The 144,179-nt window shown below is 38.4% G+C and overlaps 1 protein-coding gene across 2 annotated transcripts; it reads right to left on the bottom strand.

The window, feature by feature from the left end:
- Window positions 1-32,602: 32,602 nt before the first annotated feature.
- Window positions 32,603-143,603, bottom strand: uvrag (UV radiation resistance associated gene). Of its 2 annotated transcripts, none has more exons than XM_057820829.1 (15): window positions 143,254-143,603; window positions 137,216-137,333; window positions 136,999-137,033; window positions 131,201-131,362; window positions 129,935-130,009; window positions 129,761-129,846; window positions 123,905-124,010; window positions 116,325-116,451; window positions 103,932-104,016; window positions 101,505-101,592; window positions 101,210-101,270; window positions 96,917-97,085; window positions 84,735-84,810; window positions 50,786-50,877; window positions 32,603-35,466 (listed from the first exon to the last, which is right to left on the bottom strand). In XM_057820829.1, the coding sequence occupies exons 1-15, from the start codon at window positions 143,356-143,358 to the stop codon at window positions 34,680-34,682; spliced, it is 2,172 nt and encodes a 723-aa protein (XP_057676812.1). In that variant the 5' UTR covers window positions 143,359-143,603; the 3' UTR covers window positions 32,603-34,679. The 2 variants fall into 2 exon arrangements, with proteins under 2 accessions (XP_057676812.1, XP_057676813.1); XM_057820830.1 differs by having other exon boundaries at window positions 32,604-35,466; window positions 96,917-97,082; window positions 143,254-143,602.
- Between the last annotated feature and the right edge of the window lie 576 nt (window positions 143,604-144,179).

Here is a 144,179-nt window from a genome sequence, read left to right as displayed (position 1 = left end):
TTAATTTACTCCGTGGAATGATGGTATGCAATACAGCCAGACTTTATTTCTAAAGAAAATAACATAATTATATATGAAAACTTTGTTATGTGTTCCCATAAGTCTGTAATTTGCCAAGTTGAAAATGCTTTGATTATGTGTCTTATTTCAGTTTAGGACAGATAATAACAGTCATATTAATATCATAACACCACCATTTTGGTAACCATTTCAAGGAATAGAAATGGACTTCTGGTGTGAGGAAGAAATCTGCGGATTGTCTCAGATCTCCATTTACAAAGAGACAAAAGACTGAATCCCTTAGCCACTGTCATGCATGTCCTGACGTCTGAGGAGAAAAGACTTTAATAAATGCAAGACATTAAAAATTATGCTGGTCAGAATCGATAATAATTACATAGCTAACCGTTGTGCAGAGCACTGGTTCAGTGGGTGCCCTTGAGGAGTTTTATTTCTTCTCACACAGGCCACAATAAAACTTGTAACTTCATGCCCACTAAATTATCTGCACTTGACGATAATGTACGTATTTGTAAAATGTTGGCTGGGAGGCCACGTGAAATGAATCAAGCTGCCAGAAATGTGGTAGACATTTTATTCATTTGTGGATTAAAAGATTCAGGTCCAAAATGTAACTGGTTCCAAGGGCTTAATCTTGCTACTGCGCTACAGTCATTTATTCAACATTTATTAACTGAATGATACTTTGAGGCCAAGAATGTGAGCCGCAATAGACAATGTTGCAATGTCTGGAAATTAAAAACACAATGAAAGAGGAACTGGGTTGTTGTTTTTAATAATGCATGAGGCGGTTTTGGGGGGAAATGTGTGACTGCATTGTTAAGACGTTTGTTGAAGAAACATTGAGAAATGTGCTAAAAATCATCCATTTCTTATAGTCAGGTGGGAACAAAGGCTAAAGGCAAAAATCATGGCAACACGGAGAGAAGTTAGCCTCCTAACAGAGCTGAGAAAAGGTGTGAAACCTAAGAAAAAACTGCCCAAGAAATACAGCAAGCTGTCCACAGCTGCTGCACTTGAGACTGCTAAGCAAAGACTCTCAGCCCTAGCTAGCCACCTAAAGAGGTACACAAGAGAAGTAGGGGCCAGAAGAACACTATGTTGTCCAATAATCCAGCTAAGATCTACTCTCAGTGGCAGGGTAGCAAGACCACAGCTGAGACTGAACAATACTGGAAGAGTATCTGGGAAAAAAGAGGCATCTCTCAACAATAACGCCCAATGGCTGGCAGACCTGCAGTCAGAAAATCACAACATCCCAGAACAAGACCTAGTAGTCATCACAACAGCAGACATCCAGACAAGACTGTCCAAAATTAAAAACTGGACAGCTCCAGGGCCCGACACGATTCATGCCTACTGGCTTAAGAAGCCAACTGCACTCCATGAACTCCTAGCAGCACAAATTAACCAACTTCTGAAGTCGGGGACCCACCCAGAGTGGCTAACCCAAGGTCAGACAGTCCTCATCATGAAGGACCCCCAGAAGGGAACAGTACCATCCAACTGCCAGCCTATCACCTGCCTCAGCACCACATGGAAGCTCCTATCAGGCATTATAGCGGCTAAAATGAGCAGGCACATGCATAGGGCACAGAAAGGGATTGGCAATAACACCAGGGGAGCCAAGCACCAACTAGTGGTGGACAGGGCTGCCGCTAGAGACTGCAAGGCCAGGAGCACCAACCTGTGCACAGCCTGGATTGACAACAAGAAAGCCTATGACTCAGTGTAACACACATGCATACTGGGATGCTTGAAGCTGTATAACATCAACAGGGCACTAAGGACCTTCCTCCAGAACTCAATGGGGATTTGGAAGACAACTCTAGAAGCCAACTCAAAGCCAATTGCACATGTGAGCATCAAATGCAGTTTCTACCAAGGAGATGCTCTGTCACCCCTGCTGTTCTGCATAGGCCTAAAAACCCGCAGCCAGATCATCACCGAGAGAGGTTTCGGGTACCGGTTCCGAACTGGAACAACCATCAGTCACCTCATCTACATGGATGATATCAAGCTGTATGCCAAGAAAGAGTATGGCATCGACTCCCTGATTCAACTCACGAGAATATACAGCAATGACATCAGGATGCCATTCAGACTAGATAAGGGTGGGCGAATGGTATCCAGAAGAGGGAAGGTGATGTCAACTGAAGGGGCTGAACGACCTGAAGGCAACATAACAGATGTGCAGGACAGCTACAAATACCTGGGGTTCCCACAGGCAAATGGAAACCATGAGGAAGCAACTAGGCGGTCTGCCACAACCGAATACTTACAGAGGGTGAAGCAGGTCCTCAAGAGTCAGCTGAATGGCAAGAATAAGATCCAGGCCATTAACAGCTATGCCCTACCAGTATTCAGATACCCTGCTGGCATCGTATCCTGGCCACTGGAAGAGATGAAGGCTACCGACATCAAGACAAGGAAGCTTGATACAATGCACGGAGGGTTTCACCCTAACTCCAGCATCCTGAGGCTCTACAGAAAGCAGAAAGAGGGAGGTCGAGGACTAGTGAGCATCAGAGTCACTATCCAGGAGGAAACTACATCCCTCCAAGAGTACATCATAAAAATTGCCCTCAGTGATGACCTGCTCGGTGAATGCCTCAGGCAATAGAAGCCCAGTAAGGAGGAGGACCCTGAGGAGCTATCATGGAAGGACAAGCCCCTGCATGGTATGTACCACCGACAAATTGAGGGGGTAGCTGACATGGGGAAAACACACCAGTGGCTGGAAAAGGCTGGACTGAAAGAGCACGGAGGCACTGATGATGGCAGCACAAGAACAGGCCCTAAAAACAAGATCAATAGAGGCCGGGGTCTATCACACAGTACCCTAGGTGCAGGCTATGCAAAGAGGCTCCTGAGACAGTCCAGCACATCACTGCAGGGTGTAAGATACTGGCAGGCAAGGCATACATGGAACGACATAACCAGGTAGCAGGCATAGTGTACAGGAACATCTGTGCCGAGTACAGACCTCGTTAGAAGTTAGACCTCTTTGACAGCCAGAAATCTTGATTGTTTGTAGGTGACCAAATACTTATTTTCCACTCTAATTTGGAAATAAATTCTTTAAAAATCAAACAATTTGAATTTGTTTTTTTTTCCACATTCTGTCTCTCATTGTTGAGGTTTACCCACGTTGACAATTAAAGGCCTCTCTAATCTTTTCAAGTAGGAGAACTTGCACAATTGGTGGTTGACTAAATACTTATTTGCTCCACTGTAAGTGACCCTGTGCCCAGCTTCTACCATATGATGTTGTCCAGAATGTTTCGTGAGATCCTACAAACGGTTAGAGGCATCAAGATCAGAGCGTTTCTAAGGTACAATAAATATTTTGTGTAGATGCTGTTGATTGCACCCTTTGGGTGTGAACCCAGACTGCTCTAGTAGGTTGGTGGGACAATTCTGGAGGGTCTTCAAAATGGAGGCCTTTCACGTCTCTTGGTCCTGTTGAGAAACTGGAGCTCGAGGCCCTCTGGAAAAACACAGAAAGCGTGCAGCAAAAATAATCCTCCCCTCACACAATAGGGGAGTATGTGGACTTTGTCTCCAGCACAGCTCTGAAAAATGTGCAGGGTGATAAGAACACTGCCCCCTTTATCATAAAAAACAAGGATACCGGTCTTAGTAAGCGGGCTTACTCGACTATCCATCTGACTTCCTGGCAGTTGAGGGCTCTAGCGGCATTCATCACACAACTTGAGCAAGTAACAGAAACCATGCTGAAGGTTCTGAACGGCCATTGCGATTACACGCAGCAGGCACAACAAACATTGTTGCCCTGGTGACCATGTGTATATCTTGGGAAACAATACTTCATTGTGATATAATGATTTGATTTTAACATATGTCCCAGTTGTCAGGAAATAGATTACAAGCAGATGGGCTGCATCATTATTTTCTGAGCACTTTTATTATAGATATATCTATATGCATGTAATATATATTATATATTACTCGAGCCCATAATGGTACCTGCAGTAGGCCTAATATGATATTTTTAAAAGTTATGTTTTGTAATTTTTATTTTCACTTACCTGTGTGGAAAATAATAACCTCTAAAGGGTACCAGAGACAGAAAGACATGTAATTCTTAAAATGTTAGTACAAGTTATAGTAATTTGATATTAAAACCCCTCTTAATGTTTTTGTTTTAATAAAATTTGTAAAATTTTAAACCAAAAAATTAACTAGTAGCTCACCTTTGTTGTTGACATCGCAGGGCGGTGACGTCACATGGGTACGCTGCTGGACTTCCACAGTGTCACTCTTTAACTACATTAACACCTCATCGGTTCTGCGCTTCCAATTTGAACCCGAGCGTAATTATTCATGAGAAGGACATCTCTGTTGATATTTCATAGAACGAGCAGCAAAAGCAAAATGAACAGGAAAGGCGGGATGAGAAGAGTAGCGTGCATGTGTCAAGTTCACTCTTGACAGCAATCTCCTACTTTAGCGACAGAGCAGGAGAGTGATGTCAAAAAATGTTTGCAGATCAATATGGTAAACTATTGCGTGATCCAATTTATTCCAATATTATTATGGAGATAGACACAGCTGTTTGCAGGTAGCCCATATGTAACAGCACACGAAAACGATGATGCAGTTTGCCTCTACTGAGACGTCTAATGACGTCTTACCTTATTTCTGTCAAATAAAAGAGCTGTCCAGGTCGATGATCATCCTGCTGTGGTTCTCAGATTCATCAGATGCTGCTCCTGAAGCTTGCTTCCCGGTGAATAAGCAACGTTGCCTTATTTTATTTCATTTGCCTGCCGCCCTGGTTTTTGGAATCCTCTACCATGTGCAGTTACTGTATTTGAGTCCATACTAATTTATTGTTAAAAATAAATCTGTCAAACCTAAGCTAGCCATTTTTCTTATTTCAAGAAATCTAAGTGATTAAAATTTGACCTGATGCTGGCAGATAATTTTACTTATTTCCAGTAGATTTAAACTGAAAACAAGGGAATTTAACTAGTTTTAAGGTGGTTTGTTTTTGCAATTTGTAATGTTAAAAGTTACTAAATGGATGAAATGTCATTGCACTGCTAATGCCACAACATTGTCACATGCATGTTACTCATTAATATGTTCTCAGACATGGGTCTCAATCTGGGTACTGCGTAATCTGGGTACTGCATAAACAAAATTTACAAGGTGACATTATAGCATTTTTGCACTTTTACATTAATATCTATGCACAAACTGTCAATTGCATATCAAGTCAGCCATCTGCCTCCTAGTCTTTGTCATATAGGATATTTAATATCAATTTTAACAATCTTGAGAGATTTAAGTAATAGAACTAACCAATTAAAACTGAAAAAAAAAAACATTTTTTTTTTTTTTTAACTTTATGTAAAATGTAATTTTAAATACAGTGGTACCTCTACATACGATCACTTCGACACACGATCTTTTCGACATCCGACGTAAAATTTGAGCCGCCATTTGTTTCTACATCCGACGAGTTGCTCGAAATACGACGACATGACAGCACTGCAAACGAACCCACGGTGGATTTTCTTATGTGAGAAATCAACACAGTTTTCAAAAAAAGTTGATACAGTTGGAGAAACAAGGAAAAAAGTGATGCTTACCTTTGAAATGAAGATGCAAGTTATAGAAAAATATGAGCTTGGGGTGCGCGTCCCTGAACTGGCTCAACAATACAGCTCCATGATCCTCTTATGACCACCGTTCGCCACTATTTATAAGTTAAGGTGACAATTATTATTGTGGTAACATTGCCAAGGAAATCGCCAGCTTTGTCACGTTTTTATCATTTATTTAAGAACTTATCCAACACAAAACGCTCATTGTCTTAAGCAGTTGACTGCTCTCAGGAAAACGAAAGTATTATCTCTACCGCACCGACCTATCTCACTGGAGACGTCACCTTCGCGGTGCGTTCAGGGACAGTAAAAAGTGTCCGCCATATTAGAATCCGATTCGTTACATTATTTTCAGGAATAATTATTAATTCTTCTTCTTCTTCTTATATTATTCTGAATTATTTATTTATAACTTATTTGTTTTTCTATGTTTAATTGCCATTTGTAACTGTGCCAGCAGTATTTATTAAGAATTTAGTGTATGTTTTTAGGCTTTGGAACGAATTAATGGAATTATAATGTATTCCTATGGGAAAATCCTGCTCGACATACGACCATTTCGACTTACAAACAAGGTCCTGGAACGAATTAAATTCGTATGTAGAGGTACCACTGTACATGCAATTCCTGTTGAATCAATTAGGACACCCCCACATTCAATCCCACTTAAAATGGCTAAAATCACACACAGGTGTATCACATCAGGTGCACATGATGAAAACATCATTACATAGTGTTTTGAAGGAGGCTTGCCTTATTTAAACCTCACATTTAGTTTGGTGTGCCCCTGACTGTTGAAGTGAGAGAGAACACCATGGTTAGATCAAAGGAGCTGTCTGAGGCCTTCAGAAAGAAGATTGTAGACGCTTATGAGTCTGGTAAGGGATTTCAAAAGATGTAAAAAAAAAATAATAATAAATAAATGTATGTATATATATAAAATTAGCCCTTCCACTGTCTGGAAAATAGTCTATACGTGGAGGACATTCAAAACAACTGCTAACATGCCCAGGTCTGGCCGTCCAAGTAAGTTCACCCCGAGAGTTGACCGCAAGATGCTAAAAGAAGTCTCCAAAACCCCTAAAATGTCATCACAGTACCGACAGCAGGCTCTTGCAAATGTTGATGTAAAAGTGCATACCTCTACAATCAGAAAGAGACTTCACAAGTTTAACCTTTTTGGGCGGTGTGTAAGGAGGAAACCTTTGCTCTCCAAAAAGAACATGAAGGCCAGACTAAAGTTTGCCAGAGTGAATGTCGAAAAAGGCCAGGACTTCTGGAATAATGTTCTTTGGACAGATGAATCTTAAAATTGAATTATTTGGACACCAGAACAGAGGACATGTTTGGCATAAGCCCAAAACAGCATTCCAGGAAAAAAAAAACCTCATACCAACTGTGAAGTATGGAGATGGAAGTGTGATGGTTTGGGGATGCTTTGCTGCAGCAGGACCTGGTCAGCTCACCATCATAGAATCCACCATGAATTCTATCATGTATCAGAGCATGCTTGAGGAACATGTGGGATCATCTGTGAAAAAAAATAAAGCTGAAGCGAAACTGGACCCTGCAATATGACAATGACCCAAAACATACCAGTAAATCGACCAAGGACTGGCTGAAAAGGAAGAAATGGAGTGTCCTGATATGGCCGAGTAAAAGCCCAAATCTTAATCCCATTTAATGCTGTGGGGTGACTTGAAATGGGCTCTACATGCAAGAAACCCCTCAAACATCTCACACCTGAAAATATTCTGCGTTGAGGAGTGGGGCAAACTTGTTCAGACAGATGTCAAAGACTGGTAGATGGCTACAAAAAGCGTCTCACCAGTTATGTCAGCCAAAGGGCGCTAGGTATTAGTTGGTAGGGTGTCCTAATTTTCTCCTCAGTTAGAATATGCATTTTTGTTGATGTATTTGGTTTAATGAGAAAAACAATGTTAGTTTTTCTTGTTTACCTGCAATTTAATCACTTTCTTTTCCAGAGATAAAGAAAAACAAGATTAGACATTGATATGTGAACATTATTTTTTGGGGCGTCCTAATTTTTTCATGTATGTATGTTCTCAGACATTGATCTCTATCTGGGTATTGTGTAATTTGGGTACCGCATATGCAATATTTGCAAAGTGACATTATAGCATTTTGGCACTGTTACATTAATATCCATGCACAAACTCATTGGCATATCAAGTCAGCCATCTACATCCTCGTCTTTGTTATACATGTATTGTTATACTATCAAAATATCAGTACTTGCTGCAAGTGACTTTTTCACTTTATTCCCTATCTGTGTATGCTCTAACCCAGTGTTTTTCAACCTTTTCTGAGTCACGGCATGTTTTTACATTGGAAAAAATCTCGCGGCACACCACAAACAAAAATGTTCCAACATTGTTTTCTTTACAGTATATTTAATTATCAAATAATTTGTCAGTATTTATACTTATTGTGAAACTTGAGCGTGTTTAGATGAACACAAAGCCGACATCCTGGCAGGAATCTTCTTCAACAGCTCTCAGTCTCTCTTGTTTTTTTTTTTTTTTAAATATATTTTTTATAGGCTTGAAAATCTCAGAATGATCAGACAGCGGGACTTTAGCAATGTCTTTAACTGCATCAGGGCCGAGCATCTCGCTGACAATGGCTTTGCTGGCAGGTAGTACTAATTTCTCTGCCAAAGTGTGGAACTTTTTGGATTTAGCAACAAGTTCAGCAACAAGCTAACTGGCTTTGAGGGCTTTCGGATTTACCTTTGTTTTTTCTAAAAAAAAAAAAAAAAAACTTGCCTGCTCCCCTGTGTTTTCATGAAGGCGAAAGAAATAGTCCATCAACTTGTTTTGAAGCGACGGGTGCTTCGTTTGGAGATGACGTTTAAGCTTGCTTGGCGCCATGGCGCTGTTGGAGAGCTGCTTGTGTAGCGTTCAAGAACTGCTTGGATTTCTAGCCATCGGCCACCTTTCTGTCCTCGACAATGCGTTGGAATAAAACACGGGGAAGATTGACGTTCGTCACATATGGATAAAATTGAAAGGACACTTTCGTGAAATCGATACTTGACAAGTCTAATCCAATAACGTACAGTAGACGTGATGGAGTCCACATTGTCGCGGACAGCAAGGTGGCTGATGGCTAAAAATCCGAGCAGTTCTTGAACGCGACACAAGCAATACCTCGCTCATCTGCACACGACCGAGAACTCTACCTACTGCAACTCCGCCTGACGTTTAAAAAAAAAAAATACCATATTGGATAATTTCTCGCGGCACACCTGACGATCTCTTACGGAACAATGGTTGAACAACACTGCTCTAACCTGTGTTTTTATATTAGCCTGATTGCACTTTTGCTTCTGTTCTACGTGGTGCACGTTATAGCGAAGCTTTCAATCTCGTTGTACATTGACAATAAAGGCTTTCAATTCTATTTATTTTAGTGACAACCAACTAAAACTCTAGTACAGATACTGTATATTGTGTCCTATTAAAAATGTTCTTAAAACAGCATATCCATAGTATACTGATACACATTTATCCTGACTAAAATACTGATTTCATATTCACATAACATTTTAATTAAAAGAAAATTGAGCAACTGGGTGGAAGTAGCATGGGAAACATAGTGTCATTGTATGGGAAGGTCCCCAAATTACAGTAATTGTGGTTCTGCCATGGAAGTCTGCCCAATAAAAATAAAACCAGCGCACAAATCAAAGTTTCCTGTGAGTTCATCGACACTGATGCACTATAAATGTAATACTGGAAATATTGGATGCTGATGGGCTAGAAAATTCCACCCCTAAAACCCCTGAACATGTTGACTATTTGTCTATCTTAGAGTGGAAAACACATTAAATAATACAAATGTAATGAAATAAATAAATAAAGCTGCGGGAGAACCTTTGAGGTCAAATATTTTGTTCTTAGATGCTGGTTGAGCTTTTATAAGAAACGTTAGAAAAGGAATGTTTTGTTAGGTTAAAAACTTTATTAGATATACGGGTAACAGAATGTCGATTTATTGTCACTTATGCCACAATATATTTTACTGAGACAGAGATGTATGCACTGCTTCCCCATTCTGTGATGAAATCCATTGGTCGTGGTTGTGCGTGTACATTTATGAAAGTACTGTAAATGTGACATTAACACATGACTAAATATAAACAGCCACAATGGGAGTAGGCCAAACACCTATGTGGCACATTAAAACCCTTCAGCCTATAAAGCAGGGGTGGGCAAACCGGTCCTCGAGGGCCGCAGTGGGTCCTGGTCTTTGTTCCAATTGATTCAGCACAGACAGTTTAACCAATGAGGTTTAAGTGGAAACAAGAAGCACTTGACTGCAATTAACTGATTGCACTTGTAAGAAACCAGATTGGTGAAAGGTTGTCCTCATGATGAGTATGAACAAAAACCCGCACCCACTGCGGCCCTTTGTGGAATAGTTTGCCCACCCCTGCTATAAAGACACTCAGATTGCCATTCTCTCTAAACATAACTCAAACGTCGACACTAATACAAGTTAAATGAACTACAACTAGTAGAGAGAAGGAAATTAAAAAAGTATATGGCGGAAAACTATGGTGATTTGAAGTTCTGGTCTGAGACCACCGAATTTGGCCAACTTTCAAAATTGTCCAATATGCACGTGTGATAGATCATTGGAAACCTTAAAATCTCAATTTTCTGGGGGAAGAAAAATTTTGAACAGGAGAGCATTTTAAAAAAACAAACTTTTTTCAAAACAGCAATACCCTATATGGCGGTGAGAGCACGCGAGAGCAGTATTACAGACGCCATGACATTAACGAGATATTATCGCGCACTTACTTTGTTTTGATCCAAAAACTCCATGTAGCATGTGTCAAGACACAGATGTGAATGACCACAGCTGGATTTTGGGGGGATTTTATGGGTGAAACATAGTAATATAACAAGGATCACGATGCAGAAATCGCAGACATCAAGGAGTGGTCGAGATTTTCTTTTTCATATACTGTACATTCCCTTTTAAAATTATTGGTTTTTTTTTTTTCAATTTTTCTTTCTTTGTTTTGTTTACATCGCTTATTTATCATCTAACATATCGGATAAAATGCGACAGTAACAAAAAAACTACAATCAAGCGATAGTTATGAGGTAGATATCCGTGAGTTTTACAGACGCCATTTTTTTCATTGTGACATAATTTTTTTAAAAAGTTTAAAATATGCGAGTAAATAATTTTTATCAAGTAAAAAAAAAAACGAAATATGAGACATCAATTAATCATTCTAAGCTAAAAACGACAGATATTTTGAATAATAAATATAATTAATTACCCTCATTTTATGGCTGGGTTGGAACAAAAGCGGTTGTGCGACGTCTGTAAACAGGGGTTTTCAGGGTAAAACGGACACATTAAAAATAGTTCGGGGGCTTAATGCACAATGAATCTGCTATGGCAGCATATCGACATATTTTTCTGTCAAACACAACAGTTGTTTTGGCTTAAAATACAGCAGTTTCTTTTAAAGAGGAGTGCAAGAGCAGAATCTGCTTTTTCAGTCTTGTCTGTGTTTTCCGCCATATACAGTGGGGCAAATAAGTATTTAGTCAACCACTAATTGTGCAAGTTCTCCCACTTGAAAATATTAGAGAGGCCTGTAATTGTCAACGTGGGTAAACCTCAACCATGAGAGAGAGAATGTGGGGAAAAAAAACAACACAAAATCACATTGTTTGATTTTTAAAGAATTTATTTGCAAATCATGGTGGAAAAAAGGTATTCGGTCAATACCAAAAGTTAATCTCAATACTTTGTTATGTAATGTATGTACTGTATGTAGTCAATAACAGAGGCCAAACGTTTTCTGTGACTCTTCACAAGCTTTTCATACACTGTTGCTGGTATTTTGGCCCATTCCTCCATGCAGATCTCCTCTAGAGCAGTGATGTTTTGGGGCTGTCGTTGGGCAACACGGACTTTCAACTGCCTCCGCAGATTTTCTATGGGGTTGAGATCTGGAGACTGGCTAGGCCACTCCAGGACCTTGAAATGCTTCTTACAAAGCCACTCCTTTGTTGCCCTGGCTGTGTGTTTGGGATCATTGCCATGCTGAAAGACCCAACCACGTCTCATCTTCAATGCCCTTGCTGATGGAAGGAGATTTTCACTCTAAATCTCTCATTACATGGCCCCATTCATTCTTTCCTCTACACAGATCAGTCGTCCTGGTCACTTTGCAGAAAAACAGCCCCAAAGCATGATGGATCCACCCCCATGCTTCACAGTGTGTATGGTGTTCTTCAGATGCAATTCAGTATTCTTTCTCCTCCAAGCACGGGAACCCGTGTTTCTACCAAAAAGTTCTATTTTGGTTTCATCTGACCATAACACATTCTCCCAGTCCTCTTCTGGATCATCCAAATGCTCTCTAGCGATCTGCAGACGGGCCTCGATTTGTACTGGCTTCAGCAGGGGGACACATCTGGCAGTGCAGGATTTGAGTCCCTGGCGTCGCATTGTGTTACTGATAGTAGCCTTTGTTACTGTGGTCCCAGCTCTCTGTAGGTCATTCACTTGGTCCTGCCCGTGTGGTTCTGGGATTTTTGCTCACCGTTCTTGTTATCATTTTGACGCCACGGGGTGAGATCTTGCATGGAGCCCCAGATCGAGGAAGATTATCAGTGGTCTTGTATGTCTTTCATTTTCTAATAATTGCTCCCACAGTTGATTTCTTTACATCAAGCGTTTACCTATTGCAGATTCAGTATACCCAGGCTGGTGCAGGTCTACAATTTTGTCTCTGGTGTCCTTCGACAGCTCTTTAGTCTTGGCCATAGTGGAGCTTGGAGTGTGACTGACTGAGATTGTGGACATGTGTCTTTTATACCGATAATGAGTTAAAACAGGTGCCATTAATACAGGAAATGAGTGGAGCCTCGTTAGACCTCAATAGAAGAAGTTAGACCTCTTTTACAGCCAGATATCTTGCTTGTTTGTAGGTGACCAAATACTTATTTTCCACACTAATTTGGAAATAAATTCTTTAAAAATCAAACAATGTGATTTTCTGTTTTTCCCCCCCACATTCTGTCTCTCATGGTTGAGGTTTACCAATGTTGACAATTACAGGCCTCTCTAATCTTTTCAAGTAGGAGAACCTGCACAATTGGTGGTTGACTAAATACTTATTTGCCCCACTGTACTTGTATATATGTTTTACGTAATTTACAAACCGAACTGAGAAATAATCATTATGGAACATTAAGTGGCCAATTTAAGGACGCAAATTTTTTGGATAAAGGCAAAGGAAACTATACTCTCTATATTTAACGCCTGGATGAGGTTTTTTTTTCTTCTACAAGTTGTACTGTATTTATGACAAATAGTTTGTTAGCATACTGTATGTTAGTCACAGTGGTTGAAATCGAAGTACTGGTAAGGAAAGTTGAATGTCAACCAAACATGTTTACTAGCACATACTGTACAAGATTCTTGGGTGGCATTTAAAAAAAAAAAATAAAACTTTTATGCCCCAAACAGACACATAAAAGGAGGCTAGTGACGCACAAACGCCAGATTGTTCCATTGTGTGTTGTGTGAACACAATTAAGGCGACTAGCAATTCCTTTGGAAGCATCCCTCCAAGCAAGGAGTTTGATTAGCCCTTTATTCTCTTTGCCCATGTTTAATATAACTCTAACTGAGATAATTGCCGGAATCTGGAAATGCAGTCACTATGGTAAAAGCATGTGACTTAAGGCAAAGAACCAAACGTGTTTGATAGCGATTACAGACACAGCAGCGTGAGGTCTAATCTACTTTTGTATTAGTACACACAGAATGCCTAGCTTGATTGTCAACTTAAAATGTACCAAAAACCCAATCTGGGAAGAGAAGCCAAAATATTACTCAAGTAAGGGCAGCATTATCTCAAAATAACATTACACAAGTAAAACTAGTCATCCAAAAGACTCACTCAAGTACAAGTAAAAAAGTTTTTCGGTTAAAAGAATACTAACGTAGGAGTAACATTGTGAGTAACTGCTTACAATTTCAGATTTTTTTTTTCTCAACACAACTTCATCTATAGTACAGGCCAAAAGTCTGGACATACCTCATTCAATGTAACATAAATGAAGGTCTCAACCCTATTGATAAAGCAATAAATTCCACTAATCAACCCTGAAAAGCCATACCTATGAACTTCAAAACCATTTTAGGTGACTCCCTCTTGAAGCTCATCAAGAGAATGGCAAGAGTGCAAAAAAGTAGCCAGAGCTGCTGGCTACTTTAAAGATACAAGAATATGATATGTGTTTTTAGTTATTTCACCTTTTTTGCTATGTACATAATTTCACACAAAAAAAGCCTACGAAGCAGATTTAACACTGCACAAAATGAAAATGTGCATGCTCTACGTAGGGTTGCCACCTTTCAGAAATAGAAATAAGGGACACCCCCCTCGCTCCCAAAGCCTTACGGGCAAAAAAAAAAAAAAAAAGGGCATCCCCAAAACTCCTAAAATGCATAGAAATGCATCTGTTTTTAGATGATAAAACTGTATTGTGCACTATGTGGGCATGGCAGTTTCCTTGCAGCAGACTGTTTTGTTTTTTTCTGCAGGTTAGTGAAAACGAAGTTGAGAATATCGTAACTAACATTTGTTTTGTCGGCACTGAATTCGGTCACGTGACCCATTGACAAGCCAAATTTCTTAAGGAAATGTTCCAGGAAAGCTAACTTCCAGCAGCTGATTCGTTTGCATTCTCTATGAAGTCCAGGATTTTGTTGGTGACCCCGGACTCTGGACTGAAGTACTGGACAGCAAGGGGAAACATCTTCCTGCTCAATTTATTCGAGGCATTGGTCTGTATGGAGACTGGGATGGGTGATGTTAAGATCTTGAGCACATCACCCACTGCCTTTGGACCAAGGACTTGTTTCAACAGCGCCTCTTGCTTTGTTCTCCCCAGTCATTTTCTTCACCATTTTAGAATCACATAAAATTTTCTGATTGAGCATGTGTCCACAGTCAGCGCTATTGCAGCTCTGGCCACGTTTTACTGTGTGCTATACCTGTGTCACCTCAGCTGCAGTAATTTAGAGGGTAGAAGTGGGATGAAGTCAAATTATTGCTTTAATTTTGATATCACTATTAATCAATCAATAGATAATATACATTCGCAGTAGGACTATTTATTCAGTGTGTATTTGCTGTTAATCTATTAGGAATAATTCCAAATGAGGAGCATTAGTTAGCATAACAAAATAAGATGTTCTTTATGATTACATAAATTCATTCCATATTGATTGATAAGAAATGCATGTTTAAAAAAATAAATAATAATAACATTCCTGAAAATAAATCTTATATTCCGTTTGCAGAGGTCCCCTGCAGCATGCTGTTTTACACCTCTGTGAGACACTGCAAAAACTTTCCTGCCTGCCTTGCAGTTCGCTTTATAATCATCATCAGTGACTGTATCAAGCCACGGGTTACCCTAATCCAGTGCTTCTCAATTATTTTCTGTCACGCCCCCCCAAGGAAGACGTAAATGTTTCGCGCCCCCCCAAACTCTCTGCCACCACTGTAAATAGTATCATTTGTCTATAAAATTACTATTATAAATACGCATCTCCCTAACATTGTGTCCTTTTTTTCTAATAAAGAAAAAAAGTAACATAGATCAACTTATAATAAAGTATAACTTTATTATAAACATTGTTTTGTTTGTAACAGAGAAGACTTGATGTGCATCAATTTGCCCGAATTAAAAAAAAAAAAATCACATCCAAAATAAAAAATACACTCAAGGTACATTTTTGACCATTTGATACAGAAAAATAAGATGTAATAAAATCAGTAAATAATACCAAATTAAAATTGATTAGAAACATTCACTCATGAGGACAATGTGCCAAAAAATTTGACCGAAAAAACAAATCTGAATAAAAGGGGGGGAAAAAAGTGTCCTTGGACAGGACAGTTTTTATTTTTGCTGCTCACAGTATTTACCTCCTTTGCAATGATGTGGAGTTATTTTTCAATTAGCATGCTAACAATGCTCACTGGCTTACTGATATAACACTGACAAAGCAGGACGATTGTTGGCAATATTCGGCACGTTTTCACTGAAAAAATCAAGCGGCTTAACAATGAGATTGGGGTCTAATGTCTTTAAGTGGCGTTTTAATTGATTTGGCTTCTTGCTGTCTGCTATAATTATTTTTAGACACAGTAAACAGTGGTCTATTAAAAGTCAAAGCTAAAAGGCAAACGGCACGAAAAAAGCGCATTCACGGCGGCCGAGGTAGAACCGTAGGTGAGGGCAGTCGTCGTGATGATCCCAAGCCGAAAATGGCACTTCTCGGGCAGCGACGTGAGAACCGGACAAGACAGTGGGTCGCTGCGTGAGTGAGTCCGGTCGGAAAACGGCTTTCGAAAACGGCGGTGGCACACTGCTCTTCATATCTGTTGTCTGTGTGTGCTGAGTGCTCTTCCTTAGTTCAAAAATACTGCGCGCACTCTGAAAATGAGAGCGCCACTGCCACCTACTGAGTGGATGTGCAAATACACTTTATTCCAGTACGGCAAAAAAAAAAAAAACCACATAAAACATGTTCCCCGAGGTCACATGCGCCCCCCCCCGGCATTGCTCTGCGCCCCCCCAGGGGGGCGCGCCCCACTATTTGAGAAGTACTGCCCTAATCCCACTCCAGTCTATTTTTTGGAGACGTTTCCACTTTTGAGGATGAGGTGGAGTGTCCTTAGCGTCTGGAGTTGAACGTCTGGAGTTGAAGACATTTTTGTTTTGAAAACGCGCGGGGCGGTGCACGGAGCAGAGCGGGCGTTGTAACTAGGCAACGAACCCGGAAGTGGAGCGCAGTGCAGGGCAGACAGCAGCAGGCAGGCAGATAACTATATTGCTGTCTTTAATATCTCCTGCCATGTTTGTTCATTTTTGTTGGATCAGTGTTCACTCATGAGCGCAGGTGTGTGTTTGTCTGTGCCAGAGGTGCATGGGCTGGGCGCACCGCCGCCCGCCCCTCCCTGCTGCCGGAGCCGCGGGTCGCGCGGGTCCCCCATGGGACAATTGTGAAATACGGAATAAACTGCGTTCCGTATTGAAACAATACGGAACGCAACTTTTAATTCCCCAATTACGGAACGATTCCGTATTTCAAGGGACGGGTGGCAAGCCTAGCTCTAAGTGTGAAAGCGTATTTTATTTGTTGATTTTGAATAAAGCACTGCCTTATAACGAAAACTAGTGCCGGTGGAGCCAACAAGACAATCTTCCCATTGATGAGATGGAAGAACGTTCTGTTTACATGCTGGGCAAAGTTTGATAAAACGTGCTTTGCCCCAAGCAACTCCCTGGAAATCTCTTCTCTGCTACCATTCTATTCCACACTCTCTCTCTCATGATACTGTGATCCAGAAACCTGGATGCACCTGTGACATACAAGATGAGACAATTGCATGCATGAGGTCATTAACGAGTAGTCGTTTAACAACCTTGAAGATTTCCCTCCTGCTATTTCAGTGATAGTGCCCATGTGTGTCCCATTATGAGAGAGCCAAGCTTCGACTGTGGCAACGGTCCATTCTTGATGGGCCTCACAACAGGGAGTTCATAAAGAAACAGCATTAGTCATTGTTTAGTTCGTCCATATAACGATTTTCCATTCTGCTTGTCCTCCTTAGGGTCGAGAGCAATTGAGAATCCTCTCCAAATTGAGACGACTGTTTGCCAGTTGAGTTATAGAGGAATATATTTTCATATAATCATGTGTAATTATACGTATTCATTTATTGCTATTCTGTTACTGTCTTAAAAGGACTTTATGGAGTTTGTCACTCTTTTTTACCCGCAACTGCCACCTCTGGCCTAAAGAGTAACTGCAGCTCGTGCACGGCGTGCATGCTTGTACAAGCACAAATATAAAGCAACAAGCGTGTGGCCCATCAAATCAGCACCAGAATCATAAAAACAAGTCTTTAAAAAAAGTCTTAAAGGGAACCACGGATAGAAAGACTTGTATTTCTTAAAAGATAACGTTAGTATGAGTTAAAATAATTTGATATTAAAACCCCTCTTGGTGTTTTTGTTTTTATACATTTTGTAAAATTAGTTTAATTAGTAGGTCGCCATTGTTGCTGATGTTGCAGGGTGGTGACATCACAGCACTACGCTGCCAGGCTTCCAGAGTATGACTAGCGACATAAACATGTCATTTGTTCAGCCCTTTCAATTTGAAACTGAGAGGAACATTAATGAGCAGGACAGCACTGTCGATATTTCACAAAACGAGCAGCAAAAGCAAAATGAACAGGAAAGACGGGAGGAGATGAGGACAAAACGTGTTCTGCAAAAAAGTGCTACACCAGCGAAACCAAGAAAACACAATGCTTAAAAGTATGAGAGGGAAACACGTACGAAAAGTATTTTGAGGCAATAAAAAGGTAATAAAAGACTCAATAAAAAGTATAAATATAAACTAAACTAAATATAGTAAGTACATACCGCTTTTAACCGATGTGCGCATGTTTTGGACGTCTCGCCACATAAAAAAACCAAGGCAAGCAACGAAGGGATCGAAAATATAAACTGTCAAATGACAGCAATTCAATACTTGGCAACCTACCTGGGATCGGTTTAAAGACACTGCTGATGATCTGGAATTGGATGGAGGTACGATGTTGGGAACTCATCTCATAGCTCTGTAACAAATCAATCTGACCAGCAGCAGAACGTGACAAAATCCCACCAGTCATCATACTAGCTTCGTTTGCTAGCTAGCACAGCTATTCTCCCAGTCCAGGCCAACTACATGATCACCCTGAGCGTCCACGGCAGGCAAAAAACATGGCGCCCTCCGTGGGTCAAAATATGCACTAAATATTATAGATTTTTAAATCAATGGCAATATTTTATGTGCTTATAATAACATATCTTAGTTAAAAAAAAAAGAACAATTGTGCCGTATTAGAGCCGACAAGTCTTTAAGTTCGAGGTTCCCTTTAAGTGGGTGAGAAAAGTGTTTTTGCCAAGTAGAGACTATGCGGAGTCTCTATAAAACAGCGCTGCTGCTGCAGGGATGCGTATGGACGTGAACAGGCCTGTGTTCACCCAGAGTGGTCGACCTGAACCCTCTATTGAAGGTAAGAAAAAGGGCTTTTTGGGGCAGTCTCAGTTAAAATGTCAGGGCTATGTTTACTCATCAGGGCATTGGTGGACATGCATGAAGTATACCGTATAGTCCTTTTTAGGATTTTTCACAATGTGCCTGTTCTACATTCTGTTAACAACTGTCCTCCTCCAAGATATAATAAGGGGGACATAAGAATGTATTATTTACAGTTTGTGCTGTTTTACAATTGAACTTCTTAAAATCTTCTTTTGTTCTCATTTAATTTGATACTTTGTTCTTGTACTTTGTATTTCATTCATAATTCCTATTAATTTAGTATGAATTGTTTGGCATCATTTTCTGTTGATTGAAGAGAATTTAAAAACATGTAAAAGGAGAAGGTAAACTCCGATCTTTGCCTCGACACTGTCAATTTTTTTTTTAACCTGTCCTATTCAGCTGCTTGCACAATAGTAATCTGAGTGTCCTTATGGCTTGAACAGTTTTAATGTCTCATATGGGAGTTTGATATACTCCCATTGTGGTTGTTCATTATGTTTTATTTCTTAGGAGAAAGCAGCGAGCACGAGTGGGTTATGGGGGGACAGAAAGGAGAGAAGCAGAAAGAAGAGGGGAAAACAGACAACAAGAAATACATTTTTACACACCTGTGCTACCTTTAAACATAGTGGTGTTATCATTAGCTAATTATATTTACTGTGGGCACCATGTGGGAGGCCTGATAACTGAGGAGAAGGGGGGGGGGGGGGGGGGCGAGTCAAAAGGAGACATGAAGTCCTGTGCAGGCTCCCCCTTCATTTTAATGCAATATATACTGAGGATGTGGGGCGGCTGGGACTGGTTGGGGTGACATGACAGTTGCCTCCACACCGCGGGACCCACCATTCACACACCTCTTTTAACGCACCACATACATTTTACTCTACGGGGGGCTGCGGTGAGGGGTGGTGGAATGTGCGCCTGCCCTCAGCCGGGCTCTCCTATTTTAATGCATACTGTACACTGCACTACCCTCCCCACACAATCCCATCAAGGTGCTGGACAATGGCTGCCAGTCAGGTAGTAATAGGGCAGTGGCAGGTCCCGCACTTTTCTCTATGTTCGCCTGGGCTGCCGGTTGCAGGGATGGTTCGGGGCTCCGGTCCCACACCGCCCCGCGATGGCATCTCGGCGCTCTCCTGCTTCCGCATTCCCCTCTATTTTCTGCCCAGGTATCCTCCTTGGGCTCCGGCACGGGTCGCTGACTGAGCGCCGGTAGGTCACCAGGGTGTAGCCCACCCCAGGTGGGGATGCAGTCCTGCCCCGGGCCTATTTGGCCATGGGGGTACCGCGGTGTGCTGTGTCGGTTGGGAGGTTGTGGTGGTGGCTGGTGGGCCGACTGAGTGGGTGGTGGTTTGTTCCCTCATCCCTTCCTTGAAGGCCGGTAAATTGGTGTGCGGATCGTCCGAGGGACCATGCTGGGAGCTGGTGAGATAGCAGCGGTCCCCTGGCTGGAGCTGCGGGAGGAGGGATGGTCTGCACTGGTTCACCTCTCTAAATGGCTAGGGAGGGGCCGTGGCCCTAAGGGGGCCCACGCGTAGCATTTCCACTTGTCTGCAGGACTATCACACTTCTGATGGGGTTCGCGCATGACTGGGTGCAATTAGACACACTCAAGTGGACAGAATGTCGGTGCCAGGATTAGCGATCAGGCAGCATAGAACAGGATGTCAACATATTCAAACATACAACTGATTCACATATTACAGGGTTCTACACCTCACAGTGCTGATTTGTGTACGCACCACCCCGCCTAATCACATCTCCTTTTGACTCACCCCTCCTCTTCTTTCTCTTCCGCCCCCCAAGTGGTGTCCACAGGAAATACAATTAGCTAACGATAGTACGACTATATTCATAGGTAGTGTAGGCGTTCAATTTATTTCTAGCTGTTGTTCTTCTTCATTGTCTGTTTCGCCTCTTCTATTTTCCTTACTGTCCCCCCATAACCTTTTATCATACTCCCATATAATACATTAAACTTTTCAGACCATAAGGACACTCAGATTCCCATGTGTGTGGAACTCAGCATTGTGTGTATCACATTTTAGTGTGGATAGGTGCACGTCCTATTCTATGCTACCTGATCGCTAATCCTGGCGCTGACAATCTGTCTACCTGAGTGTGTCTAATTGCCTCAATGGAAGGGTGCATGCAACAAAACAACATACTTCACACCTATACGGTGTTTAAAACAATGAAAAAGACGCTTAATAGCAATACTGCTTATTCTACCTCAATGGTCAGAAAAAATACATTGCAAAAATCGCCATGAATATATTTTCCAACTAGAGATCAATCTCCGGCCTAAACAGCCAAATTCAAAGCATCACCATATTTCTGACCCCTATACCTTTTGAACACTATTTCATAGCAATATAATTAAAGAGGCAATTCTTGCATATGTGCTGAGTAGATAGGTGATGTTCAGCTAGTGTATGAGTCATGAGATCATCACTATGAAATGGGGGCATGCTTCTTCCTCCAAGGCACATTTAAAATGGGCCTATAGCCAGAAGGAAGAGCAGACATGATGCTAGTCATGTTATCTCTGAAAACAAATGAACTTCAAAACATGTACATCACAGGCAGCACAATGGCTTCCATAAAGAAGAGAAAATGATCATCCGGTACAAATCTAATCTTTCCCTCAAATGCAGTGATATGCCTTTACGTATTGTTCATGATTGTTAGCTGCAGGCAGACTGTTGTTATGTTCCATTGTGTGGTATATGTCGAGTATTCTGGTGTTAGTCAGTATTTCAGGTGTCAGTTGCCTAATCTAGCCTCTTGATAGATAATTATAGAACATCGTTTACAACACAATTGTCACACGAGTGCGATGACATCATTGCGATTCAAATGAGCCTATTTGTTCAAGTGATTTATTGTGGGAAATAACATCATTTCATGAGGCTGCTGCAGCATGTGGAAAATGGGTCAGGGAAAGGTTTGGCCACGGAGTGAAAGTTTTTATAGCTGCAACATTATTGAGGTGACAGGGATCTTATCCAAATAGTCTAGTTTAGGAGATGGTTTCCACAGCTGAGCCAAACTCCAGCTCACAGTTGACCGTCCAAGTGTAGATCCAGAGCGGGCCAATATGAGTGGAAACGGCCAGTTCTGTACTTTGACTGGACACTGGAGCTGTGGAGTCCCCCCCCCCAGTTGTAACATGGTTCCCTAGACACCTGTTGAATCGAGCTATGAAGTGAGCTGGAGTGACTGTATGAGGTCCCTACATGCTCATGAATGACAAAGTACTTTTTAGCTCAGTGTTGACATTAAACCACTGTTGGGTGCTCGCCAAGGCCAACATTCCCCTCCATTGCACTTTTGTGCCCCCGTGCGATAAGTCTTCATCGGACGACACCAAGTGGTGAGTGCTACATAAATTTCAATCCATACAGTATTTACATGTTATAATGAATAAAACTGTGTGGTTTAAATGGAGTTATTTAAAATATGCTGACATTTACCAGCATTTCATTAGGTGTATCTGTGTTGAGTGGTCCAGAGAGTGCTTCTATTCACATCAGATGTCCCAGAACTCTTGCTGAACTGCAACAAATTTTAAAGGAATCCATGGATAGAAAGACTTGTAGTTCTTAAAAGATAAATGTTAATGAGTTAAAATAATTTCATATTGAAACCCCTCTTGATGTTTTTGTTTTTATACAATTTGTAAATTAGTTTAACTTGTAGGTCACCATAGTTGTTGACGTCGCAGGGCGGTGACGTCACATGGTTACGCTGCCGGGCTTCCAGAGTATGACTCTAGCGACATAAACATGTCATCTGTTCAACCCTTTCAATTTGAACCCGAGAGGAACATTAATTAGCATGACAGCACTGTTGATATTTCACAAAACGAGCAGCAAAAGCAAAATGAACAGGAAAGAGGGGATGAGACGAGAGTAAGGAGGAAAATATGTTGTTCTGCCGGCAAAATATCCTACAAGAGGCGAATTTGACACCCAGAGTACTACCGTGTGCTTTTAGCTTGTTTTGTTTAGATACATACAGACAGAACATACCAAAGATGCCTTAAGAAAATAGTTAAAGTGCGTATGACACCAATAAGGATGTTTATTTCATATTCCATGCGGTGTTTTATGCTCCTGAATGAAATGGACCGCTTGGATGTGTGTGGAAGCGATCGTTTTATATGTTCAATTTTTGAATCCCGCGTCATGATAATGAGTTACTTCCGGCTCCAGTATCAGGTTTAGGACGAATGCGAATGTGATGTCACCCGGGTCAGTGTTTCACAATACAGAATTGCTTCATAGGATGGAGATGGACTGCGGATTTAGCTGATTTTACGAATTAATTTGTTTATTTTTCGCTCCACGCCAGTCAAACGGCTGCAGGCTTTGTAGCTGCACCAGGGAGAGGCGTGTGAGCCTTTCTGAGTTTGAGAAAGTTCCCTTACACCCCGAGTTCAGCCAAACCAAGTGTGCGACAACTGTGGGACCATTTGACTTACGAGGAAGTGTGTAAACATCATGTTTACTATTATGTCAAATACTGGGATCATGGCACATGTCTTAATACGGAGGTGGGTTGCATTTTTTTGGCTGATTGTCCACCAAAAATGCCACTCGGCCGATGACCGGCGGCTTGTCGCACCCCCGCCGGGAGATTGCTGTACTCGGCTTATCACTCGGTGCGGGTTAGCATGTCGGCTAGCTGTCACGCCTCCTGGTTTGTTTACGCTCTACGAAGCCAGGGCAGGGAAATGACAAAAGCCTGACTAATTCCGGTGACATAAAATATCGTTCGGGAGGTGCGACAGTAAAGGTGAAGTCGACACTTTTGACCATTATGGAGTAATTTTGCCATGTCGTACTGAATAAATGCATTTTCAATATTTCATATTCCATTTAGCACAAGACTGTTATTTGTCATGGCTATACCATTTATTTAGCAATTGGGGAAAATAAAAATAATATCCTGTAAAAAGATCGGAGTAGAGAGATTGAAAGAATGACATTTTGCTGCTCTCTTCGCATTTTCCCCATTATGAATAATTCCACCTCAACGGACTGAAGTCTAAATCCGATGAAACCATTCTCCTGCCCGACGTCCTCCTCCTGTTGGGGTCGCTAGAGCCCGATCATGGTAGGCGTGGCTAAACCGCAGATTAAAAGACTAATTTCTTGTCATCTGTGCTTTGCCAATTTGTTGTATATAGTCGAATCGTCTCAAAATATGATTCTAATTCACAAAATAATGCTATTTAAGACTTTTTTTTATCCTGTCGTACGCACTTTAAATGTAGTAATATAAGAAATGAGGGTGGTTTAAATATGCTACGTGACTAATGTGGTCAACAGATCAACAATCTCCTTTAAACCTACTAGAAGAAAACAATGCTTAAAAGTATGAGAGGGAAACACATGCAAAAAGGATTTTGAGGCAATGATAAGGATATAAATGACTCCATAAAAACACAAATATTAAGTACTCGACGCTTTTAACCGATGAGCGCATGTGTTGTACGTCTCGCTGCATGGCAGGAATTGCAGTAACCCGAGTTCGCCGAGTGACAGTGACAATCTACGTTATCACGTCGAGCGTCTATTGCGCATTTAAAACATGGCGCCCTCCGTAGGTCAAAACATGTACTAAATATTATAGATTTTTAAATCAATAGCAATATTTTATGTGTTTCTCATAACACATTTGAGTAAAACAGAACAATTGGGGTTTATTAGAGCCTATACATCTAAGTACGAGGTTCCCTTTAAAGAGGAACGGTCCCAAATTCATCCAATCCGATCTGCAACTAAAGTAAATAATTGGTTGAACATTTATCTGTCAAATGAGAGCCAACTTTTGGACGATAATACTTATTAGTCTTAGTCATATTTTAGTCATCTCAAAATGTGTCTGTCTTCGTATACTTTTTGTTGACAACAACTCAAGTATAATTTCGTCAAGCTTTAGTCGACATTTACAAAAAATGTTTTCGTCTGTAAAATTTTAAAAAATTACTCCAAAAATAAATAGATAAATAAAGGTTTCCAACAATTTCAAATGAACATTGAAAGGCGAGCACATAGTGTAGCGTCTACAAGGACAACGCCAACTTGTCACACACTCAGCAGGAAAACAGGACATTATTTTCAATTAATTATACCCCCCTGGACGCCACCAACTGTAAGTAAAAATGGTTGTCCGAGAGTTTGAGAGGACGCTTAGCCTAATGCTAACGCGAATGCTATGCAAACGCTACAAGTTACATTTAGTGTGTGATGATTACTAAGCACAGATTTCTTACCGTTTGTGCAAGCCTTAAGAGTGGAGAGAACACGGACACTGACACTGGACACTGTAATATAATACAAGATAGCAATGTAAAGGTAGCAGACAATTTATTTACTGTATATAGACTACTGCATGTGAATGACTTTGACTTTTGACTGACTGGGACACTGCGGCCACAGCTATTTGGTATGCGCATACCTCACTAAATTTAATATTTGACCTTTTAATCCGTTACTAGAGCAAATAAGGACATTTTATTCAAGCATGCCCACACACAACTACATTGGTGTAGGGCGGTCATTTACATTCAGACTGCTGGTTCATGCTTTTTGACTGGTGAGGCTGTTGTGTATTTTTGTGAGGTGTTTCTGATGATGAGCAGCACGACAGAACTGAACTTTTTAAGACCCGATAATTGCAATGCAAGCCTCATGAAGCTTGCATTACAATAACAACCTGCAAACTGTCAACGTCTCAAGCTGGCAATGTGAAAGGACACATGCCATGATGCCACCAACGCTCTGTCCCTGGTCAGATCTCATTCCCATGGCGGTCCGATTTTATATTAAGACCACCTTTCAAAAATGCATATATCAAAATGCATACTTATTTTCAGATTTCATTGAAAATGGAAATACTATATCTTTTTTAATCGACGCTGACATTCCACTAGTCATTGCTATGAATAGTGAGTGGTCAGATTGGTAAGAGTATCCAGCCCAATTTGACCACGAAACCCTCTCAGTTCAATGAAAAACAGTCTAGGTCACAACCTGTTGTTCAAGGATAGGATGTTTTCCTTTTACCTTTCTATGTATATTTTTGCATTTTAACCAGAGATGAAATTGGACCGAAATACTCCGGAACACCGTTCCAATAAAAGATTCAGGGCCTGAACGGTTTGGAACGATGCTTTGATCCCGAAAATATGACAGGAACTGTCAAAACCCTATGTTAAAAAAACCAAAAAAACTTCCAGGCTTCCACACACCCATCTTCAAGAAAACAATCTACCAATGTTAGATTTACATGCACAAGTGTTAACAACAAGCATAATGAAGTGCTTGTGTAGCGTAATCCATTTCAACCAATATTTAATATATATTTATTGTCCGGACAATTAATTCAATAGACTACTAAACAAAATATTAAATGTTAAAACTGATAAATTTTTGTTATTAGCAAAGAATCAATAATTTGTAATTTTATGGTTGTAATTGGTTCCCACAAATCGGGGGTAGGGTCATGTTTACAACTGTGTTACATCATCTTTTCTTTTAACAACATTCAATAAACTTTTTGCAAACTGAAGACACTAATTGTTGAAATTATGTAGGTAGAATTCTTTTTCATTCTTGCTTTTACAGCTTTAGCTGGTCAACAGTCCGGGACGTCCATCGTCGTATTTTACGCTTATGCCACACATTTTCAATGGGAGACAGGTCTGTACTTCAGGTGGTACTACGAAGCCACACTGTTGTAACAAGTTCAGAATGTGGTTTGGCATTGACTAGCTGAAAAAAGCAGAGGCATCCATGAAAAAGACATTGCTTGGAATGCAACATATGTTTCTTCAAAACCTGTATGTACAGTACATATCAGTATTAACAGTGCATTCACAGTTAGGGTTATCCATGCCATTGGCACTAGCAGCCCCATACCATCAGAGATGCGTTCTCTTTGCTGACTTTGCTTTATAACAACAAAAACAAAACATGGTGCTGTATTGTTGCATAATAAGTGCAAAAACAAACAATTTCAGTAATAGCACTATAGCACGGGGCTTTTGATAATCTGCTAGACAATTAAGATGAATGCACACTTTTCCAATGCGTTAATACAAAGCAGGTAGGGTTGTCCAATATTATTGAGTAACCGATAATATCAGCCAATAAACGCATTTTAAAACGATATTGATATAATATCAATATTTTGTTTTTTGGGACAATTATTCATGTTGTCCAGGATGTAGAAGCCTTCTGCCTTTGCACAGGGGCTGGTCACAGCTTAGCACAGCAGTTATGCTTTTCGACCAATACATGTCTCCAAACTAAGATGCTCGGGATTGTTATGTGAGCAGACCAAGGGCATAGGGACGGTAGGGACACAGCACTACCAACTTTTCAGGATGCTCAAATTGTCCCTACTAACTTTCAAGCAACCTTATTTGCATTATATATAATGACTTCAGTTATATATGTAATTTAGATTGTCTTCCCATATGCTGTAAGGATAGAATTGACCCTAACACTATTAAGTGAATTATTTCCATGATGTTCAGACTTATTTGCCACTTTTTATTTGCTGAATTTGCCAGTCAATTTATTCCCCGCAAACACACGTTTGATTGGCTGATGACTTGAACGGCCACCCCCCACCCCACACACATGCATTCACAGCCCAGACAGAAATACAACATGTCGACAACATGCCGCCACCCCGCCCCCTTCGAAGAGGAAGGATATTAGAAGTTTTTTTTTTTTTTTTCGGTCAGCAGCAGCCACAGTAAGTAATATAAAAAGACATCAATGTTGTGGTGGTGCGGAACACACCACTAGTTTTACAAATGAAAGTCCGACCTGCATCAGAGTTAGCATAGTATTAAACTGTGTGAATTTGCTAACCTGCAAAACTCGAGTACAGAAAGCTGCTTAGAGAGAAGTGTTGTCCTGTATGTGTTTCTACTGTTAGTGTTAATTAAACTGAGAAATGTGGTGAATGGAGGTTACGTCCTTGGAGCAGACCATTTGCATTAATGGTGCAAAAATTGAATCAACAATAACTGATTCAAAAATAATGAATTATAAACTCATTAGATATAACTACTGTGTTACCAAAATGTAATAAAATACAAAAATATGTGCAAAAGCCAAGCAAAATGCATATTGGGAATTGTCATTGCGTTGGCAAATCCTATAATTGCCTGCCTGTGTTTGTAATGCTTTGGTCGCCCCCTAGAGGCTTTTTTGGGGTAACTAATGTAAACGTGATTTAATTGTGAATGAGTCCTTTTATATAATCATGGAAATTTTGGGTCATTTCAATTTATATTTATATTTTCTTTAACATCTGTTGAAGTTGCCATATTTTTCACAGAATGTTTATATTATTTAGAAAAAGTTGAAGTTGTGACATTTATCATTATTATTTATCACAATACAATTAGCAATAACACGTTAAGTGCATGACTGCATATATCGGTATCGATTTGATATCGGGATATCGGTTAAAAAGTTATTATCGGGCAACTCTAAAAGCAAGTAAACTAATAGGGCAACATGTGCTCTGAACAGCTAGTGCTTTTTGATGACTCTTCAATGTTTAAGTCCAAATTTCTGTAGAGCAGTGGTGTCAAACCAATTCCATAAAAGACTGAGGGGCCGTTTACGAGGTGACGCTGCGACACCAAGACGCAATGAATGTCCTGCAGAATGGCCTCGCCTTTACACGGTGATGGCAAAAACGGAAAGCAAAGATGCAAACTTTTGATTCAATTGCAGGGATTGGGTTTTCACACTATAAGGCGCACCTGACTATAAGCCACCACCCACCAAATTTGGCACGAAAATGACATTTGTTCATAGATAAGCCTCACTGGACTATAAGCCGTAGCTGTCCTCACTGTATTATGGGATAGTTAGACCGAAAGATATAAACCCGTAACACTTTATTTGACAGCGGCATAATACGACTGTCATAAGACCAAATGAACCACCTTGAAGCTTTGAACCAATTGGCTGCAAAGCTTCATTACTTCAAGAAGCTTCATTTGGCCATCACTGCACCCTTGGGGGAGACCGTCAACCTCTGCTGCCACCTGGTGTCAACACAGATGTTGTCCAACATGCCTCCGAGCATGCATTGCAGTGCTACAGATGTAAATAATGATCAAAATTCGTATTTTGAGCTAATTATTTCTTCAGTTACTGTTCCAGTTGTTTCATTAATTTCTACTTATGGTATTTGGTATCACTTTATATGACAGTGGCACCATAAGACTGTCATTAAAAAAACATAATTATGACATGACACTGTCATGAGCATTAATGAGTGCTTATTACAGAGGTCATTTAGTGCTTTCTGGCAAATTAGCTCACTTTTGAATGGATGCAAAAGATCCGAACTGGGCATAAATGGATTTAGTGACATAATTTGCCGGATGACATGCATCATAAACATTCAGTAATGCCCATGATTGTGTCATGTCATAATTATGACGGCCTTAAGACAGTCTTATGACGCTGCTGTCAAATAAAGTGTTACCCATTAACCCAAATAAATCAACAAATAAGCCGTGCTGGGCTAAAAGACGCAGGATTCAAAATGAAGGAAAAAAGTAGCGGATTATAGTCCGAAAATTACTGTTCGCGTTTTTGTGCCTTTTTAAGCAAAAGAAAAATGCGTGGATGCCATTGCTTGAAGTAGGTGGGTATGTTGTCTTCCGGGCTGTGGAGGTTGTTGTCAAGTGCATGAATATTACATCTTTTTCACACGGAATTGCAACATCGTTCGAATGGAGACGGAACCAAGTAAATGCAAACATGAAATTTGACGTATTCTCAGAGCGTCACCATGTAAGCAGCCCCAAAAAGAGTCCTGGATTTCATTCGAACCAATGAAGAGGACACCTTTTCACCAATCTGATTTCTTACACTTTTAACACACACATTACACATCTAATTGCAGTTAGATGCTGCTTTTTTTCAGCACAAAATTCATTGGTTTAAATTGTCTCCACAGGATTTTGCACTTTCTGGAATTTCTTTGACAACCCTGTTGTTGGTTTAGTGGAGCAGTGACACAAGGTTTGCATTATTTACCATCTCAAATTGAAGTTTCTCGTCTCACCGCAGTGTTTAGCAACTTCACCCGGTCATTCAGCGCACTAATACACCGTGGTGTAAACGCAAGCATGCCTCCCAGCAATACATTAAGAGGATGTCAAGAATAAAACGTTCTCTTTGATAATAGTGAACTGATGGATGGGGAGAATTAGGAAAAAGCGTGACAAATCCAAAAAGCCAAATTCACGTGTTTCACATGATTTGTTAGTGAAGGCACCTCAGATCAAATGATGTAGCATAGAGATCTGGCAATGAAATGTCAGTAGAGTATCATTTCTGGTGTTGCCACGACTAGGAAGAATCATCTGTTCTTTTTCTGTTTAGAACAGGAGTTCTAAGCATGTTTAAAATGCTTGGAAGCTCATTAAGACAGACAGCATTACAGTTTTTCTCAATTGCTTTGGTACGTTTCTCAGATCAGACAATTCTCAGAACTACTTGTTCAATCCTCACAACATCGCACCTCAAAATAGCAGTTTCTCATTCCTTTGAGCAAGTTGCAGATGTTTTTGTGCATCCATGCAAATGATTTTGTACAATTCTCTGTTGTTTCCTACATTATTAGTTGCATCTGCCTTGATGGTCAAAATGGATTATCATGGGTCTCTGTTGAATAGTCTCACCACCCACAACATCTACTTCATTGCATCATTGCAGCCTTTACGTGCAAAATGAATGGACATGTTGTCACAATGTCGACATGTGTGTGCTTATTTCTGAGAATATTCATTTTTTATTTTATGTAACTTTTTTTAAACTGCCAAAATTTTTAATAGTTTGTGACAATGTTTGTTTCCACCACACCCACATAATCAGAGAATGATTTGCAACCCACAACAGAATGGTAATGAGGTTTCTACCACTATACTCCACATTCCTCAATCCCATAGAAAAAAAAATATGTGTATCATCGCCAGCCTCAGAATCAGATGACTTTCCTGGATGCTATAAATGCAGCATGCAATGACATCACAGCAGATGCCTTCAGAAGCTGGGTAAGGCATTCAAGAAGATTCTCTCCATGTTGTATAGCAAGAGAGGACATCAGTTGTTACATAGATGAAAATTTGTGGCCAGATAGGAACGTCAAAATGTGAAGACAGAGTGGGTGAATAATTCTGACAGTTTAGTTTCAAGTTTGGTTGTGCCTATTGTCTTATATTCACATTTCTAATTTTGCTTTTAATGTTTTATTTTTTTGTGGTACTCAGTACTGTCTTTTGCCTTCTGTATTGCAATGGCATGGTCTGACAAGATATTGTAAAAACAGTAAAAGTGTAAACTAAATATTGTCCAGTCTCTTGCAATAAATCTCCCACACACAAATGTCTAACTTAAAATTTTCATCTAAACTTACGTACACTAAGGATGCAACAATACTCGGTTTTATATTGAACGGTTCAATACGCCCTCTTCGATTCAATACGCAAAAAACATTCGATCCAAATGAAAAGCTCCCAAAATGTATTTTCCGAATTTATTTTGTCGTCTCTCTTGCTAAAATATCCGGCGCAGCTTTGCCTTGAAAAAACAAACTGCCGCTAGCAGCCCCCCTACTCCACTCCTCCCACAAACTACATGAAAGGTGGGAGCTGTGGCGCATGCGGATCCTTGCTTGTGAGAAATGACAGAAACTTAAGGAGGCGGCTTGACGGCTTCAATGTCATTCAGATCCGTTGTCTGGCAGCATTTTGGGTGAGCTGATACGCTATCCCCACTCGTATATATTAAACAATGACTATCTTTTTGGATACGTACAACAAACACTGTCAATATATTGTTGCCGACTTGGCTGCTTCGGATAACCTCGCTTTGACAACAGACAGGTTAAGACCGTGGGTCACAGAGACCTAAATCACGGTTACATAATGAACAATGATTAGCAAATTAAGAGTGCTGTAGTTCAAACTCATGCTGTTTATGAAAGTCGATTGTCAAATTCTGGTTTTGTGCAGTAATTAGCAGGTGTGACTTCTGTGGCGTTTGTTAACTTTTTTTTAATGCCCGACAACACTCGCGCGCACACAGTAGATATCATCAAATAGCAACCTCGATGTGCTAGGTTACATTCCATGCCATTGGCTGCGTGAGCCCAGAGTGATCACAGGACGCGTAGTCCATATACAAAATTGATTAATTAAAAAATTGCCATGACTGAATGGAAGTTAAGCAGGCCAAATCAATCCATACCAGTGACTATAGATAATGCTGCAAATATTGTTAATTGATTACGTAACACAGATGGACTCGGACCACAAATAGAATGTTTTTCTCATTTCTCATACCTGCTAATAGAGTAATAGCAATCAACAGTGTGCCCCGCTTCACTTTACAAACAGTAAAGATTGTTCTCAGCACTTTTATACAAAATTTCTTCAGATCAGTAAGAAGTAAACACATAAATATTATGCACTATAATGCATGTTTATATGATGGCATTGTTATTTTTGCTCGTTAGCAAAATAAACTAAAAAAAAAAAAAACACTTGTAATTTTTGTTTCAGAGCATTAATGTATAGAATCGAATCAAAAATTGTCCCTTGTATCGGAAATCGAACCCAACCGTGACTTAACTGTATCGTTGCATCCCTAACGTACACCAACTTCAGCATCAAGCCTTCCACCATCTGCACACAATGAAACAAGGACTTTTCATTCTGACAGCACAAACATGTTCATTGACACACATTTAATTTTGAGTGATAGACCAAGTATTTTGAACAGAAAACTGGCTTTTTGCAGATAATCCATGTTGTTTTGCTACTTTTGTGACATGTTGTGAAGTTTGAACAAGTAGTTCTGAGAATTTCAATTCTGTTCTGAGAAACATATCAGAGCAATAGAAAAACTGTAATACAGTACATTGTTAGCAATGATAATTTATAAATACAGTAAGTACCATAGTTTCCGCACAAGGTGCACCTAAAATCCTTTGATTGCCTCAAAAACTCAGTGTGCCTCATAGTTGGAGGCGCCTTAAATAAGGATCAAAATTGGTTAATCATAGCATTACATTTATTTTTAGCGCAGCTCAATCAAGTGAATGCATAACACAACTATTACTACTGCACCTTATAATGCAGTGTATCCTATATGTGAAAGGTTTTAAAATAGACCAGTCATTGAAGATGCACCTTATACTCCGATGCGGAAAATACAGTAAGCAAAATACTGAGTGTATGAATAAAAAGAAAAAAAAAAAAGAAAAAAAAAAAGCATAGACTGTTGGACTGCAAGTCTTTAATAACAAAAAGAACCCCATACAAAAGTATACGTCCATGGTTACTTACGGAACCATCTTGCAGTATAAGGAAATTATCTTAATACGATTCAACTTGTTATATTACGTACAATACCTCATAAAAGTCCATTGGGACAGGATTGGAGCTGAAATGAATCGTGGGCTGCCGGCGGAGGGGCTTTACTGCAGATGTCCACATTAGGACCAACACATTGCTTGGGAAATAATTTAACATTTGGTTTAACTTAGGGACTATAGCACTAATTAGTTGTCCAAAAAATAAAAACACAACATTTGTGGGACATAAATAAATGGACATTTTTTCTGAATACCAGTGCAAGAAAGCATTCAGATCGAATAGACAAGAATGCCAGAGCAATAAAGAACAAGTGAGATATTCCAACCGGTTAAGGACAAGTCGAACTACTACATTTAAGGTGTCCTTAACGTGACAATCAATGCATTTCAACATTAATGTTAATAATGGGGAAGAATCTCATTTAAAAAAAAAAAAAGACAATCATGATGGTCCAGTGAGGTCATTAGGGGGCAGGTTGCCATGTCAACAGGGGTGAAAGTGAATCCCTTGAATTACTGGGTTCCAGTCACCACCTCCCTTTTCATGATGGTTCAAAGGTCATTGGTGGAACGCTAATTTGCGTGACTGTATAAATTAATGTAAGCAACCCTCACCACCTAGCATGCAAACACACGAAAGCCCACCCAGCCGTCACCACTGCCATGCAAGGCGTAGCGCACATCCTATTAGCATTTACTATGACGAGTGGATGGACGTTTTACAAAATGTTGTTGATCAACTATAATTTCAATGGGGCAGTCATGCTATGCACTTATTGGAATGCAATTAATCCACATCCAGTTTCACAGCGTAATGAATTGCTTACTTGGCCCATCACGTGCAAATGTTGCAGTTGGACTGAATGTGCATGTGACGAAGTAATAACAGTGAAGCATGCAAAACGGTGTCTGTTGGAGGTTCAACCTGAGGTATGTTAGTATGACACGTAGATCGTGAGATTCTGCAGTGAAACGATGCTTGGAATTGTGTCTTCTAATAACAGTTAAGGCTACTGGATGAGTGCATTTATCTTGTTTATGATGTGAAGGATGTTTCTAAATACAAAACACTAGTTTAAGGAGATACCATTATTATAGAGGTCCAATTGTTTTATGAATAATGGAAAAAAAAATGTATTGAATTATCAGTAATATTGGATCATTAAAATAAATGCCAGCTCCCAAACATAAAAATCAGATATCCTTGCACTTGCAATTGCATTTCATTCCAAAATACGTCAAGGAATTTTGTTTTAATATAAGTGCAAATTGGTCATTATACCAGAAAAGCTCCATTAATGTCCTCTCTCTTTAAATCCCTGACATAATTCTAACCAAAATCCATGTGCAAGTTTTTGTTTTCTATCTCTTACTCCAGCCTGTCTTCATCAGTCATCTGTTTCACTTGTCTGAGTTTTTGCGCGGTCGACGGAAGCTAGACATGTTCTCATTCAGTGCGTAGATGCGTCTGGAGAACTCTTCGAAGCCAGCAACGTCCAGTTCCCCGAGCACCTGCTCATCACATTCTACAGCTACCGCCTGGTCCACAGGGATACAGCGGTAGTCTTCCAGCCTGGTCTCCTCAGCCATCTCCAAGCCCACCCGTAGTCCCATTCCCAGGCCCAAGTTGGTGGCCTCTGTCCCCATGATCTCCTCAGCTTGCTCCACTGAGCAGCATGGACCAGGACCTGGAATCGTTACCTGTCCTGGAACCACTGAGCCGTTCATGATGCCTGTATGCTGACCAGCGGTTGCTGGATCGTCACTAAATTTCGCCAGTGTAGAAGAGCTTGAAGTGCTGTGGGGTGTTTGCTCTTCAGTCTGATCTTTGTGGACTTCCTTCTCTGCGGCTGTACCGCCCTCTTCCTCTATCTTTATTCCGTCTTCTTTCGCTTCAATGGGCTCTGTGAGGTCAAGTGAGGCCATGGAGGCATCCAGGGAAGAAGACAAGAGTTTAGGCGGAGATGGTTGCTTTGTTTGGGTTACCATAGCTGGTTCCTCCCCGACAGCTGCGCCAAAATTGGGCGGTGGATTTGTCTTGTACTTGTCGGTCTCAGAATTCGCTCGTTTCCTCAGTCCCCGGTCAGGGGAGCCGGTGTGTCGTTGGTAAGCTGCTTCCGAGGCACTAGGAACCCCGAGGTGAGACTTCCCTGGCACGGGGATGGAGCTAGAAACATGGTGTCGATCACTGTGGAGTAAGGAAAAGACTTAATATTGAAAGCAATCTTGCACATTTTTTTCAGTAGTTCTCAAACTTTTGTTACGTAATGGCAGGTTAAAAAATACTTGAATCGAAGTATCGCCTTTTTGGGTTTCAAAAAGTTTCCGTTCACTGCGGATAATGGCTGAAATAAGTCTAACAACTGTGGGACCATTGGACCGACGAGGAAGTGGGTAAATTACGTGTTTTGTATTATGTCAAATACTGGGAACATGGCGCACATTTTACTAAGGAAAAATACTTGGATAAAAATATCCTGTAAAAATATTGGAGTAGAGAGATTGAAACAATTACATTTTACTGCTCTCTTTGTCGCATTTTCCTCGTTGTGAATAATTTCGCCACAATGGGCTGAATTCAAAATCATGAAATCGTGACCTTGCCGACGTCACCCTCCAACTGTGGACGCAAGAGCGTTATAATGACAGGCGGTGCTAAACAGCAGATTAAAAGACTAATTTCTCGTCATCTGCGCTTTGCCAAATTGTTGTATATAGTCGAAGCGTCTCAAAATATGATTCTGATTCACATAATGCTATTTAAAAAAATTTATGCTGTCACAGGCACTTTAAATGACAGATGGACTCAAATTTGTGTCATATGTTACCTAAACACTCTTAATCCTAGAAACATACTCTGTAAATACTCCGAGAAGTACTCACATACTCACTAAAAGCTGCACTAAAAGGGGGCTGGATTTGGTGTGGTAAAAATGTGTGTGTGTGTGGTTACCTGGGCTGATTTACGTAGAACAATACATTTAAAGAAATTTTAGCAAGCCCTTCTGTGTGTCACATTTGCTATATATATATATTTTTTTAAATTCATAATTTCAACAATCTTGCCTTTGTGGCGTTCTCATTCGACCCTCAGGCTCTTGCGAAATACTGCTGCTGTGAAATTAAATTAGCTTCAAGTTGCTATAATATCTCGCTGTGTATCTTCCCTGTAATGTCGTTCATGTCAGCGTGTCTTGTTCGGTAATATTATCGCGTCACATCGAACTCTTTAAAAACAGCGACTGTCTCTTTGCAAATGAGGCAGACACAGTTGTTGCGTGTTTTATTGAAGAAATAGTCCAATATCCACCTATCCTTGAAGCATCGGCCATCGCAGTCAACTTTTTTTTTTTATTGATTGTCGCCATTTTAGAAAATTGGGTCACACGGGGTAATGTTGCTTAGAGTGCTGCTCTTAAAGTTTTTCAAACTTTCGTGAGAATAGGCTGATTTTGTGTGGACAAGTTAGTTGTAGATATCAGGGTAGCAGATGTCAGGCAGAGAGGGCGAAGACAGCGGGTCGAAAAATATCGATTTAGGCATCAAATATGGATCTGGCGAATGGATAGACTGAAGCTTTTCCACATAACGCCTTTTATGCAACGCATCCAATGAGTTTACAGCGTCTGAAAGCACCGGGGCTTCCATGAATTGCTCTATAAACTGAACGACTAATTGAAACCATTGAGAATAGGGCTAAACAGAGACGGACAATATGGCGGCCGGATACAGCGACACGTCATTCTGTAGGGTCTATAGACCCCAATCACCAACGTCACACAATTACGTGATCGCTGTATTGTGCCGCCATATTGTCCGTCATTCTGTGTCCGTATTCTCAATGATCGTAGTTTCTAAAGGTGGATTCACTTGCAAATTATGGAAGCCCCGGTGCTTTCAGACGCTGTAAACTCATTGGATGAGTTGCATAAAAGCCGTTATTTGGAAAAGCTTCGGTTGATCCAGTCGCCAGATCCATATTTGATGCCCAAACCGATGTTTCCTCCCGTCCGGTCCCGTGCGTCAGAGCTCGTCCTGAGACCACAACATTTCCAAAAATACTCCAGTCTATGTCACGATGAGGAGTCGGGTACCCAAAATCGGCACCAGCCCGAATATAAACCAACATTTGGTCAGCTGAGCGTCACCGTTGTCACGATTGTAAAATGAAACTTGATCGACAACGGGCCGGTGTGTGCCGAAAAATAGCTGCCCCGTGTGAAATGTCCCCCCTGACGGAGCGCTTATCTATAACGCTTTATTGACATGAAAACATCAAATGTTTTCATGGACGCATTACAGTAATGGATTTACGACTGTAAGATCAGTTTTAAGCAATTAAATTACACAAAGTATTAGTACTGTATTTTAGTAACAAATCGTGGACTGGGCCACATAACCATCTTTGAACAGAAATGTATTAGTCTACAGGTTTTCACGACCATATCCCAATGACATTCACACAGGTATGACATTTATTAGTTCAAGCAGAGTAAAATAATACATATTCACGGTACAAGAAAGTCGTTTCCGTGTGGGTGCTCCCGTCAGGGGCGACATTTCACACAGGGCGGCTATTTTTCGGCACAACACCTGCTGTTGCGCTCACCTTCTCGCTGCGCGACAGTTGCGAGGAGCTTCGTAGTCTCCGTCTGATGATGTCTGCGATCGTGCTGGCATCATATTAATGTTTTCGCCGCTGTCTAACAGCTGTCGACACAAACCCATCATGGACCAAGATAAACAAACCGTGCTGCTTTCGAGATTTGCCCTTTTAACAATGGGCACACAGCAACTACTAAAATGACCGTTTATCTTCTCTGTTACTGCAACCAACTGCCACACATGCCTTCACCATTTTGATTAATTCAATGTTAACGATTGTCAGGAAGGTTTTTGGGTTCGTTTACTAGGCGGTGATTCCTTAGACAATCAGAAAAACACGCAGTAACAGGAGGAATGTACGTAGCGGTAATATGTAAACACGATGAGCTGACGGACAATATGGCGGTACCAGTCAGGGGGGCGGAGTTGTGACACGTGATTGGGGTCTATATCCAAGCAAAGTAGCATTTTAGATTACGATTTTGACTGGCTTGCCCCAATTTACCAGTATATGCTTTATTCCATTTCTTTCGACTGCTTGTTCTCTATCTGAAGGGAGGAGAAACTGTTTTGATCAGTGGAAGGTTGACTCACACTTGGTATGAAGAAGTAAAACAGACTGATGCCCAGCGTGGACTCAAATTTTGACCTTTTTAAAAACATGCTGTCAAAACGAGAAGTTGAATAGGAATCCGCTTAGATATTAGGTGAGATATATTGGTTTTGAAATAGAATTTTTATTTTTGAGTGAACTAATTCCGAAGGGTTCCGTGGATGCATATGTGAAACTCGCGGGGTTCAATACCTTCAGCAAGGTTAAGAACCACTGCTCTAGGAGCTAATGAAATGCTTCCTAAAAGTAATCTAAATTCTCCAGGCTTTACTGATATACTGTCTTAAGCAGGAATGGGCAAACCTGTCCTCTAGGGCTGCAGTGGGTCCTGGTGTTTATTCCAGCTGATTCAGCAGAGACAGTTTAACCAATGAGGTTTTAGCGGAAACAAGAAGCACCTGACAGCAATCAACTGATTGGTGAAAGGCTGGTGAAAGGTAGCAAAATCCCGCACCCACTGCAGCCCTTTATGGGATAGCTTGCTCACCTTTGGTCTAAAGGCTATATTCACACTGCAGGCCAAATCCAATTTCTCTGCCCACATCAGACACGTATCTGAGTTTTTCATGCAGCCTGACCAGCTCAAATATGACTGTTCTATCGAATGTAAATTTAATATACCCAAATAAAGCAAGCAAAATTGGATCCATCTTTGATCAATGTGAACGACAGCTGCATCTCTCTGGAAATCCCAGTACTTCCGTACAATCATGAGGCTACACTTTTTGCTGTCATCCACAAGTGCACAGCAGGCGCTCACCCAAGTATGCGAGACATTTTTTGCTGTAACAGATAACAGACGCACGATCTGAAACAGCCCACCTCGCCCTTGCAGTGAAGCCATAAATTAATTTAAGTAGCTCTTTTTTCTGATAGGCATGGCCATTTATAATATACTAGACTCCTTAATCGGACCATTCTGCTGGTTCTTAAGTGGGTTCAGAGGTGAAAGAGATTCTCTTTGTGATCTCAGAAGATTCATGCCTGCTACTGAATTGCCTCATTCTTTTCTGTTCAACAGAAATAACCGACCTTTCTTTCTTTTCCTACTGCCTTGAATTTGTACGTACTGTATGATTGATAGTTTCACCATCAAACACTTTGCCATTTTAAAAGAGATCATTCGACATCCAGGACAATTATAAAGAAGTTGAGAAAAGAATGCTTGTCTACTTTTATGAGTTACTTATTAAACATCAAACTGCTTATAGTACAGTACAGTGATCCCTCCCTACTTCGCGCTTCAAACTTTGCGCTCCTCAGTCCATCGCAGTTTTTTCAATTAAAAAATAAAATAAATACAGATGAGCCATCGCGAGTCGATCACGTAGTCTCACGCTCCTTTCTGCTGCTCTTTGTTTGTCAGGCAGTGCACTGGAGTTGCTTAGTAAAGTTAACGATGATTGACAGACATTAATGTTTGATCTTGCCACAGATGCCTGGAAGGTTGTATTCAGCTAGGCTTTCAAAGCGCTTGTCGCCGAGATGTTGAAAACAAATGAAGTGATCGAGAAGCTGGAGAGAAGTACTTCAGCTTGATTCTCACGAAAGATGTCCAAATCCTTGCAGAAGAAGGTTTTTTGGGCCACAGATAGTTTCGAGCGTTTGTGTCAGCAATTAATCGCTACACGTTGAGATGGCATGATGAATCTCGCTGGTAAAACACAGAAAATCTTTGCAATATATGGCAAGGATAACGTAGTGCTATACTTCTGTATTGGCGTGCTGGGTGCCCTTCTGTAAATTACATCATCCGGTAGCGGCAGGCAGCGAGGTGCGTCTCTACACTATGAAAAACGATTTATGTGGGTAGAAATTATTATCCATATTAAAATATAAATATAAGCACGTGAACTGTATTAAATTGGTTAAAATTAACTCTGTATACCAAATCAACTTGAACAAACAATATCTATCCAAAAATATTAGGTGTGTGGTCAATGCTGTGCATACGCCAACGGGTCTTCTTTGAAACTGAAAGGAGGACAGTTTCATTAGGTGGGACACTCCAAATTGGATGGCAGCGTACGGTAGCAGGTACGTTTAAACTTAGTTTCTTTTAAAATTGACAATGCGAAAACATTAACAAGCCTGGCATGCTGCATGTTAAATTAAGAAGCCCCTATAGTAAAAATAGTTTTATATGTTATTCCTGACTTGCGAAAGCCATTCCTGATAGCTAACTAACAATGTTCTTCAGAGCAAAGCAACAAGAGTCGCTGCTAATAATGTGGCTTAATTTGAACCATTAACCTTTTTTCTGATTAACTTTTCAGTTACGGTGCACAGTATTGTCATATGTTTCGCCCTTCAGAATAATTGAGTGCCCCCCCTCCCCCCTCAAGTCTCCGACTGGAAGTACCCAATCTGCCTTTGATGAAGTGTGCCGCCCGCAGCACACATCCAGCAGCAGCTAACATTACTGTTTACATTGAATGGAGCTGGGCTGCGACTGAGGTAATGGCGGCAACCACTAGAGGCCACCACAACTCGGATTAGTCAATATGTATTAAGGAACAGCTCATCAACAAGCTAGCCAATAGCCTGATAATGATCCTAATTATTTGATTCAGGTGTGTTGGACAGTCTTCTCTAATAATAATGCATTTCCTTAACATTTGTTTCTTAAATTTGCACACTAATTTCATGAAACTATTTCGCACTCTAGTTTAACATGCTACAACATAGCACTCCTGTGGGGTTCAATCATCTATGGTACAGCATTTTTGCATTATTTGTATCTCAAACCGAAATATGCTTGATGCACTGGTGTTGTTCACTGTTCAGTTAAAACTTTTCTTAAACTCATGTTGTTTGCATTTTACTTATCTTGGACTGATGCCCTCGAGTTCTTCAGTCATCAGGTAATACTGTACTTGAACACATACTATGAGGAAAAAATGTTTGCATGCAATTTATATTTGCCAGACAATTTGTTACTGTAAATTTTAAATTTGATGAGCAAATAGTCAATAAAAACAGTTGATAATCAAATGTTTCTCTTGTGTGCAATGAATTAAGGGTAAAACAAACCTATCTCCACTGAGGAAAGACCCAGGTGTAATTTCTCCCGAAATTGCAGTTTCTAGTCTACAATAGAAATTAAGCTGATATTTTAATGATTTATTAAAAAAAAAAAAAAAAAAATCAGTAAAATATACATACACTACAATCACGGGTAAATAATACTCAATTTCAATAGGTATTAGGTAATATAATCGGTTTCAAAATGTTAAGTAAACCTTACCCAAATTATTTGAGTATATTATTGTTGACCGATTTAGGTTATTTACTAAGTAACATTGGCTAAACTTTACACTATTAAATTGAGTGTACATTGTTATCTCAAATTTATTGAGTAAATTCTATAGGTTGGTTTTACAGTGTAGTTGATATGGTGTTACTATGGCTGTAACTTAGGCATTTGGGGGGGGGGGGGGGGTGTTTGGGTAATATTACTTTTGAGACAGAGAATGACACATTCAATTCAATTTAACCAAATAAAACGTTTAAGAATTGAACTCTTCATCTGCCCCTTAATAAGCACAAATCAATCTGCCCCTCAATAAGCACAAAAAGTAATATTTACTTAAAGTAAGTGGAATAATCTGACGCATTAATCTGTCAATTAGTCTTTAACACTCAAAACAAGATGGGGACAATTGTTTGACCAGATTTAAGAAAAACATTAAGACGTTATTAATTTGCAGAAGAAACAGTGAACCCGTTGTCAAAATGTGCGACATTGAACAGAATGGAATCAATGTGAATTTAAAATCACTTGTCCTTAGTCCAACAGTAATGTTTATTCATTCAAGAGATATTCAAGAAAATATTTAGCACTGTATCATTGCACTTTTCCCCCCTCCAAAAATGTGTCACATTTTGATGATGCGTGAACTGCACGGTTGTGAGATACTGGCATTTATCCCGCTATAAATTACGTACAAGGTGTTTAAGTGGATTTGAATTGTCGTCCAAAAGCTGCTAATGGTGTACCGCACGCAGGCTATTTTTAGACCGTGACGTCGCATCGTAAAGCGGAAGTAAAGCCGAAGTGGGACGTTATAGACCCGCCCTCGCATAGACCCAACGTAAAAAGTGCTACTTTTCTCCGGTAATCTTTCAAAAACGAACATGCCGATCACGCATTGCTTTTTTGGAACTTGTAGAAACGACTCTAGACATTACGACAAATGAAGGATGTTTTCTTCATACGTTTCCGGAAACCAAAAACTCGAGACTCTTTTAGTGTTCTTCCACATCTTTGCCAGTGAATTTGGCACCAGGCACATCATTTTCGGAGAGAATTGGTAGGTTTAACTCTGTAAACATCTCCTTCGTACACGATTTCCATTCATTTCCTATTAGGGACAAACGGTGGCTTGTCCTTACTTAGCAACAGTAGCTAATGTCATGAATATTAATGAGCGGAAGTGACGTATTGCTTGCGGTACGCCGTTAGCAGTCAAATTAACTCGCTCAAAAAGCCAAAATACAGTACACTACATTCAGTTTACGTTTGCCCAAGATATGAACAAGTTCACAAATGTTTGTTCACTGAACTTGTGCAGGTAGAAAACTGGTTGACTCAGTGTTTTATTGTTTTTATGTTTTAATAGGTTGTTTAACTTTTGCTAAAACACTACTTTACAACACTGTATGTCCAGGTAATGTGTACTGGCATCTGATGTTAGAAATGATTTTGTAGTTCCTTTGCATGAATTGAAAGTGACAAACATTATAAACGCCGAAGACAAAGAAAATTATACAATAAAGTCTAAATATTCCATTGTTCCTCTCTTTTTCCTCATGCTGGATTTTTCCCGTTAGGATTAAAACATTAGTTAACATCTTCCTCTGGTTTAACAGTCAGCAAATGAAAAAATTTCATTTGGGCATTTGCTTCAAATGTTTTGCTAACTAAATACTGTAGTATAGCAATGAAACTTTTTTTTTTTTCCTTAGCGGGGGTAAAATACAAAACACTAATCAAAACAGTGACACTAACAAAAGCTGAAGGGCATCCCATGCTGATATGTGGCTTTCCAAATCATAATCATGCACAGTTTGTAACCAAGTCCATACAATTGAAAATCAGTGGAAAGGAATGAAGATGTCACATATTGTTTAGGGAAATGGGTAATGTAATTCAGCTTTAAAACCAAGGTACGTAAAATATCATTTGACTTCCCTAATAATGACTACTTTACTTTAATAATAAACTTTAGCATCTATTTATCAGGATCTTCCAACCAATGGCGAGACTAGTTGCTGCAATTCCTTTTAAGTGACTATATTACTGACAAAATATTCTGGATCAATGAAATAGCACAATACATGTGTAATGTGTTCAATCCTGGCAGCACCAAACTGCCTTTTTATATTTCCTTGACAACAACTTCACTGCACAGTGTCAGCGCAACCATGAAGTCTCTGCCAAGATCATCTAACAAAAAAAAATATGACAAGCTGAACCAGAAATAGACCTCACTGTTCAAGATATTTTCCTCTGTCCTCCCTTTATTCAGTCCTGGCATCAAATCTGGCCCATCGCAGGCACAGAGACAGGCCTTCTACTATCAAATTTCTGCGAAGGACCCATGGGTTCGAGCCAAAGCAAGCAATGGGAGATAAGATTTGGCCGTTTGATGTTTAAGAAAATCCCTAACAAGAAAAAACATAACGAAAATGTGATCACAGTGAAAGCTATGCTTCCTATTTTATTCAAAAGAGTGACTTTTGGACTCTGGCAGAAAGGAAGTCGGTGCAATAAGCTGTCAATATCTTGTAAGATTTATAAGAAGAAATGTTTACTCAAAAAAAAGCATTCAAAACGTTACTTGCAGGCAGGTTCTTAAATAATAATATCACAATAAATTGCTGCCATACGTTGTTATTATTATTATTATTTATTACATCCACTGGGAGAACAAGTATTTGATACACTGCCAATGGGTTTTCCCATTGACAGTGTATCAAATACTTGTTCTCCCCACTGTATTTATAGCTAGGTAGCATATTTAGTAGTGAATACAGTAGTGGTAAAAACAAGGTGCACACTTTCTGCGAGCCTGAATGTTTGCTCCACTACTCAATTGGACAGCACTCTGAACTGCTCTGTATCAAGACACTTTGTTCTCAATTCAGTCGGTTCAGAACATGCAATAGAAGTCGACAAAAGCCTTAACTTTTTCTTTGGTGGGTCTAATGTTAATGTGTGAATGAAAAAAAAACTTAACTGACTTTACTCAGCGTTAACTAGTTAATGTGCACTGCCTTAGTATAATTGTTTAGACTCCATAAAATATTGAATACAACAAATTCGTTTCACTTTGTTGATATTAAATAATTTCACTATTTCTATGCCCACATTACCAAGAACTTGTTAATTTGCACCATTTGTCTTTTTTGATAATTTTCAAAATATATTAAATTTGGTCCAAAACGTGTTAAATATAAAATTCGGTTGTCATGAATACATCCATGCATTAAATACATCCAAATTACCTACAGTGCTGGCCAAAAGTATTGGAACCCCTGCAATTCTGTCAGATAATGCTCAATTTTTCCCAGAAAATGATGGCAATTACAAATGCTTGGGTAGTAATATCTTCATTTATTTTGCTGGCAATGAAAAAAACACAAAAGAGAATGGAAAAAAATTAAATCATCATTTTACACAAAACCCCAAAAATGGGCCAGACTAAAGTTTTGGCACCCTTCAATAATGTGACGCTTCTCTAATTTGTGTAATTAACAGCACCTGTTACCTACCTGTGATACATAACAGGTGGTGGCAATAACAAAATCACACTTGCAGCCAGTTAAAATGGATTAAAGTTGACTCAACCTCTGTCCTATGTCCTTGTGTGTACCACATTGAGCATGGGGAAAAGAAAGAAGACCAAAGAACTGTCTGAAGACTTGAGAAGCAAAATTGTGAGGAAGCATGGGCAATCTCAAGGCTACAAGTCCATCTCCAAAGACCTGAATGTTCCTGTGTCTATCGTGCGCAGTGTCATCAATAAGTGTAAAACCCATGACACTGTGGCTAGCCTCCCTAGATGTGGACGAAAAGAAAAATTGACGAGAGATTTAAACCAACGATTGTGCGGATGGTGGATAAAGAACTTTGACTAACATCCAAACAAGTTCAAGCTGTCCTGCAGTACGAGGGTACAACAGTGTCAACCTGTACTATCTGCTGCCATCTAAATGAAAAGGGACTCTATGGTAGGATAAACAGGAAGACCCCGCTTCTGACCCAGAGACATAAAAAAGCCAGGCTGGAGTTCGCCAAAACCTACCTGAGAAAACCAAAAACGTTTTGGAAGAATGTTCTCTGGTCAGATGAGACAAAAGTAGAGCTTTTCAGGAAAAGGCATAAACATAAAGTTTACAGGAAAAAAAACAAGGCCTTCAAAGAAAAGAACACAGTCTCCACAGTCAATATGTCGGAGGTTCCCTGATGTTTTGGGGTTGCTTTGCTTGCTGACCAGGCATGGCATTATGAAGTCTGAAGACTACCAACAAATTTTGCAGCATAATGCAGGAGCCAGTGTGAGAAAGCTGGGTCTCCCTCAGAGGTCATGTGTCTTCCAGCAGGACAATGACCGAAAACACATTTCAAAAAGCACTAGAAAATGGTTTGACAGAAAGCACTGGAGACTTCTAAAGTGGCCACATTTGAAGATCAAGCATTTTGGAGAAGGCACCCTTCAAATCTCAGAGATCGGGAGCAGTTGGTCAAAGAAGAATTGTCTAAAATTCCAGCAGAGCATTGTAAGAAACTCATTGATGGATACTGGAAGCGGTTGCTTGCAGTTATTTCCTCTAAAGGTTGTGCTACCAAGTATAAGGCTGAGGGTGCCAATAGTTTTGTGTAAAATGATAATGATTTTTTTTATTTTATTTTTTTTCATTCTCTTTTGTGTTTTGTCATTGCAAGTACAATAAATAAAGATATTACTACCAAAGCATTTGTAATTCCAATCATTTTCTGGGAGAAATTGAGCATTATCTGACAGAATTGCAGGGATGCCAATACTTTTGGCCAGCAGTGGGTATAAATAATTTCCCTATTTCCATGGCCATATTACCAAAAACTTACTAATTTTCAGTTTTTCCTTTTTTCATATCTTTAAATATAATAAGTTTGGTCCAAAACTTGTTAAATATAAAATTATGTTGTCATAAATACATCCATGCATTCAATACATCAAAATTACCTACACAATGGTACAACTACTTACGAATGTCTCAACAATTTTCAGGAATTTTCAGGTTACAACACACCTCAACTGGAAAATATTGCCTCTTGTTATGAAAGAAATTTCAGGATGCGCACGGCAAAAATAAAGTATAGCTGTTACTCGCAGCTCAAAGACTTTATTGAATGTAACATACTTATTATAGCTGTACTGCTATTAGCTGTTGCCTAGTACAGACATGTCAAAAGTCCGGCCCGGGGGCCAAATGCAGCCCGTGGTCAAATTTCATCCGGCCCCCAGCCTCTGTCATAAAATCAATAACGTCTGGCCCGAACACAGACTTAAAAAATTGGTCAGCAGTACTGCTACCAGCATATGAAGCAGCTTACATACTAAGCAACATTACCCCATGTAACTCTTCCAATTTTCTAAAATGGCGACAATCAACAAAAAAAAAAAAAGCAAGAAAGTTGAGGGTAGATGGACATTGGACAATTTCTTCACTAAAACATGCAACAACTGCCTCATTTGCAGAGACAGTCGCTGTTTTTAAAGAGTTCAATGTGAGGCGATATTACCAAACAAGACACGCTGACATGTACGACAGGATTACAGGGAAGATACGCAGCGACAAATTGAAGCAACTTGAAGCTAGTTTAACTCCACAGCAGTAGTATTTCGCAAGTGCCCGAGAGTCTAAAGAGAATGCCACAAAGGCTAGCTGCGAGAGTGTTGAAATCATTAATTAAAAAGAATAATAAAGCAAATGTGACACACAGAATGGCTTGCAAAAATTTGCTTGAATACATTGTTGCACGTAAAGGACGTCAGCCAAAATCGGCCCCCCACATTTTTACCGCACCAAATCTGGCCCCCTTTGCAAAAAGTTTGGACACCCCTGGCCTAGTATCTTCCTGGCATCCAATTGGCTAAGAGGGACTTCTACTGTATGTGTATATCCCAGCGTCCTCTTCATTCGTCCCTAGGGCCATGAGGTGTTCCGACAGCTTTATGCGAGTGCATTAACTTTAATTCTTCATTCTTTTTTTTTTCTTTTTTTTTTTTTACATTATGCACAACTCTCATTTTATGTTTGTTGTGTAATCTAATTTTAAAATGTCCTTGAATGGAAAAGAGGAAAGGAAAAGAAGATGATGATGTTACATGTTTTGAAGCATTTTTATGCATTATAAAAGATTTATGTCTGAATTTTGGGGGGCTTGGAATGAATTAGGTCATTTACATGGAAAATGTATCTCTACTAACAGAATTTTCAGTTTAAGAGACTTCTTTAAAAACTAATTTCGTAAGTAGAAGTTCCACCGTATATAGAGCTGCATATTGTTATTTGTTTTGTGCATTGTAAAGTCATCATTGATAATTATTTAAGGAATCATTATCTTCATCAGTATCTTTGCTATGGGAGTGACAAAATATTGAAATAGTCATATATCGTGATACATCGCATCCCAAAAGGTTATCGATATGCTCATGCCAAGTATCGAGATCTTGTTTTAAAAAGGCGTCAATGTTTAAAGTTTACAAAAAGCAACCAACAAGTTGCTACCAAAATCTTCCACCATAAAAGTGTCTCAGTTAACTCTATGGCTGCCATTGACAGCGCTTGATACCCAATCTCTTGAGACCAGGAAAGGCGAATGTACATTCGTTCATTGGAAACCAGAGCATTCATAGTGCCTCTTTCTGATTTTCGGGGCATTTACAGGTCACTTTCTGTTGAGTTTTAGTAACTGCCTGTTCATTCCCTGTTGATTTTGAGGTACAGAACAGGAGGTGACACATAAATGCCCCCAAATCAACAGGAAGTGGCACTAAAATGCCCAAAATCAGCAGGAAGTTATCTTGTTGCCTGGCATTGGCTGCCACTGATGGCCAAATAAGCGGGAGGGGGCTGTCTGAAGTGGGGTGGAGGGGAGGTTTCATTCACTGTCATCCTCCCAGTTCAAATGGATTGGACATCTACTAGTGATAAAAGTACAGCAGAAGTATGAAGATAGCTTGTTTTTCTGTTCATTAGTTGTTTTGTAGAATGATTTCCTGACCTATGTATCGATAATCATTGTATCGTCATATTGTGGGGTACCAAGAGATTCCCACGCCTAATCTTTACACAGATTAATTATTCATAAAATCATTAATTATGATTTGAGCAAATGTGTCAATCTAGAAGCGTATATCAAACTGGTACCATTTAATTAATCAGGACCTAAGAGTTACAGTAATTCAGAGTTTTAAAATGGTTGATGACCGCAGAATGTTTTTCTAAAAGTCATGAGGTTAAGATGTTTTTGGCAAATGTAGGATAAGCCTTATGTTCTTTTTTATTAACAGCTGTGGGTTTTTGCCTTGATTAAGGCATGAACACTGACTTTAACGGATGCCAGCGAGGCCTGCAGTTGTTTGGATGTTGTTCAAGGTTCTTTTGTGAGCTCCTAGATGAGTCGTCATCGCACACTTCAAGTAGTTGTAGTTGGTCGACCAATCCTGGAATGGTTTGCCACTGCTTACAGTTTTCTCCATTTGTGGATAATGACTCTGACAGCAATTCTCTGGACCCCCAAAAGCTTTGAAATAGCTTTGTAACAGTTTCTAGAACAATAGATTTCAATCACCCCCCCCCCCCCACCCCATCTCTTGAATTTTGTTGGATTGTGTCGGGATTTGTTTTTTTCTTGAGACCTTGTAGCCTACTTTTTGATTAAAAAAAATTGGAGGCAGTCAAGTGTTGTGTGTGACTAGTGAAACTCAACTTTGCCAAAATTGTCATTAGTAGCAGTTACTTTGTGATTTAACAAGGTTGACTAGTACGCATGATAGGTTTGTAAAATATAACTAACATTATTTAGAAATTCCTTGTATATTTCCTTGGGTTGTCGATGTGTTATATTAAAAAAAAAGATTAATTAAAACCATTGTGACTGATAAATATATAAATAAACAGAACTCAAGAACGAGGCAAATACTTGAACATACACACACATACATATTCAATGTAGACTTAAGGATTTATTCGGAGGGACTTAATGGGGTTAAGTTTATGGACAGTTTAAGCACCTAATATTCTCAATGTCTTAAAACTGAACTTCAGTTGGCTGCGGTAACGGCGTTCTTGGCAACCAAATTTGATGAGTAATGCTGGTGGTGAGTAAAGATTTTAGCTGAACACTGAGTCCAATTTAGGTATATTATCGTTTATTAGTGAGGTTTAATTTTGGAAGGAAAGCATTTTAAACCCCTGTGAAATATAACCTGCTTGCACTTGGTTTTTGCTTTGAGTTTTTGTTCCACGAGTCACCCACTATTGTTTAATCTAATTTTCTTGCACTTTTGAATACCTACAGCCAGGTTAAGAGCAGGTCATGATGGAGGTTCTTACTGGTCAATGTGGTTATTGCAAAAGGAGTAGAATGTCTTGATTGAACAGATGACATGGAAGTTAGTATAGAATTGCTTTTGTTCCTGTTTTTGTTTTCTCACACATGCGTGCAAGCAATATTATACGAAGAACAAGCAGGATGCATGCTTTGATCTCATCAATGTTTGAGCCCTTCCACTTTCCATTAGGAGGTAATCAGGGGAAGGTCCATAGGAGAACAACTTTCATGGCTTCTCTTGTTTCAAAACATAAGATTATTCAGTTAATCTGTGTAATACACATTTGCAGTCCCTGGGAGGGCAGTGGAGATCAAAAGCAAGATTTGTGATTTTTTGGGCAGTAGAGTTGCCTACAATAAGGTTTCATTTAAGTGTTAATGCTAGGCCAAGAACTTAAGAAAGGAGAGAAGACATATCTTCACATCTCATTTAGCCTAGAAATTTTTGTGCCACAGTCATCTCGGGTTAAAAGTTAAACAATGCGCTGGAAATGGCAAAACATTTTTTTCTGTACTGGCGCAATGCATCATTGGAAATGTTGGCATAATTATTGTTGCTCACTACTTTTGAAGATACAATCTGGAATAGATTGTGAGGGTCTCAAAAAAAGAGATTAGGTTATATTAAATGATAGTTTAGGGGGATTTATTGATCTATGGTGACGGCTTTCTTTTTCCTACCATCGGACAAGCAAGCCATGTTCCAAAAAGTTCTTCAGGTTGGGTAGTGTTTGCTGCAGGTCTGGGGTGGTCAAGCCATGTTGATATCTCAGCTGCAAGAAATAAAAAAAGAACACATTGTAGTGTTAACCTCAAGAAACCCACCACTGTGTTCTGACATGAACTCCCACCCACCGAGGAGGACTTTGCACATTCCTTCACCTTGACACTGTTCCCTCTTCATCATACTATTACTTTACTGCATACACAGTGGACACCGTTAGTTGATAACAGTCACGTGAGGTAATGAGTAAGGTGTAGGGAGACACAGGATAAGATGTGGGTGGCAAGAAAAAACAAATACACTAGTAAAACAAAAAAAAATGTTCTGAGTGAACCATAGTTCTGGTACCACAATCTCTGACAGTTGAGCAATGTTAAGGCATACCAACCCTTACCCTGCAAAGTTTATTTGATCTATATTACTGAGCAGGATAAGAGCATCATGTCACACATTCAGAATACATCTAGGAGGTCCTGGTGTCCTACATCCAGGCATCCACAGGGCCACACAAAAACACATGAATGCACACACGTGCAAGCTCTGTTTCTTCCAGCTGACATCTATTCTTTCCACCCAAGTGCCAGAGGGTGATTCTCATGAAAGCCATACATTATGGTAATAAAGGACATTTACCAAAGCTAGTTTAAAAAAGCAGAATGCAATGATAACTAGGGGTGGGAATCTTGGGGCACTTAACGATTCGAATATGATTCAGAGGCTACGATTCGATTATAAATTGATTATTGATGCACCCCCCCAGCTATTAGCTGCTTTTAATGTTTCGTATATTAGTTACAAAATTGTACAAAAATCCTCTCAGGCTATGATAAACTACTATTTCAGTATCAAGTTAACAGTTCAAAACAGTAAATAAAATACTCAGGTCCCCATTCTGTATCAGCAGTTTTAAACTACATTTAATTAATGTATTGTTGTAAATCAAAAGTTGTTAAAATTGCTCCCGTTATTCCATAATTTCCTTCTGTCTACTTTCGACATGTGAAAGTTTTAAAACTGTTTCATCATTTAAAGATAGATTCAAGTCAAGATTTTGCTGATTTAGGAGTATTTTAAATAAAAGGTTAATTAGGTTCGCTCAGAAGGTTCGCTACAACAGCCTTCCTGCTTTAAGATGGCGGCTGTTTACTAACGCCGCTGAGTGTGTCATTTCGCATCTAGATCTTTGTACATGTGATATCTACTGTAGCATTATGTAGCGGCTGTCGGGTGCAGTCAGGTATTATTGTTTTTTTAACAAGCGGAATCAGTTGTGCCAGAGCCGTGAGTTGAGCATGATGTTCACTCTCAGTCCGTTCCTCATTGCGTCCCGAAGACTGCGCTGACTGACTGTGTTTTAGTTCTGCTTTACTTGGCATATTTCAATAATCGGAATTTGGATGTTTGTGAATCGTTCTGGAATCTTCTACGGCCGAATCGCGAATAATCTAAGAATTGGAAATTTCGCACACCTCTAATGATGACTCACTACTTTTTCATCAACAGTTTGAGCTTTATTATATATTATATACTATATAATATACTATATATATATATATATATATATATATATATATATATATATACTATATATATATATATATACAGTGGTACCTCTACATACGATCGCTTCGACACACGAACTTTTCGACATCCGACGTAAAATTTGACTCGCCATTTGTTTCTACATCCGACGACATGCTCGAAATACGACGACAATGGCAGCACCGCAGACGAATGCACGGCGGATTTTCTTGTGTGACAAATCAACACAGGTTTCAGAAAAGGTTGGTACAGGTGGTGAAACAAGGAAAAAGTTGACGCTTACCTTCTAAATGAAGATGCAAATGACAGAAAAATATGAGCGTGGGGTGGGCATCCGTGAAATGGCTCAACAATACATCTCCACGGTCCTCCTCCGACCATCGTTCGCCAGTCTTTATAAGTTAAGCTGACAATTCTTATCGTGGTAACATCTCCAGAGAAATCGCCAACTTCGCCACGTTTTTATCATTTATTTCACAACTTATTCAAAACAAAAACACCTTCTGTCTGCCGCAATTGACGGTGTTAAGAAAACATTCAAAGTGAAAGTGAAACTCAAGCTCACCGGTCTGCCTCTGGCACGTCAGCACCGCGGTGCGTTCAGGGTCAGCAAAAAACGTCCGCCACATTAGAACCCGATTCGTTACATTAATACAGGAATTATTATTATTATTATTATTATTATTATTCCGATTTTGATTTATAATTTATTTGTTTTGCTATGTGTAATTGCCATTTGTAATAGTACCAGCAGTATTTTTTTAAGGATTTAGTGAAGGTTTTTGGGCTGTGGAACGAATTAATGGAATTATAATGTATTCCTATGGGAAAATCCTGCTCGACATACGACCATTTCGACTTACAAACAAGGTCCTGGAACGGATTAACTTCGTATGTAGAGGTACCACTGTATATATATATATATATATATATATATATATATATATATATATATATATATATATATATATATATATATATATATATATATATATATACACACACACACACACACACACACACATAGATATACTATATTTTTTATTTATTTATAGAGATACACAGATTATTGGCCGGGCCGATTATCACCACCGATATTTGGAAATTCGACATACAGTTGTGGTCAAAAGTTTACATACACTTGTGAAGAACATAATGTCATGGCCCTCTTGAGTTCCCAGTTATTTCTACAACTCTGATTTTTCTCTGATAGAGTGATTGGAACAGATACTTCTTTGTCACAAAAAACATTAATGAAGTTTGGTTCTTTTATGACTTTATTATGGGTGAACAGAAAAAAGTGATCAAATCTGCTGGGTCAAAAATATACATACAGCAGCGCTAATATTTGGTAACGTCCCTTGGCCATTTTCACTTCAATTAGGCGCTTTTGGTAGCCATCCACAAGCTTCTGGCAAGCATCTGGTTGAATCTTTGACCACTCCTCTTGACAGAATTGGTGCAGTTCAGTTAAATTTGATGGTTTTCTGACATGGACTTGTTTCTTCAGCATAGTCCATAAGTTCTCAATGGGGTTTAAGTCAAGGCCATTCGAAAACCTTAATTCTAGCCTGATTTAGCCATTCCATTACCACTTTTGATGTGTGTTTGGGGTCATTGTCCTGTTGGAACACCCAACTGCGCCCAAGACCCAATCTTCGGGCTGATGACGTTAGTTTATCTTGAAAAATTTGAAGGTAATCCTCCTTCTTCATTATCCCATTTACTCTCTGTAAAGCACCAGTTCCATTGGCAGCTAAACAGCCCCACAGCATAATACTACCACCACCGTGCTTGACTGTAGGCATGGTGTACTTGGGGTTAAAGGCCTCACCTTTTCTCCTCCAAACATATTGCTGGGCATTGTGGCCAAACAGCTCGATTTTTGTTTCGTCTGACCACAGAACTTTCCTCCAGAAGGTCTTATCTTTGTCCATGTGATCAGCAGCAAACTTCAGTCGAGCCTTAAGTTGCCGCTTTTGGAGCAAGGGCTTCCTTCTTGCACGGCAGCCTCTCAGTCCATGGAGATGCAAAACACGCTTGACTGTGGACACTGACACCTGTGTTCCAGCAGCTTCTAATTCTTGGCAGATCTGCTTTTTGGTGATTCTCGGTTGAATCTTCACCCTCCTGACCAATTTTCTCTCAGCAGCAGGTGATAGCTTGCGCTTTCTTCCTGATCGTGGCAGTGACAAAACAGTTCCATGCACTTTATACTTACAAACAATTGTTTGCACTGTTGCTCTTGGGACCTGCGGCTGCTTTGAAATGGCTCCAAGTGACTTTCCTGACTTGTTCAAGTCAATGATTCGCCAAAATTGCTAATTTGTGTTGCTGTATGTATATTTTTGACTCAGCAGATTTGATCACTTTTTCTGTTAACCCATAATAAAGTCATAAAAGAACCAAACTTCATGAATGTTTTTTGTGACAAAGAAGTATCCGTTTCAATCACTCTATCGGAGAAAAATCAGAGTTGTAGAAATAACTGGAAACTCAAGAGAGCCATGACATTATGTTCTTCGCAAGTGTATGTAAACTTTTGACCACAACTGTACATCAGCATTGGATTGGATTTTGTATCTATACACAATAGCGTAACTTTACATTCAAATAATCAGGACATTTTCGGCCAACTGCACATTTAATGGCGGAAAAAAAGCCTAGCAATTTAGACATTTCTGCGTCCATACAAAAAATACATCTGACTTTTACGTGTTTTATTTTATGTAACATTTCAGTCTAAAATGACGAGGGCCAGATAGCCGGCAAGACAAGCTGAAGCATTAGTGACATCGGAATTCAACATAAATACTGTATGTTGTGACTGTATATAGAAAAATGCCAATTTTGCTTTGTTGAGTAAAATTCAGATGATTCTGCATGCTCTCCTTGAGTATTAAGTTTGTAAGGTGAAAATTGAGTGATTTATTAGCTATTGAAAACTTAAGTCAAAAAGTCGCTATTTCGGCAATAAACAATGTTATATGTTATCTGTTAAATATTGCTATTGAGCCTGAAAATATAGGTGATTTTCTCTGCATTTGGCCATTTTTGTGCATCTAGCGTAAAATTTGAAAATTTTACAGCCATTTTAAGTTTTGTTATACTTTTTTTTTTTTTTATATATAATTAATCGGGATTCTAATGGGAACGACTGAATTTTTTGACACCGCTCCTCAGGGAGACTCCTATACGTATGCTTAAGGGAGGTGCCTGTTTTGGTTTTAGGTTGCTATTTGGTTTTAGGTCGCTAGTGGCTTTGGTTTTGAAAATATTTGAATTTAAAATTTTTGAAAATAGCCCCCCAACGAAACGGCCCATGCCCCGTTTCCCGTCAACTGATAGTGAAGTCTATGTGACTGTTATGTTGGGATAGTTTTGTTCAAATGTAGGGGTGCTTTTAATTTTCTCCTTAATACATTGCGGAGATATCAGATCAGGTATCGGCATCCTGCTCAGTTTTCGGACATGAAAGGTAAAGTAAGTGACGTCTAGCCGGCTATAGACCTGATGTGGAATGTGTATGCGTGTATTATGGACAAGTAGTTGAAGGGGATTATTGTAATTGATCTAAAGCAATTTGAGTTGCATTTTATGCACTAAAAATGAGTTATAAAAGAGTTTGATGACTGTAAATGTACTTGATTTCATTACCCCATCCTGCCTTCTTTGAAGCTACAAAAACTATTATTTTATTTTCAAGTTAATAGACAGAGCCTCTCTTACTGAGCCCATTCCTTCCAAACATCTTAACATGTGACTCTCCATAAAGTCAAATTTCTTTTGCAAATCTCTCTACCATTGACTTATTAACTATCACACATCAAACCTTAGATCAAGAAAAAAAACTCACTGTTGATGACAGAAATATTGTGGAAAGCTATAAAGACCGATCCCAAAAATACCTTTAGTGGTGTGCCCAAACCAAACAACTCAAAAACGCTGCTGTGAATACCTCTAAAAGCATAACAAAAAGGAATACAAATGTTTGGTCATGTCAATTGGAAATACACAACATAACGTGTACATTTACTGTAAAAACAAAACAAAGTTTTGTATAAGAATGTTAGCACCATGGGGACAAATTTGTGTGTGCACCTCTAATAGAGCACAGATGCAATGCACAGAAATTTAATATGAGTGAAGACGAGAGTGCTGACAGTGACATTACAGGCTTGCTCCCTTATTTGACTGCTGCCGATACTTCAAGTACAATCAATCAAATCAATCAAATTTATTTATATAGCCCTTTACAAAAACCCGAAAGGCCCTCAAAGTGCTTTACAACAAAACATGGCTCAAGATAAATAAAAGGCAGGAAAATATTATACAATGACATTTAAAAAATAAAGTAAAACAAAGAGCGCATCACAATAAAAGTCCAGCAAGTAAAACAATAAAACCGATAAAATCGAAAAACATAAAAAAAAAAGTCCTTAAGCTAATAAAACCAGGCTATCCTAATCTTTGTAAAAGGCGAGTCTAAAAAGGTGCGTTTTTAGCCGAGACTTAAAAAGACCTACATCCGTGGTGGTGCGGATTTCGGAGGGAAGGCTGTTCCACAGCCTGGGGGCAGCAACTGCAAAGGATCGGTCTCCCCACTGTTTAAGTTTTGACCTCGGAACATCTAAAACAAGCTGGCCGGTCGAGCGAAGAGTTCTGCCAGAGTTACGAAAAGTTAAAATTTCCGATAGATATGATGGAGCCTGGCCATAAATAGAATTAAAAACAAACAGTAAAAGTTTGAAATCAATTCTAAAATGGACTGGAAGCCAGTGGAGTGATGATAGCACGGGGGTAATATGCTCACGTCTAGGTGTACCTGTTAAAAATCGAGCAGCAGCATTTTGAACAAGTTGCAGCCGAGAAATCGAGGACTTGGGTAGGCCAACATAAAGTGCATTGCAGTAGTCCAGCCTTGAACTTATAAAAGCGTGAATTGCTTTTTCAAGGTCGTGGCGACTAAGAAAAGGCTTCACTTTGGCTAAGAGACGGAGCTGGAAAAAACTTGCTCTTACAACAGAACTAATCTGCTTTTCAAAGTTAAGCCTGCTATCGAATATCACTCCGAGATTTTTAACGTGCGTCTTAAAAATGTCAGCCGGAGCACCAGAGTTGGGCTCAAGGGCTTTCATCATGGAAGGTGTGCCAAAAGTAATAAATTCAGTTTTGCTCTCGTTAAGGTGTAAAAAGTTTTGTGCAAGCCACTGCTTCACATCAGATATGCACTCCATCAATTTAGCAAGAGCAGTTTTTTTGTTAGGTCTCAGGGGCAGATAAAGCTGCAGGTCATCAGCATAAAAATGAAAAGTGATATTATGTTTTTTTATAATTGATCCTAAAGGTAGGAGATAAAGCGCAAAAAGAACAGGCCCTAAAATAGAGCCTTGCGGTACCCCGCAAGACAGAGAAGATTGTGAGGAGGAAAATTCCCCAATCATTACCGAGAATGTTCTATGTTGTAAATACGATTTAAACCATTTTAAAGCGTTACCACGGATACCTACGAAATGTTCTAAACGAGATACAAGGACTGAATGGTCAACTGTATCGAATGCTGCTGTGAGATCCAGTAAAACAAGGGTAGCCGGGTTTCCATTATCCACAGAAAGAGCAATGTCGTTATGAACTTTTAACAATGCTGACTCAGTGCTGTGTCTGGACCTAAAACCTGATTGGAACTTGTCAAGGGTGGAATTCGTCTCTAAGAAGGTTTGCAATTGAATAAAAACAACTTTTTCTAAAACTTTGGAAAGGAAAGACAAGTGGGAGACAGGTCTAAAATTGGACAGCACAGAGGAGTCGAGATGGGGTTTTTTAAGAAGGGGTCTGACTACAGCCTGTTTGAAGGCAGCTGGGACAGAACCGGAACTGAGAGAGGTGTTTATGAGGGACAGCAGACTTGATCCAAGGCAACTAAAGACTTCCTTTAGAAGGCTAGCTGGTATTACGTCTAATGGACAGTTAGTGGGTTTCATGCCACTAACTATTTCGGCGAGAGTTGACAATGAAATATGCTCAAATTCCTCAAAGGCATTGAGCAGTTCTGAAGGACGTACGTTATCGGATGAGAAACCAGAGTTGCAGACATTTTGCCTAACTGAAGAGACCTTGTTTTGAAAGAAGTTGAGAAACTCTTCACATTTGGCAACTGACACATCAGTTAAAACAGTGGGTTGTGGGTTCAAAACAGAATCAATAGTGTTAAAAAGGAGTCTTGGATGACTGGAGCTGTTATTTATAATGGTAGATAAATAACTAGACTTGGCCTGTTTTATGGCCTCCTGGTAGGCAGCTAAGGTGTCCCTCAGCAATCCCAGAGAAACATGGAGTTTGTCCTTTTTCCACTGGCGTTCAGCACGCCTGCATTTTTGCCTGAGCAGGCGGGTATTGTCGTTAAACCATGGAGCGGCTTTGGGTTTGGAGCTTTTTTGCCGTAGAGGGGCAATGGAGTCTAAGACAGCAGTGCAAGTGGAATGGAAAATGGAGAGAAGACTGTCGGAGCAAAGAGGAGAAGGCAGCGCGGCGCCAGGATGCTGCTGTAAGTCTCCAAAAGCAGCCACAAACTCTCCTGATGTGGATGGAGTAATGCGTCGTCGGTAGCAGGCTGGAGATATTGGCTTTCCGGCAGAAAAAAGGGCAGAAAAGTCGAAAATGATGGGAAGGTGGTCCGAGATAGCAGTATCCACAATTTCTGTGATGGAGACTGAAAGCCCAAGTGAAATCACCAAATCCAGGGTGTGACCTTGCTCATGAGTTGGGGCACTCACAGACTGGGTGAGGCCAAATGAGTCCAGAAGTCCTTTAAACTCATTTGCCAGCTGATTAGCAGAGCAGCAGACATGGATATTAAAATCCCCGCAAATTAAAACCCTGCCAAAATTTGGAATAAAATCTGATAAAAACTCAGAAAACTCCGGGATAAAATCCTTGTTAGAACCAGGGGGGCGATATATTGTGGCACAAAGCAATGGGGGAGAAAGCCCGATAGAGAATAACTGCAGTTCAAAACTTGAATAATTATGAGCAGTTATTGGCCTGCATCTAAAATTGTCCTTGAATACAACAGCCAGGCCGCCACCACGGCCAGTCGCTCGCGGGGTGTTGAAAAAACAGCAGCCGGATGGGAGGAGCTCCGAAAAGGCGCTGTATTCACCTGGTTTCAACCAGGTCTCCGTTAGAAAAAGGAAATCCAAATGATGTTCCGAAAAAAAGTCATTCAAGATAAACGTCTTATTCGTAAGGGACCTTGTGTTAATCAGCGCTGAGTGAACCAGGGATCGCTCAGCCGGGGGGGTGGGGCCGCGGAGCGGGCGAAGGTTCCCCGGCACAGAGCCCCGCAGAGAGAGCCTCACCGGCCGACAACGCGGAAGTAGCGTCCCGAAGTCCCGTTGAGTCGGTTGAAGCCACCGACACCCCCACCACATCAGATAGGCACGCAAATTCAAGGGAACAGATCAAAATGTTTGAATTTATTATACATTGTTACAAATCCAAAGTATGACCCATAATGCATTCAGATGCCAATGGCTAATGGCATTAAAGTATCAAACCTTTAATTAAAAGGAATTAATGGTCTGTATTGAGAAGAGGCATGTGCTGGTTACCGGTTTCAAAGTTTACTGTGGTATGAAAACGTCACGGTTTCAAAACCACTAAAATTTTCCGTCATAACGTAGTACAGTATTACCGTAGCTATTTTTTATGTCCCAAATAAAGCGAGAAATGGATAGGAGCGGCAGTGCTCACCCTTCCCCCTCCGGTTGTTGCTCTGTCCTGTGCGTCGATGACACGGCTGTCGCTCTCAAAACTACAACTGAGTTTTTTCAAAACCCCCTCAAAAATGTCAAATCTCGTATGGGAGTATTTGTGCTACCGAAAAGAAACAGACGGCCGAGGCTTAGAGGAGGAAGTACAGCCAACGTGCAGGCAACACCTCCAACCTTATTTCACATTTACCTGACCATCATCCGTCACTTTATACAAAATTCTCGGTAATTCTTGATATTCAAAGTAAACGCTGTCATAAACGTGGTGGTAAAACAAAACACTATAACGTAAGCTTGTTAACGAGGCTGATGTTATAATATATATATATATATATATATATATATATATATATATATATATATATTGAGAGAGGGTGTGTGTGTGTGTGTATAATGTGTAAATAACGATACAAGTCATACACAAGTGCTGTCTCTTGCTGTCACTCTCCATTAATATTCACCTAATTAATATTAATAGTTGTAGTGGTATAGTAACCCAGAAAAGGTGAACATACTCACATTCCCTCATCATAACTTGGACTGAGAGAGAAATATGTAGAAAATGAGTAAGTCTCAAAAATGTTGAGATGGAGCTTTAAAGTCAGTGAAGTGCCTGCAATATATACTGTTTATATATAAAATTTTATTCAAAAGTGGTTTTACTTTTTTATGGAAAATAATTATTTTTGTTCTAATGTTTAGCAAATTCAGCTGTGGCTGTGGGTTTAGTCTACAAGTTCTATTTTATTTTTATTTATTGTGTTATTTTTAGGGGTGTCAAACGATTAAAATTTTTAATCGAGTTAATTACAGCTTAAAAATTAATCGTAATTAATCGCAATTAATCGCAATTCAAACCATCTATAAAATATGCCATATTTTTCTGTAAATTATTGTTGGAATGGAAAGATAAGACAAGATGGATATATACATTCAACATATGGACATACGTACTGTATTTCTTTATTATAACAATAAATCAACAAGATGGCATTACCAATATTAACATTCTGTTAAAACGATCCATGGATAGAAAGACTTGTAGTTCTTAAAAGATAAATGTTAGTACAAGTTATAGAAATTTTATATCAAAATCCGTCTTCACGTTTTTTTTTTTAATTAAAATTTGTAAAATTTTCAATCAAAAAATAAACTAGTAGCCCGCCATTGTTGATGTCAATAATTACTTACACAATGCTCATGGGTGTTGAAGCCTATAAAATCAGTCGCACCCAAGCGCCAGCAGAGGGCGGTAAAATTCCGAAAAACACAACAAGTACACCTTTCACTGTGCTCTCATTTTAATCTGTTTGAGCGGGGCATTTGTGCGTTAATTGGGTCAAATATTTTAACAGGGATTAATTAAAGAAATTAATTACCACTCGTTAACGCGATAATTTTGACAGCCCTAGTTATTTTTTATTTTATTTATTCTAACATTATATTCATGTTGATGTTCCAATTTACAAATATGTTGTCGTGGTATTTTTTAATAAATTGTGAATTTTTTTTTTTTTAAATCCTGTTCAATGGGGAAAAAAAAAATAATCCACACATCTCAAAATAACACATTTTAGAGCTATAATTGAAATACCGTGATACCGTGAAACCGCGGTATTTTTGCTTAAGGTTATCATACCGTCAAAATCACATAACGGCACATGCCTAATTGAGACCAACTATCTTAGCGTCTGTAGCGTGTCGTCTGGGAAAGTACAACAAAAATCTGAAAATTTTTCGGGCTATAATGTAAAGCAGAACATATCACAGAAAAAGCTTTGAATAATTCCACTTGAGACCACCAGTCATTTCTAGTTTCCCTTTCACTCATTTTGGTGGTGAACGCTAGTAGAGTCCTTTTCACACATGTCCGTACGTGCACATAAGTGTGTTTTCAAACTGCCCACAGGATTCTTTGTAATGGGGCTAACCAGATCGTGGTGAGAAATTCCCATGTCCCATTGAAGGAAGCTGTAAGGTGAGAGGACCTAGTTGGGGAGAGGGTGGAGTTGGGGCTTCCACCGGCTCTTTCACATGATGACATAGTGAAACAGATCCGTCCAGGTCTCCTCGTGGTTGATCACATCTTTGTGTCTCAACACCTTCCCTGTTTAGTTATTCAACAAATCCCACTGTGGGCTTTGGAGCCTCTACAACATGTGTGGTAGGCAATTAAGTTGGTATGACTGTAAGCGTGAGGGTTTGAATGAACAACAGGCTTGGCACATTTGACTCATCCTGATTACAAAGACAACTAACAACGTGAAAACTCAGGAGCGTATAGAGCACATTCCTACCAATCTGCTGACCACATATATTGTAAACACATCCCGATTGAAAAGAGGCAATAGCAAGCGGTCAGTTTACAGTACATTCCATCCCCACAATCTGCTTGTTTGCGCTGAGTTCTGTACTCTAAACAATAACAGCCTGGCTTTTGCCACTTCCCTCAGTGTGTCACTATCAATCAGCCCTAGAGCCGAATGTTGGCGGGCTGCAAGGAATTAGGTTAATAGCTGATGATGTGGAAAAGCAGAAAGGGGCCCAGAACAAAACCTAGTCTTGCATCTTCACTCACAATCAGTGTTGGTAATACCGGCATTAGAGTATAACGGCGTTTTTTTTTTTCTCAGTAGTAAGTAATCTAATTAATTACTATTCTCATCTTTGTAACGGTGTTACCGTTAGTGAGGATCTGAAGGAGCGCGTTACTACAATTTGGTTGAATGAAGCGAGAGTTGTCTGATTTTGTCACACATCAGCTGCCTGTCTGCTTGCCTGGTGAGAGCAGAGCGGGAGAATGAGGAGGGAAGGGGGTGGTGACACCGTTGCATAAGCGATGATGATTGGCTAGGTGGACAGATCATGCCCTGGTTCACTGCATGCTCTGGCAAACACAACAAAACAGCAATAATGGCGATGGGCCAGGGAATTTCAAAGGTAGCGTTCTCAAACTTGATTTTCAATACTTAATATTGTTACTTTACGGAACATTTAAGGATAGTGTTCTGCATATTGTACAGTTTAAGAGATTTGCACCGGTTAATGTGTTTTCTTAAACGAAATGTAATAAACATGAGCCAAATAAATACCAAATGCTCTAAAATACTGTATTTAGTTGAGGTGCAACAATTAATCGACAACTAATCAATTAGGAAATTAATCGACAACTATTTTTAATCGTTTAGGTTCTTCTTCACGTTAAACTTGTCTAAATTCTTGAAATTATAACATACATATAACTTCTCAGCTGTAAATATCAGATTTATTCAATATATTTTTGTTAAGTCAAAGTAGGACACGAACAAAAATCTGCTTTTACTTCACTTGGAAAACAACAATTCATATTTTTGCCAATTTTCGGACATCTTACTGTCTAAACCAACTTCTTACTAAGGCTGCAACAACTTATCGATTAAATCGATTAATACCTTACTTGCCAACGAATTTGATAATTGATACAGTTGTAGATGACAGGTCAGGAAGCTTTAATAAAAATTTTGAAGGAAGTAGTCATCCATTTTGTCTTCATTTTTACTTACAACATGCCTAAAACTACTTCGAGGTATATTGTGAAGGTGTATGAAAAAAAGTTATTTATCAGATTTATCGTTTACCGTTATTTTCGCACTATAAGTCGCACCTGACTATAAGCTGCTACCCACGAAATTTGACACGAAAACGGCATTTCTTCGTAGATAAGCCGCACCGAACTATAGGCCGCAGCTGTCCTCACTGTATTATAAGTGTCTGTTATAAAACCAAATGAACCACCATGAAGCTTTGAAGCAAATGGCTGCAAAACTTCATTGCTTCAACAAGCTTAATTTGGCCATCACTGCTCCCTTGGGGGAGACAGTCAACCTCTGCTGCCACCTGCTATCAATACTGTTGTTGTCCAACATGCCTCCTAGCATGAACTGCAGTTCTACAGATGTAAATAACAATCAAAATGTGTGTTCTGTGGTAGTTATTTCTTCAGCTACTGCTCCAGTTGTTTCATTAATTGCTTAGGTAACACATTTTTTGACAGTGGGGCCAAATGACTGTCATTGGACAATCATAATTATGACATGACACTGTCATGAGCATTAATGAAGGCTTATAACAGATGTCATTTAGTGTTATCCAGCAAACTATCTCACTTTTGAATGGATGTAAAAGATCCGAGCTATCAAAATGCCCATGATAGTGTCATGTCAAAATTATGACAGTCTTATGACGCGACTTTCAAATAAAGTGTTACCTATTAACCCAAATAAATCAACAAATAAGCCGCAGGATTCAAAATGAAGAAAAAAAGTAGCGGCTTATAGTCTGAAAATTATGGTGACTATTCATCTGATTAATCCATAATGAAAATAATCGCTAGTTGCAGCCCTAGTATATTGTATTTTTATTCTTTAATCAGTTGATGTAAACATCTTTGACGTGAAAGATGTTGTCGAATGTTTAATACCATGTAGAACATGAAAAGCAATGTCAGTCACTCTACTGAGTAACTACCATATTGGCCCAAATATTAGACGGTGTTTTTTGCATTGAAATAAGACTAAAAAAGTGTGTGTGTGTGTGGGGGGGGGGGTCTTATATTCGCGGTCTAGACGTTATACCCATTCACGATGCTAGATGGCGCCAGATATCATTGAAGCGATGTTCTGTCATGACAGATCTCAGCTACTCTCAAGTTTAACCAGTTTGCATTATTTTATTGCAATGTTTTTCCTTATTGAGATTTGTTTCAAGACTACAGTTACAGTTAGACTTCACTTTGAAGGGTAATGCATATATTGCAATTTTGTTGTTTTATCACAATAGATTGGTTTATTTACATTTCAAAAACCAGAAGCCATTCATTTACGAATGCAATTGCACTTTAATTACATATTTAAATGTTCAGATATTGATATTTGAATGAGGCAAAAGAACATGCTTTTTCTCTCAAATATATTGTTATAATCATTTGTTTCAGATGTACTGTAATTATTTTCTGTATAAAAATTAATTATGTGTTCAAAAAGTCTTTTTTGAAATTTGAGTCTTTAAAAAGAGGGGGTTGTCTTATAATCAGGGCCATCTTATATTCGGGCCAACACAGTAATTATTATTGAAATGAGGTCACAGAGTTTCTGACTCACTTTTTGGGTGAAATAATTTGTAACTAATTACTTTTTAAAGTTAGATTAACAACAGTGCTCACAATGGACGGAAGGGCAATTTTTGGATGAGATGTTCTAGGTTTTTCACATGTAAAAAGGTTAAAGTCTCAAGACACCAAATTAAACCATGGTAAACCTTTGCATGATTGAGGTACACTTGGTTGAACTATCCAATGATGTTTGATCAGTAAGCCTTTACCCACGGGAGGAGGGTTATAAGTCCATTGATTTTGCTAACCCCAGGGAAGACAATCAAGGACGCATTCGATCCAAAAGTTTGTACCAAAGCCAGGTGTTATTCCAGTGACTATCTGGTCAAAGACCTTGGACTTTACTGAGGAGGTTCTCTTTATAAATTGAGATTATACAATTGAAACCAGACGTTTAAATACACCATAAAAAGATGACTGCACTTTTAATGCCAGCAACTTTGAACGCAAACAAGAAAACTCAGATGATGATACTAGTCTTTCTAAGATTCTGATACGTCTATTGACGACATACGAGTTATTCAGAAACCTATGACACGCAACACCTATGAATGTAATTACTTCTAACACACTAGTGAGATTAAATCATGAGAAAATCAAAAGAAATCATCTTAAAAGTTTGGTGAAAAATATAGATGTCTAGTTCATCCTTCGGTGCAATTTCCAGATTCTTGGAGGTGGCATGATCATGTGAACAAACATTCATATCCAAGTAGAAATACCATGGGAATGTCGAGCCATTGTATTGCTCGGGAAGGAGAAGCATTCTGATAATAAAGCAACTTCTAATATTGCTTACTCAAAAGGCGCACTTCTTTTATACTCTCTGCTTTAACACCCGTTGTTCTCCATTTTTTTTGTGGTAATGTAACACAGGTGTGTTGTAATTCACTGAGCCCGTCTGAGTCAAATTCAAACCAGATTGTGCAGTGGCATATCTTGTTGTTACACTTTGCAAAGTATCATATTGCTACCCAACTCAGTTAGCAGATTTACATAATTATAGGAGAGGATGTGTGAGATTATTAGGAAATTCAGTTAGGGACCCAACTGATGACATCAATCACGACAGTCAGAACAGGAGTCCTTAATGAGGTCCAACGTTTTTGTAGTAGTTTATCTTATATAGGAAATCATTGAAGTTACTCTATTGGAAAAGCCAAAATCATTTAAGATTATCAAAGAGAAAAAGGTGCTGAGCTCCAGAAGTCAAGTAACCTGACACCTACTCGGTCCAGGTGAAGTCACAACACTGGGGTCAACTTCCTCTTTGCAAAATTGGCATACCACATAATCATCAATCCTCCATGGCAGCCCTATAGACCCTTTCTCAAGTAGAGAATATGGTAAACATGTGCTTTGTAGTGTAAATTTCTATGCACAAGTCCTTGCTGGAAGTTTCACGTACAAAAAAATATAATTCGAATTTTAGGATTGATTTAAAGGGTACCATGGATAGAAAGACATGTAATTCTCAAAAGATGAATGTTTTAATGAATTATAATATTTTGATATTAAAACACCTCGATGATTTCGTTTGAATAAAATTGGTAAAATCAGTTTAACCTGTAGGTCGCCATTGTTGTTGATGACGCAACGCACTCTGGGCGGGGACGTCAGCGGGCGGCGCTGCCGGGCTTCCACTGAGTCACACTTTAGCTACATCAACATGTCATTGGTTCTGCCCTTCTAATTTGAACCCGAGCAGAAAATTGATGAGCAGGACAGCACTGTCGATATTTCACAAAACGAGCAGCAAAAGCAATTAAGTGAAGGCCTCGAGCGGGACTCGTGCCCACGTTTCCTGTGCACCAGACAAGCGCAGTGACCACAGGACTATACTTCCTCATGACGTTAAAGTCATGATTTTCCTTTAAAGCTATCGCAATCCACATGCGTTGTCTGTCTCTTTGCGATAAAAACTGGAAGTATTACGGTCCACGAATGTGGAAGCAAGCACACACGATTGCGAAAAGGGCCAATGACAGAAGGTCGTGATCAATAAAATAAATAAATAAATAAAAAAACGAGGGAAAACCGCAGTGAGAGGCAGACGAAGGGAAAAACCAAGGAAAAGATGCAACTTCCAACGAAGGGGTCAAGAATAAAAACTATCAAATGGCAGCAAGTCAATATCTCGGCAAGCCGCCTAAGATCGGTTTAAAGACACTGCTGATGAGCTGGAATTGGATGCAGGTATGACGTTGGGAATTGAACCCATATCTCTACAACAAAACAATCAGACCAGCAGCAGAATGTGACAAAATCATGCCAGTCGTCTTACTAGCTTCGCTTGCTAGCTAGCACAACTATTTTCCCAGTCCAGCCTAACTGCGCCATCACCCCCTCCGTGCATTGCGCGCGTAAAACATGGCACATTCTGTAGGTAGAAACATGTAGTAAATATTATAGATTTTTAGATCAATGGCAATAACATATGTTTTTCTAATAACATATTTTAGTAAAAGAGAACAATTGTGGCTTGTTAGAGTCAACAAGTCTGAGTCTGAGGTTCCCTTTAATGTTTTGGTGTTGGTCTGGACCAAAAAACAAACAAAAAAAAAAACCTTCAGCTTTAAAAAGAAACAAAGCAAAAATGTCTTACGTGAGTTTTTTAAAATTGTGAATTGCTGATTGGTCATCATAACCGATTATTTGAATATCAGGAGATCTGATGATAGTGTGGAATAAATTAATGATATTGATTATTGTTGAATAATAGCCTCTTAAATGCATTACTTGGCTGCCAACAGCCAAGACTTTGTTGGTTCAGTTTTAAAGAACATTAGCCAAGGGAACTTAGCTACATCCATACAGACGCTATGGTAAAACCATCAACAGGGGGGAAAAAACTTGACAAACCCTTGGTCACGTCATCCATATCCTTAGCTGGCCAAATTCCCATGTGGAGTATTAGCTGCATTATTTGTTTGAAATCAGATAAGGAGCGATCCTTTAATCTGTGCTTATAGTTGGAGATCTGTGATCATACAGCTGTCCACCTCTGTTTGGGACAAGCTTCCTAATTTGTTGCCACTGGAAATAACGAAGAGATTTTCATCTCAATTCCAAGCAACAATATTAAAACATGTAATAAAACTGGAATGTATTAACATAATATTTTGTATCTATAATGTAGCAACGGGCACAGGGTTCCAGACTAACATTTTTTACTAGGAGCACAGTGGACCCTGACTTAAAATTTCAGGAGCTCAAGCAGAAGATTCAGGGGCGCACACTGTAAATCGACATTCGGTTTTCCTCAAATTTTCACTGTTTATATAAATACTTTCATGATGAATGCATAAAACTACAAATTTATGAATCTACTGTATATTTTATTCTCTATCAGTATTGACGTCAACCAGTATACTGCTTAGAAATTAGGTTAACATTAACGGCATTTCTTCTTTGGCAATGTAATATGCCATGTTGAATTTAATTTTCATCTCTGCCTCCTCGGCGGACAGGTTAGCTGCCGTCTGTGTCCTAAATGTAATTGGAAGAGGGGTTGAGCTAGCATTGCACATATTAGAGCCGGGCGGTTTAACGAAAATCTACTGTTACCGAGATGGTTCACGATGACCGACGTAATTTTGACAATGTCGGTAAATCAATTTTTTTAATGAAACAAAAAAATAAAGTCTTCTATGCACGCTTTGACTATGTGTTGTTCGGTTATCCTCATTCCCCTTTAAGAAAGGAGCCACTGTGATTACGTGTGAACTCACATGGCTATCAGAAAATCAAACAAACAGAAGCCCGGTACGCTAACGCTAGCAGTTAACGCTACAAGTGAAGGTGATGAGTCGCATAATAGTGAAATGGCTACTGGTAGCCAGGCAACAGGCATTTCGAGTTTTATTAGTCAACACTCACAGTGTGGTTTTGGTGCCAAGAAAGAACTCGATGTCGGATGTCTTGAATGCTTATTGTTTACAAGATATTTTTATATACTTAATGTGTACACAGCATGCACAATTGTTAAATATGTTAAATTGAAAGCTGGTAAATTAATCAACGAGAAACGATTAATTTTTTAATTTTCATGCATTGATTCAGATTTTCAAATTCTATAACAGTCCGCTTGGGAGAATTTATCGTCATTTATCATTATTGAGATAAATCTGTTCAATTTACCGTGATAAGTACTTAAGGGCATATCGCCAAGCCCTAGCACATATTGTGGCAGATTTTATGTTTCAGACTGGCGGTGTGTTTGATCAGTGTGTCATGTTTAAACTATGCCGTGCCAGTATTGTCCGCAAATTTAGTGTTGCTTGCATGCTGAGTGTATCGTGAGAATTTGCAGTTCATAGAGTTTGTCTACTTAAGATTTGTCAGCCTGGTTAACGCTCACCTGTCTGAGTTGGACTTATTCCCTCCGTCAGCCTCCTTTGAAACAGTTGGTTTGTCACTTAGGCTACGTTCATACTACAGGTCTTAATGCACGAATCCAATTTTTTCGTGTTTTTCCGACTCGAGTGAGGCATTAACTTGACGGTCTGAACGTGACAAGTCGCATAGAACTGGACCATTTCAAATCCGATCTGGGTCACTTTCGTATGTGGTTCAAATCTGATCTGGGCCACATTTTTCCAGACTGTCGCGGCAGTCTGTACTGTCCAGTCTCTCAAATCGGAATTCATGTCGCAATTACGTCATCAAAAAGCGAGAGAGACACCACGGTAGCGATGCAGCTGTGCGTTATTAGCGCCTAGCTTGCCTTGAACACTGCTTTTTAGGAGGAGTCGGAGTTGACAACAGTCATGAAAAAAATAAAAATGGATTGAGGATAAGCCTGAGAATGATCGGTTTTCTGTCTGCTCCATATAAGCAATATTTCAACATTGCTTACACGACCGAGAGTTGGGGCAAACTGCGCGTATATGTGTGTGACATGCACGGACAGTGCGTGCATGCTATCGATCCATATACTTTGAATATAAGCCTAAACTGGGATTATTTGTCTGTTATTTGTGTCCTCTTTTTAAAAAGCAAAATATGATATCCCTGGAATGACGGATGACAGCCAGCATGTGTGGTCATTTGTTTTGATGCTTCTGCGCGTGCGGGTTGCCTTGCTCAGCGCTTGTCGGACTGCCAATTAGTGCGCATGCGTAATACTTGAATGGTCTCAATGGACAAAGGCAGTCTGAACGGGCACGCCAAAAAAACAGATGTGACAAAAAATCGGATTCGTGCATTAAGACCTGTAGTATGAACGTAGCCTTATTGTCCTTTTCGCCATTGTTCGCAAGTGCTCAATTGCTGTCAAGTTTTCCTGCTACCCTGATTATAACCCGCTCCGCACATCGCCCACCTCCACCTTCTTTTTCTTCTGTCATATTTTCCCTTGGCAAACCAGTTTGTTACATTATCGCCAACTAGTGGATTTAACCATGAAAGAGTTTGTCTGCACTAAAAACAAATAAACAAAAAAACCGCAGTGTTACTGGTCACGCATTTGAAAGAGTTTGTCTGCACTAAAAACAAAAAAAACGCAGTGTTACTGGTCACGCATTTGCAAGTAGATGAAAAAAATACTTCATACTGGCTCTAATTTTATTTGCAAAATGTGACCATTTGGTCATAGTCTGGAGCTTTCAGAGTGATACATAATTTATTAAAAAAAATGGAACACCATTGTTAATATTTGTATATGAAATATTATGATTACCATCTAATACATGTTTTCATTGCCATTATTGGTGTTCTACAGAAGGAAGGTACGACTAAAATGTTTGATTGCACTCTAGTGATTGTCTTTTTGGAAACTGGATGACACTGCAAGAGTTAAACACACAACCACAAACCCTAGTACTTAGTCTAAATTGCACCTTTTTGCGGACATGGACAAAACCAACCAGTAAACCACAAAATGTGGAAATTCAATTATCTAAAGTTAAGTGGAATTCCAATAAATCTTTGGAACTCTCATAATCATAGAACACTGATGGCTTCACTACATATCGTTTAGATGCCCAAAGCTGGAAACAAAAAATCAGAGACATACACATCAAGCTGTGGTCTGTGTTCCGCTTTAGTAAGTGGATCTTCTGTTTATGGGAAATGGGACTTAGATTACTCTTCAGACCCATGAGTCACCTTCATTCAGGAGTTCAGCATTGGATCATCAGCTAATTATTTTTGTCAGAGATGTGACTAGTTCTGCTGGGTGGCAGAATAAACAGCAAGTCAGAAATGTATAACCGCCTAACCACAATGGAACCCGAATGGGTGGCAAGCAACTCAGCGTGGTGGCTGTTTTGAACATGAATAAACTTTGACCGGGATCTGCAAAAAAAATAAATTTTAAACAAGTAAATAAACAGGTTTTTATTTATTTTTTAGGAGCTATTAGGAGCCGCTATAAATTATGCTTATAACATTACGTGTGTGTTTAGGTCTAGACAAGGACTGAACAGCTACTTCTTTTTTTTTCTCCATTGTATCACACAGTTGTGTTCAAAATTATTCAACCCCCACAGTGGACAAGTGTTTTTGCACGTTTGACATTCATTTTTCATCTTGTTTATAATCACATCAAATAATGAAATGTCAAATATTTTTGGGAATATTCCAATTACCGTATTTATCTATAAGTCGCACCAGAGTATAAGTCGCATTTTTGGGGGAAATTTACTTGATAAAATCCAACACATAGAACAGATATGTTATCTTGAAAGGCAGTTTAAAATAAAAATACAATAGAGAACAACATGCTGAATAAGTGTACGGTATGATAATGATACATGATGCATGAACAACAAAATACGAACGTGGCCAGTATGTTAACGTAACATAGCTATTAAGAGTTATTCAGATAACTATAGCATAAAGAACATGCTAACAAGTTTAACAAACCATCAGTGTCACTCCAACACACCAAAAATAACATGTGAAATGATATAATAATGTGTTAATAAATTCACAAATAAGTCGCTCCAGAGTATAAATCGCACACCCAGCCATGAAAAAAAAACAGTGACTTATAGTCCGAAAAATGCAGTAATGGCCTATCTGTGATTACCTCATTGACAAAATTATTCAACCCCTTAGGTATGTATAACTTTAGTACAACATCAGTTGCAACAATAACATCCTTTAGACGTGAAGCACAGCTTGACACAAGTTTCTTGCAGTGATCCGCAGGTATCTTTGCCCATTCCTTAAGGGGAAAGACATCCAGTTCATTAACATTTTTGGGCTTGCGTGCTGCAACTGCCTTCTTCAAGTACAGAAGAGAGACATTTTCAATGGGATTTAAGTCTGGTGATTGCAATGGCCAGTCCACAATCTTCCAGCACTTCTTTTCCAACCAAGATGTGGTAGATGTTGAGGTATGCTTAAGATTATTTAAGGTCCAACCTCACTCAAGCCTCAGCTTTGTCAAAGACTGCATGATATTTGCATCCAAAATCTCCTGGTATTAAACTGAATTCATAATACCTTGCACACACTGAAGATTCCCTATACCTGAAGAAGCTGAACAACCCCAGAGCATGACTGACCCCCCACGGTGCTTCCAGTAGATAGGGTGTTGTTTTCTTTATAAGCATCATTGTTTCGCCTCCACATGCACAGTTGATCCATTGGCCCAAAACCTTTGTGGTTGTCCACATGGTTTTTGGCATACTTCTTGTGCTTTGGAGTCAGCAGGGGGGTGCGCATGGGAGGTCTTGGATGGAAGCCATCATTTCGCAGTGTGCGTCTTATTGTCTAGGATGAAACCTGAATACCTTCCTATGACATGTCCTGTCGTGGTTCCTCAGCTGTCACCCGTGGATTGTTCTCCACCTTTCACTTCAGGTATCGCACAGCAGTTGCAGACAGTAACCTCTTTCTACCACGGTCAGGTAGCAATTCCACTGTGCCTTTAGCTTAAACTTGCGGACTATGCTCCCAATTGTGTCTCTTGAAATTTTTAGTCCTTTTACTAGCTTTTTATATCCATACCCTTGCTTATGAAGTGAAATGACCTCTCTTAACTTTTTTAGAACATTCCTTGGACTTCACCATGTTGTAAAGATGCCATTATCTGCCAAGAAGAGCCATGTGTCATAGTACTTTTTAATCTGCTTAATTGCTGCTCATTAGGGTTCCATTCACATCTACAGATGTTATCATCAGCTGTTTGACAACACCTGATGGAAACAATTGTTCTCAAGAATGGTGGACTTGGTTGTTGGGGCTGCAGGGTAATAATTTTGTCAATGAGGTAATCACAGAAATGCCATCATTTGGAATATTCCCCAAAATATTTTTGTTATTTCAGTTGTATTTGTCTATTTGACATGTCATTATTTGGATAAACACTTATCCACTGTGGGGATTGAATATTTTTTAACACAACTGTATCAATGAAGACTGAAGTGTACTCAACTGCCACGGCGATCTTTCAAGATTTCTAAGGATAAGGCTTCTAAAGACTCTTACACCTATTTTAAAGACAGTCAACGTAGTGAGTGCAGGCAAATAAATAAATCAAATGCCAGAAGGTGGCGTTCTTTTCAATTCTGTAACAAAGCACTTATATTTGTTCCGGCCGCGACCCTTACACGTGTCAATTATGGTTATGGTCTGACCTGACACAGCGACGTTGTGCATTTTAATCTTGATTGTTCCAACTTTGTGGTTTAGCCAGACTCTCATTTCTCAATATTTATTCCCTTGCAAAAGACTTCGTCCTCCAACATGCATTGAAAGCCTTTTTGCTTTGATTTGCAGTAGTTTGGGTCAAAACTGAAACCGTAATGCCAAATTTTTGAGACCCTAGAAACGGCCTGAGTTCTCGAAATGAAGACACGAGGGGAATTACAATAATGATAAAGGTTTCACCAGGAACTAACAGCAGCCCTTGCCAAAAATAATAGAGAATGAAAGCTGCAACTAAGAACAAACAAGGACCACACAGTGCGTCAATGATAGGTTAAGGATATAGAAAGTAAGGGACTTAAATATACAAGTAGGTTCGGTTAAAAGATGGCTTGAACAGGAAATTTCGGGAAACCACTGTACAAATAAATCATTTTTTCTGTATAGACTAGTTTCTCAGAGCACATGCGGTCTGTATTTTGTCAGACTTAATTCTTCGCATAGTAGGACAAGGAGCTGGTTAGGTTTCTCTTCACTACTGCAAAGCCTGGATCAAAGATTGTGCTCCCAATCCCATGGTTGTGGGGGTGTAGGAATCAAGATGCAAAATAAACAAAAAAGTGTACCAAACGGTACATTATGACAACTGTGCAGTTTTAAATTTCTTTTTCTCCACAAGTGTTTTTTGGAAGTGAGTCATGAAACACAAGCCTCAGCTGGACATTGAAAGGGAAACTTGGAATAGTTCAATAGTCTAGAAAAATCCCGCTAAGACTCTCAAGCCCCACCTTTTCCTCTCAGAAGTAGTGAAAATGGTGATAAATTCATCAGACATTCCAAGGTAGATCTCTCTTCCAGGAGCAATGCTTTAGGGATCAAATAGCACATTGTTGTGTTGTTTCCCACATAACGTAGACTACTAGAATTCCTGGGAACAATTTCAAGCCCATTTTGTACAATAATTTGATTGTTAATAATGAATAACTCACATGACAAAGTCTAATAACAGGACGTTTGATCATGTAAATTTGTCTTGACATAAATTTCCAACTACACAGACAATTTCAATTTAACAGGTTTTTACTTAGATATACAAAGAAGCATTTATTGGTAAAACAAACTTACTGATAAAAGATAAAATTCCAATATAATCAAACCAGAGTGAAGGATCTAGGACAAGATCATAGATATATGTAGATTATTATAACTATACAAACATAGCATTATATACTGTTGACATCACTCTGAGTTATTAATGTTATTCTTAAAAGTCAGTCATCTTCCATTAATCCGTTTTCATTAGTTTTTATCATCTTTGAGGCCTATCGGTTATGCAAGATAATTGGTATTGACATTCCTCAAAATGTCTTTTTTTCAAGCAATATTAGTCGGTTGTTTAATGTCTGGATTCCCGGATTCCCAACACAAAGCTGATTGGATGAAATTTAAATATGGCAAAATTTTTTGTTCTGAATGGCCATTAGCAAGATCTCTCGGTGGGCAAGTGTTCGATTTTTTTTTTTTTTTACAAGTGACTCACATTACTTCACACAAGATGCCATCATCCATCTCTTGCGCACATTTTGGCTTTGATGAGTGCAAACGTTTTCCACAAGTAGAAACTGCAATTTCTGGAGAAATTAGGATGGGGCTTTACTGTGGTAGATACAGATCTATCAGGTCACTTATTTTTTCATTTCGGTGACACATCCTGTTTATATCAGGTCATTTGCCGTTTATTTGAGGACATTTCGGCGACACATCCAGTTGCATGGATGTCAATGGCATCGAATTAGTTTTTGGTTTAATGGTTTAAAAAAAATAAAAATAAAAAAATCACAACCACACAGGTTTCTCTGCCATTAAAAATGAATGGGAAATTTGGACGTACATAGCTGTCAATGGCATGGACGTGCATGGATGTCAACGGGATCAGTCAGTTGAATGTCAATGGGCTGTCATGGTAAATGGTCAAAAATCACCTATGTTTTCCGCCATTAAAAATGAATGGGAAATTTGGACGTACATGGCTGTCAATTATAAAAAGGATGTCAATTGTTTTTGCCGCTATTGTTTTTGACTGATAAAACAGTTGTAAATATTTCAATCTGAGCTCAACAAGCCCATTTTGATTAAAAATGGCTAAAAATGGTTTTAATCGCTTATGCTTCGTTTGTGCTGTAAAAAGTTTCGTTTTTGGTACTATCGTTTTTGAGAAAGATAATTTATATATATATTTAGAGTGATGATGTCACGTAGCCCCCCATTTATTGCAAAATGGACCTGAAATGGTCCCATTCATCTATGCTACGTTTGTGCTGAAATTTTTTTTGTTTGTGCTGTTTTAAAGATACTGAGATATTAATTTCGAGTGATGACGTCAATCGCAGCTCCTCCATCGCAACTGACTGAGTGTACCAACTCTCTCAATAACAGAGGGGTGTCTCAACAACTAGCGCAAACGTAGCACAAACGAATGGCACCCCTTCGGTTCCATTGGGTGCCATTTGTTCATGCTACGAATGCTCTAGTTGTTGGGACACCCATCTGTTATTGAGAGAGATGGTACACTCTGTCAGTCGAGGGAATTGGATACGGAAAAGCTGGGGTTGACATCATCACTCGAAATTAGTGTCTTAATATGTATAAAACGATAGCAGCACAAACACAATTTTTTAACAGCACAAACTAGCGCAAACGTAGCATAAATGAATGGCACCATTTCGGGTCCATTTTGTAATAAATGGGTGGCTGCGTGACGTCATCACTGGAAATAAAAATCTCAAAATAATAATATCTCAAAAACGATAGCAGCACAAATGAAAATTTTACGGCACAAACGAAGCATAGACGATAAACACCAAAATGGCGGGCTGAGAATCTCAGATTGACCTATAAAAGAATTTGAAATATTTCTAAAAGGATAGCAGCACAAACAAAACTTTTTACAGCACAAACGATTGACATCATTTTTATATAAATTTGCATCTGATGAGGGGCCAACTTCAAGGAGGTAGTCAGCCGGTACTTGTGTAATAAGGTAGCAATCTTATGTTACATTGTCGCGGAATTAGAGTAAGAGCCATTTTTATAGAGGCTCAATTACCCCTCTTAATTACAGAGGGCGCGCTGACATAGGCAGCAGACCTCCACATGGCATTCGCTTCGGGTATCATGGCGTGAAATTGCCCAAAGAACATGGAAGACTTTCCTCAGCAGGCAAAACAAAGGTGAACCCTGAGCTGACCTGCTTAGCTAACAACAGATTTGCTGTGTTTTAGTTGCCAATACTTGGTTTCCTGTGCCTGAGGCCCACACAATATGATATATCATGTTTAGTGACTGAAACTGATTGTTCTCAAACCATACTCCTGAAAAGAAGGATATTTTGTATACCATCAATGTCGTCTAATCAGACCCACATGGCTATTTTACAACAACGTAGTCAGCTACTAAATGCAAAAGCGAATAGTGAAAGTAAGCATATGCCAGCAAGGATAACGTTGATGTTGCAGTTCTGTGGACCCAGACATTTTCAGGTATCCCGTCCATTATGAATGACTGAGAAAAACAGTGAAGTATTGTTTCACCAAAAGTTACAATTATTCACAATAGTCAGCAGTACAGGCAAAATCCAACTTATTGATGCACAAGTGCACTTCATCTTTACTCTATATTAGTAGGCAGTAAGGACTTTCGTTTATAATCCTACCTTTGAACTCTAACTTAAAGCATGGTGCTTGTTTCAACGAGTTACTTGTGGCCTATAATTCAGAAGGGATAGTTTTTCAAAAAACAAAAAATATCAGCCCAAACAATAAACATTACTGACTAAATGAAAGTAAGAGACACATTTCAGATTCTAAAAAAAAAAGGAAGCCCTCTTCCTTGCATTGAGCTCTATTTTATTGACTGTGACACGTGACTATGATCTATTATTATTGTTATCATAATGCAACTTGATTTTACATATGGTGCAGTTAAATTGTTTTGGAATAAACCTAGTAATATTATCTTTATACATTAAGACACACAAGATCCTTTGAAGCTGCAATTTGATCTGGTAGCTCTTGTAAGCCTTTTAAGTCGAGCATACAGTGGGGAGAACAAGTATTTGATACACTGCCAATGGGAAAACCCATTGGCAGTGTATCAAATACTTGCTCTCCCCACTGTACATATGTGTCCAACAGAAAACTATGACAGACTGCAAACCATTAAACTACAATTTTTGGGCGCAATATGGATGTCAGCTGCTCTTGGCAATAAAATTAAGTACAGTCATCAAACACAATAAGTTGAGACAATTGGGCAATGTTAATCAATAAAAATGATCACATTTACATTAAACATTGAACAGTGCAAGATATTAAAAGGAAGCAGACTGTTATTTATTGCCAAACTCATTATAAGTCAGTAATCCTCCAAATAAAAAGGAAAGCGTTTCCTCTCATGCTATATAAGCCAGGCTTTTCTAGCCTCCTCGCCAGGCTAAAACAGTGCTACATAAGAAAGTATATCAAGTATACACATTTTGACTGCATCTGGTACTTTTGCTGAAAGCGGAACGGTGACATGTTATGGTTAATATATGAACAAAACCTGTCCCAGCTCTCTGCCATTGCACTCAATTGCATTGTAATTTCATTTGTTAAGACTAGGCATGTGGCGATAACCGGTTTCAAGGTATACCGTGGTGTAAAAACATCACGGTTTCAAAACCGCAAACATTTTCCTCATACCGTCCCTGAGGTATTAGCTATTTTTATGTCCCATAAATGCAGGGAGAAATCCCTCGCTTGGAGCTGCAAGCTCATCCCTCCCCCACCGGTTGTTGCTCAGTGTCAGTGAGTCAGCTGTGCTACACGATGGCTGAACGAGGTAAAACTTCTGAACTTTTACCCCCATCGAAGGAAACAAAATCGCTGGTATGGGAATAATTCGGCTATAGAAAAACTACAGACAGCCGTGGCTTCGAAGAGGAGGGCCAACCGACATGTAAAACATGTTTGCGGAGGTGGCTGCCGAGGAGGCAACACCTCCAATATGATTTCGCAGTACGTAATGGATAGATTGATACAAAATTAAAGGTTAGTAAACCCTATTATGAACGTTTCCCACCAGCTACGAGAGTTAACTCCAGCGTGTTTTGTAGGCCTGAACGATAATGGAAATAACTATGATTGCGATTTTTGGGGGGGTTTGCAATATATATTGCAATAATGAAAAGAGCAGAATTTTCACCAAATAACTTGAATATCTCTGTTTGGAATACGCCTGAGCGATATTATAAAAATATTAACATTTCGATATGTGGTGAAAACACTCAGGTGACTTGAAGTTCTGCTCTGAGACCCCCAGTTTGGCCAGATTTCTAAATTTTCCTATATGCAGATGTGATACATCAATGGAAAGCTTAAAATCTCAATTTTCTGGTGGAAGAAAAATTTTGAACAGGAGGGCATTTAAAAAAAAATAAATAAAAAAAATTAAACAGCAAAACCATAAGTTTGCAATTAACTTTTTTCTTAAAGGAACACTTGGTAGTTTTTCAATTTTGGTCAATTTTAGCGACGCGGTTGGACAAAAGCTGTACTGTTTTGCCTTAAAGAAGACTGTTTCCCATGAAGAGTAGCGCACAACCTCAAAATGTCGTAAAATCATTAATTAATCAAAAATCAATCTATTGGTCGCCTGCAGATGGATTAAACGACATTCCTGTTTCCAGCGGCTGTGCGAAGGATGAATAGTAATAAGGTAATAAATCCAGTTGTGGCTAAACAATATCATATGACTGTTACCAACCATGTGGCTTAGTGTGGCTATTTATTCTACTTATTTAGAATATTTATTATTATACATCTCTTTTTATTTTAACTTAACATTATACTTATGTTCCAATTTGCTAATATGTTTTAAAAATAAACATCCTGTTCAATGGCAAAAAAGTTTATTTTATTTTATTTTTTTTTAAACACAGATATCTTAAAGTAACACATTTTAGAGCTGTAATTGCAATCGTGATACCATGAAACTGATATTTTTGCTTAAGGTTATCATAACGTCAGAATCTCATACCTGCACATGCCTAGTTAAGACTTCCTTTCAAGAATGCCTTTTTGCAAGACTGCAATTAAGGATAATTAATAATGGCTAATTATAACACATCATACTCAGAATTTCAAAAATCCTGTCAACTTAACATTTATTTTGAAAACATGAGGGTGTGCCAGGTGGCAAATAGAACTTTTCCTACTAAATGTCACCATCATAAACAGACTGAAAGGCATTGGAAATGACAGCTTCAATTTTAGATGGTTGGCAAGTGTCACTTAAGATTATATCATGTTATTTATTTGTTCTTTTTATTCATTACATAAAACTATGACCAAAGATCTAAGGCAACTTCACCTTTACTCACAAAAATCTGGTATGCAGTCACCTGTTCATATGCATTTCCCACCTTTAAACTCGCAGAACACCTAAGCTTTCATCCTTTTGATCAAAGCCATCCACCATGACGTAAGCTCTCAGACAAGCTGATTTCATGAATCTTAACCATTGGGGGCCATCAAACGCCAACTCTTGCTGAAAGTTTATTTTGACCACTGATAGAAGGCACATGGGTCTGCCTTTAGGAGTTTGAAAAAAAAATCTTCCAACAGAATTAGTTGTAATAAATCCAAAATCTGATGAACAACAACAATAGTAGTGAAGAAATACTGATCGTTCAAAGGAATCTTGTTAAAAATGAGATCCAGACAGACAGAATTTCAGAGTCAGCAGATCGTTTTCACCTCTGTCCATAAAACCCATACAGATTTAAACTTAGGTCATTCTAAAACAGATGTTTACTATCATCTGTGACACAGGTGGGTCCACATGTGGAGCACATGATAACTTAATACCATAACATGTGTGGAGCAACGACAACATATAAGTTGTCTACGAGGACCCGAATATTGCGTTAAACTAAAGCTCAAATATTACTGCATCACAAAACAATAGAATACAACTGGAAGTAATGAAGAAATTCTGAGATATTTGGATGGCTGCCATTGAATGCTCATGCTTCAGTGCCATCGACGGCACTTGACGTCCAATCCATTTTGACTGGGAGTGATGTCAGTGATCATTCACTGCCAGCATCTCCCAGTCAGAATGGATTGCACATCTAGCGCCGTCATTAGCAGCCAATGAGTTCAACGTGTAGCCTATAAAGGCTGTTTCACACTAACGGCAGCCCAGTGTAAAAAACAGCCTGCGGCAAGCACAAACCGTATGGAGCCACGTAGGCTGACGTAGACGCTGTCACAAAGTGAAAAGCGGGTGGACTCCAGCAAGTTTATTTACTATAGTCCCAAGCACCAATGCATTTATTTTTCATTGTTGCGCAAGAAAACAGCGATTTTTTTCTATTTCAAGGAGTAGGGGAGATTATAATTGCCAGGTAAAGAGTTTTATTAGTTTCAATGAGAAGGTGAATAGTTTGTTTGTTATTCGTGAACTACATTTTCACACAAACGCACATCGAGATATCATTTAACCTAGCATGGAGATGTGGGAGAGCCAGAGATTGTGCAATTTACAAAAAAATAAATAAAAAAAAACATTTAGCAAGGTTTCCTCGGCCTTTATTTGTGTGTTTCCTTCCGCCGCAACGGCCTGATAATACAGATATTAGTACGCTTGCACCTCTGCTAATGGATGCGTTGTTGAAGTCAGCGAGGCAACGCTGTGAAAATATAACAAGTGTCTATTTTGGGCCCCGCCCAACAAGTGTCTATTTTGGGCCCCGCCCATCGGCAAAAATTCACTCAAGACTTGCCGCTTCGTCCAAAACGGCCGCCATGGTCACTTTCGCCGAGATGCCCCATCCCACAGTCACAATAAATGGGTTGCGGCACACGCTTTCCGCTAGTGTTAAATAGCCTTTAACCCCCAAATTCCACTATTTCCGTGTGCGCTGTGGACCACCTGGGTGCGGGCCACGATGCCTAATGCCCACTGCATACGTCTTTCATGCGGTCCGTACACCTGCGGACTCTAGATGTGCATGCGCAAAACGGAAGAGTCCATGTGATCAGATCAACACAAAGTTTATTATTGTGACTACTTTCAGAATGAAACACACATATTTTGACCAGAAATGTACACAGAGCAGTAGAGCAGTTTAGATACAGTTTAATTCACACACAAAAAGCACACAACAACCTACGGACGCAACCCCCACCCTCCTACAAAGCCACACGAACATAGAGATCAACTTCAGTAAATCAGCACAGAAGTCTAGCTCACTTTTTACCATTTCTTTTGCTCCACACTCACTCAAGTCCTGCACCTCACAAAAATCGTGGTGTCAGTTACCCACCAATGGGAGCATTGCTTTTAGAATCAAACGCACCAATAGGACAGTTGCGCTGACGCATCATTGTGGCGCCGAAAATATTCCTAGTGACGCTAAAATAGTTTTAGGAAGAATGTCATTTCCTTTAGTCATTTTAAAATATATTTTATTGCTTTGAGACACACAAGGGGAATTTTTGGGCACCTAACGATTCGAGTACGATTACGATTCGGAGGCTAAGATTCGATTATAAATCGATTATTGATGACACCCACCAACCCCCCAAGCTATTAGTTGCTTTTAATGTTTTGTAAATTAGTTACAAAAATTGTACAAAAATCCTCTCAGACTTAAATAAACGACTATTTCAGTATTATGTTAACAGTTCAAAACAGTAAATAAAATACTCAAGTCCCCATTCTGTATAAGCAGCTTTAAACTACATTGAATTGATGTTGTGAATCAACTGTTAAAGTTGTTAAAATTGCTCCTGCTAATCCATAATTTCCCTTCTGTCTACTTGCGACATGGGAAAGTTTTAAAACTGTTTAAATATAGATTAAAGTCAACATTTTGCCGATTTAGGAGTATTTTAGATAAAAAGTGAATTAGGTTCGCTTGGAAGGTTCGCTACAACAGCCTTCTAGGGAAGTCTTCTGCTTTAAGATGGCGGCTGTTTACTAACGCCGGCAAGTCTGTCATTTCCCATCTAGTATTCCATACATGTGCTGCTTATGCCGTCAAGTCTGTCATTTTGCATCTAGTTCTATATACATATGATATCTATTATCTACCGTAGCATTATGTGGACGTAGCTTGTTGCGGCTGTCGGCAGCAGTGAGGTATTATCGTTTTTTTTATCTAGCGGCACGAGTTGAGCCAGAGCTGTGAGTTGAGCATTGTCATTACCCGGTTAATGACAAGCATGATGTTGCAATGCGGTCCGTTCCTCATTGCGTCCCGAAGACTGCGCTGATTGTGTTTTAATTCCACTTTACTTGACATATTTCAATAATCGGAATTTGGTTGTTTGTGAATCGTTCTCGAATCTTCCACGGCCAAATCGTGAATAATCTAAGAATCGGAAATTTCACACACCTCTAACAAGCACTATGCATCCCATGCAAATGACCTATATACATTTTGTTTAGTGTAAATTTCAATAAAATATAGTTAAAAATTAATACATAACATTTTTATAAACATTATTTACTTTGAAACACCGGCTATTGCTGTCATTATGTATTTCCTGTTCGGTGTGTGCTAAAGAGCAGGACTTGATCCGAGGCAGGTTGATGGACCAGAAAATAGACATCATACGTTTTTTAGTTTTGACGGACCAGAGAGGACGAACTCAAGCGGATCCGGATCGGAGTTGAGCAGATCATGTGGACCAGCTCGTATTGATTAAAATACAAACGTACTTGTTGCGTCGTTGAGCGCAGCGCACATGGAGATAGTGGAATTTGGGGGTAAGGGTTAACCTTGCTTTTTCTGTCTTCGCCGTCTAAATTTCAACTAGTGCCAGCATGCGGCAAGCAAAGGGCCATTTCGTGGAGAGCAGTGTTGTTTTTGGCAAACCTTTGAATTTTCATGTTAGTCTTTTGGACGATAATACTTATTAGTCTTAGTCATATTTTAGTTATCTCAAAATGTGTGTGTCTTCATGTAGTTTTATGTTGACGAAAACTCAAGACGAATTTCGTCTAGTTTAAGTTGACGTTTACAAATTTGGAATGAACATTGACAGACGAGCACATAATGTAGCGTCTACAAGGAAAATGGCAACTTGATTATTCACACTCATTATGAAAGCAGTACATTATTTTTTAATCCGAATGCTATGCTAACGCTACGAGTTACATTTAAGTGTGTGATGATCACTGAGCATAGACCTTTACAGGCTAAAGCAACATTGCATATTCTCTCTGGCCAAGAAAACAAATTTTACCCTGTGTGCATGCTTGCATGGAGACTGGAGACGACACACTGTTCTGGAAAGGAGGGGGGGTTCACAGCACGTCACGAGTGACACAACCAGACACTGCTATGATGCAGGCTAACTACACACAAAATGTCACACATTGTGAACATGTGACGAAAACTATTGCACATTTTCGTTTCATTCTCGTCTCGTCAGACGATAACTGGCATCTGTCTCGTTATGTTATAGTCTCCCAAAGCATGTTTTTAGGTCGTTATTATCTCGTCATCGTCATTAAAAACTGTTCGTTGACGAAATATTTTCGTTATCGTCATCGTTGACGAAAACAACACTGGTGGAGAGGTGCAAGCAAGGGCTTTCGCCACTTCCTTTGCACCACTCATGAGGCTTTGCGCAGTCTTTAATAGCCACTGAAATAGTCGTGTATGTCTGCACCTCTTGTCTGGCTTGCTCAAAGGAAGTTTGACTTGCTCTTAAACTCCTCAAACCTAAAAATGTTCATGTCTTGAATTTGTTTCATGCGAGTTATGCACTGGATGTGTTGTTACCTTACCTGAGCAATGTTCTTGTTGAGCAAGTAGACACCATACTCAAAATGAAACCGCTCTCCTCGTGGGTACAAAGGAAATCTGTAAATGACAGGAGAATACAGTTTAAAAGATGTTTTAGGACTCCGGCAAAATTGACACTCCCAAATAAATGATTGTAAATCAACCAAGCATAGTACAATATGCTATAACCACTGTACAATGTAGACCATTTGTATTGTATTACAGGATTGTTGCTTGCTTGTATTGCTTGCTAATTTTTTTCATGAGGGATTCAAAAGTATGTTGATCTTCTGTGGCGCATTCAGCAAATAATTCTTAAAGTTTCAGAGTTCATGTAGCCAGGAGCGTTTACAATGGAGAACTCTTGCAGATGTTTGAAGAAGCTGGCTCTGCAAGTATGAGCCCTTCACATTAATGCTACCCCAATACCCCGTTAAACTGAAAAATCAAACTGAAGGTAGACGAGTCCAAACAACCTGATCATTCAGACCATTTCCAACAAATAAAAAGCTTTCCTATCTATATAGTGGGAAAATCCCATTGGTGCCAGCCAGATGTTTCAACCAGGCTAAACAAACGGTGCCTCTAAAAATATGCTGACATTCAGAGTCATGCGTGAGTCATCTTCTGTTAATACATGTAAACAGTATATCTCCAGAACTGGCTCAGCATGTAATGGGTATTAAACTGTTAAATCCGAATTCCATAAGACGGTCTAACTATTTTTGGCTGATTTATATTTTAACATGCTTGCTCGTACCTATATGTATTCAATATTCCAGTCAAATCATATTCCTTCAGTGCAATTATGATACTTTTTATTACCATGTAAACAGGACTAAACTAAAGTTGTACGGATCACATTTTTTTGCACCCGAGTCCAAGTCACCTGATTTTGAGGATCTGTCAATAAAGAGTACCGGTCTGATACCTCGGCAATTCATAAATGTATTCATTAATTTATTACAAATACACTTTTTAAAAATTTTGGGGGAAAATACAGTGGTACCTCTACTTATGGAATTAACTGGTTCTGGAAGTAGTTTCGTAAAGTAAAAATTCCGTAAATTGACATGCATTTTCCATGGAAATGCGCTATTCCATTCCAAGCCCCCCAATATTCAAACAAAGAACTTTTATAAAGCATAAATGCATCAAAACACGTAACAAATACATGTTACAATTAGATTATTGCACAATAAACACAAAATGAGAGTTGTGCATAATGCAAAAAAAGAAAGACTAAAAGTTAATATATAATATATTCGAGGGGTGAATGAAGAGGATGCTGAGATATACACATGCAGAAGTCCCTCTTAGTCACTTGGATGCCAGGAAGATGCAAGGCAATAGCCAATGGCAGAGCAGCTATAAGTATGTTACGTTCAGTAAACTCTTGGAGTTGCGAGTAGCCATCCATACTGTATTTCTGCCTTTCGTATCCAGAAATTTCTTTTTTAACAAGAGGCAATATTTTCACTTTGAGACATGATCGTAACATGAAAAATCCATATGTAGAGACGTTCAGAAGCAGGGGTACCACTATATACATGTATTTTTAAGTTTTATAGCATAATTGTGCTTTCCTGAAAAGCCAAAGTTAAATTTGACTCCGAATTAAAATATAGTAGCGTTTTAAAAGATTATATATAATTTTTTTTTCTTATGACAGGGTTTCCCCTACTTATGAAAGATTGTGGCGCACCGCCAGACGAAAAATGAAAGCTGTCACCCCTTGCAAAAGAGATGTCTCTTTTTTTTTTTAGGCCGTTTCAAACTAGCGGCAGCCTACTGTAAAGGGTTCAGTGGCAACCTATTCATTGTGTATTGTAATGTCCGTAACTAAGCGCCGCCACCTTAAGAGACGATCGGACTCAGGAGTTGTGATGTAAAGGGAAGCGAGTAAGAAGAATAGGAGAACGGGCGAGATAGCGAGACAGCGGTCGCATGTCGCGGCAGCACGCTGATATTTTGTTATTGTTTTCTTTATTATCTTTGCCACAATAAAGTGGGTAAGCCAATACCTTTTTCCCTCCATCCAGGGGGCATTACAGTATTTTGGATCGGAATTATCAGCGAAAGCGAGTGGTGAATGGCCGTCTTGGATGGAACGGCAAGTTTGAATGAATTTGCGCCAAAAGGTGGGGCCCAAAATAGAGCATTGTCCTATTTTCACTTTCAACAATGAATCCAAAAGCAGAAGGGCAGGCGTACTTTTATGTGTGCTATCAGGCTGTTTCAGCAGACGGATATAAGCAATCACGGCAGATCAAACCTTGATAAATGCGCTTTATTTTCCAAGTTTCGCGAGCTCTGGGACACTCGAAAAATGACTCTCATACCTCTCCTTGCTAAGCTAAATGGTATCTCAATGTGCGTTTGTGTGGCAATGTAGTTCACGAACAACAACAAAAAACTATTATAGATATATATTTCCATTCACACATATATGTGTTCATTTCACATGGTTGTACATGATCTTTTCTGTGTTATCAATAGTACAAGGGCTTCTGTTTATTTTGTTTTTTCTAGCTATGGGTGGCACTAAACAGCAATATAAATGGTATCCACGCAAAGATTCGGGGCACTTCTTCTGCGGTCACCTCGTGGCGTTTTGGGAGATGTGTCCTGATCGATCAGTTTTAAATTACTTTTTCCTTAATGGATGTATACAACTTAGGTGATCAATGCTTTCTTTTTGTTCCTGAATTGTGTGTCGTGTCCTGTTTGTTAAGAGAATATCAGAACCTGTAAAATGGAAAAATCAACTTTCTTTTCCTTCACTATTCACCTTCTTACCGAAACTAGTAAAACTCTTTAGAAGGCGATTAGAATTTCCCCCTACTACTTGAAAGGGGTCAGTTAACTGAAGGACGATTATTGTTGTGGTAATGCAGTACGTATTAGGGCCAAATGAAAGGAAAACGAAGGACTCTTACTATTGCTACAGGGAAAAAAAGTCATATTATTATATTAGGGTAATGCAGCTGTAACCAGCTACGCATTTTACGTACATGTACGGTAGCTGAGAGCTACGACATGAGCCTGGCTAATGACATATTTCATATAGATCTTTGTTATGGTTCTTCTTGGAAAAAAAAAAGTGAAAAAAAAAAAATCTCATTCGTCACGATAAGACGCAATTTCACCGTGGCACGAAATGGTGAGGCTGTCTGACTCCGATGCGGCACCACCACAGCTTCAAAAAATTCTAGGGGAAACCCTGTATGAGCCCATATGGGCTGGGGATCTTTAATGGGGCATGATACCAAATGAACTTCAACTTACAGAGGAAGGATAACGTCCCCACCAAGAGATTGGTTATGTTTTCTGATGAGGAAGCATGAATAGGATAACAAAGACACCTCCAAGACACACGCCCCAACACACGAACACACACAGGCTCAGTCATAGCCAGGTGATTAATGACTGCTGTCCACTGTGTCTAAAATCACACCAGAAAGCCTCTGGTTCATCGAACACCAGGAATTCTACCCTGGGATATCCAGTAAATTCGACTACAGGGAGCGAGGAAACAAGTGTGAGGATGAAGGTTTGGGCGGAAGCACTAAGGCTTTGTTCAGACCTTCAACCAAAATCAGATTTTCAGTCCATCCAGATTGAAAGTGGATGGCTCTTTTATATTCCGAACAGTCAAAAAGCACAGAAATCTGATTATTGCAAGACTGCATGGAACCAAACACAGGAGGTTGTTTCATATCAGATATGGACAACATCCTTCTCAGTCTGAACAGTTCAGATCCGTGACGTCGCTCTACACTGGATAACGCCTTCGTTGCCACAGCAACCTGTCAGGCGGTTCAATAATGTGGCCTAGTCTGAACAGGCCCAGATGTGATCTGGACACTTGCTAAAATAGTGTGAACAGTCAGCACTAAAAATCAGATTTGAGGAGGTATTAGATTAGAATCAAATACGTCTACAGTCTGAACGCACGTGTATGGCCCTGGGAAGGCAGCACACCATCTCATCGGGAACAATCAATATTACAATACATTAGCGAAGGAGTGCAAAAAAACATTCAAACAAAGGTTCAGTATGAACTATGAAACAAATCACAAAAAGTGAACGCCTTGGAATTCTTACACCAGTTGGAACAAGCATGGGAGAAATGAAAGGGAAAGTACAGAGGAAATGGAAGGGTTTTAATCACTTGGCGAGTGACAGCTGCATACACTGAAGCTGTCCTCTATACTAAACAATGTTTAATTAATGACAGTTCTAGAGGAATATTCAGGGGGGGAAATCAGTGTGATGTTTCTCCAAAGGATGTAGTGTAACATAAGCAGAAAATTCTGTAGCTCTAATGTGTACTCGTAGCTGTTATTTCACTATTTGCTTTACTCCTATTTTGAGATAAGGGAAGGCTCAACACGTCACTGAATAAGGCAGGCAGCATAATCAACAAACTTACTCATTCAAGCTTTCATTAAAAAGGCCGAAAAAAATCTGCTTTCATTTAGCATACTGTATTCAAACTCTGCATAGGCTGCCTGGAAGGAAAAACAGTTACAGTCAACAGTAAAACCATACTGTTTTACAAATTCTAAAATTGTGACATTAACATCACTTCTAATCAAACTTTGAACGCTATCTCACCAGAGTAAAATCATGTGGTGAAGCAAGCTATTGTAAACGTACTAAAACTCTTTCACTACATTTCCTTTATTAGTGAGAATGACAATAATCTATTTTGTGTGGTTCTGTAAGTTCCTTACTACTACCGTTCAACCCGAAACTAACCCGAAAACAAAAATGATCGACCCAGACAAAGAAGAGACACAGTCATCCGAGCACACTGTTTCCATTATGCAGCTTTGATAAATAGTGTGTAATGGTGAGTCAGTGGGTGCAAACCAGAAGAATTCTTTTTCCTCTATTTCCACTCTGTGTATCGTTAGAGAAAGACTGTAAAGAGGGCATACTTTAGCTATGCAGGTGGGTGGTCAACCTTGGCTTCATGCTACTTCTGAACATACTTGTGGGAGGGCTTGTTACTGGCTGATCTGTTAACGTGCTGGATACAAGCTGAGTATGTACTGTATGTAGGTCTTTCACTCATTCGCTGCTATTGCTGGCAATAGAACTAATCCATTTTAACTGGGAAGCCTGGCAGAGAATGAGTTCATGTGCAACTTCAAACTAGCTTCGGGCCACACATCATCTAAGCCTGCTTTTAAAAAAAACTACTGTCTAGCAACTGGCCTCAAATGGCAGTGGTTGTGAAATATAGTAAATCAAAATGTGTTTAATATTTATGAAATGACTGTGCTAACCATCTGTTAATGAATGTTGCTTTGCACGTAGGACTAGGGGTGTAATGATACCTCGATCTGGATCTGTACATTAATGGGTTAGGTGACTCGCTATTCCAATTTTAACCCCAAATTTTAAGAGTTTCAAGAAGTCTCGATATATTTCTCCATCCTCTCCTTAAAACAGTGCAGTATCCAGTCCGATATGCAGAAAAACACCCTCAAAGCGTGATGCTACCACCCCTATGCTTTGCAGTAGGGATGGTGTTCTTGGGATGGTACTCATCATTTTTCTTCCTCCAAACACTGAGTGGAACTAAGACAAAAAAAGTTCAATTTTAATCTCATTTTACCACATGACTTTCTCCCATGACTCCTCTGGATCATCCAAATGGTTATTGGCAAACTTAAAACGGGCCAGAACATGTGCCGGTTTAAGCAGGGGAACCTTTCATTTAATGCATGATTTTAAACAATGACGTCATAGTGTGTTACTAACAATAATCTTGGAAATGGTGGTCCCAGCTCCTTTCAGGTCATTGACCAGCTCTTCCTTTGTCGTTGCCTGGCACAGCCAGACTATTCTCCCTGTATTTTTCAAACACTGTGAGAAATAGTCTGGTACCCAGCCCATTAACGGCCTCTCGAGCAAGGTACAAAATCAATCGTCCAATCAGATCCGCTTATTTGCGTGACGTGTTCTTAACAAGTAATGTCACTCTTGCGCACCGAAAGTTGACCGACAGATGGTGAACGGGAGAGTCGAGAATATGTTCCAATCCACGGTAAAACCAGTTTTAAATAACCAAAAACACATTGAAACAAGTTGTTGATAACAGTCAACATGGCTCGCGCTAGCCATGTTGAATAAACTTCTCCATCCTCCGCTCTCGCCAATTACTTGTCGCTTTAACAACGTCACGTCTGCCCTTCGCTGATTGGTCCACTCCGCTGTCTGTTTCCTGTGGCTTGCTCCGCCCTTGGAATTTGATCCGTCAGACGGTCGCCAGACTTAATCGCTGGAACAGCGGTGAGTCTGGTATACCAGGCAACCTATGTCGTTCTTGGCTGATTCTTCCCCATTCTTAGGACCATTGAGACCCTACGAGGTAGATCTTGGATGGAGCCCCAGTCCGAGGGAGATTGGCAGTCATGTTTAGCTTCTTTCATTTTCTAATAATTGCTTCAACACCAGACCTTATATCACCAAGCTGCTTGGCAATTGCTGCGGAACCCTTTTCAGCCTTGTAGAGGTCTACTATTTTGTCTCTGGTGTCTTTGGACAACTCTTTGGTCCTGACCATGTTAGTAATTTGAGTCTTCCTGATTGAATGGAGTGGACAGGTGTTCATATGCATCTAACCACCTCAAACAGGTCAAAAAGTCAGACTCAAAAACCACTCCACTAATTCGTTGGACTCGACTTGCATGTCTTTGAGGCTCACAATCCTCGCTAATGGACAGGTGTTCAAATACTTATATGCAGCAGAATAATACAAATACATTGTTTAAAAAAATCATACACTGTGATTTGTGGATTTTTTTTCTCTTTAGATTGTCTCACAGTGGACTAGCACCTACCATGAAAATTACAAACCCGCCTGTCATTTCTAAGTGGGAGAACTTACAAAATTGCAGGGTGTTCAAATACTTATTTTCCTCACTGTACATATATATATATATATATATACATATACATATATATACATACATATATATATACATATATATACACACACAAACACATACATACAGTGGGGAGAACAAGTTGGCAGTGTATCAAATACTTGTTCTCCCCAATGTATGTATATACATACATACTAGGGATGCCTCTGATCCAATCATGTGATAAGAAATCGAGCCGATCGGGCCACGATTCAGAGGATCGGAATCGAATGAAAAGGATTGGGTTTACAATGTTTAAAAAAATGTATTGAAAAAAAATTAAGGGGCTAAATATTAAAATCCAGAAATATAATGGCATTGCCAAAAGAAACAAAAATATTTCACTTTCATAATCCCCTACACTCCTGTAAAAACATAATATTCCATATTATTTATGATCATTATAATAATAATTACTATATATATATATATATATATATATATATATATATATATATATATATATATATATATATATATACACATATATATTAATACATAATTATTTATAGCATTACAGAATATAATACAATGTGGCACCAGCATCCAGTGCGGCTTGTATATGAACAAATACAGTTTTATTGTTACATTTGGTGGCAGCAGCTAAAAATCAGGTGCGCCTTAGAGTAAAAAAAATTTACAGCGTATATACAATGTGCATTCACTAGGTTTGCGACTGTTTTCCAGGTCAAGTGCAACTTTAGGTAGAGTAGTGTGGTTTGCATGTGGTTCCACCATCTCCTACTGTGCACATGGTCCCGGTTAAGAGACATAAAACTGTTGAAGCCCTGGAACAATAACTGCTTTTCTTTGAGCTCACCGGTTCTTCTTGTTGGCCTCTTACCCCTATTATTCATTCATACAACGTGACTGACTGAGCCTAACTCAACAGTTTGGCTTTATGTTTGAGCAAAGTAGTGCTGTGTACTTTCATACAGTTGTACTTTACATTAATAATTTTTTTTTTTTAATTAAAAAAGATTAGTTTTATATTTAAGGCTACACTGTATCCAAGCAAGGTAATGCTGGCTATTTAATGGCTCGGTACTGTTCTCAATCAAACACTAGACATCTGGATCGCATCTTTCCAACTCTCCCCCAAGCTTTAGCTGGGCTCTATACTGGAAAAAAAATGTGGGCGCAACATGTCGTTTGGGTCCACTAGACTTGAGAAGATGGGTCTGAGTGCCAAACAATTTTCACATCTTATTTTCATACAATTGAAGAGCACTTTCAAACCGTGGTCTGCTCCAGAATACCGGAGAACAATAAAAATGAGTTTAAAACTTGCCTTGACTTACACAACTGTGGCTTTGACGCCATTTTTATTTCACCCCCTATTAGGGGAAAAACTATTTTGGAAGACTTGACGAAATGTGTTTTAATGCACAGCTATACAGTACTTTGCCATCTTTATCGCCATAAAAAAATACTAAACAAATAGTACAATACACATCTACTGTAGCAGGGATGCATCTGGGAAATTAAAAAAAGGGGCCAGTTGGCCCCCTTGTGTCTGAAAAGGGGGCCAAATTCTAAAATTGATGGGGCTCGATTTAACTAGATTGCTGAAGTTTAAAAAACTGACTGAAATAAACCAAAATACATTCATTGGAGCATGATATTTCTAAATTGCAAATGAAAAACCATTATTTGAGTAAAATCTATTTTTCTAATATATCAACAAACAATTTTAATTCACGTCAAAGAATTCATTCATACATAAAATAAACAAACATTTTCAATTTTCTTTAGTTAGTTACTACATAATCAATCCTGTGCTATTTTGATATTCTACGGTATTACAGAGAAGACAAAGAGAACACACTTATGTTATTATTAATATTAATTAATTATTATATATTACTATTAATTATTTATTAAGTATCTGTATTAACTAACTTTATTAATTATAATTTATTAATTATTAATTATATTAATATTATTATTAATTAATATATTATTGTTAATAAATAATTAATAATAATAATTAATTATTATTTAAACATTTTAACCTTGTTAAAATATAGTTTGCGATATTCTAATAATGTGATCAAAATAATAATAGGAATTATTGATATTTCAACACAATATACGAATCTCGGAACAAAATTTGATTTGTGTTATACATCGAGTCATCTACCTAATTAACGTTTTACTCATCTGTGGTTTATATGCCTCGTAAGTGTACTTGTTCGCCAGTTGTTGCATCCACTCGTCATTTTATTTCTTTTGTTTTGCGATATGCAGAGATTGCAAAACATGAGGTTTTTACCTGCGTCATACCTTAGCCACGTGTATTTCTTCAGCCACTCTTTCTGAAAGACGTGATCATATTTTTTTCGTATCACCATTGTCATTATCACCAACATTCATAATAGGTTCGTTTTCTTCATCAAAATAATCCATATTGTCAGTTTTCATGCGTTTCTCTGGTGGCGGCAACGTTTCACTATCCAAAGTTTCGTCTGCTTTCGAATCATTCCCATTATCCACTAATTCGAATCATTAACAGCAGTTTGCTTCAATGAATTGTCACTACCCTCCGCAGACTTATTCAATTGTTTCTTAAAAAACGAGAATGTTTGTTTGCTGCCTGTGTTTAATGTCTTTTACAGTTTTACTCCTGTTCTCACGCTCCATATTGCAACCATCCGCCATGTTCGATGTAAATACTGCAGTGCATCATGGGTAAATGAATATTCTTTTATCTCTTTCGGAAGTTTCCGGCGGATTACGGAAAAGCACGAGATAGCCTCTACCACGACTTTGGAATGCACCGAAACAAATGCAAGGTGATTATGGCTAGATATCGGTAAGGCAAGATGGCAGACGACGAAAGTTAAGACCGCTGAAGGAAAACGAACAGTTTTCAATTGCTGTTTAACTAAATTTATTTCTTTAGCTATTTTAACAGAAGTATGTCATATGTGGTGCCGGTGCTGGCGCAGTGGAGTTACAAAGTTGCGCCAGTGGCTGTCAAAATGCGTAAATGGCGCAAGGGCGCAGCCCAGATGCATCCCTGCTGTAGTATCAAATTGTACAATCCTTATAATAGAACGTGATAAATAATGTTAAAAAAGGACCTTATGTGCAGCCGTAATCTGAAATAACAGAGTCACTATGAATCCACCATTGCAATAGACTAACTGCTTGCTAATCCTGCCACACTTTGAGAACCCAATCTCCTGCCACCTCACTTATCTCAATTGGCCGCCTCTTTCCGACACTTAAATCACCTGTTTTTTTTTGTTTTTTTTTTAAACATTGTTAGAACTGGCCCGGCGCTTTCTGTCTGCCCACACATCATTTTGCACCGCTTGGGCCTCTGGGGTCATGACTGCGTACAAGGGGCGTGGAACTTTCCTGTAGCATTGACCCCACTCATGCACACCATAGGGCACTCGTGAAATGTTGTGTCTGTCAAGCAGACAGCTTAAAAGTTTATTTTTGATGCTGGATCTTGGTGTGAACATCCAGCATGGAGGGCCTAGAAATGCATACAGTTAAGCGAGACCTCCTGTCACATGGGAGTTTAAAATAACTGATTCTCTCCAGCTGTTGTCATGACCTAATCACACACTGCACTAGTCACTCCATCATGGAGTCTGATAGTGTCTCACTTTTTCCTTACATACTTACTCCCAACTGTTTGGCTATTACATACGACAAAATAGATGTTCTGTAGAAGCGTCAGTGTTTATGTGCATGTCACTCCCTTTGTGTGAAAACAATAAAAAGTAGAACGTGTAGTAACAAAGGTCATCTGAAACATTTCCAAATTATTTAAATAAGAAATAATGTCGTGTTTCAAGGTTTATCAAGGTTTATAAAAATTACTTAAATATTTGAAAACAGTGAAATATCTTTTTACGGAAAATTTAGTTAAAACAAAGAGTCCATTCAGACAGGGGGAAATCCTACTCGTTTTACTGAAAGGGGTAAATAAGACATTATGCTATTCCCCGAGGGGTGTATAAACAATTATCCAGAAATGCTACAATATGCAAGAACGTAAAATGTTATGACTTACAGTAACATTTATGGCAAAATCCCAGAAAAGATAAAATAGTTTTACAACCACATTTTTTTTTTTTTGTCGCTATCAAAAGTAACGCGAGTGGTGGGATGTGGATGCTGATCAAAAGAAAAGTGGTCACATCTTGTGAAATAAAGTGGCTCAATTGGCCTGGGGGGAAAAGTGCTCAGATTCAAAGTGTCGGTACATTTTCTTAGTATAATTGTAAAGAGAATGCAACTTAAGTAAAATGCCATACTCTAATGGCTTGCCAATTGATCTAACACAATTGAGAAAATACCTTCATTTTATTTTATTTTTTTTAATCAAACTTGAGATCAGAATTTTCAAATACAAAAGATTTATGATAGCAAAACGATGTCTGTTTGATAGGAGTGCAAAAAACTATCATTTTGGGATATGAAGGGATTCCTAAAAATGCCTTTTTAATCTTTTTGTTTTTTGACGCTATTTTGTGGTAAAAAGGAGACTTAACAAATAATCTGAAAAGTAGACACATTTTCTTCAAAAAATTAACTAGAGGAGCACTAAGAGAGCAGCCAGTTTAAAAGCATTGCCATATTTCTGACCTCTGTGACCTTTGACCCTTTTTCTTCACATAATGTCACCTACCCTGCAAATTTGAGCAACAGTAAATAGGCTAATCCAGTATTAAATAATCGCAAAATGATTTTTTGACCCCTGTAACCTTTCACCTCATTACACCAACATTCAATTAGGTCTTTTATTGTAACGTATTTTCGCGACCATAGGGCACACCGTATTATACAAGCTTTAATACGTGATATTTTTGTATTGATGTATTTTTGGCACGCCTCCTATCACACGCAATATTCTCCCTTTAAGGTTCTCATACTCATACTCATTCATACACTTACATCCGCTGTTTCAAAAATTGCTCAGTCAGACAGACAGACATATTTTGGTACTCAGTCCACACAACCAGAACACCACATTATTAGGTGCACGTCCATTTTGGAGAATTTTTTTTTTACTTTTAGGTACGCTTTATGGTCGTAAAAGTACGGTATATTTAAGACATATCCTGCAAGTTTGTTAACAATGTCTTATTTGTTAATGCGTTATCTTGAACACAAACATACAGACATACGGATCCGAATACACACCTTCCATGCACCTAAATAAATTGCTCTGTTACTAAATCAATTTTAAAGTGGAATGCCAAACTTTTTTATGTACTTACTCTCGCTCTTTTTCATTGAGTCTGTCAGTGATGGTGTCTTTGATGGAGGAGCGTGAACCTTTGTGGATGACTGGATACCTAAGTGGGATCTGCAGGAAGCACGAGATCATCAGGACCAGGTGTGCCGTATAGCCCAGAGCAACTGCCACACTCCCATCATCCTTTGCTGCTGGTAACGCAGGAAAAAGGAAACAAAAAGTAATCCTGTATTGCATTAAACTGAGATGTTGTTCTTGAAAAATTCCCAATATTATCAGGGAGTTTTGTTGGAAGTGAGAAAATCAAATTTTTTCAAACTTTGTCTTTCCAAAGACAAAGTTTGTCATCTTTGTGGTTTGTGATTTGATCGCAATTGCTTTAAGTCAAACTACTGTGCAGATTTCAAATTGGTAACGTGTGACATCACACTAGATAAGTGCCGATTACTGGTTTCAAGGTATACCGTGGTATGAAAACTTCACGATCTCAAAACCGCAAAAATTTTCCATCGTACCTCCCTACGGTATTATCTATTTTTATGTTGCAAAAATGCAGGGAGAAACCCCTTGCTTGCAGCTGCAAGGCTTGACTCTCCCCATCCGGTTGCTGGTCAGTGTCAGCGAGATAGCTGTGCTACACGATGGCTGAAGGAGGTGAAACTCCTGAACTTTTTCCCCCCATCGAAGAAAACGAAATCGCTGGTATGGGAATACTTCGGCTACAGAAAAGTTACAGATGGCCGCAGCTTAAAACATGTTTGCGGAGGGTGACTCCCGAGGAGGCAATACCTCCAATATAATTTCACATTTATCCAAAATTAAAGCTTAGTAAACATTGTTATTAACGTTTCCCACCAGATACGAGAGTTAACTCCAGCAGGTTTATTGTGTCTAGCGGTGGTAAAACATGTGGTGTTTTTTTCTCTCTGGCAACTGTGTTGAGAAAGAGAGTGTGTATAATGTAATACATGAAACGAGTCATACACACGCGCTTTTGTTCTGATAAATAATGTTGAGCTGTGGCTAGGAGTGGGGATGGATAGGATTTTTAGGATTACAGTTCAATTATCGATATTGCTTAACGATTCGATTCTTTATTGATTCTCTGATCGATTCTAATTTGGGGACAGAGAAGAACAAACATTTTATTGCCATCTAGTTTGTTTAATCAGAAGTCACAACCTTACAAACTCACAACGAGGACAAAAGAGGCCCAAAGCCTTGATGTTAACTGTGGCAATATGTAACTGTGGCAAATAGGCAACAATGTGTAACATTTTACTGAAATATTTTTCTAATAGAAATAAAAAAAACCTCCTTTTTAAAAGGACATATGAGCGCTGATAGCAAAAATACTAATAAAAAAGGATATATATAGTCAAATACAACAGAACAGTGCGTAGTGCAAATGTGCAAAATTAATTATTCTTTTGCAGAAAAATAAGCATGTCTGCTTTTTCAGGTAGGATAAGTGATCTTTCTGGACTTATGGTGTCTCTAGCAGTGGAGAACACCCTCTCAGATGGGGTGGAGAAAGCCCGCACACACAGAAAGTGTTCAGCTAGTCCAGACAGCAGGGGCAGATTATCTATTTTGTTGTCCCAAATATTAACAAATTTATAATTAGGTTGGTGTAATTTCATAAGGATGGTTGGATCTCATACAATATAAGAGGAATTTTAGCACAATCCTCCGTTAACTTGGATTTGTTAACTTCGTAGACATAGTTGGGGTAGTCTACAGAAAGGCCTTTTGATACTGACTAGAATAAAAGTGGTTTGGGACCAAGGGGATCTCGAATTACGGATGAAAATACACTGATTGGCTGAAGTCGTCAGGTGCATTTCGGGAAGTCATTTGGAACATACACTTCCGTTAGTCGTAGCAACGCTAAAATACCACCATCGGATGCGGTGGTAGTACTTTTGTGTGAAATCAGTAGTCAGGTTGGCCCTACGACCCACCAAATTCAAATTATTCCCAAAAAAACACTGATTTGTGGACTACGGACCGAAATGAGAATTAAAATAGCTAATAATAATCGTTTAGGACTATTTTAGATACATATATGTTATATTTATCTTATAGAGTATTCGACGAGGAATACGATAGACCCATTGATAGACTTTTTGGGAAAAATCACCATTTCTTTAAGTAGTCTCATGAATAAATGACCTAGCCTGTGATAATGAATGCAAAACCACTCTGCGGGGGCTCCCCAGATTCTACTTGGTGAGTGGTCACTCTTTGAATAATCACGTAATCTTAGTTCCTGAAATGAGCATATGTAACATGCATATTAAGCGTGACGTAATTCGTGCTGGTTGGAATCTATATGAGAACCGTTAAATAAACTGCCAAACAATTCCATGGAATTGAAACACACGGAACCGGATCTCTAAAGGAACCAGTTCTCGATTCCCATCCCTAGCTGTGGCTTGCCTGGCACGGCCAGACTGTTCTCCCTGTGTTTTTCAAACACTGAGAGTCTAGTCTGGGAGCCCATTAATGGCCTCTCGAGCAAGTACAAAATCAATCGACAAATCAGATTCGTTTATTTGGGTGACGTGTTCTTAACGAGCAACGTCACTCTTCCGCGTCGGAAGTCGTCTCCACAACAACACAGATGGCGAACGGGAGAGCCGAGAATATGTTCCAATCCACGGTAAAATCAGTTTTAAATGACCAAAAACACATCGACACAAGTCATTGACAACAGTCTGTCTCGCGCTAGCCATGTTGAATAAACTCCGCTCTCCTCGTATGTTTACTTCCGCGCGCAAGTCCCCCGTCGCTGATTGGTCCACTCCGCTGTCTGTTTGCTGTGGCTTGCTCCGCCCTGGAAATTTTATCCGCTTAATGGTGGCCAGACTCAATAGCTGGAACAGCGGTGAGTCTGGAGTACCAGGCTAAGCTGTGGCTGTCGGTTTAGGCTCACTTAAAGGATTGCATTTATTTAAATTTTATTTAGAATATTTCAGTTTTTTTTGTTTTGTTTTTGTTATTTGTTTTTGCCTAACATTATACTGATTTTCCAATTTGATAATTGGAAAATGATTGTGTTCTTTTTTTGTGGCCAGATCGCCCAGCTCTAAAACAGCCACACTTAAAAATGCTTCATTTGAGTGCTTTTGGCGATGGTACACAATAAGACGAATATTGGGTCAGCTAACAGACAATGAGCTGTGGGCAAACCTTGAGGGTGGAAGTAGAGACTGACTGACCTTGTCAAGATAAGTTGACATAGAAAAGCTTGGTTGAATGTGAGAGAGTGATATACGTTCATGTAGTTGTATTAAGGGATGAGACTAACACTGACCCTGAGTCCTAAAGTAAAACACCCACCCCCATAGGCTAGTATAAACTGGTTAAAAATTCTGGACTTGATAGGACTCTCTTTGGGGGAACACCTAAAAAACATTCAATGCATTTTTATTTGCAAGAAAGCTTGCAAGGTGTATAGGTAATAGTCTAAAACTTTACAACAAGCAATTTACTAACATTACCCCAGATGGTTTCGGTGCACGCCATTGAAGTTTCAAATGCTTATGGTTGTAATTATAAAGAATCAATTAGTTAATTAGTCTATATATCCATGGATATTTAAATGGTGTGGTAGAAATTGGAAAACCACTGTTTAACATGACAAAATGGAATTATGCATCTCAAAAGAGCAGTCGGGAGGTTTTCAACAAAAAAAAAAAAAAAAAAAAAGAAAAAAAAAAAAAGAAAGAAAAGTTACTGGAGGGAAAAACCAAAATTTTTCTTTTGTTTAAAATTTAGTGTCACTAATTGGGTTCATTTTTTTGATTCAATATTATTTTACACTGTTTCCTATTTTTGCAAATACTTTTTTCACGGCACAACATTGTAAAGATGAGGCATAGCTGGCTAACAATTTAAATGTTTTCAATTTACTAGTTGATTAAAAGAAAAGTAATGTATAAACGGCTGGCAACAAAAAGTTCAATCTGGACTTTAAAAGCTTAACTGGGTAATGTAACACAACTACTGTAGCTCGGAAAGTGGACAGACAACTATTAATGTATAGTTTCCAGTTATGCTTATTAAAACTGAATATTTTACAGTTAGTTTTTTCCCCATGTGCTTTAAACAGTCTGCAGCAATATCACTTAGAATTGCTGCATTTTGATTTACATCATTTATTTTACATTATTTGAGATTACATGTATATACACACAAAGACACACATTAAACGCTGCATGATAGCCAAGATAAAATATTTGTTCAGCATGCCTTGCTGCAACTCATCCAAGATAAACCATGAAATACATGCCGGTAGATAATAAATTACCTTGAAAGTCTTCAGAATTTGGCAGCTTCACTCCGCAGATAACGTAATCTGACACATTTGCCTGTGGGGTTAAACAAGATTTATAGTATTTTAAAGACAACTTACACTGTTAATATTCAATTTAAAGAGTTTTTATACATAAAAATGACAACGAACCAACTGAATTTCCCTAACAGTCCGACAGTATGACAATGAATGTTATTTGAAAAAAAATGTCAAAATTAATTTGAGAATTTGGTTTGATTCCTCTAAATTATTGAGCATAACGAACTACTAACAATGGCTTTGGACTCACCACATTGATGGGATAAATGTAGGACAGCTCAGAGAGAAGCTGTCGGCAGCGAAACGTGAGCTGGGCATTGAACTTCAGGAACTGCTCTCTAAGGAGATACCACCAAACACAGTAACAACATAATGAATAATCACTTAACAGAAAAAACACAAGATTACAGATGACCCACTGACAGGATTACTGATAAATACTGCAAATTAAACAGAAAGACACAATAATGCAGACTAACTCTGCAATTGCTTAAAAGGAGTACAGTAGTTATCGAAAATGGAAGGTAGTAAAGAAAATTTTCCAAACCAAATCAAGTTCAAAATGAACTACGACCTCCCAGCTAGCTCCCTAAACATCTCGTCAGCCCAACGACATTAAAAGTACAACCAAAAAGCGCACATGCACCTCTACTGGCTAACTCAGAACCTACAGGCAACAATAAGTATGCAAGTAATTAATGTATTTAGCAGTCCTGAGTAGAGCTGGGAATCTCTGGGCACCTAACGATTCGATTACGATTACAATTCAGAGGCTCCGATTCGATTATAAAACGATTATTGATGCACCCCCCTCCTTTTTTTTCCCTTTTTTTTTTCAATGTTTTGTACATTAGTTCCAAAATTGTTCAAAAATACTCTCAGGCTAAACCACACTACTATTTCAGTATCAAGTTAACATATAGCAGTAAACAAATATACAAAAATAACATTAAATAAAAAAACTCCAGTCCCCATTCTGTATCAGCAGCTTTAAACTACATTCAATTAATTTAATGTTGTGAATCAACCGTTAAATTTGTTAAAATTGCTCCCGTTATTCCATAATTTCCCTTTTGTCTACTTTCGACATGTGAAAGTTTTAAAACTATTTTAAAGATAGATTCAAGTCAATATTTTACCAATTTAGGAGTATTTTAGATAAAAAGTTAATTAGGTTTGCTTGGAAGGTTCGCTACAACAGCCTTGCAGGGATGTGTACTGCTTTAAGATGGCGGCCGTTTATAATGCCCACATCTAACTTTTTGTAGATGTGCTGCTAACACTACCAAATCTAAATTGCATCTAGTCCTATATAAATGATATCCACCGTAACATGATATGGATGTACTTGTAGCAGCTTTTCGGCAGCAGTCAGGTATGTTGTTGTGTTTTTTTTATCTCGTTGCATGAGTTGAGCTAGAGCCGTGAGTTGAGCATTGGCATTACCCGAGGGGCCGGGTAATGGGAAGCATGATGTTTAGCTACTCTCGCTCCGTTTCGTCCCGAAGACCGCGCGGCGCGCTGAGTGTTGTGTACTTCCGCTTTACTTCGCATATTTCAATAATCGGAATTTGGATGTTTGTGAATCGTTCTCGAATCTTCCACGGCCGAATCGCGAATAATCTAAGAATCGGAACTTTTGCACACCTCTAGTCCTGAGGGAATTTTTTTTTTTTAATCGGGCTGAGAGGAGTGATTGCCTATACATCCCTAGAATATACCTACCAAATTCCATAGTGATCCATCCACAAATATTGGAAGAATAGCAATTTTACATCCGCAACCAATTAATCTAATTAATAAACTCTGAGACAAAAAAAAAAAAAAATCTGTCTCTGAGGATTGATGTGCTTACGTACCTACCAAATTTTATTCCAATCTGTCCACGAATAACAGAGGAGAAGCAATTTTAGTAAGTGTCATTCCCAACAAGAACAACAAGAACAAAGCAAGCGAGTTTGCTAGGTGGTCTAAAAAAAGTTTTTAAAAAATAAATAACTAAATGAAATAATATAAAATTTTGGATGTACAGTATACTGGTTATAGATGACACAAAGTGGCCAAGGACAATTATAAATGGGCAAGAGTTTGCATTTTAATGCAATTCCTGTCCTACATTCTAAAATATTTATGACTGCTTTCAATTTATCTGACAGTTCTTTGAGGTAACTCTTGTTTGTATAATTCTCAAAAGATCCTGACCTTTCATCATTTGCCTCTTTTTGACATGCAGCTGCCTCATAAAGACGAGAGGAGACAGATCACAATGTAATGGTTTCACCTGAAATCACTCAAACAGTGCTACGGGCTTTGCCTTATCTAATCATTTAAGCCAAAATGCATGCCCTTTAACAAATAATTGTCTGTGAACACGCAAGCATATTGCTCATGCACTTTCAAGCCTTAAGATACCACTAGTTAAAAATGTAATCAATGTATTTAATTTGTGAAAGAACTTAAAATAAAAACAAAAAAGTGCCAAATGAAATATATTTCCTTGTTTAGAAAGGCATTTGGTGCATATTGCAGGCTGTAATCTGAGTCACTTAGCAACACACGGAACAACATCATTCAGTAAAGGCAAAATATGTTACTGATTGCATTACATAGTGTCTTCTGTGCATTAATGTATTTCCAAAAGCTTTTTCAATCAGAATAATTACAGCTACACACATACCTTTTGGCAGTGCATTCCTTATGCAGCATGGTTAAGGATTGTTTTTCATCCTTCAGGCCTTCATGTTGTGCAGCATACAATTCCTCTAAGAGACAAAATAAAGTGTGGGGGAAACAGACTTTTTTTAATGAGTGCATGTTCTCTTATGTTTAGGTACATCTTAAGAACCACAATTTTTTTCATTGGCTTCACCCCTAATTTGCAGTTGAGCTTATTTAAATCACTGAGACAAATTTATTCCCATCTGACCACACATAACGCACACTACGGTAAATAAAATTTGTAAATAGAGCAGTCCGCATCATTCATAAGACTGGGTTTTTGGATCACACCCATGAACTATTCCTTCAATTTAAATTGCTTAAACTTCATGACCTCGTCGATTATACAGTAACTAGGGTTGGGCATCATTTGAAATTGAATGATTCCGGTTCCGATTCCATGTTTCGATTCCGATTGTGAACGATTCTCGATCCCGATTCATTTAAGAGGCAGGGTCAAAAAATTTAAAGTTTAAAAATTTAACGAGTTAATGTCTTAACTTCTGGATGATTTTTCAATGGTATGAATTTAAAATTAATTATTGTTTATCATTATTATTTTATTACTTATCATTTTATTATTATTTATACAATTAATATAAAATTTATGAATTATATGAACTTCTCACATGGCGATTTTTAACTTGTATATAAATATCAGTCTTTAAACTTGAATGTGATGAAGTTTCTTTCCACAGGTGTGCGCTTTCACAAAGATGTTTATTTTTCAAAAGCTCACGGAGAAAACATTTACACATATTGTTTTGCCATACATGTACCTTAGCTGGGAGCTACGGTGAAGCACAAATATAATTTTTTCTATTGATTATAATTTGAAGATCTTTTAATACTGTTGATTTTAATGACGGCATCTACTGCTTTAAGATGACGACTGTTTGCTAATGCCAGCGAGTCTGTCATTTCGCATCTACAGGTAGTCCTCTATACATGTCCTAATGCTGCAGACTCTGTCATTTCGCATCTAGTTCTATTTACAGTACATGATATCGACCATAGCTCCTGTATAAAGCTTTTAACAATGTTACCTGAAAATTTACAAAAACATTTTGCCATTCGAGAAAGATTTCATAAATTAAGAGATTACAGGGAGTTCACACTTTCTAAATTTTAAACAACTCGCAAAAGCTTTTGTATGTCTGTATGCGGAGTGAATTTATGCAACAGTCTGACTTCACAACTTAAACAGTATAAAAATATTCACATATTTAAATTGCGCTATAATAATACAATAATAATAATAATAATATTTTATTTATAGAGCACTTTTACCGTTTTTTTTTTTCTCTTTTTTCACTTGTTTTTCATTGCTGACAGAGGAAATTGCCATTGCGGGTATTGTTCTTCCTTTACATTTGTCGGGGAAAAACAGGCTACTACGAAACTACCTAAAGCAAAAATAAGTTGCCGTAAAATATTTTATTTTTATGCATTACAAATGAGAATATGGGGTGGGATTTAATATGTTTTCTTCATCCAACTCCCTTTCATGCATTTTTGTCTTGTTTTATTTTGTTTGTTTCATTACTTGATATGTAACCAGTTGAAAGCAGATTAACTGTACTCGTATAAATGACTAACTTCCTGAAATGAAATGAATAAAAAAATATATACTGTATATAGAAAGACACATACAGCAAGTCAATATGCAGTAGAGAACTTACGTAACTACAACATTCACGAAGCAGACACTATTGTGAGTGTATGACATTCACTAGTGAATGCCGTATGGCAATGTTCAATGTTCAAGTTAGAGTTGGTTCACCAACGGAAGTGATGAAAGTATGAGTTTTCAAAAAAAGAGAACGAAGCAGAAGTGCTTTAGAGATGAATATGATGTCTAGATGGATAAATAGATGGCCACAAGCACACTTTTTATTTTCTTTAAAGATGCTAAAGAAAGTCAAACTGTCTCCAAAGTGATGTGAAAGACTCATTATCAGTTATAGCGAATGCTTCATAGCAGTTGATGCCCAACCAATTATTAGGTCAAGGGGGGAAATTACTTTTCACGAAGGATCTGGTCATTTAACCACCAAATGTCCATTTACAGTTAAAAAAAACATTCAGTTAACTGGGCCATGTGTGGCTAGCTTGATAGCTACTGCTAAAATATGCCTAGTAAGTAAGCAAACCTATTACTTGTGCAGGGTATTAACAAGCTCATGCATTTGTAGCATGATTGAACTTTTGATAACACAAAATAACAAATAAATAAGCAAGCCTGCATAGTATGAATGTAATAATTACAACTAAAAGGATAGGGTGATCTCACTGTTATTGTAGTGAAATAAGAGTATTACATTGACCTAAGCTTTTAGTTTTTTTTCCCCAAAAGCAGAACCACACATTTACCACAAAACTTGCACCAGGGCCATTTAAATGGTGTTATACTAGTATAGCGCTTTTCCACCTTTCAAGGCGCTCAAAGTGCTTTACACTACATCACCATCTACCTACTGGTGACGCAGCACCAGTAGCAATGTGGGGTTCAGTATCTTACTCTAGGATACTTAGGCGAGTTCATCAGGGCAGCGAATCGAAACCACAGCCTCTGGGTTGAGGGACAATTACTCTACCACTGAGCCACGCCATCCCCCATTTAAAGGGGAACAACGGATAGAAAGGAATGTAGTTCTTAACGAATAAATGCTGGTATAAGTTACAATAATTCAATATTAAAACCCCTGTTAATGTTTTCGTTTTAATAAAATTTACAAAATTTCAAACCAAAAAAATTAACTAGTAGGTCGCCGTTGCTGTTGACATCGCAGGGCGTTGATATCACATGGCCACGCTGCCGTACTTCCACAGTGTCACACTTGTCACTATGTAAGGTAGTGATTTAAATATGCCACAAGGTGTCAATGGAGAATTTTTAATTAATCTGAGATCAAGCCAATGTGTGCATTTTGTCCCTTGACTGATGCCATAGTTTTGCTTTTATTGCACAGTGGGGTGTAACGCAGAGAGAGGGGCGAGGAGACACAGGCGTTCAGATTCATAGCTCGGACCGCGCCGTTAATCGGCATAAGTTTCGGCAACTCCCATTTCACAACATAGAATTGAACATAAGTATCATATAGTGAAAATACAACAAAAATAATATTCATTTATCTTATTCCCTAGTGCGGGGCACTGCAGGCACCATTGTGCCTTATGTTCAATTGTATGTTTTGAAGGTAAGATACCTGATAATGGCTCCCAGCACCATAGTTTGTATATTCTGACTAAATATTGCCATCCAGTGTACAGTATTTGTTGAGCTAAACAAGTTGCTAAAATCTTTAGAGTTTGACCAAAGTCTGAGTACTTTTTAATGTGTATTTTGCATATCTATTTTGATTGTGAATGCCAGTTCTCTTTGCATTGTTGTTTAACTGTGTGAGAATAAGACACGGTCTGTGCTACGAATCTGAACGCCTGTGTCCACTCGCCTTTTTCTCAGCCTTTCACCCCACTGTGGAATAAAACGAAAACTACGGCGCACTACCTTACATAGTTAAATAGTGACACGGGTGAAGTCCGGCAGCGTGGCCATATGACATCACCGCCCTGCGACGTCAACAACGGCAACTCACTAGTTAAAATAATTTTACAAATTTTATTAAAACGAAAACATTAAGAAGGTTTTAATATCAAATTATTATAAATCAGATTAACACTTATCTTTTAAGAACTACATGTCTTTCTATCCGTGGTTTCTTTTAAATCTGTACTGAGCCGAACTCCTGCAAGAACAGAGGTGGGGAGGGCGGGGATAGGAGTTCTTCAAAGAGACAGATCAGACAAGCCATATCTCTTATTGCACTGATGCTTTCATGTAATTCCCAGCACTGCCAATCTTTTCGATCTAACCATCTTCTATCTAGTTACCGTCCTTACTGGCACGGAGAGATGAAATGGAGCAATTTACGTGCAGTACTCAAAGAACTGGATATGTTTAATCTAATTTATATGTAAAAAGTTGTGGTATTTAGGATCTACTTTAAGTATGGAAATGTAATGAAAAAAGACTGTGCCATCTGCTGTAAAAATTCTCATTTTAGCAATAAATCAATCAGGAAGCGCACTAAAATCTTTTTAATAAGACAACTTTAGGTCCCACGGTGCTTGGCCAAGTTTCACAGAACGAACAGCTATACTGCAGTAATATGCAGAGCGACCTGAACTCTGTAACCTCTACCATACCTAAGTTCTGTTGAATAAAGGTTACAGACGGAGCATGTCCTGTCCCTACTAGGATTGACCGGTAGCAGCGTTATAAATTAGAATACATAAAAAAAAAATTTTTTTTTAAAAAAACATCAGGACTGCAAGATTATGGCCAAAATGATAGTCACAATTATCATGTATCCATATTGTAATCACAATTATTAATCAGGTATTTATCATCTTTGAGAAAACGTTTATTATTACGACATTTTATTTTTTAACCAACAATGCGTAAACAGTCTTCAGTACAAATTCAGGCTTTAAAATTAATGAAATGTCCCTTTAGATTAAGTGACATCCAAAATACACTTTAAACCTAAATTCCGGCTATAAACTAAGTGAATAAATATTCTATTATCTTATACAAGTCCAGACCATGAACATTAATCCATTTCAAGGTATAAAAACCTCACACATGAAGCTCCTCATTTTACATGTTTTGCTGAAAAGGTGATTGTTTATATGTTCAGCAGAGGCTACATTTTAAAATGTAAAATTAGACTACTTTCAGGTCTATTTAATTGTGGCTGCCAAAATCGTGATCAGGATTGAGATTCGATTAACTGCGCAGCCCTACTTGGAATTGAATTCTTTCTGGGTAGTCAGGCAAGAAGCGGTTAGACGCGACAGCGAGGCTTCATGAATGGAAACATTTTCTTTTCGAGAGAGGTGTTGCCTTGACATCAGATAGTGCCTCCAATGGGAGAGAGGCTGGTGGAGGAAATTAGTGCTATTTTGGCATAGGGCTATTTTGGGCCACTCATTTGAAGGTAACGGCAAGAGAACAGAGAAAGAAGTCTTGATAAATGTACTGTCTCAGTCTCCTGAAACTTATAGTATCTCGAAACCGTTTCAGTGAAAATCTATAGCTCGCGAATGAGATTAAACTCTCCAAGTTTCTACGGAACTGAAACAAGACTTTTCCCCTGTTGATATAATTGCCTCATACTCCTCAAAATGAGAAAAAAATAGCTTTTTCGTGCAACAATGAAAGAGATATCTTGCCAAGTTGCGATATATTTCTCCTAAAGGAAAAGCTTTGGTGAAATATTATTGGTATGCTCGAGACATGTAACGGTAACAGGTTTCAAGGTATACCGTGGTATGAAAATGTCACGGTTACAAAACCACAACAATTTTCTGTCATACCGTTATGGTATTAATTTTTTTTTATGTCCCAAAGGTGGAAATCCCTCACTTGCAGCTGCAGAGCTTACCTCTCCCCCTCCGGTTGTTGCCCAGTGAGTCAGCTGGGCTACACGATGGCTGGAGGAGGTGAAACACCTGAAAATTTCCCCCGATCGAAGAAAACAAAGTCGTTGGTATAGGAATATTTCGGCTAAAGAAAAGTTACAGACGGCCGCAGCTGAGAGGAAGAGGGCCGACCGACATATGAAACATGTTTGCGGAGGGTGGCTGCCAGAGGAGGCTATACCTCCAATATTATTTTGCATTTACGTGACCACCTGTCGCTTTATACAGAATTAAAGGCTAGTAAATGCCGATATGAGCGTTTCCCACCAGCTACGAGTTAACTTCAGCGTGTTTGAGTGTCTACCAATGGTTAAAAAAAAAAATTTTTTTTAAAAACGGAAATTTGAAAATAATTCAACTATTTTTGTTCTGATGATAATAATGTTGAGCTGTGGCTGAGGGTTTAGGCTTACCTGAAGGACTGCATTTATTTTAATTTTATTTAGAATATTTTGTTGTATTTATGTACCAATTTACTAATATGTTGTTTTGAAAAATTAAACTCCTGTTCTATGGAAAAAACTTTTTTAACCCAGACATTTCAAAATAACACATTTTAGAGCTGTAATTGCAATAATGTGATACCATGAACCTGTGATATTTTTGCTCAAGGTTATCATACTGTCAGAATCTCATACCGGCACATGCCTAGTATGTTCTTATATCAACACTTCCAAATATAGGCACGCTAGACCGTGTCACCATCTCCACTACGCGCTGGGGACTTTTCACACTTAGCAAGTGCAAATTAAATCACGTTTAGTACTGAGATTGAGACTGCAATGGAATAACGTGGATCCTAACCTTTTAGGGTAGCTTGGCTCAGGTGATAAAATGATCGTCTCCCAATCCAAAGTGGGGTTATGTTCAGTCCCTCCTGGTACTGGTAGTGCAGTGGACCAACCAAAACCCCAACTGAAAAAATGGCTGCACTATTTGGATGGGCATCCAACATAAAAATGAGGTTAAAAAAAAAAAAAATCCTACTGTGGACCACCTCTCATCGGACAATCTTAAAAACTCCCGTGTTCAGTATTCTTCAGCAAGATAATGTCCTTAACCCCCACTTGCTGCTAGTTCTGAGTAATTGTGGGATGTTATATTTTTCGGCAGAGTCACACCTGACTCCAATGCAGTACTAATACAAGACCGAAACCTGTCATTAAATTTGAAAAAGAAAAATAACTGTAGCAATAATAATTCATAAAATAAATAAAAATTGAAAGGCTCAACCACAAGCACAAGCAACATCACCCACCAGTTGCTAATCGAAGATCACCAATAATATTCAACTAAATGAAGTACCTTCTTGAAAGTTGAAATGGAAAAATACCACAGCATATCATTGCTTCACAAAAATACTTTGTATAACGAACACTTGAAAACCATACGTCTGACATTTATTGGCCAGGAGCTCGACTGTTATACAGAGAATAAGAATAACCAGTGTTACTAAGCATAATAAACGCCATTCAGGGCCTGATTTATGTTGTGTTCTAAAGCCAAAAGAAGGGAAATTAGAGTACTATGACCCCAACAAACTCCCTATTCAGGAGGGAGGGGTGAAATGACTTTTATTAAAATTCACATCTGTGAAAAGGAAGGCGTTATTCTCGCTTGCCTAAACTTTCCGTTATGAGTTTTGTGCAAAACGTGCTGTGGACCCAAACGTTTGCAGAACTCTGAAAAGTCAAGTAAATTACCAGTAGTCTGTTCCACCAAGTGGATTAGCAGGCACAGAATAAGATGTTAAAACTGTCATCAGAATAGTACATGCTGCTTAAGTTTTGTGTTTATTATGCTGGCAATGTCCAGGATTAAAAAAAAAAACGGATCACATGTAACAGGCATCGGCAAGTCCAAAGCAATATTCTCATTATTATTTGACTAAAACATGATGCTCTACTCATCATTATCTGTTAACTCTCGTGTAGGCATGAATACACACACATGCAGAATCTTTCCTGGATGTTTAGATTTTCAAGGCCATTTGTTTTGAGAGAGGCCAGCTTTCTGGGAGTTAGAATTATTTGCTAACGGGCCCTATGGCTACGTGAGAAATGTGAAGACCACACGGCCAGGTACAGATGAGATTGTGGCGAGACATGGAGGTTAACAATCCATCATGGATGCCCTCTGGGGATAGACCACATATCACTTACACACAGTGTAAAACTGTTAAATCAAACTTAAAGCTTAATCTGTAATGTGTGAGGATTTATAAATCAAATATGAAATTAAATGGACCATCAATTACACTCGGCGCTTGCCCCAAATACTATTGTTCTTTCATAGAGCTGTCCAATACTACAGGCAGCTCAATATTATCTACTCATAAAAATATATAATATGAGAAATTATCGGTTTCGCACCACTATGCATTGTAGGTTATAAAATAAGGTACAAGCCTGCAGCCTTTGTGCATGGGCTGATCACAGTTTAGACAGTAGCTGTGCTTAGACTGCCCTCTAGATGTCGCTAAATTAAGATGTTTGGGATTTGTTAACTGAGGGAAAGACCCTTATCACTCATGTTGCTCAAATAAAAATAAATGGAAAATTATAAACCATCACATATAACTACTGCGTCACCAGATCACTATGTAATAAAACTCACATGTGTGGTATAAAGAAGTAAAAGGTTCTTTCTGCGCCTTTGTAAACCTATATTTTGTGTCTGTTTAGCCGGACAGTGTTGATGTTTTTTTACATACAGGTCAGACCATAGACGTCACTATCAGTTGACGAGACAGCTCCTACAGACATTGTTCCATGGCTTGCTGTAAGGGGCCGGGCCAGGTAGAGCGTATTGGAAGCTTTCACTGCGATAAACTCTAATGCCGGATTTAGGAGGAAACAGGATGAAAGTTTTAGTGCATACAAGCTGACAGGAGTGTCTTAAGAGTGATTTGGTCGAAGATTCAAGGTAATTATTATATAAAATAGCACGATGCATGCACTTCGAAACGTTGTGAGAAGAACGAAATGAATGGAAAAAAATTAGCATAACCTTAGCTTGAAATATTTACGTAAAATGAATGATAACTGCCCGGCTTTTTGCTTTTAACCAAGAATCCAGACTGTTTATGTTCATATCTATATAAATCTCTGGATTTACGCATTTATTTACAAGAATTTTCAACTTAAGCTTTTTGTTTTGTGATGGCCGCCAAGTTGGATTTTGTATCCATACACAATAGCGTAACTTTACATTGAAACGATCTGGTAAATTTCAACCAACTGCCCGTTTTTTGGCAAAAAATATAGTAAATTAGACATTTCTGCATCCAAACAAAAAATCGGCTTATACGTGTTTTATTTTATGTAACATTTCAATCTAAAAACGACGAGGGCCAGATAGCCGGCGAGACGTGCTGAGGAAAGAGTGAACTCGGAAAGAAAAATGCAAAATTTGCTTTTGTTGAGTAAAATTAAGACGATTCTGAATGCCTTCCTCAAGTATTAAGTTTCTCACGTGAAAATTGAGTGATTTATTAGCTGTTGAAAACATGTCAAAATTGCACCAAAAAAAAAAAAAAAAAAAAAAAAAAAAAAGGTCGCTATTTCGGGCAAAACCTTAAATGATATATTAAACATTGCTATTGACCCTGAAAATACAGGTGATTATCTCTGCATTTGGTGATTTTTGTGCATCAAGTGTAAAATCTGATCATTTTACAGCCATTTTAAGTTTTGGTATACTTACATAAAAATTATTAATCAGGATTTTATTAGGGAACAACTTTTTTGATGTCGCTGCTCATGGAGACTCATATGTCTAAAGGAGGTGCCTGTTTTGGTTTTAGGTCGGTAGCGGCCTTGGTTTTGAACATATTAGAATTTTAAGTATTTGAAAATAGGCCCCCTACGGAGAGGCATCGCGCCCCATTTCCCGTCAACTGCAGGCATGAAAATGGGTCAGGGGTTAAAAAGGTGAGAAGGGTGTGGAGGAAATATGTTCCGGTACACTGTACAACCCAACAAAATATTGAGCTCTGTCGACCCACACTCTGTTTCAGCAGGGCCGTGCAGAGACCGACCGGTGGAGGGGCGGGTGCTCGTAGATCAAAAGGGGCACATGAACAAGTACTTAATACACCTTAAAACAACATAACTTCAATTTTAATCAGCTTTAGATAATAATTGGCTGCAACTGTGACATACTTTAATTGGGAGGGGCAACAGTAAATAGAAATCAACACTGTCATCAACACTTTCTGGCTGTGACTCAGTCTACCTCTTTTCTTCCTTCAACCTCTGCATCAAAACTTCCTTCCTCAACTTGTTCATTTGAGAACAAACCACAACAGATGGTCACTGAGCCACCAACAGCACAGTTTTCTCAAAACTATTATTTCATTATTATCCATACTTAACAACTCTAGCACCTAATGATTAATAAAGCAATGACATAAAATCTTATAGAAAAATAACATTGTAATTGTGTTTATAATTGTATTTTATACCCGACTATCCTTGCAAACTTATTCTTACCAAGTCTGCCATTCACGCAGCTGATGAGGTATCCACTGCCTTTAGCAGCTTCATCCAACTTTTTTATCCCTCAATCTCCTTTCCTTACAAGGCATATCTATATAGTGAAATATAAATCTTAAAAAAAAATCTGACTCCCTGGTGGCTTTTATTTTTAAAGCTTTCTTAATTTCTTTCTCTCTCAATAACTATGGAGGTGGATTTGTGTCTTTATTATTCAATCAAAAAAAAAAGTTGCTTCAATCAAAATATATATTTTTAATCCCAAAAAAGTCACTATAAAAAAAAAAAAAATGTTTTTGATTGCAAAAATAAATTTGAGACAAAAAAAGCATTTGAAAACTATTTTTCTTGATTGAAACAACTTTTTCCATTAAAGTAATGTTGTTTTGCGTTTGGGTCACATTTTGGCTAGGACATTTGTGTCTATTATTATTCAATCAAAAAAATAAGTTGCTTAAAAAAAAAAGCTTCCAAAAAAAAAAAAAAAATCAATCATAGAAAAAGTTTGCACATGTGTCAATCATCGTTTAACAAAGTGAGCAGCCTCAGAGGGTTTGAGTAGCCTCACTATGAAGCATTTAATAAGGCCAAGCATTTTCTTACTACTTTATTCTTGTTTAAAAAGAATTCGGTGGGGCAGTAACATGCTTATAACTTATCATAATTCTTACATTTTGAAGTGCTTAAAAACCATTTATAAATGATACTTTGGGGGGGGGGGGGGGGGGGGGGAGTGAAAAAACATGTCTTACATATGTATTTTTCTCCCAATGTAAAATCTGAATAAATGCATTGAACACGCACGAAAAAATTGAGGGGGGCCGCTACTTCGCGGTTTTCACTTATTGCGGCGGGTTCTGGTCCCCATTAACCGCGAAAAACGAAGGACCACTGTATTTCTGAAAAGCTTTAAGAAGCAAGAATCATTCCCACCACTCGTCGGGCCGGTGTTGTGCCGACACCGGCCGTCAGCTCAAGTCCCAGCCGAAAATAACGCGTCTCAGGCGGACGACGGGAGCGATGCGAGGCGCACCCTCCATCCGAGAGCTTGCCGCTTAATTTGACTCAACAGTGGGTTCTTCGTTTATATTACCGCTAAATATATAAGCTTGACGCCAATTTAACGGGAGCTATTTTTTCACGGGACATTTGGCTAGCTCTGGCAGTGTTCAACGCAAGCTGCAAGAAATGGCAGTAACTTTATTATATCGCAAAATATGAAAACGATTGAAACCATTACTCACCAAATTCAATCTGCTGGCAAATACAGGCAAAGTGTGTATGCTGCGCTCTGGTCTGCCCCGGTGTGGATAAGGCCTGCTTTTTGTTTTCGCAGCTTTGCAATGCAACGAAAGGCTCTCCAAGCACTCCACGTACACGTAAAGAGTGTGCGCGATTGGAATAATGGAACGCAGTTTGGGCCGATGATTGGTTCTCGTCAGTGAAGCTCTAGAAGGATTTGCTGACTGTCCAAGTGTCACTTTTGAAAAGGACCGATTTCTGAGTTGCTCAGTTTACGTACTTAGTTAATCATATGATGATAATAATAATAATAATTAATTAAATAAAATCTCCCGAACCCCAACAAAAAAAAAAGAATTTCTCCTCGGATCTACGCAATTCACGTAGGTTACCCTTTTTAACTTCAAAACAGCGAATTTCGCCGAAAGGTGAGAGATTTTCATGCCTGCAACTGATAGTGAAGTCTATGGTCGGACGCATTCATATTGCAGAGGCGTCGGAGACAATTACAAAAGCGAACAGCAAGATTTCAAATAATACCCTTGGTGCAAGCATACCTGTGTACACCTGCTAAAATATGTTGGTTTATGTACCTGTGTTTTTGCCAAACCAAGTTTCGCAAGCCATACCCTTTAATTAGGCTTTCAACCCCCAGTGAAAATCAACAGACAACAGTAAACCACTTTTCTTTGAATGGCATCACCGCAAAACACTGCAGACATTACAGAGTTGAGGAAATTGCCCTTGGCACAATAAGCCTATGTCACAGGTAGGGCAGGATATATTAGATTGTGTTCTTGTGAGTTCACATTCCATGTCTTGTGTCTTTTTCATTGCGTCTGGCCTCCAACCCCCACTACGTCTTAAAAGCTTGACTTCCTCTCTTGGTTTGATTTCCTGCAATGTGTCCCCTCACACCTGTGTTAAACTGTAATTAGTTCCACATTTTCATATAGAGCTGTATTAACCTCAAACCAATAACAGACAATCAACATTCACTCAGTTGACAACATTTCATTAAAACATCCACAAAAACTCTTTTGCCAATTTTTTGCCTTGTCAGCATCAGGAAATTAATTTACCTGTGGTGTGAGAAAACCCGTTTGCTAATAGCCTGTAACGCTTACCTTTCTTCTGAAGCTGTGCCATGTCCTTCTGCCGCACATCTATTTCTCTGCCAAGAGACTTCCTCTGCCGATGAAGTTCACTACGAAGCACAGCTAAACGTAGACGCATACACTCTCGCTCCTTTTTCTGATCACAGCAAACAAAAAGGAAAATAAAGAGATGTAGATTAAGAAAAGTATCAAAGATGTTTGCACAACAATTTGTGAAAAAAATTTCCCACAATTTGTGAACATTGTACTCCTTCAGAAAGCTATATTCTTATTTAACTACTGATGACACAGCATCGGGAATGATTTAGGATTCAGTATCTTGCTCAAGGATATTTGGGCAAGGTCACCAAGGCATGGAATTGAACCCACAACCTCAGGGTTGGGGAGCAACTACTCTACCACCCAGCAATACTGCCCCATTCTCCAAGTACTCCATCTTTTACCCAAATTCTAAAACCATGATCTACTAGATATAAGTGAAATTATCTGCCTGTGCTTCAAGTCAATTTTACTCAAATTTCTTGAAATAAGAAAAATAGCTAAATGAAAATAACCTTAACGGACTTATTTTAAGCAGTGAGTTAGTATATTTAATCTTAAAAAACAAAACTTGTTTGTCAAAAATGTTTTTAATTCAAGAATATATATTGTTCAAAACATTGTTTGACTGCAAATTGTTCTTGATTTAGGCGAAAAATGGCCATCTTTAAGATTTATGGGCTTAATAAGAACAAATAGTAATATTTACTTAAAGTAAATGATTTAATCCGATGCATTAATCTGTTAACTAGTCAAAACAAGATGGAGAAAATTATTTGACGAGATTAAAGAAAAATAATCTGATTAAGACGCTATAAATTTGCAGTGCAGGGACTAACTTCAGTTACCTGTAACCTTAATGATGACAAGCAGTACAGAAAATAAATGGATAGATGATTGCTAAAGCAATAACCTAATTTGAAAGATCGCTGGCTGTCTTCTACAAGACAGTCTTTTAATGTCCCACATCTGTTTTCACTTATTTAGTTTTCCTCATCATTCACTGTCCATTTTACTGATTTTCATTCCAAGGACTGTTTGGGAAGTTACCAACTGTCCTTGATTGGCAGGGTGTGTGACCTATATGTATCATGATTAACCTGCTGTCACATCCATAGTGCAAACTGACTAAGAAGGCTTCACGGGTCCTCATCTCCCCCTTGTGTTATAAACTATATATTGCAGGGACAGGAAAAATGTTTTGATTGTCAATGTATAATAGTAGCAAATAAATGATGTTAAATCGATGAGCTACTGAAGAACAGTTTTTTTTTAATCAAAAGGATTTTAAACAAGTGATGTTATAACAAAATTAGGAAGATTCAATGTGAGACAGACAGACAAAGAGAGACAGAGACCGAGGGAGAGAGAGACTTGCATGTAATATTGGGATGACAGATTTACCTTAGTTTTTGTTAACAAACTATGGCTGCAACAACTAATCGATTAAAAATTCATTAATAAATTAGTTGCCAATGAATTTGATAATCGATTTTTGGCGGCAGCTATGAGCAGTCCCATTTGGGTTCTTATTAGTGTGTAATGTAAGGTTGCGCGAGCGTCATTGATTAAAGCAAGAGAGAGAGAGTTCACTGCTACGCTCAGGTTGGGTTGCTGAATCAACAGAATTACAAAGTGTCAAGAGTTAGATTCTACTTGTGTTGTTAGATCCGATCCAGTATGCTTCTGTCAGATGTGAGTAAATGTAGCCAGTTTTATTGTTTGTATTCTTTATTGATGATACGTTACTATTAATATAGCATGGTGTGCTAAGCTAGTTAGGGATTATGCTAATCAGTGTCCTAGGTGTCCGTTTGTATTGTGTTTTTTCGAGAAGCATATTAGCACTTGAGTTATTGTTAGATAGTAAAGTTGTCTCACTTCTTTTTACAAAGAAACCACATGTAAACCCCTTCATAGAACAGCTTACTGTAGTCTCCTTTCAACACAAACTCCCATTCAAACTGTAAATTATCATACAAGAGAGTGTGCTTTGAAATTGGATTTGGATTGTATTTATGAACAAATGATTCATTACATTCCACGTCCTCCTTATATTTTGCTGTTTAGTTTGTTTAAAGAAAATAAATGAGTCATTGACACAATTTAGATCAGTGCTTTGCCCACAAGAAAAATGTCAATCAGCAGCACTTTTAATTTGAAGGAACAGGATTTATGTCTGATTTGTGTACTGCAAAATTATTTTTATCTTTTATACTCAGAACCTTTATTAAAAACTTTAACATGTCTTATGCATTTAAAATAGTACAGTTCTAGACTATGGTTATGTCAGAAAGCTGTAATTTAATTTTTTTGACAGAAATAGTCATCCATTTTGTCTTTATTGTGACTTACAACATGCCTAAAACAATTTCAAGTTAAATTGTGAAGGTAATTTAAAAAAGTGACACTTATCCGATTAATCGATTAATTAATCGTCTGATTAATCGATTATAATTTTTTTTTTTTTTTAATCATTATTTGCAGTCTTTTTGCCACCCCTCTCCAATACTTACACGCATTTACTTATATTAGGATAATAGCCTGGATCAGACAAAGATCATGCTTGTTCTTAATATCAGAAACTTCAGAAGGGCCTAACAATGAAAGTCAAAATTAGAAAAAGAGATCGCCTCTCTCCTAAAATATTCGTCGGAAACAATGCTTTTTAATGTAAATCACAATAGACTATGACACAAATGAATCATTTTCATTGAGTAGCCTAGTTGTTGCAACGTACGTGCATGAGCGAGACAATACTGGGGCTTGTGATTCGTACTGAACATCAAACGGTAATGGGTCAGCCGTGTAAATATACACCAAGTGTGAGGGAAGCATGTTATAACCCAGGAGATTAATGGCAAAGAGTGGGTAATGGGTGAAAGGGCCATGAGTTGAGGTTGCAGGCTACCACTCTGTTCTACTTTGATCTAAGATCTCTATGATGCTCACAATGTAGTATGAACCTCTCCAAAGGCAAAGACGGGAAAACCTTAGAAGAGCTACACAATGCTGCACTCATTCGAAGTTGGTGGGCTTTTATGAAAAGGTACAAAACAAGGATTAAGTGATTTATTAGCTGACGTGAGCTCTTAGGAGTTCTAAAGAATGTTTCAGTAAGCAGGAAATGTAAGAGACAAGATTTTGAAAGGCATCTCTGTCACAAAAGAATGGAGCCTCCATGTTGCGGTGGCGTTAAGCAGGGCCATTGTGGGGAGCGCCTTTAATAAGTATGAAGGTCTCAGGAAAAGGAAAGGGGTGGAGTGGGGAAAGGGTGGCTGATAATCGAAGTGGTATTAAAAATGTAATATAGTGGTAAATACAGTAGTAACGTTTTATTTCTCTTTGATATTTTTGTTGCACTTTCATACCTGTCAAGTTGTACGGTTTCAGCGTAATTTGTACAAGGGAGCACTGATTTTTAAATGTGTACGCTGTACGTTCAAAATCTGTACGTTTTTCGTGCATTACGGGTTTTTTTTTCTCCGTTCGGATTTTGTCACTGTTTCGGCAACAAGACAAAGTGCGTTAGTACGTTGGTTGAATGATGCTAGAAAAGTCAGAGACACTGAGAGAGAAGAGTTGTGACGCTGTAGCAAACGCAATACTAGGCTAGGTGGCTCCAGTATTTCCTGACTGTAGCCGATAGCCTACAATCTACGCCTAGATATCAAATGCTTATAGAACTACATGCGAAATGACAGACGGCGGTGTTAATAAACAGCCGCCATTTTGAAGCAGTAGACTTCTCAGAAAGGCTCTGTTGTAGTGAACCTTCTTAGCGAACTTCAGTAACTTTTTATCTAAAATACTCCTAAATCGGCAAAATCTTGACTTGAATATATCTTTAAATGATGAAACAGTTTAAAAACTTTCACATGTCGAAAGTAGACAGAAGGGAACTAATGCAAAAACGGTAGCACTTTTAAGAGTTGATTCACTACATTAAACGATTTCCAAACATAGCAAAGGTTACTATGTGTATTTTTATTTATTTATTTATTTTTAAATAAAAAACAAACATGAAAGGTAACACCAGTTACTTTGCCAAGAAACAAATTACTCTTACCTTTAGATAACAGTTACTAACTCAATTACTTTTCGGGAGAAGTAATTTGTAACACTGGTCATAAAGATGAAGTCTACAGAATGAAAAGTGACAAAAGCACAGATTTCACTCTGCCAATTTGTTGCCGAACACACTTTGGCTGCAACTATTGCTGATCACTTCTCAGAATTCGCAAAAGAAATGTTCCCTGACTCAAAGATTGCATCGGTAAGTTAATTTTATCAATTAACCTTTTTAATTTATAATTGGACACACTAACGAACTACCTTAAAGTCGAACTGAATTGCGAGCTGAAGTGCCTTGAAGTGCAGCCATCAAGACATACAGTAATAGAAATTGCCAAAAGTGCTACATACAAATATAACAAAAGTCACTGTTAAATTTTAGTAATCATGATGTAGCTGAAGATATTGATATACAACGTTGTAAGATTAGTCACCAATTTGTAAGGGCATACGTCACTATTTGTAAGATTGCCAACGGCCTCGGGTTGACAGGTATGCACTTTGCAGAGTCGGATCACTAACATTGTGCACTAAGGCACCAGGTCATTTTTCAGTTAAAAGAAACACACGTTCAAAATGTTATTTTATATATCCTCAGCACATAACAGGACAAATAATTAACACATAACTAGAGGTATTTTAGGACCGATACCGATTATTAGTAGTTAGAGGGGCCGATAACAGATTTTGGAGCCGGTATTCATTTGCAGTAAAAGTGTAAAAATTGGTGTAAAAAAATGAATAATGCAAACGCTGAACTTCATAGAAACGCCTAAAGCATGTGTATTGAATGCCTCTGCCGCTTGCGGGGTGGCATGGTTCAGTGGTCAATTGATGACCTCGTCTAAGTATCCTTGAGCAAGATACTAAACCCCAGCTAGCTCCTGGTGCTGCGTCACCAGTAGGTAGATGAGGATATAGTGTGAAGCGGTCTGAGGGCCTTAAAAAGGTGGAAAGGCGCAATACAAGTGTAACTCCATTTACCATTACCATTTAACCATTCAGAGGACAGGGTGAACACTAGTGCAGCAGACAGCAGGGAGGAGAGAGAGGCATGGCTGCATCTGAGCCAAAATAACCCAGTTTAAATTGATTTTTTCATAGCGCCAATAATCGGTCTGTCTCTACACATAACACAAAACTGCCCAATTTATCAATGACTATTTTGACTGGTTTAATTTAAAGCTAGTGTCAGAACTTCTTCTCTGCTTATGAAAAAAAGGGCACAATTCCAGTCCTAATTTATCGATGACTTTTTTGACTGGTTTAATTTAAAGCTAGTGTCAGAACTTCTTGTTTCCTTATGAAAAAATGGAGCAATTCCATTCCTACTTAATATTGGATTTGTCTTTAGATGTGATTGACATACAGGTAAACCAGTCAAGCTTTTGTACCAATGTCAGAGCCTCTTTCAACCTCAACCCTCCCTGGAATTTGACCTTTGATTAACATTAATGACAAAGTCAGGGCTCGTTTTTGCATTCTTATCTGCTGCCGCAAAACACCACTGTCTTTCAACTTTTGCTTCAGTAAGAGTAAAATACGAAAATGGGCACTTTTCCACACGTAATGGTGGAATTACTTTTTTTTCCCCACACAATCTCATATTGGGGCACTAGGAAATGTTCATAATTCTAAGACACCAACTACTGAAACAAATAAAGATGAATGAGTGAAAATAAAATGACTGACAGCAGTCAATCTATTTTTTTTTTTTTCAGGTCTGATATTCATAAGGCAAATACTTCTTTACGAGTGAGTTTCCATTCAATGCAAGTGGTCAGAGCAAGGTAATTGACAAAAATATTCTCAAATGCCATCAGGGTTCAGTGTGTCAAAATACTGTATATGTTTGTGAACATAAGGAAAACAAATCATCACTTATGTATTCAATACACAAAGCTATATATGGAAATATATTAAACATTTATTGGTAGTGATGTCCCGATTGCATATTTTTGCACCCGAATCAGTGTCACCTGATTTTGAGAATCTGCCGATAGTCCCGATCAGATACCGAAAAAAGTTTTTGTTTATTAGAACAAACGTTCCATACATGTTACTGTCCCACTGTGCCGCCTTCATAATGTGAATTATTTTTTTTTAAGAAAAATAACTTGGGAAAATGCTTATCTTTATTAAATGCTTCATTGAGCGAGTCCGTTCAAATCCACTTATGCTTTGACACTCACACTGCTGAAAAACAGCCTCTCAATAACACAATAGGTTGCACAGTGCACATTTGTGCCTTTCTACCAAGCTTCTCTTGCCAGATCAAAGCTACAAACCTGTCAATCATTGTTAAAGTACCAAACGCAAGCTTCAACTAACAGTATATGGAAGTTGTCCCTTTTTTTTTTTACTCGCAACAGCCACTTCTAGCATAAATCGTAACTGCAGTTCGTGCATGGCTTGCACGAGAACAAACTCAAAGCAACAAGTGTTTGGCCCATAAATAAGCACCAGAAACGTATAAACAGTTATTAGCAAGACTTAGGTCGGTTAGAAAAGTGTTTTTGCCAAGCAAAGACGACGGCGGGGATGTTCGTGGATGTACACAGGCACGTGTACAGAATGGTCAACCCGAACCCCCTCTATTGAAGGAAAGCAGAAGAGATTTTTTTTTGGGCAGTCTCATTTAAAATGTCAGGTTTATGAATTAACTCTCGCGAGTCCCTTTAAAAGTGGAGGTATAAATGTCCATGTGTTAGAGTGTTAGCACTTAGCAGGCTACATCCTGCTTCATAGAAAAACTAATTTATTAAGTGGGAGTGGATTTTGACAAGTCAGGGTAGAAATTATTTTTCCGAAAAGGAGCGTCTACCTGCAGGATAAAAACACAGAAGTGTCATAGCTTCGGGTAGCTTAGACTAGCTGCAGAGCAAAGGAGATGCTTATGAAGTCAGCATTTACAATAAACAACGTCAAACCAGGGATCAGTGTTCCGCTTTCACAGCTGTGTGGCTACCAATCCCAAAAATGTTAGATATGCTTTCTTGCGTTTTCTTTGTATCCCACTGGAGGATATGACATGGGGAGAACATAAACAATGTCTCCTGGATCCATTTTGACAGATGGGATATTTCTTCTTCCGCACTGCTTGGTTAAGCAACCAAAACAAAACGAAACAATAACTGGTCAGTGTGTGAAATTAGACCTCACATTAGTTTGGACGATCCAAACGCTTAAATCACCTTGAGCCTTTCATGCAACAGACTGAGCAGATGCTTATTAGTACAAAAGCAGATATGCACGTTATCGCTGATCACAGCAATTACCACCCTCTGGTACCATGGCATCGCAACTCACATCTTTGTTTTTTCTCCAAAGAAACGTGAAATTCAAGTCAACGTGCTCATAATCAACCAATTTAGTAATTGAAAACCGTTAAAGAGACTGAAAATAAGCAATTAAATTGCCTGCGTCCAATGGTTATCTTTAAAATAAAACTATTTCTGCTGTGTGACTTCACTTACCCGCACTGTGCACGTTGCTGTTGTTCTTAGCTTCTCCTCAATCTCCTTTCCAATCTTCTGCACTGTCACTTGGGTCTGTTTGATGGCTCTTTGGGCTGTGTGGAGCCTGTAGTTAAGACAGAAACGTTCAAGGTTTTTGCGCAAGCAAAGTAAGTACAGCTGAAACCTCTCACTGTGTGATATGTAGGTCTGTCGCCATAACAAATTTTAGTAGGCGATATATTGTCTCATAAATTATTGCCGATACTGTATGTGATTTTTTTTTTTTTTTAATTAATTCAACAAATGTAGTGACAATGCATTCTAATAAATCACACATTCAATTGCAATAAAATGTTATTCTTAAATAAAACACAAACTATATTATAAATAATAAATATTTTAAAAAAACACACATACTGCATAATGAGTCATTTGAAACTAGCAGAGTGCAGACTATGAAATAGGTAAGAAACCCAATGCCATTTTTGTTCTCTGCCAATTAGAGCTAGGGGTTTTCCAAAAAATCGATTATTAGATTCATCGATATTCAGCGCGTGACGATTAGATTACGATTCGTGAACGAACATTCAAAAACGATGATTTTCCCTAATAATGAAATAATAATGACAGCCTGCTGCTAGCGGAACAAAATTCAAGATACGTCTGCTGCCCGGACACCTAAAGGGATGCACAAGGATGGCTGCAGCGGAAGTTACTGAGCGAGAAATTTACTTCAAAAGACTCGAAAATACATTTGTGTATGAGACAGGCAAGAACCGGGTCACGCTTTGGGTCCTCTTCTGTGCGCAAGTTATCTTTCAGAGTTAGAGGAGAAGAGAGATAGTCCATTACTCATTGCCTTTCAGTTGTCCAGTAGTAGGTTCAAGTCGTGTTTTTTGGAAAATGTCCCTAGTGTGTTGCTAAGTCCCGTGTGCGTCTATAAGAGGTGAGTACACGAACCCTCTTGTACTGTTTAGCCTTCATTGATGTTGTTTTTTTAGATGTTACTTGTTAGCACTGAGCACTATGCTAATTAGCGAATTCGTAGGGTGCCTAAGATGGCACACTCCTAATTAGAGCCCATCAAAAGTGTGTGTATTCGATCCAAAATGGATAAAATAAAAACAAAAAAAGTGCACTTCTCTTTTTGTCATGCGTGTGGTGTAAGCAATAGATTTTTTTCTTTTTTTTGCATCGTTTGCAAATGCCAGCGAGTTTTAATGTTGTATTCGAAGTGTCACCTTTTAACCGCAATTTGGCATTTCGGAGAAAACTGCTAGTGTTTTATAGCAGGCTAAAGTGGTTAGCACATTGTCTTTTATCCACTAGTTCAATGGTAGCATTTTACAATGTTTAATATAGATGTGTTTCATTATTTTGTATGTCTGACCTTAAATTTTACGACGTGTTGATGACCAATAAACATCTGTGAAAGGAACTAGAGTCTCATCTGCAATCAACACCCACATGTGCTGAGTGCATGCAGCACACGCAAACATGCACAAATATATGCCCGCATGCACGCACTCAAATCACCGCCCACACTGTGCGATAAATTTACTTATTGCCTATCACAACAGGCTTATTGATATGCACATTTTAAACCAAAGCACTTTCATGTCTGGGCACAAAAATCCATCCTTTTGGGTGCGATGCTGGCTGGACTTCGCCTATGGTGGTTTTGCTTTCATATACCAGTAATTTTTTGAACAGACGACTGCGGCACTTAAGGACTCTGGATATTGCACCCAAGGATGAACCCGACTTGTCCAAGATGTCTTGGCTGATTTGTAAGAATTTTCTCCTGATCTTGATGAAGAAATCAGTGTATTTTTAACTATTAAGATGCAAACATGGCAGATGTCTGCCATTTTTTGGGGGGTGGGGGTAGTAACTACCTGCTTGAGGTACCATATTTGCAGCTCTTCCTTGTTAAAGTCAGCAACGTTGCTTGTGCAATTTTACAACTTTGACGCTTAAAGAGTTAACTGCACCATCTAGTACATTTTCAACAGAAAACTATAATGTCAGAAAACTAAAGCTTCCCAACACCTGTTTTCCCAAGTTGTTTAAAGGCAAAGTCATTTTATCGGTTTGAAGAAAATAATGTAATTTTTTATTTAACTCATTATTTGAGATAATTTTGGTCACTAATGTCCCTTAAACAGGAAAAGAGTTCAATCATATTGCAACACAGACGGTGGGAAACAAGTATATGATATTTTTATACAGTAATGTTAATATGATGAAACTTTAAAACAAGTTGTAGATGGAGTTTGTGTCTGAGGCTAATTTCTAAATCTTTCCTCTTTCTAAAATCTTTTATTTTGTATTTAACGCCCATGTTCTTTAATCTGTTTGAGGTGACAGTGATGACAGCTGAAGATAGCGGTTTGGAATCATCAGGGCAGCTCTCTTTTGACAGCTTCATGTGTTTAGGTGATTGCAATGGGAGAATCTGATACTGTCGTTTCAATCCGGGTGAGAATAGTTATCTTCTCTCTCCTTTTCACGCATGTCTGCCCCCATCACTCTTTTTGTCTTTCGCCTGCTGATCAGGCTCGATCATACGATCGATGAACGACTCACTGGGAAAGTGCCAGAGAACAAAATTAATCACAGCAACTTTTTATTTCCAACTCAAGAGAGACACCAAACAACTATAGCGGGAAGGGAGGTGGGGGTTTTACAGGAAGTTATGACTATGGCTGTGCACTCGACCCTTGAAGACGATTATCATCTCGAAAACAAAAACATTTGATTCCTTTGACAGTGACATTTGATACAACGGGGTGGTAGATAAACCTGGTCTTGTGAAACTTCCAGTTAAGTTCAATTTTTTTCTTTTTCGCGATATCAGGGGTGAAAGTGGGCCAAAACGGTCCCCAACACCGTTCCGGTAAAAGATTCGGGGCCGGAACGGGCCGGAACGGTGCTTTGATCCCTAAAATATTACGGCAACTGTAAAAAGCTTATGTTTAAAAATAAAAAATTTAAAAATGCCACATACGTATCTCATCTCCAGGAAGAAAACAATCTACCAGCATCGGATTTACATACACAAGTGTTAACAACAAGCATAAAAAAGTGCTTGTGTCGCATCAATGTGCGCAAACCACAAAACTCAAACTCAGTTGTCCGTTTATTTGGCTGACATACTGACGTGTGATCAGCAGAGATCGTTAGCTCCGATTGGTTCAAATGCACATTGTTTTCTGGAACAGCAAAAAAGAAAAAAAGAACAAGCTTGTTGAATTAATGTGATAAAAAATGCAACTGAAAAATGATCACATCAGAAAGGAAAGAGTTAAAGAGGATTATTTATTTTTGTTTTATTTGCTCTGCTGGGGAGGTTCAGACCATCTTCCATGTCAGTGTGCACTTTGGACTTTTTTTGTTCATGTTTGTGTATGTTAGGCTACTTATTTATGTCCTTATAAAAGTCCATGCTTGTGTGATTTTCGAAATACATTCCATTTCACTGTGCATAATGTAAGTCATTTGTACTTATTTTTGTTAATGTATGTTACTTATATCTTTATTATTTACAAAAAATAAAGTAAATGTTTACATTTTCTTCAATTTTTATGTACATTCTATTAGGGTTGGGCATCGAGCATCGATGGGATCCGGTTCTAACACTCCGATGCTCCCGGAACCGTTCGAATTTTTACATTTCGATTCCATGTTTCGCTGCCCTGACCGCCAAGCGGAAAAAATTGCTGCCGAAAACCACGATGAAGAAGCCACATGAAGCGTGTGCTTGTCAGTATCAACAGTACTAAAAGATCATCAAATTATAATCAATAGAAGAATTTATACTAATACTTCGTCGAAGCTCTCAGCTAAGGTACATGTATGGCAAAAGAATGTGTGTAAATGTTTTGTCCGTGAGCTTTTGGAAAAATAAACATCTTTGTGAAAGTGCACTCCTGTGGAAAGAAACCATCACATTCAAGTTCAAAGACTGATATTAATACACAGGTTAAAAATAGCCCTGTGAGAAGTTCATATAATTTAAAAAAATCATCGAGAAGACATTATTATAAACAATGCAATTTTTTTACCCTGGCTTTTTTTTTTATTTTTTATTTTTTGGACCCTGCCTCTTAAAAGAATCGAAATCGAGAATAGTTCAGAACCGGAATCTAAACGTAGAATCGGAATTGGTAGCGGAATGGTTCAATTTCAAACGATGCCCAACCCTCCATCCTATGTTCTTAAGTAGTTAAAATTGAGGTTTTTTATTTAGTTGTGAGGAAATCAGGAAAATTAAAAAAAATAAATAAATAGGATTAGGACATGCAGGTTGGTGTAACTGCTGCTTTTGTTAACTGTTATTTTGCATATCATTGAAAAAATACAATTTTGAATGAAAATCTGTTTCTAACATATGCCTGGTGACAGTAGGTGTAATGCAGTAGCCTAATGCATGTGTAAAACTTTTTTTGTGTGTTTATGATTTATCATGTCATTTTTGTAATATGGTGTTGTAGGTGCCATTAAATTGGCAAGATAAAATGGTAAATGACTGGTAAAACACCAAACGAAATAAACTTTGATACGTACCTCAGAGGGTTTCACCATGTGCTTTATAACCCTTTATGAGGCTTTTATTTCCCCCTCTTGGCAAATGTTTTTTTGATGAACAGAAAATAATTAGCATCTTAATTCTTGTCATACCAGAAAACGGAATATTATGAAAAAGGGATACAAATTTTTTCGCTTTTTGTTCCTGGATAATTCTATTTTGAGTTCAATATTGTTAATTCATTTTATGTCTATTACAAGAGCCTGAAGATGATCCCTGCTATTATCTGATAAATAAGATTAATTAATCCGCAATTGTTAGCCTTATACCAAGCCTAGGAAGAATCTTAACATTCATAAGGAGCTGCAAATGACTGCCAGAGGGGCAAATATAGATCACAGTAACTGTGCTAAAGCATCCTACTGGGTGTGGACGGGAAAAAGAGAACAGTAAAATAAACTGTAATTCCAGAAGAAGCAAAGAACCGAGGTGAACGAGATTAAATTAGTACCGCAAGTTTAGAGGTTGCTATGGTCTCTTCTACAAAAAACACAAACCACTACCAATTCCAGATAACGGAGTAGACTTCAAATGAGTAAGGCAATTATCCTCTAATTTCATTACACTGCTCACGTCATAAACTTTGTTAAAATTCTTAGACGGTCTGAAAATGTTAGTGGAAACTGCCATAATGATGGAAATGACAGGATCTTTCTCTTATTTTGGTAGAGTCTAACTTGAGTGTTCCAAATTTGCAGGCACTTTACCAAAATGTGTTATTATCCTAGTACGTAATCTGTATATATTTTTTACCATAGGGTACTCCTAGGGGGAAAGCCCTGTGGTTACTGTAAATAGTGCTTAAATTTCATAGGTAGTGAAAACATACTGTTTACCAACAGATGCCAGCACAGTATTTTGAGGACAATTATTGCAGAAGCAGGATTCCACCAAGATGGTTACTCAACAAATCTCCATCTCCCTCTTGTGGTCTTAAATTGTACTGCTTCTATTTTTCCCAGTGAAGCCTTACATCACCATGAAAATATTATGCGAATTGGGCTTTTGCCTGAGTGGACTACTTTTAATTCATTTTTGTTTACAGAAGGGGCGGTACTTTTATAGAGTTGTGTTTCCAAAAAAAAAAAAAAAAAAATCATCAGGGGTCGTGATGCTTCAAAATTCCAGTGTTGGATATTGTAGCGCAGCACTGTTCAATAAGCATTTTTTTAGTCAAGTTCAGAGGTTCTTGGTTGATACATTTCGTTTTGTGTGTGTTTTTTATGTGTGTGTGTGAGATCTGCACTATACCAAATAATCTGTTTTGTGAGCAACATGCTTACCTGAGCAATGAAAAAACACTGTAAGAATTTCTAACTGAGCTCTGGTCGACCTGAAGCAGACTATTTTTCTTGCGCTCGGAATTATCCTGCAACAGAAACATGTCCGCATTGAAATGAAGCACAGTGTAGCAAATCATTATGCAAGAGTTCTTTAGAAATAAACAAATACTATACCTTCTGATCAAAGTCAGCCGCGTAATAGCCATCATTCAACCCAAATATGATCTCATTTGTATTCCTGGACCGAATCTGTAAAAAAACAACAACAACAATGCTGTAGAAATTAGGGCTGCAGCTATCGATTATTTTAGTAGTCGATTAATCGATGAACTAATTAGTTCAAATAATCGAGTAATCAAATAAGGAACATAAAAAATTAAAATACATGAGCTGAACCTCAAACGATTTCAAAAAATAAATACCGGTAAATGAGGATCAATGTACAACAAAAGAACAATTTGCTAACTTACATAGCAAACGTCCACTAGCTTAAATGCTGTAATATGCTAAATTTTTTTTTTTTACAATGCTCTTAACAAATGGTTCACACACACATATTCCCACAAAAAAAGGCTAAATATACCTATAAACTAAATTATGAATGCATAAAAAAAAAAAAAACTTTAGCTCAAACAAAAACTTAGCTTATCTTGGTCTTAACAGGGAGCAGCTGGATTAAGCCATGTGAAATGAGGCAGACTAGAGGGCAGTGTATCCACCCAAATCAATAAATCTAAATGCAAACACTGTCCAAACAAACCATTACAACACCACTTTAATTAAACGAACACTCGAAGCAGCAAAATTTCATTCAAATCTTTTTTTTTAATCGAATACTGCAAAATTTGTAGAAATAGTAATATTTTATAATCTTAAGGCGAACAAATATCAGATCTTGCGTGCATATTTTTATTTAATTTGTAAACGTACAAAATTTATTTCACATAATCATACAAATAATGTTTACAATTAATACATTACACTGCAAATTTATAACGTCTTGATTATTTTTCTTAAATCTAGTCAAATAATTTTCTTCATCTTGAGTGTTAAAGACTAGTTAACAGATTAATGCGTTAGATTACTCCACTTAATTTAAGTAAACATTACTATGGGCCATTTTTCACCTAAATCAAGAAACATTTGCTTTCAAATAATGTTTTGACCAATATCTATTCTTGGATCAAGAACATTTCTGACCATCAAGCTTTTTTATACGATTAAATATACTAATTTATTGCTTAAAATAAGTCTGTTAAGCTAAACTCATTTTCAGCTAGCTATTTTTCTTATTTCCAGAAATCTGAGTAAAAATTATGTGAAGTACTGGCAGATAATGCCCCTTAATTCTAGTAGATATATACAATGAAAACAAGGGAATTGAATTAGTTTAAAGGAGGCCTTTTATTGTGGTGTATAGGCTTGTGTGTGGCTGCTGACCTGCTGCCCTGTATATCTGAGGCCATCCAGATTGACCTTCCATTCTATGAGCAGCTGGTATTGTTTCTCCTGTCCTCCCCAGATCCTTACAACAAAGCAAGACACTGAGGTGTCCAGAAGGTCCGGCAACATGCCAAAGTCCAGACTCCTCCAGGTAGGATTCTTAAAAATACATATAACAGTACATTAGATCAGTGTTTTTCAACCAATGTGCATAGTGTGTGGTGTGTATTGGAAAATCATCCATTTTTTTAATGAATCCGCAAATGTCCCGTGTTTGTGTGTCCATGCTGTCCAATGGTCAGCAATCATGCAATACTCTTCCGTATCAATAGGCGTAAGTAGGGAGCTAATTATTTTGTTTAGTGATGCGTAAGAGGTAAAAGTGGCATTGGAGCTAGCAGCTAGCTAGCAAAACTATAATGGTGACATCAATAGTAAGTTTTTTTTAAAAAACAAAGATGCTTTGAAAGCTTTCAAACTCGACTAAGACTAAAAAATAGGGATGTCCACGATCCGTTCACGTAATCGGAAATCAGGCCGATCGGGCCATTTTTCAGAGAATCTTGTGAAACTTAAGTTTTCAAATTAAAATTAAAATTAATTAGAAATAATAAAATTTTTTAAAAAATTAAAATGTATTGTGCTGGCTAGAGTTTCCAATGTTAAGTGTTAGTTGACATTTTACAGCACGTTACTGCTATCTTGTGGTCATAATAATCCATTGCATCCATCCTGTGATGCGGTTTAGAACAAAGGCTCATTCACTTGCACAGTACACAGCCTGTCAGTCGCATTGATGCTGTTGAGTGCTTTCTGTTACCTTTCTGCCTTAAAATACTTACTATATGTAAGTATTTTATACCTATACCAACCAGTTAAACACACATATACGGCATATTATTGGGAAAAGCTGTATAAACTAAATTTGTTACTAAGTCATGCTGTATGGAAGCTAGCCTGTACTAAGAGCTTGTAGCTCAAGTGAAGTGTGGTGCCTACATGGTATTTGTGTACCTTTGTGTATTGTGCAGTTGTGTTGAATACATGAATGTTCGTTAAAGTTTGTGCAAGAAACAAAGTACTCCATATAAAAACAAGAAAAGACCAAGCCTTGTATTTTTTGGGAGGATGTTCTACGTTAGCTGGCTGTTGGGCAGCGCACAAGGAAACACACTGTTTTGAGCAGTACACTAATGTACTTTTTTTTAAAGGGCTAACAAGTAACAAAATAATCAAGAAATACAATGGCCTTGTTATGTTCCGCAACACTCTTGGAAAAAGAGGCTGTACTGTAAACAGTAACGTACTGTAACATGTTTGTTAGCTTTTTTTATTTTTTTTATTTTTTAACAAAAATTAGTATCAGATTGGGACTCAGTATCGGCAGATTCACGAAATCCGGTGACTCGGACTCTGGTGCAAAAATATACAATCGGGACATCCCTACTACCCCACGAATAAGTATTTTATCCAAAAGACAAAGACGAAAATTAAAAGGGCTGCCACAAACAACAATGCAATACAACAAGCCCAGGTTTCACACGGAGTACAAATATGAATAAAAAATGTGTTTTTCTTTGTGCTTATTTGATTCCTATTCAGTACATGACTTTATATTGTTAATATAGGCACTGAATTCCATTTTGACATTTTTTTGCTGTTGGTTTACCGTGGGATTTTTTTTTTTTTTTTTTTTTTTTTTTTTTTTTACGAAAAAAGTGTGCCCTGGCTCAAAAAAGATTGAAAAACATGGCATTCTATTAACTGGAATACAGTAAAAATATACTACAGACACTTTGATTATGACTTGAAATATTACAAATTACTTTTCAATGTAAATTTTAAGAGTGCAGTGAAAGTCAGTTTATTGTCCACGGCTAAGGAGAGGAGGCAACAGCAGTTAAACGGTTTAAAATGCTCTAGAAAAGGTTATTTTAATCCGTCATATGGAGAAACCGGAAAAGACATTCATAAACTGAAGAGCACAGTCCATAACAGAGCCCGGAACTAGCGAAGGTAACTCACTTAGGAAGTAAAAAGCCATAGCAAAATGAAAACAGGAAGGTCTGACAGGAAACATTTCTCAAGATTGACAGGAGGACTGAGACAAAATACTAGAAAACCTTTGTCAGCAACAATGCTACAGTGTTAGAAGGGAAGTTGAGCAGAGAGCTGAAATGAATAGTCTTCCTATAGTACTTCACATAGGCTACATTCAGACCGTTCAACTTTTTATAGCAGCCGAAAAGTGTTGAACATGCGGTAAAGAGCAATAATAAAGCACGTCACAGCAATGTGCTTAGTAAACAACATGCTAAACAAACATGTGAAAGTTGCCTTTCGATAGTTTCTTCCCCAACTGTTGCACTTCACGCTCCCTCCACGTTTGTTCTCATTTCCCACCACTTCACTCCGACCCCACCATTTCACCCGTTGGCAAGCAATACAAATTGACATCATCAACGCTTGTCTGAATTCCACTTTGGAAGTACTTGACAGTTCAGACTGCAGCTACATTCCATGAAATGAATGTACGTAAGTAGCCTAGATCGGATTCGAAAATATCCTCTTCCATGTGACTCAACGCATTCACACTGACTTCCTTTGAATAAAGGCAAAAATATCAAAATTGGGGCACTTCAGCCTGCAGAATGAACATAGTTCAGCCCAAGGTGGACTTTTGATCTTGTGCACGACATTCAAGCAAATATATACACAGCTCAGCTGTCATTTGAGGGTGGACAATTACAACGTGTTTCCCTCATTAGTACGTGAATAGTTTGCATTTAACCCAGGTGCAGAACTCCGATTAGGCAAGCGCATGATAGAAAAAAAAAAAAAAAAGATGCGTGAATCGGAAGTAACTCAATTTGTCATTTGAGTGAAAGTGGTGAAGTTTTCAGCAAATCCAAAACGTAATTATTGCAAGTGAGGATGTTGCATATGGCTCCTTCAAAAGAATCACCCAGAAACGCTGACTATGTTGTGATGGAAATAAGGTAGCCAGGTAATGAGCATGAATTAAAATACTGTTAAATAGTCAAATAAACCTGTTTGTCTGTTGGTATTTGACTTCTGCAAAGCTGCAAATGAGATATTCAATTGTTTCCAAATAGAGATGTCTCCCCATGTGAGGCTAACTTAGCTTTAGCACAAGACAATGGCCCTAGATTAGTTCAAAATTTGCAACACTCCTCAAAAAAATGTTCAAATTTTACCGCAAAAGATTGCATCAGGATAGCATAGTACAGTAAGTATTAGAGTTATCCGGTATTATCGAGTTGCTGATTAGAACGGCCGATCAAAGCATGCTAAAATGATATCGGACCATATCGACATAGGTTTTTCATTACCTCTTTTGGGCCAATATGCATTTGACAGTGCTGTCATGTCCACTTATTTCCTGTCCGTGTTTCTGGTATTTGATGCCTTCTGCTGGCTCAAGGTGTAATTAAATCCAGCACTATCTGCTGACGGAATCATACATGGTTGCAAGCTCATTACGAAAAGAGAGAGCTAAATGGAGCATCTAACGTCTGCAGTCAGTCAGTGCTATTGCAGTTCTTGCCATCTCACCACGTTGTTTGTGCATTATACAAGCATTGCTTGCAAGTTATATTCTTCCTTTGTTTTATATTCATGACCGATGTGTAGTATATTGAAGATGTGTACACTACTGGCCGAAAGTATTGGCACCCCTGTAATTCTGTCAGATAATGCTTAATTTCTCCCAGAAAATGATTGCAACTACAAATGCTTTGGTAGTAATATCTCCATTTACTTTGCTTGCAATGAAAAAACACAAAAGAAAATGGAAAAAAATAAATAAATCATGATAATTTTACACAAAACTCCCAAAATGGGCCGGACAAGAGTATTGGCACCCTCTGCCTAATTCTTGGAAGCACGACCTTTAGACAAAATAACTGCGAACAACCACTTTCGGTATCCATCAATAAGTTTCTTACAATGCTCTGCTGGAATTTTATACCAATCTTCTTTGGCCAACTGCTCCAGGTCTCTGAGATTTGAAGGGTGCCTTCTCCAAACTGTCACTTTCAGATCTCTCTACAGGTGTTCTATGAGATTCATCTGGGTATCTTCCTGGGTATCCTACCATAGAGTCCCTTTTCATTCAGACGCCGACGGATAGTACAGGTTGACACTGTTGTACCCTTGGACTGCAGGACAGCTTGAACTTGTTTGGATGTTAGTCAAGGTTCTTTATCCGGCCTCCGCACAATCTTTCATTGAAATCTCTCTTCAATTTTTCCTTTCCGTCCACATCTAGGGAGGTTAGCCACAGTGCCATGGGCTCTACACTTATTGATGACACTGCGCACAGTATACACAGGAACATTCAGGTCTTTGGAGATGGACTTGTAGCCTTGAAATTGCCCGTGCTTCCTCACAATTTTGCTTCTCAAGTCCTCAGAGTTTTTTTGTCTTCTTTCTTTTCTCCATGCTCAATGTGGTACACACAAGGACACAGGACAGAGGTTGAGTCAACTTTAATCCATTTTAATTGGCTGCAAGTGTGATTGCCACCACCTGTTATATGCCACGAGTAACTGAGGTAAGTAACAGGTGCTGTTAATAACACAAATTAGAGAAGCATCACATGATTTTTCAAAGGGTGCCAATACTTTTGTCCAGCCCATTTTTGGAGTTTTGTGTAAAATGATAATGACTTAATTTTTTTCCTATTCTCTTTTGGGTTTTTTCATGCAAGAAAAATAAATGAAGATATTACTACTAAAGCATTTGTAATTGCAATCATTTTTCAGGAGAAATTGAGCATTATCTGACAGAATTGCAGGGGTGCCAATACCTTTGGCCAGCAGTGTACATTTTGTTTCGTTTGCATTTGTGGTGAAATGTGGTTACTCATTGCTTGCAAGCTGTTCTTCCAGTTGCTATTCAAATTGACACATGATGTATACTTTGCTTTATTTGTGACTTTATTTTAGACTATTGACACAATTTTTTGTTGCTTTTAATTTTACAAAAAAGTATCACTGCTCTTGACAAGAGATAGATGACCACAGTAAAGCCAATTCAACTTTACTCCAGCGTCTGACTTCTCTTTAGAGCCTGACTTGTTCACTAACTGACCATTTGTGTACCCACACACACACACACACATTCAGGACGGAATAAGTGTTTTTTTTGGGCAATTTGCACTTGCACTTGATCCAAAAGCTGATGTTTGCACTATTTTGATTTAACAATAAATATAGTGGTGCAATATGGGCACTTTTCCCCCATAACTTCAATTGAAGTTGGTCTCTTATTCTTCACAGAATGTTTATTTGGAAAACTTTTAAGTTGTTACATTCATCATTATTAAAGCATCCAGTGGGGAATCACAATACAGTTACCCATAATATGTTAAGTCCACAATCGCATATATCTGTATCGGATTCTTGGAGTTGAACAATATCGAGATATCGGTTAAAAAGTTATTATTGGACAACTTTAGTAAGTATGAATGGCTAATGATGAATAAACGATAGCAATCAACCAGTATTAGTGTAGAGTGCCTTGCTCACAAAGATGATGGTTTACTTTCAAACTTGGCTGATTTTGTGTTGTAACCTATCATTTCCAGAGAGAATGTTGCTGTTTTTATTGAGGTTATAAAGTTTAAAATTTTATATTTCGAACTTAAGGTAATATCACCCAGGTCTATGTTTCTGCAATTACATTTTCTTGACCAGTGACACACATCCTAGTCATGTCAAAAATGCACCGTTTAAAAAAAAAAAAAAAAAAAAAAAAAAAAACATACTCACCAGAGAGTCACGAATGACTTCACTCTTGTAAAAATCTAAAAGAAACAAGAAACAATGATTAAAAAGGGCAGATCATAAACAATAGAAAATCATCAAATTCATTCAAAGTACTGTACTCTAATGAAAGTTTCTTCATTTTTGTGAATCTTTAACTGCTATGTGTGCACAGCAAAAATAAATTTATCTGCTATAAGGGCTACTAGTCAAATCAACTAACCACTAGATATACGATTTCCTATACAGAGATGGAGGGTGAAGTATGTATCCAGTAGTGGGGAACCATTCCTGTTGACGATGTTTCTTGCTGCAATGCTCCGGAGATGACGTAATCGTCTCTGTTGCACAGAAAGAATAACAGAATGATGTTAAATGTTAGCAGAAGACAGAAAAAAAATATTTAAGCTTAAATTCCCATTTTACAGAAACACAGAACCATCTTTTTGCCCAGAGACAAATGGTGATGATACAGAACAAATAAACAATGACATCAACTAACCCAGTTTCAGACATGTGCAATCATTTTTGGTATACACTGTTATCACATTCAAGGACAAAAGCCCCTGATTTTATAACACTAACGACGCAAGGTAACAAAGAAAATAGCATGGAGGCGTAGGTTCACGGAATTCTGCAAAGGTCTAACCAAGGCAAATGGAACTAAAAGCCTATAATGTCCCCACTTTCAATAAATGTATTAAATGGTGAACAATTTCTCTGACGACCAGCGAGTTGCACGCCTACAGTCATACTGAGATTACATGGAAGTCACGGGATTCCCTATATGATTAAGAGTCTCAGACACAAGAACGCTGATTGTTCCATGAAGGACTTTCAACCTTCCCTTAAAGATGTCAGTACGCATGGATGAATGTGAACACCAGACTGAGAGAAATGATTGTGACTCCAGTGTGAAAACTGCTAGGAAAGGAAAGACTTTCCAAAATTAAGCTTTATCTGAGACCTTGTGATGAACCGCAAACGTGTCCTGAGGGGTGAGACATGGCATTTAAAGTGATTAGAATCAGATACATTTGAGGATTATATTTGACGGAAAAATTTGCATGTCACAACTCGTGAGAAAAAAAAAAGGTAACATTTCTTTGAAAATATGTTGCCCGATAGCTTGTTTCACCATTTAATGTATTATTAAGAGTGTGTAACTAAAGTTTTGAATGCAAGTGTCTCTGAGAACTGTCTTTCAAATGCACTTTTCCACAAAACTATACCTATTCAATCATTTTATTTAGAGACACGCCAAGACTTGCAACAAGTTGAAGACAAATACCAGTCATATTAACATTTTTTTCCCACCAAACTCTGACCACCCTGGATATTGAGAGTAATCCTGAACCAATTGTGATGCACGCATGCCAAAGTCAGGTGACTTTACACACACAAGCAACACACAAGCAATCATCCCTTAAAGGGAACCTCGGACTTAAAGACTTGTAGGCTCTAAAGAGCCACAATGGTTCTCTTTTTACTAAAAGATGTTATTAGAAACATAAAATATTGCCATTGATTTAAAAAACGATGATATTTAGAACATGTTTTGACCTACGGAGGGCGCGGTGTTTTATGGACACCCGGGGTGATGACGTAGATTGTCACTGCTACTGCGAGATGTCCAACACATGCGTTCATCGGTTAAAAGCGGCGAGTAATTACTATTTATGTTTTTATTGAGTCTTTTATTACCTATTGATTGCCTCAAAATACATTTTGTATGTGTTTGCCTCTCATACTTTTAAGCATAGTGTTTATTTGTGGTAGCTTTAAAGCAGATTGTGTATCTGTTGACCACATTAGTCGTGTAGTATATTTAAACCAACCTTAATTGATATTACTACGTTTAAGTATTTTCTTAAGGCATCTTTAGTATGTTCTGTCTGTATGCATCTAAACAAAACAAACTCAGTAGTACTTTGGGTGTACATTTTGTCAGAACACCGTTTTTTTTCCTACTCTCGTCACGTCTCATCCAGTGTTTCCTGTTCATTTTGCTTTTGCTACTCATTTTGCGAAATATCGACAGTTCTGTCATGCTCATTAATGTTCCTCTCGGGTTTAAATTGAAAGAGTTGAACAGATGACATGTTTATATCGCCAGAGTCATACTCTGGAAGCCTGGCAAGGTAGCCATGTGACGTCACCGCCCTGCGACGTCAACAACAATGGCGACCTACTAGATAAACTAATTTTACAAATTGTATAAAAACGAGAATATCGAGAGGGGTTTCAATATCAAATTATTTTAACTAGTCATAACATTTATCTTTTCAGAACTACAAGTCTTTCTATCCGTGGATCCCTTTAAAGAAAAGTGCATATCCACAGAACCTCCTTGCTCTAACGAGGACATTCTGGACACTCTCATCTTAAATGTTGAAAAAAAAAAAAAATCAAAACATTAAAGTGCCTTAGCAGTTGGATTTTTTTCACATCTTTTACATTTACATCTGAAAAAACGAAATACAGTATATCAAGCTAGATACATTCATTTGTAGATTGCAAAAATTTGGAGGAAATTAATTCCAGGGATGATGAAAGGTGCTGTACAATGAGAGGAGCTTGCAGATTTTTTGAAAGGCAGCATGACAGTCAAGATGGATGAAGGTGAGAAGATTTGGACTATCTATAGATAATAGGTGAAGGTACAGTGACTGTTGATTGAAGGCAGGCAAGGGAAATTTATTTTTCTATTAACACAATTCAACAACAAAAAGGTTAAAAACAAAAACGATTGAACCAGGAAGTAAAGACACAAATAAATGGATAAAAAAGCACAGATCATTTAGTGTGTATTTGAACGGTAAAGGCAGTTAGAAATATGCCGTGGTAAACAATAGCATTTTTAATTTTTTTCAAAAACTACTAAGAAAACAAAAACTTGAAAACTGTCTTCCTGAATTAATGTCTGGAATTTATTAGCAAATTTAAATTGCAATATTTAAACATAACTTGAATCATATTAACATACACAATAAGTAATAACTTTTTAATAATCTCTTAACTATCCAGGAATGCACAAAATAAACAATTGTCTAAAGACCACTCAACAATGTCTGTCCAAATGAAGAAATTAAATATAACAGAAAAAAAACTTATTTGTTAGGGGATAACAAAAATAAATAAAAATGGAGCCTTCCTTCAGGTAAAACACTACTGCTTTTGTCCACAAGAACTGCTAAACTTAACCAAAAAAAGCAATATAGCTCCTATGGGCTGCTTTAAGACCACATAAATAAAATAAAAATGAAAATTGGGTAAAACGGGGTAAACCTCAGTTCATTACATTTCTCATATTTTAAATAACATTAACAGTGAGAAAAAAACACATACAGGTGGCCACTTCTCTCTAAGCAGATTCCTACTCGAGTTTTGCAGGTTAGCAAATTCACTTAGTTTAATGTTATGCTAGCTCTGACACGGGTAGGACTTTCAGTCGCAAAATTAGTGGTGTGTTCTCCACCTTCACAACATTGACAGCTTTTCACATTACTTAAAGTGGCTTGCCGAAAAAAAAAAATCTGATATCTCTCCTCTTCGAAGGGGCGGAAGAGGCGGCATGTTGTCGACAAGTTGTATTTCTGTCGAGGCTGTGAGTGCGTGTGTGGGTGGGGGGGGCATGTCATCAGCCAATTAAATGTGTGTTTGAGGGAAAAAATGGACTGGCACATTGAGCAAGTGAAAAGGGAGGGGTAAATTTAAGTCTACACATAATGAAAACAATTCACTTAATAATGGTAGGGTCAATTCTATCCTTAGACAAAGACAATATTAATGACCTATATAAATGAAGTCATTATAAAGTGAAAAAAAGGTTGCTCAAAAGTTGATGGGGACAATTTGAGCATCCTGAAAAGTTGGTAGTGCTATGTCCTTAAGTCCCTATGCAAACATACGCCCTTGACCTCACCTGTTTATTGGTAGACAGATTTATCATATGAAATGTCCTCTTCTGTCTTTTGTTCTATTGTTCTTCCCTTTTACCAGAAAGTGTTTATTGTTTAATTGTTAACTATGTTGTTGACAATATGGTGATTGTAAAGAAAGAATTCCATGTTAAAAAGTAAACACGTGCCCCACTCTGATATCCATATTAATCAATTACTCGTACACAATTTTAGTGAATTTACTTTTACTGTCAAGTATATATCGGTAATTGGAAAAGCGTGTCACCTTTGTGTTAATTAAGTATGAATAGGTGGCTGCGCAAATGTGGAACTAACTTGTTCACGCATTGTTGATGAGGGCGCAAGACAATAACACACTTCTTCAAGAAACCCTTACCAAATCAGTCATGCAAGTGAGCATGTGACATCAAAAGAAATTACAAGGAAAATATTTAGAGGATTTAATTAGGTGGTCACTTGACTTGAATTAAAGTAAAAGAGACTGTTCCTTTTTTGTAACTGATTACTTTTACAGCTAGATTAAAACAACCATAGCAAACAGAGAGAACAATTTTACATCAGAAAACAAGGTCAAACGATGGAAAGTTGCAAGTGTTTCGACGCAAAAATACAGTACCCCCACTGAAAAAGCCCCATCCTTTGAATTGAATCTATTTTTCATGGGCTTGTATGACTGAAAGCAAAGAGACCGAGTTAATACTGTCCATGTGAATACAGCACACGTGAGCAACCATTGAAAGAAAAGCCTGAGGATGAAGTAACCCAATACTGAGCATATGTACAAATGGTTCTTACGGAAATATGCCTTAAATAATTTTAGCAAGTAACATAATTTTGTAATTGGTGCCACAACTGTAAACTAACCGTATTTTTTTTTTTACTGTAACAACCCTTTTTTTTTTTTTTTTCTTTTTTTAAATTACGGAGCCAGTCATGAATCAAGGTTAACAGATCAATCCAAACTTGATTTATAATTGTGTGATAGAAATCATAATGAAAAGTGCACAACATTCTCATACTTAAAGCGCAAGACAACACTTATTATGGTAAACGACATTCATATAAAGTACAGTTTCTCAAAGTATTTAAGTATGCAAGCTTCGAATGTGTTCAACCTCTGATTGACATCCAAATCAGTTTGGGAAGTTAATTATATCCACACACATAAACACTAATCGACACGATATCCATTATATATTACAATAATTAATAACAATAATAAATAATAATAGTTAATGGGTTTAATGACATCACGAGGAATGGCGGGTAATTTATAATACCGTATTTTCCATACTATAAGGCATACCTTCCTTCAATTTTCCCCAAAAGCCGCTAGTGCGCCTTATAATTCGATGCGCCTTATATATCGATTAATATTGTTTAGAATTGAAAATTGGTTAATCATGACATGCCATTCTCTTTAGCACAGCTCCATCTAGTGGATGCTTAATGCAACCCCAATCCGAACTACTACTACTAGTAGTACTGGGCCTTATATTGCATGCACTAATAAATGAAAAGAGTTATAAAATAGGCAAATAATTGAAGGCACACCTTATACTCCGATGCACCTTATAGTGCGGAAGATACGGTACTCACATTTGTTTGGCTGTACCAGCACTAACAAAATATTTACACCCATGTCATGTGGCCACTTCCTTGGAATACTGGCTTTTATTTACCTTTTTCTCTTACACATATTGTAGCACATTCTAATACACATTAGAAAAGTTAAATTCAGTGGGGGGGTTTTTGGTGTTTTTTTTTTGTGTTGATTTATTAAACAATATGTCTTACTCTAGTATAGGCACGCTAAATGTATCACATTTCTCTTTAATGTGAAGCCAAGCCAAAGTTTGGATCAAAAGTGTAACATTTTGGCACTGTGAAATTAATGACAAGTAAACCATTAATCGTATGCAAACCTAACAATGTTTTCAAAATATCAAACCTGTAACAAGTGACAAGTAAACAGTCATGACATATGTCAAGGTTTTCCTTCCTGTCATTTGGTTGCACACATGCAAAGTTTTTTATTGGAATTTTACAGTAAAATAAATTAAAGCACATAATCATGTACACTTTCGAAGCAAACCAGGAAAACGGCGAACACGTCGAATGTGCAAGGGTCAATTGTTTTATAGTAATCTTGTGTTTCAGCAGCTAGCAGCTGTTTGTTAGCATCCTAGCTAGCTTGACAGGCCCGCCTTATTCCCGCAGTAGCAATTGCATACTGACATAAACTCCTTGAACACACGGCGACAGCAGCGCCCGGGTCGTCCTTTGGTCAGTTTAATATTTGTCTGTGCCATGATACGTTCAAAGGCTTTGCACTTGCCTGCTGGGATGTGAGCTCCACGTGCAAGGCTCTGGATGATGAAGCTCCGGAGTTGGTAACAGAGGCAGCGGGGATGGCAAGAACCCGACCGGTGATGGAGCTCATCCTCCTGTCGGCATCTAAGCGGGACGCCCTCAATCAACAAAACATTCCATTTTCAGCATCCACAACTACGTGGCGGCGAGTGTTAAAAAGGTCAAAGCATTCGCATGAGGACAGCACAAATGCTATTTTTCCGGATAACAAGCTACAACAGCTGTCAGCTAACCAACAGGACGTAAACAAAGTACTGTAGAGGCTATTTTGCTGTACTTGGTTCGGAAATCCGTCTCCGGTTTAGTGCTGTGACGCAAGCGTTTCTGATTGGCTAAAATGTACCGTCAATCACTAAAATATGTCGCGCAAAATTAAAGCCCCTTGTGATAATTGGTTAGCTTGTCTGTTTCTCATTTGGAGTAGGCGGGTTTATCTTGAAATCTGTCAAAGAAGCAGAATATGAGGAAGTGGTCCTTCACAAACAGCGTGACTACTACTATGAACTAGTCCCAGTTTTATGCGGTCACATTACAGCGTGTAGGTGGTTTAATATACTTAAAAATGTACACACAATATTTGATTTTTCTGATGTGTAATAGTGGAGAAAAATATAAATAAAAGCCAGTATTTGCAGGAAGTGGCTGCTGACATGGGGACAGACATTTTATCAATGCCGCACTATTTTATCCAATCAAATGTGAGTATAGGGGTGGGAACCTCTGGGTTGCTCACGATAACAATTATGTCACGATATGAAGATACAATTATCAATAGATGGGTGCGATATTTTATGATCGAACTATTGAATAAACAATTTTTAAAAAGCTATTTCTAAAGGGAAAAATAAACAATGTTGATTTTTCACAGTTTCGCAGAAAATCTGTCAAAAA

The sequence above is a fragment of the Corythoichthys intestinalis genome, chromosome 18 (genome assembly GCF_030265065.1).
Source record: "Corythoichthys intestinalis isolate RoL2023-P3 chromosome 18, ASM3026506v1, whole genome shotgun sequence".
NCBI classification, from domain to species: domain Eukaryota; kingdom Metazoa; phylum Chordata; class Actinopteri; order Syngnathiformes; family Syngnathidae; genus Corythoichthys; species Corythoichthys intestinalis.
Note: the sequence above shows the minus strand (reverse complement) of the source record. Positions and strands in the feature narration are given on the sequence as shown.

Bases quoted from the DNA above. Each gene is read 5' to 3' on its own strand.
- uvrag (XM_057820829.1), bottom strand. From the start codon at position 143,358: ATGAGCTCCATCACCGGTCGGGTTCTTGCCATCCCCGCTGCCTCTGTT. The intron at 131,363-136,998 runs GTGAGTATGTTT...TGTATTTTTAAG, and splicing joins AAGTCATTCGTGACTCTCTG to AATCCTACCTGGAGGAGTCT. The intron at 50,878-84,734 runs GTAAGGTAACAA...TATTTCTTGCAG, and splicing joins TCAACAAGAACATTGCTCAG to CTGAGATATCAACATGGCTT.